The following is a 122,809-nucleotide window of genomic DNA, read 5'->3' on the forward strand; positions in this document are numbered from 1 at the left end:
TTCTGTAGGAATTTATTATGAACGTTGAAAATGAGTGATGAAGACGCCCTTTCGCATACATTTCACCATTGATGCAAACCAGACTTCAAATCGAAGGTCTTTCGTACAGCCCATTAAGAAAGGCGGCCGTTTTTTCATGAAGAAACAAAAGGGGCCTGGACCACAAAATTAAAATACAGTTTCCACCGGCAAAAAGGAAGTTAAATACTACCTAAAATACCTTTTCTACATTTTTTTAAAAAAAAAAAAAATTGTTTGTGAATAGAGTACTTCTATACTCAATTGGCTCTATTCCAGGAAAAACTAAAAAGGTAACAAAAAATCAATTTTAAAAAAAGGAAAAATAAACAACGTATTTGTGTGTAACACTAACATATATGCACCGTTTTTTCTTAACTCAACATTGTAGGATCTAATACGTGCATATGAAAGGAATGGAAGGAAGGGTGCAGGGTGAGAAATTATATACTCATTCTCCTTGAAGAGTACTAATATTTAACTCAAACTAGATTAGTTTGCCAATTATCCAAACGAGGAAAACGAAAATCATGAAAGAATAAGATCGAGAGAAAATGTTTAAATTAGTTAATTTTCTCCTTTAAAATATCCATGACCAATTACAAATTTACAATGGAATAGCTTCCTTTCAGAAAAAGGAATGGGTATTTTTTTTTTTTTCGTTCAATAACTCTTCACATCACAAAATGGAAGGCCTTGGGCCTGGATAGATTCTGGCCCACGTGTATAGTCCATTTCTTAACACGTACAAGACAGCATGGACAGTCTGTGAACTTTGTACCATCCCATCCAGCCCCATAACAAGGTGGCAACTGGATTGGGTTTATTCTCTCGCTCTCTCTCTTTCAAGGCTCAATCCCCGGACAACGTGATCAGGGTAGAATTACCCTCTATGCACATTCTCCGTGAAAGAAAGTGCTAAATCCACTGAAATACCTCTAGCACTGAAATTGTTTGACCCAAAATTGAAATACCTTTATTTTAGGATGCGTTTGATAAAACTGAAATTTGAAAATTCAAATTTATTAAATTATTAAACTGTTAATTACTAAATTTGATATATGTGAATATAGATCACATTAAATAATAAGTAAATAATTTACCACTTATATTTAGTAGCAAGTTTGATGATTATCAAACACATCTAAATATATTAAAGTCTGAACTCATTAAATTTAAGTGTTAAGTTAAATTATCAAACAGGGCTTAGTTTGTATTGTTTGACCTGTAAACATAAACGTTTACAAGGAGGTTGAACTTCCAAAATTACTAATCCGATAAATACAAATTGCCATCATCGAGTATATATTCCAAAAAAAAAAAGTTCATATATTAAAAAAAAAAATGTTCATCTTTCACGTTGATTCCAAAAGAGATACAATAGAGGTAGAGGCCAATAGATTGGCAAGAGAATGTCAGAATCAATTTCCTTGCTCCCACAAAAGCCAAAATTATACACACATGAAATGCTTGATATCTCGAGTTTCACATGCCAATTCTGTCCTTAACATCTCAAGATCAGGATAACAAGTCTAGTTGTTCGAATTGTTCGAACGCAGTCTTATCATCGGGTTGCGAACCTCCGAAAACAGTGTTAAGCTTTCTTGCAGATTCAGGAAAGTTCCAGAAAGAATCTGAATTCTGGAAGAATACGTAAAACAAAAGCATTGAAGCTAAAAATAGTCCCAACAGCAGCAGGTAAATCTGCCATTCTGCAATAGAAAGTAAAGGATTAATGCAAATTCTAATACTCTGAGAGAGAGAGAGAGAGAGAGAGAGAGACCTTTCCAATCAACAGGAACAGTCAGTTTGGTCACCATAGCTCCCCATTCAGAAGAGGCAGTTAGGACAATCCTGCAGAAGTGCACCAAATATCAAGTTCAATACACATTTCTTTCTGAAAGTAAACCCTAGAGCAAGCAGATTCACACTCAATCCAACTGACATTGCTGGAAGAAAGGATCCAGGAGGAATTCTGAAAGACGCGCAATTGACTGAAACGAACTTGTAAATCACAACAACAATTGGTAGCATGCAATAAATGACTAAACTTCATCTAGATGTCATCTAAAAGCCAACAAAAAGAAGAAAAAAAAAATGACGACACCCCTTTCAAAGACCATATGATTCTTATTCTCCGCTGCAAAATTTTAAACAAAAAAAAAAAGTTTAATTGCACATCACCTTGCACTGGGGCAAAACTCCAATGAAATGATATTAGAACCCGAATGCAGCCTCTTACTCCAATGGCGGATCTCCATCTTCTTTACTTCAACCACACACACATCCCCATCTTTGCTTCCTCTATGGTCATTAAATTGTCATATCAGTCCAATAAACAAATTCGTAATGACCTGATACTAAAACCTCCTAAAAGTAAAGAGTACAAACAATACAAAGCTGTGGACAGTCTAAAAAAGTGTTGGCCACAGGCAATATTGGAATTAGTATAAGCATGCACCAAGCCAAAAGGTCAAATATCTGGGTACCAAAATTCATGGGAAGTTTTCCCACCCATAGTTTGTCGAATGCTTCCCCCCATTTCTTTGTGTTATAAGCCACTGAGTTCTAAAAACTGTACATTCATCATACAAAATCATCTCCAAAAGAGTCCCAAAAACAGGTATTCGTAAAAGGCCCACTTACTGAGCAAGATACTTTCCATCCAAGCTTATGGATAATATAGAAGCTGGTTTAGGTAGGAGTCTCTTGTGTCCAATTTTTTCCCATGTACTTATGTCCCAGACAACAGTAAGTGGTTTATTGCCTGTTTAATCAACCAATAAGTCAAGTTTGGAAGAGATAAATAGGAATTAGTACAAAGTAAGTGCATAACTGATCTCATATACCATAGCTTAATATACCTCTTTGTACTGTGCAAAACAAAAATGGTTTCGTCCCATCTCTTGAAAATCGACAAAGTTCAATCTTCTCATCCTGCCAATAAAGTAGCTTATGACATCACCACAGAAAGAATGACGAGTTATGGCATCAAAATACCAACTAAATCAGATAAGACATACTGAGTTTCGTGTCAAGGTTGTTACTGGAACACCATCAGTCTTCCATATTCTTGCTGAACCGTCAGTGGATGTTGAAGCTAGAAACTCTGAGTCTAGACTAGAGTAGACAAAAAAGAAAAGGCAACACTTCTTAAATGCATGCTCATCCAAAAACTAAGAATTTTTCTATCAAAGAAGCCATGCATTTTCCTTTATACTTGACAAAAATCTCATGAAAACAGCAAAGTTACGATTATGATCTGTGCCCAATCTCTCTCTTCTTCTTCATACGCATTTCTCCACATACGCACAGAAAGGGAGCAAAGAGAGATCAATTAAAGTCACAAGACACTTGCAAGAAAATCCATTATGCACAAGTTGGAATAGGGAACAAGATGGAAATATTTTAACATATATCCTCCTAAACTGAGAAGAATGTTTGCTCTTGCACTATAACTTTCACACTAGACATAAAAGCAGCTTGATAAGGTCCAAAAGTTAACAACATACCTGCTTTTGGTGAGTTCACAAGCACATCAGAATATTAGAAAAAGAAAACAGCACGTGACAAATAACTATTCAGCCACTTAAATAGAAAGAAACTGAGGAGAAGCAAGGTCTACCTAAAATCCATGTCTTGAAAAGACTTGTGGGCTCTTGGTTCGTCTAAAATGATGCGCAAATTTGGCCATTCAAAGATTCTGAGATGTCCATCCTTCAGGTTTCAAAAAGGGTCCCAAACGAAATACAAGAAGACAAAGTAGTCAGAATAAACAAGGTTATTTTTTCAAAATAATCCGATGCTCCATACAAAGAGCAAAATAGCTATTAGACAAATGTTACTCACAACTCCTCCAGTAGCAAATCGAGATCCATCCCCACTGAAGGCTAAGCATCTCTGTGGACTGACATTCTGAAGAGGAAGTAATTCTTTGGCCAAAAGTCTTACATTATCTCCTCGAGCATGCAACTCAAGTAATCTGCATACAACACAGAACAGTCTCAGCCATAAAGCATCTCATCATCATCATCATCATGCAAAGTTCTTCTTCTTCTTCATTAATTAATGGTTACTGAACTACATACTTCTATCAATGCCATACTATATTGGTAAGTCAGATTCCAGGCTAATCATATCTTTTGCACCTAAAAAGGCAAGAACTTGAAGTGATCAATGTCTAGCACAGAACATTAAAATCCTCAAAGAGTTACTGGACCCTCCACTAATTCTCACCTACACACTGATGGGTTTACTGTATTCACTGGACATCTTAATCAGCAAATGTACATTAGTTGTTATCGCCGCTACCTTTTTCACATACCTTATTAAAATGAAAGTCCCATATTCATTTTCAAGGATTCTATTTATCACACAAGCTTATAAACAATTCCAGGCGTTTTCGACCCATGATCAATCAGCTTGAGTTAGATCGCTCCACATTCTCTCACATGGTATCAGAGTTTGGCTAAGATAAATAATACATAAACATAGCAGGTGAAGTATAAGGCCCAAATGCATTTTTACGCCGCAAAAATCCATGAACCTAGTGCTAAGTAGTACTTATGTATTAAGTGAATTCATATAACCCACATATGTGATTGACAAATTAAAGCCAATAAGCTGGAAGAAAAAAAAAAAGAAAAGACTTACTACTAATCAAGACTTCCAATTGTGCAATTGCTATGGAACGAAGGGCAAATGTTTAATATTTGACATATTTTCACCAAAACGGAGTCTTTAACTGATATTCTACCTTTCTAAGCTATATTAACAGTGTATGGACAAAAATAAATCAATAAATGAAATAGCAAATTGAAAAGGAATACTAGGAAGTAAAGAACGGACTTGCAGCCAGCAGTGGAGGTGGAACAGACGATGTCGTCTCCACTTGGATGTACCGCAATACTCACCGGCTCAACTCCTTCTTCAAACTCATAAATCACCTGACAAATTAAACCGGAAAAACAAAAACCCAGAAAAAAAATGTGAACTTTCAAGAAAACATGAAAAGAAAAAAAAAAGACTACCAAAGAGAAAAACAAACCTTCGGAGAGGAAGAAAGAGAAGCCGCCATGGGATCAAATGAGAAAATCTCCAGTGAAGAAGAAGAGGGGGGCGTCCTTGACTTTCCAATCACCACCAGATGCGCATTTTCCGGCCGTCTGATCCACGCCGCACACGTCACCTTCCCCTCTCCCGCCACCCCATCAACACCACCTTCCATTGTTATTCAGTTATTATTACTATAACGACGATAAGAAAGGAAGGTGGCTGCTCTTCCAGAATTTCGGAAGAAGAACAAGCCGAGGAGGACTTTGTTAATCACAGCGGGATGTTTGAGTTTTCGGTTTCTTTTCAATAGAAAGATGATTTGATTGGCCATTGGTGGGCTCTAAAACAGGCGCACCACCGCGGAAAATACAATGTCAACGGCCTTCCTCGTTGACGCGGATATTCCCTCAGATATTTTCCAACTTTGTTTTGGCCATAATATAGTAAATTAGTAGTAGTATGACATTGAACGTCACATGGTGCAATTTGCGTTTATTAAAGAATATCCATATATGCAGAGCATATGTTTTCCTGTAATATGATTTTTTTTTGTGGTCAAAGCAGCAACATTAATTATTATGTATCATGAATAATTTGTTAATCATAGTGACTATTAATTAAGGAGAGTTCTAGAGTAATCACTCTAGTTGAAATAATAGGGAAATTTTAAAGTTTTCCATGTTTAGGTTCGTAATTAATTGAATATGAATTTCTCATTAATTCATTCATTGGTGATGATTATTAGAGTCTCATAACTGACCAAGAAAGAGTGCATGACCACAATTAGGACGAGGCAGAAATTTCAACTTCTCGTGTGCAGCTTTATGCCTTGGCAATTTCTACAGTTATTTGTTTTATTTATAGGGTCTGTCTAGAGCTTTCGTTAAGATATATTTTTAGTTGTCATATTTTTTAAAATGTAAGATTAATTAAAAAAAATAAATAAATATGAAGAATGATAGGTAAGATTAAATAGGAAAAGTATATAATTATAAGAGAGGATAATAATTATTAATACGTGTATATACATAATAAGTTAAGTGAATGTTAGATATGTTAACGAGTGCCCTATAACACCCGTTAGAAAAAAACCCTTATTTCTATAATACAAAAGTTACTTCAATGGCTTACTAATTCGAAATTATGTTTTGTTTAGTCTTTAATTTTTCTTTTTTGTTTTTTGGGCTTTTGAGGTATCCTGATGACAATATATTTGTTATTTTATAAATGAAAGAATACAAACTTGAGTAGGATAGGAAAATATGCGCTACACATTGAGCAAGTTCTTGTTTTCTCAAAAAAAAAAAAAAAATTCTTGTTTTCTCAACCTTTGTTTTTGGAGGTCACAGATTACTCCTTGTTGTAAAATTAAATAAGAAACGAATTGATGTTAAAGGTAATTTAAATACAAAATAATATGTTTAAAACAAATACAAAATAATGAATAAATTACGTTTGGATAATTTCAAACTTTTAACTTCTAATATTTGACATGAATGGACTTCAAATGAGTGGATTTTTTATCCAAAAAAAAAAAGTTATAGAATTCACATATTATTTAAATGCTGCCTTGTTTAGCTAAAGGTTGACAGGGGAATTTACAATTAATATGAACAAGAGGGGAAAAACTGGATAGCTTAAAAGATTAGGGACTAAACTTTTTATTCTTCATTCTCCCTTTCCTATTCCGTTCGCATGTTTAAAGCCCTAGCGTCACAGGAGGCGCCGCTTCAGTTTCTCCAGCTCCTTTCCGGCGAATTCCCTCACACACACTAGTTCGCCACTTCAAACCCAACTCAGAATCTCTCTCAACCGCCCGCTGTTGTTGTCACTTCATTTTCCGGAAAATGGTTAGTGCCAGTCCATTCTTCACCCCGTAAAGATGGATTCTTTAGGAGAGAGATAGGAAGTTGTAACGGGCAATGTGAAATTACATGTTATTGGAAAGAAATTAACTCCTTTGAACCATTAGAAGTATGGTGGATTTGAACTCACTTCCTTTTAAGTTGTCCAAACTGTATAGCTACCATGTATTGGAGTAAGGCTGTTCAACTTTAATTTAGTTGGCCAGATTTGGGCCCTTGTACGCACATGCTCTCCTTTTCTTTTTAGCGTTGCTTCAGAGTTTTGGGTTCTTCTAGTAAGGAGTTTTTGTGAATATAAGTGATTGAACCATGTTTTAATATGATTGCAAAATCTTCATTCCGCTTGATGGTGAAATCTTAGCTTCTGTAAGTGTATTTTGTTTAAGCTAGTGATCGGTATTCATGCAGGATGAGGATGATGAGATGGATATGAAAGTGAAAAAGTACCTTAGAGGTGAAAGCGCCAATTTGGAGGTATTGCATTTGCTTTAGGACCTACTATAAATCATGATTTTCCATTTTCAATGTTGCTTATCTGACAATGTGGATTATTCAGATTTTGCAAGATAGAAAATTGAAGGGTCAGCTTGCTGTGAGGGAAGAATTATATGGAAAGTCTGCAAAAGCTGCTGCCAAAATTGAGAAGGTAATTCTAATTCTATTTCGTGGTTGCTCATACTTTCTGCATGTGTCATTTTTAAAAAAAATGCTGATTCATGATTACTCTATCAGTGGCTCTTGCCGAGTGAAGGGGGCTATTTGGAGGCTGAAGGTATAGAGAAGACATGGAGGATCAAACAGGAATCAATTGCCCAAGAAGTAGACATACTGAGCACCAGAAATCAATATGACATTGTTTTACCAGGTTGATACGTCTAACCGTGGCTAATTTAATTACCTTGCTGGAACTAAACTTGGAATAATTTTGTGATTAATCTGCAATCAGGGCCCTTACACTTGTTATGTCTCTACATACTGGGTATGTCTGGAGATTTAGAACATGAAACATGGGAATCTCATGATTAGCGTCTGACATGTAAATTGAATGACAAGGGAAATAGGAAATTTTGAATACAAGAAATTATGATTAGCGTCTCACACTGTATCCTCTTCTTAAAGTTATGAAATTATTTATTAGCCGACATTCTTGGAGAACTTATGAAACTTCATAGCCTATACCATGTTTCAGGATATTTTAGAAAAATCATCCTTACATCTCTGTAGATGCAACTTCCACTATTGCTGCCATGATGTCTGGTGGTTCAACAATTTATTTGCTAGAAGAAGCATAACTTTTAATAAATTTACCTATTGATTAACTTTCATCTTATCTTATACCACGTGATAATGTTATAGTTGACAGGCAATTTTCTCTCTGATCTTTCTTGTTTGTCCTGAAGTTTAAGTGCAGTTGGCTGGAACGCCTGATGACATTTTATATCATGCATTTCCATGTACTCTATTCATGTTTTGCTTTCAGACTTTAAGAAAACGATTAGTTTGGTTGAGTTGTCTGTTAATAATATTCGAAGGATTTATATCATGCATGCCAATGTACTTTGTTCATGTTTTACTTTCAGACTTTAGGAAAATAATTAGTTTGTTTGACTTGTGTGTTAACAATGTTTGAAGGATAAGGTTAAATCACTTGAACTTGATGCCTTGAGATTGACTTAAAAAAAATCCAATGAACTTTTATTCTTGACTCCTTTTATCTGCGTTTGGATGTTACATGCTGCAGCTTAGCTTAGACTGCTTTCTTTTTCAGATTTTGGTCCTTACTCGCTGGATTTTACCTCAAGTGGACGCTATATGGCAATAGCTGGACGTAAGGGCCACCTCGGCATCCTAGATATGAAAAATATGGCCCTAATCAAAGAATTTCAGGTATTTTATGGCTTTTTGGATTGTGATAATTGCTTCAGATTGTAACTTGATTTGGTTGTTTTCAAAAAGGAGAAAAATTTTGGTCCCTGTATGAGAAACTTTATTTTGGTTTTTGGTTATTCCACCAAATTTCTGGTCGATTGTCTGTTAGTTGTTCTGGTCCTTATTTAAATAATATTTCTTTGGGTGCTGAGAGAAAAAAATTCTTGCTTATATTTGTTCTTTCAGGTTAGGGAAACTGTTCGAGATATTGCATTCCTGCATAATGAATTATTCTTCGCCGCTGCCCAGAAGAAGTAAGGTCTCTCATCCTTTCAAATGTGAAAAGATAATTGTGATGCTTGTTGTTTGTGCTCTTAATTTTGAGTTTTTTCCCATGGAACGTGGAACACTTTTTTTCAGAATTTTCGCTCACGATGCGTCTTGTTTATTATTCTCCTGAAACACAGAAAGAAGTGTATTTCATGAGAAATTTGTTGTTTAGTTGCATTAGTTTGGTCAGTTAGCTATTCAGATTTTGGCTCGATATGGATCTTGAAACAAATTAACTTAGCATACTTATGAAAGCAGCCAGTTTCCAAGATGATTGCTTTACCTTTGTACGATGCTTAGTTTCTATTGTTCCTGAATGTAACTTCCTAAGAAGTTAATGGAAAAATTCCTGAAAAAACACCATGATGTGTTTGGGGACCACATTTGTTTCTATACTGAAATTTGTGTGAGATGGTAATATGTACTTAACTATATGTTTTTTGGTGTTTTATATGGACTAGTGTCAGCTAAGGTCTGATTTTCTTGATTGGGTCACTCAATTACGCTTTCTACTCGGGTTGCATTTGAAACTTGTTATTTGGATACAGCATTTCTCACCATGTTGCCAATTTTCTTTTGCACCTACTAGTTAAGCAGTCCTGAGGGTAAATGATACTTGCTTTCCTACATTGACTGCAATGAACCACGCTTAAGTCCTCATGGTGGTTGAGTTTTTCATTCATCTTGTTTGCCTGTTATTAAAGAGACGTCATTTTCTATTCCAAGCTTGGTGTCTGGGGAATAATAGAATAACATCTTTTATGTTAGTCAAACCGGATCTCTCAAACTTATTTATTTTTATTGCAATATGTGGTGGATTTGAGAAGGCTTTAAAGTAAAGCATTTTTTAGTCCGAATTTGAAAAATATATGTATATGTCAACTTGACAGGTATCCTTATATATATAACCGTGATGGCACAGAACTTCATTGTCTGAAGGTTAGTTACTCTCCTTGGTTCTATTTATATCACTTCTATATATCAAGGTTTATTTCTTGTCATGTCTATAATGTGAATTTTTCCTTTCATTTTTTTCTAAAGTCTGGAAACATGAATTTCAGCTAGGATTTTCAGGTTCTGCAAGGTCAAGTAGCAACCCCATTCCAAAGTAGTCCAACGGATGAGATGTGACCTATTGTAAATTGAAATAATATGAGCTATTATTTTGAGTAATTCAAGTTATACAGTTGCTTTTAGTTGAGTGGGAAATTATGATCAGTGTCAAAAGATTTAAACTTTAGCACAGGACCTGATCAATTAGGTTAAGGGATGTATATTACATAGCCAATTGAATTCTTGAAATCTTTTCAAGAACATATAGAGATTATGTATCTTGTAAAAATAGGTGCTACTGATGAATTGAAAATTTATTGCCTCCTGGTACAAATAGATAATTGTAAACTTCAGATTTTTTTTTAAAATTTTAACTCGGTAAGTTATTGTACAGAATCTTCTGTGATAAAAGGGAAGGGGAAATTTTGTAGTTCTGGATTTTGGTAATTGTCAAATACTTTCAACTTTGGTTTCCTGTTTGGTGTCATGGCCTGGAGTATTTGACAGTTTGAGTTTTATTTCATTAAGCTCTAGGAACATGCCAATGTCAAATACAGTTATTTTGTAACTGGCCCATGGGTACTATGGTGTCGATTGTTGATCCCTATAGTCAAAGAAGCTGAAAATGATATGCTTACTTCAGCCTTTTTGTTGCTATATGATGCTTGTTAAACTCTCTGCATGACTCGATTGTTTTAGTAGTCTCTCCATCCTGTTGGAATCTAGATCTTTAAATCCATCATGACTGTATGTTTTTATAGTCTCCCAATGTTTATATCCTTAGAGGTTATTTAGTTGCTGTAGACTCTGCATCCTATAAAGGGATCTTTGGGGAATCTTTGATTGACATATGTGATGAAGCAGACTTTGTCTTGTCTAGTTGCCTTTAAGTTTTTTTCTCTTTTCCAGTTCAGTGCATGATTATGGACCCAAGTCTTAATTTATTCCTCTTTTGTTAGGAACATGGTGCGGTGTTGAAGCTTCAATTTCTGAAAAATCATTTCCTCTTGGCTACCATAAACAAATTGGGGCAGCTTCATTATCAGGATGTCACCACAGGGCAAATGGTAGGCAACTACAGAACTGGTCATGGTCGTTCAGATGTTATGCAGGTCAATCCCTTCAATGGGGTGGTTGCAGTTGGTCATTCCCGTGGAACGGTAAGCATGTGGAAGCCCACCAGTGCTGCTCCTGTGGTCAAGATGCTGTGTCACCAAGGACCTGTTACAGCTTTGGCATTTCATAGTAATGGCCATCTGCTGGCAACAGCTGGTATGGAGAGAAAAATCAAGCTCTGGGACTTGAGGAAGTTTGAGGTCCTCCAGACTTTGTCCGGTCATGCCAAGACCTTAGATTTCAGTCAGAAAGGGTTGCTTGCTGGAGCAACTGGATCATTTGTTCAAATTTGGGGGGATCTAGCTGGATCTCAGAGTTATGACCGCTATATGGGTCATTCAATGGCAAAAGGGTACCAAATAGGAAAGGTTGCGTTCCGACCGTATGAAGATGTTTTGGGCATTGGGCACTCCAAGGGCTGGTCTTCGGTCTTAATTCCTGGATCAGGAGAGCCCAACTTCGATACTTGGGTGGCGAATCCATTTGAAACTCCTAAACAGCGGAGAGAGAAGGAAATACATTCTCTTCTTGATAAACTCCCTCCAGAGACAATCATGTTGGATCCCACGAAGATTGGTGCAGTGAGGCCTACAAGGAAGAAAGAAAAGCCAACCAATCCGGAGAGAGAGGCAGAGTTGGAAGCCGCGGTTGCTGCTGCTAAAGATATTCCTATGAAGAAGAAAACAAAAGGTAGGAATAAGCCAAGTAAAAGAGCAAAGAAGAAGCAGGAAGCTGTAGAAAAAGCTAAGAGGCCCTTTCTGGAACAGGCAGCGAAAGAAGAGGAGTTGTCTAAAGAGAAGAGGAAGCGAATCAGCGAGGAAAATGAATTACCAAAATCTTTACAGCGGTTTACCAGGAAGAAAGCAAAAGCATAATCGTGGGCAAATTTTGTTGCTATGATCCATCACCACCATATCTAGAGACAAGGTCAAATTTGTTGTATTATATTGGGCCTGTTGAGTTGGGTCTCATCAATTTTGAGGTGTATACGAGTTTTCAGTAATTTTGCAGGCTTTGTTTTCTTCTCAAGTGAAAGCGAAAGGAATAATGATCTCTTGCTGAAGTTAAACCGAAATGAATTATAATTATATAGGCAGTTGTCTACAAACAAGATGGCCCTGAAAATGGTCGAGGTTTTGTTCGCAAGAGAGATGCTTAATAATTATATATTAGGTCGTCGACTTAAATGTCCTGTAGTACTAGTGGTTTGCAAGAACAGGGGCTCTCAGGCGCTGATTGAGCAGGGGTTCAGATGTTGATTTTTTGGAAATATTCAAATTGAATTTGACATAATTGTTGTGTAGATTAAATAGAATGTTCATCTTGCCTGCCAAGTGCTAACAATAATATTAGATGGGACACTATGGCAAGAGCATTATTTATTAGATGCATCCATTTTCTACCCTATGCAGCCCGAGCTTGCTGGCCAGCCGGCCTCCTCTTTTTTCCGTTCGTGGTAAGGCCCCCACTCTACACCATGACGACTAGAGCATATTAGATGCATCCATTTAAATAGCCTGATTTATTAAGCACCCTATGCATCCCGCGTCTGCCTCCTCTGTCTTCCGTTCCGTAAGGCTAAGGCCCTAGAGTACGCCTACCTCACATTAGAAAGTCTTTTAGGTTAGAACCTCTAAGCTTCCAAATTAATTCATGTCCAGATTTACAAATTTTTAAGTTCGTGTTTGAATTGAAGGATTTGGATGGATTTGATTTCAATTCCTCCACTTAAATCCCCTCGAGTGTTTGAATAACTTTGGAAGAATTTTCTTCAAAAATTTTATAAGTAGTTTTTTTTTTTTTTTTTTTGGTTCATCCTTCTTTATACATTTCTTATTTTCAACTGTCGTCACATGATTCGAACCCTGAAACTAATAGGGAAAAAGACTCTAAGAGTCCTCAAATGAGTGAATTTCAAATTTACTCAAAAGCCTAACATGTCATTTCAAATCTCTTTTACTTATTTCTGTCTACATTAACGAATCCATCCTTTCATGCATATAGATCGAAGAGTTAAATGCTGATTGTTGCTTGTCGCTATCAATTACTAACAACTACTCCCTCCGTCCCACTTTGATAGTCCTGGTTGTTTTTTCACACAGTTTAAGAAAAAGCAGTTAACTTTGTTAGAACAATCAATTTAGGTAGTAAACCTAAATTGATTACTAACAACTATTAGTTATCGCCGTTGGTCAAAGTTAAAGAAAAAAAAATGACCTTGATTCAAAAAAACCTGTACGTATATTGACAGTTAATTTGCCCAAAAAAACACTAGTGACCAAAGGTGGAGCGGTCGATCTGAAATAGTAGGAGGGATGTAAACACACGAACGGAGGAGAAAGGGAAAATGGAAATCTAACTATTAACCCCTAAAGTTTACAGGGGGTATTCAATCTTTACCCCTCATGCTTACCTTAAATATAAATTCCTTTCGTAATGTAACAACTCTTAGCCAAACAATAATGACTTTGGATTAAATATGAATTTTAAAACCACTCATTTCAAATCCATTCATGTTAAATACTTGGACAGCGAGCCTCGATTTTTTGCACCATTCAGGAAACAAGACTTATAAACTGGGTGCTTTGGCATTTAAAAGTTTATGATTATTTTATCTAAAATCTCAATTTTAGTTTCTTGGTGTATTATGATAATTATATTTATGATTACTCATCTACAAATTTGATATCGATTTGAAAGTCACCATGTTACGTATAAGATTACTTATATAATTTCTAAATTTAAATTGAAATCTATCAGGTCAATTATGTAACGATTCTTGTTTTTTGTAACACTATATTAAATCCATCAAATTACTAATTTATTTATCAGATAAAATAAGAGTAAAATTTTTAATGAATAAGTGGGTTACCATCTCTCTATGGCTTTGTTCCATAAAGTACTCCAGAGATTCTTTGACCAAAGTAATTGTGATTACTTTAGAGTGGGTTGAATGGGTAATACCAATTATGGGTTGAATGGGTAATGCCATAAATTACTATCTATTTATGGTTTTCCTCCATAAAGTACCCATTTTCTCATAAACTAATTTATTAATTGGATAAAATCAAAATAACATTATTACTAGTGTACAAGCATGCTTTGACACCCTCTTTAAAGAATCGTAAACTAGAAGGTAATCGCAATTACTTTGCAGAAGCATTCTTTTTGACAAACTACAAGTAATCAAACCCAAGTGTTATGAAGTTACCAAAGATTGCTGATAAAACAAATTGAAATTTACCGAAGAACAAAAACGAGGCCCTTTAGAGGACAGGGGAAGCTCGTCTAGAAAAATTGGGAACTATCAGAAATTTTGTCGCCTGGGAGCTGCTTCCCAGTTGATACGAATTTTTGGGTGCAAACAAGTGCCCATAAATTGTTGAGGGGTTTGCATTTTATTTCTTCTAGAAATATAATGGACCCATAAACAACCGCTTCTACCCGATATCCAGTAGCTCATTTAATAGCTACATCGTGCCCGGCCCCACAATGATGTCTTGGCCAAATTTCTTTTTGCTCTTCCCACCATGCACAGTTGAGTCAGCTTTCCACCGTAGATGAAACCCTTAAATATGCCCTTGAAGTGCAAAACTTAAAAACTTACAAGATTAGGACAGTTTCATAATTCAATTCATTATTTAAATTTAAAAGAATCAGATCTTAATATATTTAATTCATTCGATAACTAAAAATTGAATATCTGAAATAATTAAATGACACTAAATTTTCTAGATAAAATTTGCTTTCAAAATTAAGTAATAAACTATTCATTTATAATTGAATGTGATATACACTCAAATATATTATATAATTTATAATATACTCAATTTTCATACTTCAATTTTATCAAACACACCCTAGGTTTATCTAATTATTCAAACTTCAATTTTCATACTTCAGTTTTATCATTTAATAAATTCAAACTTCAATTTTCATATTTCAATTTTATCAAACACACCGTAGATTTATCTAATTATTCTTTTCTGGTCCAGTTCATTCATTTTTTCACTAGGGAGCGGGCAAAGAAGAGAAAGGGTAAAAAAAAAATAAAAAAAAAATTGTTGACCAGCTAATTCGTTGAACCCACCCCAATTATTTTCGAAAAATAATATAATTCGCATTTTTTGACCTTGGCAGAGGAGGGTCGACCAGTCACCACTACGGGACCGAGCTAAGGTTAGAGGTTTGAGAACTCGTGAATACTCGATCTGTCCTGCATATTCCTTAATTTTATACCTACACATGACAAAATATATAATTATCTAGAGACAACTAATTGTGAAAGTCTTTAATTATTTTACAAGATTTATTTGTAGAAGTCATGACTTTTTTTTTTCTTGGATTAAGCTTAGTTGATTTAAAATTTGTTAAAAAGGGTAATACACATCACATTTAGGTTTTGGTTGAAATTCTTATCTTATTGAATTCATTACGCCTGATGTTTAAACTTCATATTTGGCTCATAAATATTTGACTAAGAATATTGAAATTGAGGAACAATTTTAACTCTTTATCGAGTTGTAATGGAGATTGTATAATGAACTGTGATTTAATTTTATTAGTTTTAGATGCTTCTTGTTTTCTTAAAAAAATTAGATACTTGTTTGCAGGCACGATTTTAAAAAAAAAAAACACTAAAATCTGTGTTGATTGTTAAATGAATATATGAAATACAAGATGAAATTGATAATTATGTTTTTTTTTTTAAATTAAATGATGGCCCCGGCCACCTATAAGAAGCCAACCTGCCTCCAGATATTGTTGGGAAAGCTAACTGGCAATTCTTAGTACTTACCACATCAGTGAAAAAAATAATACTAGTAATAGTAGTAAAAAAGAAATTTAGTGCAAAGAAAGAGAAGTCGGAAATGGCGATCGGAACCAAAGTGAGCGTGGGTGTCATGGTCGCCGCCTCCTCCCTCGCCAATTGCAGAACCACTTTATCCTTGGTTCAGTTCCACCTTCCACTACTCCGACCCCGCCTGCCGTCGGCTGGGCCCTTACACAACCTCCCTCTAGCTCACGTTTCCAATCTTATCAAGTCTGGTTATTGCATTCAAACTTCTCAGGAGAAAAATAACTATACTCGTTCGTGTAAGCAACGCGCTTTTTTCGGAGACGGCGGCTTGGAGCTGCACGATGCCGGAGCCACGGCTTTGGTTGTCGCCGGAGCTTACACTCTCGTCTCGACTTTTGATAAACTCACCTCCGCAAATCTCATCCAACAGGTTTCTTTTCTTTTTTGTGGTCAAGGAAAATAATTGCCAGTATATATATATATATATATATTTTTTATGTCTTCGTAGTTATTCTGTACACAGTTTGTTTGTTGTTTGTACGCTGGAAAAAAAAATCAAATTTTGGATAATGACGATAACAAACTTGTCATTACAAAGTTTTAGTACGAGCAAATTACCCGAAAAGCCATTAAGCTTTTTAAATAATTGAGTTTTGATCACCCAGTCTTTACGAATATGTATTTATCCATTAACCTATTAGAAGTGTGAATATTGAATCACTCCGTATATTTATATATTTTTACCGTTAAGTCTTAGATCTGGTAGACGGTGAATATGTAAAAAGCCACGGATTGGAAAGTGCTAGATCTAAGACTTAACAGTGGTTTCCACCCCTTATCAAAAAAAAAAAAAAAAACAGTGGTTTCCACAGACAAAATGGCGAAATTTTATACTTTTAATGGTTCAGTGAGTAAACACGATCTCTGAAAAATTGAGTGGTCAAAGCTCTATTATTGGAAAAGTTTAATAACCGCCGGGATAATTTGCTCTTTTAGTATTGATATCATCGTATCAGGCTGTGTGTCCCGTGAACCCAAAAAAGCGCGACAGGAAGTGCACTTGAGGCAGCGACTGGTTGACCCAGAAGAATACATAAAAAGCAGTGAATGATATTTGGGTAAAGGTCACGAACGATTGAATGAGGATGGCTCGAGGAGTCATCCGATGCACTTTAGTTTAGGAGGCTAAAATGAGTGCTAGATAGCTTTTGCAATTTCACCTGGCTAAGAAAATGGTGGAACCTACTCCTCCAAGTTTTGAATAATAATAAGTAGACACTATAGATGATGATCACAGTTTTGTTTATGTCTTTCAAACGTTGCCTATTTTCATCAGAAATTATGTAGACTATTGTTGGTTTTAATTGAATTGCAGGAGTATAGAAGTTGACTGCTCAGAGGTCGACTACCATTGATGACAGATTTTCTTCTTCCTGTAATTTCTTCTTATTCCCGTGAGAAAACACGTGAAAGAAACAATTTAGATCCGAGATAACCACAACGAGGGCCATAATTATCGCTCTATTCAGAAATTAAAGACAAAAAATTACAAGGAAACAACGGTTCACGAACTCAAAATCTTCGGGAACATAATGCTGTGTCAGAGTCACAAACTCAAAACACATTGCTCATTGTATATCTACAAGGACAAATCAGTTTACAAATGTGAGGCAAAAACCATCTTATGAGGCCTCGTCTTCAAAATTTTCCCCTGAAGGCTAGTAGAGCAGCAAATGTAGAACTGAAATTGATTAGAAACGGGCACATAGGGAAAACTGAAAGAACAGGGAGAAGATCGTGGTTTCTTGAAGAAGGAAGGGAAAGAGAGATGGTTTGAGGTTTGTTGAAGGAAGAGGTGTGGGGATGACTTTTGTGGTGAAGGGAAATTTCATGTTTTAGGAAACTCAATAGCTACTGAGGGAGTGTATATGAGCATTAGTTTATTTGAATAAAAGGCATTCCTGCATTATTGGCCACAATCATCGGAGTCAAGAACGTGTCTTATTTCTTCCATTAGACATGGGGCAGTTTGGATAATGGTTTATTTAATTTCCAACTGTTTATTGTAATACTCGAAATTACTTGCAGACTTCATATAATGAAATGAAAGAATATGAACTGCAATTGGCTGCATTTGTTTGCCGGTTTTATATCGTTTCCATCTTTCTGACAGAATTTGAGCCGAAAACTGGTCCACATACTGTCTGGATTGCTCTTCATGGCTTCCTGGCCAATGTTCAGGTTCTGACATTCCTCACAATACTAATTACATTATATAATGTTCTCCACAGTCAACTCCTGTTATTGTTGAATACTTCTGCTGATTATTTACATCTTAGATTAGCACATCCACAGGAGCTCGTTACTTTGCTTCGCTGGTGCCCCTCATAAACTGCTTAAGGCTTATTGTCTATGGCCTTTCATTGGCTAAAGATGAGGGACTCGTAAACTCTGTCACTCGAGAGGGGAAGCCTGAGTAATTTTGCAGCCTTGTTTCTGTATTCCTTCTGAGACACATTACGAGTAAATAATCAGACCTTATTTACATATTTCTAGTTTCCATGCAGGGAATTGCTTCGAGGTCCCCTTTATTATGTTATGATACTAATTTTAAGTGCAATATTTTTCTGGCGTGACTCTCCCGTTGGAGTGGTTTCAGTGTCAATGATGTGTGGTGGGGATGGTATGAGCCAAACCTATATCTAATCTAGATCCTCAGTACTTCTGGTGTCTTCCATCTGACAATGTGATTTGTAGGCATTGCCGATATCATGGGAAGGAGATTTGGATCCTTAAAACTACCTTACAATCAACAGAAGAGTTGGGCTGGTAGCCTCTCCATGTTTGTATTTGGTTTCTTGATTTCTATTGGGTGAGTTGCAGCATATCTTTTGGTAATGTGGATTTGCATTGCAAGCTATCTTGCATTTATGGTTTTGACTGATGACTTTCTATTCCCTTGTCTTTGTAGGATGCTGTACTACTTTTCAGCCCTTGGATGCTTTCAGTTGGATTGGAGCTGCACGGTACAAAGAGTTGCCTTGGTATCCTTGGTAGCAACACTGGTGGAGTCCCTCCCAACTACAGGAATAGTAGATGATAATATCTCTGTTCCTATAGCAAGCATGGTAACTGCGTTTTTGAGTTTTGGTTACTAGCTGGTCAGAGAGAATACTGTGTTACATGCGTGTCATAATTTTTCTGTTGGCACTTCAAATACTTCCCTTTTCAATATTTCCTGTTTCGTTTTTTTACTTTCTGGTGCATATTTTTCTTATGTTTTAACCTCGAAATTTCCTTAGCTCATTGTATTTGGGAACAATAAAGAAGAAAAGGAGTAATGGTTGGTACCTCCTTATTTGAAGATTGCTATGCTGAAAGCTAAGCAAGGTGCATCTAATATAGCAACAATCATAACATTGGATTAACCGAATCAAACAAAGCACTTGCTTCACTCTTCTATTTGATACTGGATGCTAAGATAGTATCGCAGTATGCACAAACTAGTAAGCCGTTTGGATTGCAAGTTTATGGGGGGTTTTTGTTAAAAAAAAAATACTGTAATAATGTGATGTAAGTGAGGCAAAAAGGCGATTGAAAGTTTTTCGCAATCCAAACGAGGCATTATATGAGGATCTTGAGGGTACATTGCGCCTAGGGTAATTACGTGCTTCTAGCGTTCTTGCCAAGAAAAACTCTCGACTCCAGATTTGTGCCTACTGGTAGGACTGGAGGCCAAAAACACGAAGAAAACAACAAATGGATGAAACAAGTTTAGACCGATCAAATTTCATTGAGTAACTGGTCACCTGGGCAAGAAATAAAACCAATTGGAGTCTTTTAAAAATCTGATGGATGGACTCCAAGCACACCTATTTCAATTTTGTTCATGTGTTTTCATGTATGGATGGACTCCAATTATCGTTCATCTGTTTTCATGCAATAAAATTGGCAATTTAATTGCAAACTTGTGACTTTTTTAGAAATTTTTTTTTTCGCTAACATTAATACTACAAGTAGCCCTTTATTTTTTGGAGAACAAATCCTTGAGTCAAGACTTAAGAGGACTGGTAGAAATGAGAAGGCAGGCGGGGCCTAGCAATCGCCACCAGGGGAATGGCCTTGGGCATGGTCATGCCATAAACCTCACTGGTATCAATGTCTTGAGGTCTCAATCCATCAGCTGGCCTCCAATCGAAGCAATGAAACAGCCGAGCCAATGCCATTAGCACCAGCGTCACCCCCAGCGGCGCCCCGGGGCACTTCCTTTTCCCAGCACTAAAAGGCAATATCTTGAAGTCGGATCCGTGGCTTATTTCCACTCGGCTCCCATCTCCTGTTAAATGCCTCTCCGGCCTGAATTCTTCCACATCGTCCCATATCTTGGTGTTCCGTCCTAGGCCGTGCGTGTTGATGAAAACCCGTGTCTTGGCAGGGATGTGGTATCCGTTGATCGTGGTGGCTCGAACTGACTCATGCGGAATGAGAAATGGACCGGCCGGGTGCATTCGAAAAGTTTCACGTACAACGCATCGTAGGTAATTTAGGTGGGCTAAATCAGATTCTGTGACCATCCGATCACGTCCGACTACGGTATCAAGCTCTTCTTGGATCTTCTCGAGGACGGTTGGATGTTTGATGACTTCTGCCATTGCCCATTCATTGGTGACAGCAGAAGTATCGGTAGCAGCAGCTATCATATCCTAAGCATTCAAAACCGTTTTGACTTAGAAATCATGTATATATATATATATATAAAGATTGTCATGGCGGTCATATAACTTGGAATGGAAAGAATTTGTAGCAGGGAAACATTTGATTAATTTTCAGTGGATTGCTGATAATATTCAATTACCAAACAAGATTTGTAGAAAGAATGCCTTTACTATTTGTGCAACGTAAAAAGAGGGTGGCGATAGTAGATTTCTATACGATCATGAAGTATTTGTGATGGATGATCAAAGGATATTAGTACTCAACCTGAATCAGTGCTTTGATGTCCTTATCATCTAGGTGTGCTTCTCCATCTTCACCTGCCAAAGACAATAGCACGTCAACAAAGTCAATCTCTGCCTCATCTTTTACTCCTTCAGTTTGCAATTTCTTTCTATGTTCTTGAATGATCTTTGAGTGAAAATCATCCACCCTCTTTTCTACTTCCCTCATTTTTCTCTCACAACCATAAGGGTCTATCCACCTCCAAAACGGCAGATAATCTCCCAAATAAATCAAGCCCAAGAGCCAAAACAATTCGTGCGTTATGTGCATGAACTCCATTGCCTCTTGTGGTCCAGCTGATTCTTCCCCAAAATATTGCTTTTCGAGCAGCATTCTAGTCACGTTATTCATGGAAAAAGCACCCAGAACTTCCCTCAGATTTATTGGTTCTTCCTTGCGGGCCTTGCTCCAAACATCTTCAACTAGATGCTGAGCTTCATCGGCCCGATGCCTTGAAAATGACTCGAGTCTTTTTGTTGTCAGTAGATGTTCCATGCAAATCCTCCTCATTCTCTTCCATTTCGGGCCTAGCGGAGCCAATGCCACGTCTCCACAGCCATAGGCCAGGTGAACAGCTGCAAGAGTCCTCGGCCGAGAGGCGAATACATCGTCCTGATGGACAAGGATTTCGCGTATAATATCGGGATCGTTGGTGGTGATGGCATCAATGCTCCCTAGTCGAAGGTACACTAGAGGTCCGTATTTCTGACACAAAGAAGCCAAGTCCCTATGTGGTAATTGACTCAACTGAAGAAGGTTGCCGATAATCGGCCAACCGGGCGGGCCTGGTGGAAGCCTTCTAGAATTATTTGATATTCTAAACCAAGACTGAAATACATATGCAAGAAAATGTAGGCACAGAATGATGTAAATTAAGGTGATTAGACCCATCTGTGTTCTCAGGAAAACTACCTCAAGAGGGAATTTCCCAGAAGTTGAATAAGTACGGGTAGTATATGATGTAAGGTTTTATGTGACTAGATGGAGTTAAAAGCGTTGTTAGTTTTTACATGTTCTTTCTGCCTGATGAGGCATATTGACATTAGGAAGATGACACAGGCGGATTAGTTAGACCATCATATTGGCATGGCCTGATCATTTCTTGGTATTAATTTAATGAAGAGAGGCAAATTAACGAGTTAAAAATCAAGTTTTCGTAATGTTTACTCCTAATTTGGAAGCAATAACATTTGCATGGTTCCTTAACCGCTTAGATATAGGTAGTTTTCTTGCAGGAATAAGAAGTTTGGACTGTCATACAATTTTCTTTTCCCATGTTCACAGCGTATAGATTATAGACATAAACTCTTCTGACAGAATTACATATAGCGCATATTTTGCTTAAAAGCAGCTGGGCTTTCGCTTCCTCTTCTATCTCTGCAGTCGATCAACTTTTGAGGGTTCCTCAGCCAGATGCTGGGAAGAGAAGAAATCCTAAAGGGCAGCAACTGGATGGGACAGGCCAAAAAGGAAGAAAAAACATTTCAAAGAACGATATGTAAAGTTGGGCTGGTGGGATGGGAGGTCAAGAATTCAATCACAATAATCTCTTTGATCATGATAAATGGACCATCTACATGTTCTATTTCGTCAGTCCAACTTAAGTAATTTTCTTTGTTACTTGAAGCCTTTTCCAAGCATTGAAAAGTTTTGTGCTTAGTGAAAATTCAATTAAACATTTGTAAATCCAAAAATAAAATTGACATTTTGGATTTTGGATTTTGGATTTTGGACTGATCCTTGTAACATTTCGCTTGTTAACTGGTTAAGACCTCATTTGAAATTGCGATGGTTTATAAAGAAATACTTCTGACATAAGTATTTTTAAAAGTATTAAACACTGAACTACTGAAGTTACAAAAAATTAGTTATGAAACACTTTAAAAATACTCTTAATACTTAAAAGTGCTTTTTTTTTTTTTTTTTTTTTTTTTTTTTTGTAAATGCACCGCAAACTCAAACAACAGGGCCTAAGACTTGAGACACCCAAGACCGACCAAACCAAAATTCAATTAATTACTACTAGAGAGTTATACAGTTCTGAAACTTTGTTGGATCCCAAAGCAATAAGATGAAAAAAGTGGGGCCGTAAACGAATTTATGCGACGTTGACGATCGTGTCTCCTGATCAGCATGTGCGATTGGCATTTTCGAGAATCTCCAGAAAAGGGGTGACCCCTTTTTGGCCTTTTCTACGCCACGTATACGGTATAAATACCCCAAAATATCACTTACTTTGTCAAAAAATAAAAAATAAAAAAATCCATTGCTGATTGCTCATCAAAACTAGCTCCTTCATCAGAAACTAGAATCTCCATCTCACTTCACTGTACTGGAAAGTGAACTCTACTAGAGATGAATTGTCTCCAGAATATTCTAAGGTTCCACTTCATTTCCACGCTTTCTTTCAGTTCATAATTATTTCGTAATTCCGGTCTGGTCAATTCTCACTCGTTTGAGATTTTTTTTATATTTCGTTAATTTTTGGGCAGATTTTCTGCTTTGCCTTTGCAAAGCTTTAATAGAGGTCATACCGGAAAATCTTCGTGCTCAGTTAGCATCACTGTAAGATTAGTCTGCCACTAACGAAGCAAGTAGGAATATATAGAAATTTAGATTGATATATGTACAGTTACATTCTCAGTTTGAATTTATTGCTTTCTTGTGTGCAGATGGTGCCGACAGCTCCGCAGTTTCGGCATAATATTGTGGGAAAGGTAATTTTTGAATGAGCAGATTAAAGAATTGTGCGGTTTGTTTGTTGGTGATTAAGCTCAAGTAATTGTAAACTTTTAAATGTAGATCATGTAATTTAGATTCATTGGTGTATAAATTAGAGTATGGATTTCGACGTGTATTATTGTATCCTCTTCAGTCATAGGAAGGACTGTATGTTAAATTGTAGATTCTTCTTTGCAAACGTAAAAGAAACTTTTCTTGAGCTGAAAATGTTCCTATGAATCTTGCCTTTATAGTTAACATCTGGTTTTTCACTTCTTTTTTCTGCAACTTGTGTGGATGAACGGAAGTGGCACTGGGTATTTGTTGTTTCAGCAATTACATCTAAGTTGTGTTCAGCGTACTTTTGCACCTTTTTTAAGTTCGCGAAATTTGACATGTTCATCTGCTACTTATAATTCTTAGTTGTGGTTTCAGTTTTAAGTTTTCTTTGGTGCCTCTCCATTCTATAATGTGACCTACCTTGAATTTTTATTTTTCTTAATCTTTCCAGTAAAAAAAAAAAAAAGAAATTTTTTGTGTCATATACTCATTACTTGGAGTAACTTTGACACGGTTTTGTGGCCTCATTAAATACTGTGCTTGATAAGCTCTATACCCTGCCCTTATTGTACTGAAATTGGGGATAATGTGCTTTAAGTTTCATTATGTACCAAGTTAAACTACCAGAAGATTGTCCCCTCTCAATGAGATTTCATTTAAAGGATATGTACTAATTGAGCAAAATACCACCTTCCATGTTAAGTCCTACTAGGTGGTCAATAATGAAGAATACCTTAATGAGCAATTTATTAGCTGTGCATGTGTGAAATTACAGCTTCCTGGATACTTTAATGAACTACTTTTCTTCTTTTTCACTATTTCTTGGCTTTATGATGGGTACTTTAATGACAATAGTCTGTTACTTATTTTAAGGCTATATCTGGTTCTACATCTAGTGCTGAGATGGATGGTGCTAAAGTGGACGAGGAAAAATCTGATGTATATACCCACAACATGACCAAGGCCATGGGCGCCGGTAATCTCAGTTTTCATGTGATTTATGTGATCTGACTTTAGTAAACTGAATGGAAAACATTATATAGGAGGGTGCTTTGGAGGTGATCTGTGTTTAAAGATGATAATAGAAAAGATTTATTTGCAATTTCCTTCTTACTGTGAGAATTGTCAAAGGTTTACTGAAACTACACAAACTGGCACTTCATTGTTGTTCTGTTAGCAGTTGCATTCTTTAACAATGAAAAGACAACTATACTTTCTTTCCCAGTCTATCTGTTGTAAACTTAAGCAATGTGAGTGGCCACAGATTTTGATCTTTCCGATTCACTTTGTCAGGCTTATTTTGCCTTTCTTCCATATTATTGTTTTCTCTGGGATCAACAGTTTTGTCTTACTTTGTTAAAATGTTTATGTCAATACAGTCTTGACTTACAGACATGAACTAGGAATGAACTACAATTTCATTCGTCCAGATTTGATTGTGGGGTCATGCCTGCAGGTGATAAGGACTTCTTTGCAGCTTTTAGTTATCTCCTGTATTATTGTTTAACTCTTGTTTCTGCTCAATAAAATTCAGTCTCCTGAAGATGTTGACAAGCTTCGCAGCATAGGGGTCAAAACGATTTTTTGTTTGCAACAAGACCCTGATCTTGAGTATCCTCAAAAGTGGTTCATATATCTAATTTGTCCTGTATCAATGAAGAGCTTAGTTATTTTCATAACACATGGGTTTATATGCTACATAAAATGTTAAATCAAATTCCAAACATCTTCTCAGTGAGATGTTCTGTTTGACGCCTTAATCAGTACACTTAAGATATTTTGGGGTCGATATTAAAGCCATTCGCGAGTATGCTAGCTCATGTGTTGACATTGAACACTTGCGAGCTCAAATAAGGTTGGTAAAGAAAAAAGGTTACAGATTGTTCTGAAAATGGTACTTTCTTGCTTGGAGGTTATTCACTTTTCTCTAGGACTTTCTAAATACTTGTTCTAGAATTTTTTTTGCTCCATGATAAGGAACTTTCAGATATTTGTTGCATTATTTTCTTAGCAAGTAAAAGAAAGATATTGTTTAATATGCAAGCAAAGTAGCTTACTAAAGCTTAGGAAGCTCACGGTATTATTTCGCCCTTCTCTGGCTGGTTATAAGAAATCTTTCATAAGGAAAAAACTTGCTTTTTTGCATTTTGGTGAACTGGCTTACTTCTATCAATTATATCTATCTATCATGTTCCATTTTCTGTCATATCAAATAGCAACTTATTGGCCAGTATGGAGAGTATATATGTGTAGAGCAGAGAGAGTCTGGCCACACATAAAAGTTTCTCTGGAGTGTGGTCTTCTGATACACTCTTTTACTCTGTCAAGTAGAAGCAACAAAAGAAAAACCATTTCCATCCTGTAAATATGTTCAGGAGTTTTCACTATGTGTGGTCTAGGTTCATGGGAGGTTTTGCAAGGCTGGGCTGGGAAATTTGTCAAGTTCCTTTAAGAATTTGAACAAAACTAGATAAAGGGTGTGAAGTATATAGAAAGCACTATCTCATCCAAGATGTCTCAAAGTGAGGAGTAGTGTTAGAAGTGTATTCTAGGTATCTAGGTGTTCATACATCTTAAGAGAATATATAGTGTATAATATGCCACTTTCATGGTTTGTTACTGCAAATAGAACATTCCTACACTAGATATCATGATATAATGAATAGCAGGGATTTTGATGGGTTTGATTTACGGATGCGGCTTCCAGCAGTGGTGAGCAAATTACACAAGGCCATTAATTCTAATGGCGGTGTAACTTATATACATTGCACAGCTGGGATGGGAAGAGCTCCTGCAGTCGCTGTAAGTCTGCTTATTTAGAAAATTACGCTAGTTTGTTGTGTCAAAATGGTGTAAAATTTTGGGTGCTAAAATCCATGTTTTTGTGTCTAAATTTCATAGTGACTTTTTCAGCCTGTCATTTCTACCATATGCTAGATGATAGCGTCGAAGACTACAGCTATAGAAAATATTGCATATAGTTCTAGCTTCAGGTAAGAAGTTATTTGTCACAGGCTGGGTGGCTGCTGGCATTGTTCTAACAAATATTTTTGCTCATATTTTGAACTTTTTGGTGTTATTATCAATATCAAACTAGTTAGATAGCCTGTAATGTTTATTGTTTCTCTTCCCTAACTCTATATACATGCTTGTAAATATGTATGTATGTATGTATGTGATGTGATCTGGAATTAACTACCCAATTCCATATGCGTTTCTCTTGACAATATACATTAACTATTTGTGGCCTTGTTTTCCTGTTACCCAGTGTTTCTATACAAAGTGAATGATTTGGATGTTTTGTTTTATACTCACAAAATCACCCATATAAATTGCCCCACTTTGTTGATGTGGAGTGAAAAGAAGAAGGAAAGACAAATCCAAAACAAGCACTTGAATCAAAACCCCATACAGAAAATTAAAATGTTTAAGCCCTTGTTATTGGTGACACAAAACAACAAATCTTATTAGTCCTCTAAACTTTACCCACATATCTGGTAACAAACTTTAGGTCTTCCAAATTCTGAGAATGAAGCATGGCTGCAATTTCCTTGGTTTGGAAGCAACTTTTAGATGGTTTTGTAATCTTCTTTTCTATGTGTTGATTTCCAGAGTCTAGGCTGTGCCTTCACTTGCATTATATTGAGTTCATTTTTCTGGGGATGCAATACTAGGTTGCTATCTCACACTATTCTTTTGTTTCCACCTTAATTCTGTGGATCCGGCTGAACTTCCATTGTAAGTGTTGCGTTTTCTGATGACATGACCACTGTTTTTCCTTTGGATGGCAGCTAGCTTACATGTTCTGGGTTCAAGGCTATAAACTTGGCGAAGCCTATCAATTGCTCATGGTATATCTTATTGTTCTATGATTAAGGAAATTCTAATGAATAATGGACCAATTCTTGTATGATATCATGATGACTTCAAAATATGGTGATATCTTGCAACAGATTTGTCCAAATGTTCATGCCATGATGGTATTTGAACTTCCTAATGGATAGGATAATTGTGCTAATTAAGAATCATTTCTCATGTATAATGTTGAATAATTTGACTTGTATTTGTGATTATGAAATAGGGTAATTGGGATGTAAAATGGACTATAGTTTGGGCTCATCTTAGTGCTGAAATAGCCCTGTTTCTCTGTATTGGCAGAATAAACGCTCTTGCTTCCCAAAGTTGGATGCTATCAAAAGTGCAACTGCTGACCTCGTGAGTTGGATTTTTCCTTCTACACTTGTCATTCCCATGTATGGGTGCAATGTGGAATGATCATTTCTACAGTTCTATAATTTGTCACAAAATGGTTATCACATTTGTCCATTTTTTGAAAACTTCAATTTGCCAGAGTAATAGCAATGCTAGTGTTCTTCCATCTTTAGAAAGGACTGAGTGTCTAGTTAAAACATCCTGGAAGAAAGAATAAGTCTAGCAGCTAACCAATGTCCATTGAGGAGGTTTACTACTTTAATTAGTCACTTCAGTATGCCATATATTATTGGAGTTCATTGAATATCATGTCTTTTCACAACAAGAAAAGCATTAGGCAAGTTGCTGTAACATGTTGGTGTTCTAACTTCGTGATATACTGCTGCTTATTGGGAGAAATCGGGGCAAGTCAGGAGTTGTGACAGAAGACTGTTGAAGTCAAAACAGAGAAATTTTATCACTTTGCCAGAACAATATCTGAAACATGGGATGAATATACTTTTAAGAGTTGCTTATTGAATCTTACATCTATCCTAGTAGATAGATCGCAAAATTTCTAGTCACTTCTTATTTTCTTGACGCATTATATTCCTGTTTAAAGCTTACAGGCTTCAAAAAGAAGCTTGTCACGCTGAGGTGGTATAGTAGCAATTGTTCCACAGTGGAAATCTCTGGACTTGATATTGGATGGGGTCAGGTAATGATTAAATCTTCATATTGTTATCATTGTCTCCTGGAAATGTTGTTGCACCAGAAGTCTCTCCTTTTACATGGACTTAAGTGAAGGATGTTTAAGATGAATATACGTCTAGACTTGGATTCTGAGCATTGTCAGACTTCTGAAATACAAGATATTGAATTTTTGTTTTGCCTGAAACTTGTGGTAACTGTGCTGTTTCAGTATTAATATTTTGTGAATATCTCTCTCTCTCAAAAAAGGCAAAAAAAGAAAAAAAAAAACTTTTTAGCTAGTTATATCATGTTGCAAGCTGTTCCATTTCTTTGTATTGATCTTTTAACCGGAAATGCAACTTTGAGCTTGGATGATCTTGTCCCTTGACCTGAACCAGAGACTCAGAGTGCTAAAATCCTGAGTACTTAGAACTTTTATCATGTGCTTCTTGGCATTCGGGAATCCTAGTTCACATACACAACTTAATGTATGAAGCTTCAATTCACTGCAGAGAATGCCATTGAATTTTGACGAGGAACAAGGTTCATGGATACTGCAGAGGGAATTACCAGTAAGTGGATAGTATTTATCTATCTCGAGTTCTATATTGATTTGCCATACTTGGGAATGTGATTTTTAGCTGTGAAAGGAATGTAAAAGCACATCTAAACTGTAAAGGGATCAAGTCTCTGATTCTGTCCTCTTGCAGGAAGGACATTATGAGTACAAATACATTGTTGATGGTGAATGGATGTGCAATAAGTACGAACTTGTTACTTCTCCCAACAAAGATGGCCACGTGAACAATTATATCAGAGTATGGCCTACAACTATTTCTGAACAATTTGTTCATAAATAGGCACGCATTGAGTATTTGTGATTTTATGCACTCAACAGTCAGCAATCGGCATAGACAATAAAGATTTTGTAACGATTTGACTTGTGTGGGGAGTCCAGATTCTTTGAGTAATCGTAGTATAAATGTTATGAGAACTTAGTTGGGGCTTCCTGCGCTCCCTATGCCATTGGAAGAAATGGAGTTTGTGACCTCATAAAGGTAGATAGGAAAGTAATTGAGAACCTTAAGAATTGAATAGAGTTTGATATAAGCATTAAGAATCAGATCAAACTCATAATTTACCGACTCACTCTGAGCCTCGGCGGAGATTCACTGAAGGTGCTCTCTCCCTTTTTATCCAACAGGCTCGTTTCAACGTGAATATTAGGGGTACTGACCGCATTTTGACTGCCCAGCTTTTGTGCAATGATTATTTTTGTAACTTTTTTAGTGCTTAGTGGATGATGATATGCTTATGATGAAGACTCCAGCAGAATGAGTGTTTCAATTTTTGAAGGGACTGAAAATTCTTCGATCCTGGAATTCTTTCATGGTCTAGTTAATCTTCTGTAGCCTCTCATTTACGACTCTTCTTCTGCTCTTCATTTGTGCAGGTTGCAGACAGTAACCCCAATGGCATTAGTTCGAGGATAAGAAAAAGGCTAAGCGGTGAAGACCCCAACCTCACGAAGAACGAAAGAACCATAATTAGACAATTTCTTGAGGCCTGCCCTGATGAGGAGTGACTTGTACCTGCCAACACAGTTCCTACTTATGTAAGTGTACCATATTCATTATTGCATAAAACATGGCAATTATGTAACGAGCCTCAGTCTTCTTTAGGGACAAATAGGGGGTCGAGTGGGGGATAGGATGTCGGTGAAGAAGGGTAGGGGAATTTACTTAAACAGGCACTTTGCTTTGTTGTCAGTGACGTTGATGGAGCTGAAAGTGGAAATATCCACTCACCGACAAGACTGGGCCAATCGAATGTAATCCATTTCTTAAAGTTCCTTGGTCTTTGTGCCAATCGAATGTAATCTATGTCCTAAAGCTCCACCGTCTCCGCGTAGTTTCAAGTTCCAACTTCCACTCAGCTTCCCATTTTGCTCCTAAAGTCAAACGGATTAGAGGATTGACTACTCTGTATTTTCACAATGAATTGTATCGTAATCGTAACGGTCAGATATCTTCCTAGTACATATCTTGGCTAAAGGTCCTGGTTATGGAACTGTTCTCGAGTCTTGTATTTGTTGCTTTAGCTGTTTTATAGCTTGTCCACAATAGCAAAAGGGTGATTCATGAAATGCTCTTCGGAATAATAGAATGGTGATTTTTAAGATTTTCAAACGCAATGTAAATACGTGTTTCTTGAAATAATTGCTGTTGAAATATGCAAAGTTCTATAGAATGATGAAAGAATAATTTGCTTTTGCTCATCTCAATAATGTTGTTGTCATCAGCTTATTCACCAAAAGGGAATCCATGTATACTGCTGTCTGCTGTCACCAGTTCTGGACAGGCTAGGCAATTTTTGGAGTTTTATCATTCATATTATGACCAAATTAGCTGTTGGATTTCTATATGGGACTTTGTGAGAAGTATTGTTCAATTTTTTAAGAAACCAAATCAATATGAATTATTGACAAGAAATGAAGTTTTTGTTTCATCGCAACCTACATGGTGATCATTATTATAATGGCGATTCCATTAATAGAACATTATTATTAGTGCTTCTTTAAAATCTATAATAATTTCTTGTTCTTTTGTATGAAGTACTGAATATTGAAGAAGATAACTTAATGATTTTGCATGGTCGATAACATGTAAAACACTTGGCTGTACCTATACAGGTAGATTAAGGGAAGGAAATCGACAATTACTTCCTAGTAATTGCAGGTTGAAGCATTGTATTAAGAGGATGGAGTTTTGGATATCATACGTGCACATGTAGAATCAATAGCGTTTTAATTCTTCATCACCATTAATATCCACAGTATGTGAGCCCCATGCGTCTTGGTTTCTTTTCCTTGCAGCATAAATTGTCATGTCTTTTTTTTGTTTTTTTTGGTGTGTCAATAATTTCATATGCATTTATGGCACAATTATTATGCTGAGGGGAATAAAAGGATCGTTTGCATTTAATTTGATGTTGAGGGATTGTTATCCACTGTACTGTCTTCATAATTTTGCAAACAAAAGGAGTAATGATCATAGTTTTAAGCTATTTTGCTACCAGGTTGTTGCCGGTCACTCTCCATACCTTAAGAAATGTAATTGATTTTTCATTTTTTTGACCAAATATAGCCTGACCGGCCCTCGTGTTCCTTCGATGGGACAGACATCCCTTTCCTATTTTTATCAATTTGACAAAAGAAATAGTACCAAAACGCAATTTGTAGCTTGAATAATTTCAATGACTCAAATGGCCCCCTACGCTGAAAGAAACAAGGCCAACGAGCACTCCTATTCTTTTATGCTAATCAAATCAACTGATTAAGCGCACTCATTCAATCACGATTAAGGCGATTTTGCCCTTAAAAAACTAAAATTACGTGAATCCAAGAAAAGAAAATATCATTTTGTTATATTGTTTACGAGAATTATACGATTTAGAGTTTGAAAATATCATGGAATTGATCATTGGAAACAAAAAATTAAGCTAAGTTAATCTGAAAAATTGATCATTGGTGGACATAGCTAGACATGAAAAGAAAACCCCGAACCAAAAGAAAAAAAAAAGGAAGGAAAACTACTAGTTATATTGTAGGGATAATTTTAGAAACGTTCGCTAAGATTTTTGACGGTTTCACTGATATTCTCTAAGGTTTTAAAAATACCATTAACCTCCTTTAAACTAATTATCTTATATCAAATTAGCCCAATTAAAAAAAAAAAAACAACAACAATAAAAAAATATTTTCAAGAGTAAGAAGAATATTGCATATCAAAAATACCTCAAGGGTAATAATGTCTAACTATCAATGAGGTAAGTGTTGAGTCTCAAATAATTGATAGGGAAGGCAAGTGATATTTCTAAAATCTTGAGAGAGGACAATGAAATTGTAAAAAAACCTCAGGGGAAGTTTCTGAAATTATCTATATCCTACAAGTCATTTTTCTTATTTTTTTTCTTTCTTGCTAGTTGCTGCATAGCTTTAAATAGTCATTTCTTCTCGACGTTGACGTATATTGCGTTTACAACTGGAATTAATTTGGGCCCAAAAAATGTAGCAGAAAATGTATTTTATCCGCTTCCCTTTCCATTCCGTCGACTTCATTGAATTTTCTCACCAAATTAAATAAACAAAAACCAGAATCTAAATGCCAAAAAAAAAAAAAAAAATCAGAAACAGACTTCCAAACTGGTTCTACTCTGTCTAAATCGCAACAGAAGAAAGAACGCGCAGTCACACACCACCCCGCAGCAACACGCAATACAAATTGAATTCGACTGACAAATGCAGTGTGAGTAACCAGACAAACATAAAGGAAGCTCCGAATTTCTCCTTCCTTAATCGCACTGAGTCAACTCGAATAGCTTCACTCGACTCACCACCCAACATATGGAACACCTCTCCGAAGACGACAATGCCGTCACCGGCGTGGGAAATGGAAGCGGCGGCTTCCGTTCGATCCGAGACCGTTTCCGCTTCAAACGAAACCCTAACTCTGCTGCCTCTTACCTTCCGTCCACGTCAACAGCGACGACTTCGCCTCTGGATCGGCAATACAAGCAAGGCCGATCTCATTCTCACCATCACCACCACCACCACCACCATTACAATAGATCAGCGGCTAAAAAGATGTTATTGTTTCCGTTTAGGGAGAGATCGTGGTTTTATTTGTGCATTTTTTTAGTGATATTTGTGTTTGCTTTGGCGTCGATGGTGCTTCAGAGCTCAATCATGCCCGTGTTTAGGCAAGGTGGAGGAGGGAGTGAGAGAGGCAAACGGCTGTGGCCTGTTAGAGATGACTTGAAGTTGGGCAGCTCTTTGCATTTTGAGCCGCAAAGGAGATTTCAGCTTCACGACGGGCTTGATCGGCTGCGGAGTCAGCCGAGAATTGGGGTTCGACCTCCACGAATTGGTCTTGTGAGTGAGTTTTTTTGTATACATGTTTTTAGTTGTAGTTATATTTTGGATAATTCTTCTGGAGCTATTGTATTTTAATAGATGCTCATTCTGGGAATGACTAGCTTTCTTAAGATTGATTCCGAAGTTTTTTACTTTTTGCGTTGGTTCGAAACTCTTTTTAAGTGAAGCTATGAACTTTAAGCTGGCTTTGATATGCTTATTGCCATTAATATCAGAAACTTTCAAAAAACCATTTTCTGCAGAGTTCTAGTTTTCTTGGTGATATCAATGTCTGTTGCTTGAGATGGACGTCACTGAATGGGCAACGTGAAATGGGAATTGTGCATGTCCCGCTGTACATCTTTGAATTGCAAACCAAAGCTTCAGTTGAAAGTCATTTTCTTAGCCAAGTCTTTGATAAAAATTTGTCTTAACAAGTAGTTGAGTCATACAACTTCAAGTACTGATACTTTTGGTGGATATGATTGCAGCTTGAGTATATGTGTGTTTCTTTTATAGGAATGCTGACTGGAAATTCAAGAAACTTTTGGCCACCTGGCTGAACTGTGTTCACATATTTCAGAAAGAAGTCTTGTGCCAAAAGAAACAGGAAAACTGAAAAATATTTTGTTATGACTTATAACACATCACTGAGAGTAGATGGTAAGGATGCAAACATGACTAAAACTGTTGATCTTGTAAGTTCATGACAGACTTGAGGTGGAACATAGGATGAATTTGGGCATCATCTAATTCATCTGTTTATACTATTTGTTAAGTATTAAGGTCCATGTATGCATGCTTTTCATTTATCATGATTTCTTGAATTTCACAGACTTGAGCTTTGCATTTTATATTTTTCAGATCTTAGGAAACATGAACAAGGATCCTTCATCATTGATGCTATCTACGGTGATGAAGAATTTGAAGGGACTTGGCTATTTGTTCAAGGTAATTTTATAGGAATTATATCTTATATCCTTGGTTAGAAGATGGATGAAAGTTGGTTAGGTTCGGGTGGACATGTAAATGCATTATGAATTTTGGCTTTTTCCTTCCTGAGTAGTTTTAAGTTTATCACCTTTGACTTTTAGATGCCATCAAGGAAATAGAGCAAGAGCCCTGTTGTTTCCTCATTAAGTAGAAAATTAAGAGTTTTTACGAAGCTTTTAAAAGCTTTTACATGGGTTCTACTGGCCAAGTTCTCCCTGCATTCACATATAATCACTTGTGGGTCATAGCAACAGTTTAATTTTCCAAGTGAGTTCCATCTTAGCAATTGTGTAAAACTAGCTTCTTAACCAGTTTGTTTATTGTTTAGGTTTCCTGAAATATGTATTGTCTTAGTTTTTTTAAAAATAATTGCTTTATAATTTCTCTCCCTTATCAAGTTCCTGAAAATAAGAATCAAATTTTCTTTGCCTTACTAACAAATGAATGCAATCAACTAAAGGAAATTTCAGAGGGCTTCGGTGTCTCTGGCGCAAATCTCAAGAGAATTATGTGATCAAAGCAATGAATTTTACTATTTGCATCCTTTGATAGAACACTTGTTAAAAGTCCTTTGAGGGATATTAGTTAGTCAAAGACTATACAACTGGTCAGTTTGAGGGTTTAGGTGTGGTTTATATGGTTTGGTATTTACGACCTGTCCTTCGTCTGTTTTCTGTTATCCCCTCAATCCAGTTAGTGATCAGACTGACTTTTTCTCCACCTATAATCTGCTCAATCCTGGAGGATCTTTGTCAATTTGAAGTTTTGTCTGATTAATCAATATGTTTTAGTGCAAATTGTCGTGTGATTGTGATATAATCTTTTTGGGCCCAATGCATGCTTCTTTGCAGATATATGCACTACAAGATGGTGATGCTCGAGAAATTTGGGAGGAAATAGGAGGTGAAATCTTGAATTTAAGTCCTGAAAGACATGGTCATATTGATTGGTCAATGTATGTTTTATTCTTTCATCTAGTTTACTCATGAATCCAATAGTAATTCTCTTAAGATAGTAAGAACTTCTCCATGAAATAGTTAGTCAATTAGTCCTTAAATTGGTACTAATAAATAAAATTCCTCATTGCTGCAGTTTTGAAGGTATAATAGCAGATTCTCTTGAAGTGAAGGATGCCATTTCAAGGTATAGACATTCTTGACATATGAAATTAATGAACTAATTTTACTTCTCATCACTTTCTCAAAATTTACCATATGTTCTCATTAGAAAAATTGATGCATAATTGGTTCTTAGTGCTAACCTTGTGCCTGAGTTATCAAATGAAAAGAGGAATCTGTCCCTAAACTTTAGCTTCCAAAATTGAATTAATTATAAAGAGATGGTTTCCCTCTAATTTGAAACAAGTTCCTGTTATTTGTCTAATTATTTATTTAGTTTGCTCGATTGGGGAGGGGAGATAGACCTTAACTATAGTAAGTGCTACCTTGCTGACTAGACATTTTAGCTAGGTTCTAACTTTGCTTTATAACAAACAAGGTGCTAAATGATACAAATATAAGGAAAAGGTTTGCATAATTAATTTTTCAGATACATAAATAGCCTTAAGAAGATGGTAGGGCTACTGCTGTTTGATTCATTTTTCTAATTTTAGTATTCTCTTAATCACCGGATTCTTTTGTGCCACTGGAGCCTTCTTCTATTCACTGCACAGTTGATTGGAGAAAAATCGTAGTTCTGTAATATTTTGCTTCGTGTTAACATCCCGTCGATCTCTTTGGTACTTGTAAACCATTTTTATTATTTTGCATTATCATTTATCTTTCCACTTTGGATACTAACCAAAGAAGTGATTTGTGGAGTGGACTGAAATTGTGAAGCTTATTGACCATTTCTGCATTTGTCTATTCCTCGTGGAGATGTAGTTGGGCAAAATGTCTCACTTTGTAATTGTAAGTTTACGAACCCTGAGTATAATCCACTAGTCCTGAAGTAAAACTCAGATTTAGTCCCTTAGGTCTTAATGATTTTTTTGACATTGTCTACAGTCGACAAGTTTTTCAGAAAACATCATTAACTTTGTCTAGCTGATCGTAAAATGGTATTCCACTAGGTATCAAAATGAAAGCGCTATAAAAAGGATAATGACGAATTTCAGTTTGTTGAGTGAAAGTAGGAAATTCTGGTATGTTAGTGAGATCAGTATTCTTTGCTCCTGTGGTGCTTGAATGTGCATTCAGATGAAAAATGCAAGCATGGCTTTGGGAGGGATGTTTACTGGTTTATTCAACAATATGCCTTTTGTTTGAGATGCTGTTTGTGAGTTTTATATTTTTGCAGCCTTATGCAGGAGCCTTTCTGCTCTATTCCACTCGTTTGGATAATTCAAGAGGATACCCTTGCAAATCGCCTTCAGATGTATGAAAGGAATCAATGGAACCATATCATATCTCACTGGAAGAGTGCTTTTTGCAGGGCTAATGTTGTTGTCTTTCCTGATTATTCTTTGCCGGTAACTTCATCCTTCTGTTGTTATTACATGCATTACAAAGTCAATCCATAGGAATTATTTTAGGTTTTCTTATGCTTACTTATCAAATTCTATATGATGTGCTTCTCCTGCTCAATTAAGATTATCTTCCTGTATCAGATGTTATATAGTGTGCTTGACACTGGAAACTTCTTTGTGATTCCTGGATCACCAGTAGATGTTTGGGCTGCAGAAAGCTACACTAAGACACACTCCAAATTGGTATTACGGAAGGAAAATGGTTTCTGTGAAGATGATGTGGTGGTTTTGGTTATTGGAAGCTCATTTTTCTTTGCTGAGCTGTCATGGGATTATGCTGTGGCAATGCATGATTTGGAGCCACTCTTACTCAATTATGCTGGGAGAGAAGAAGGCAAGGAGACCTTCAAGTTTGTCTTCTTATGTGGAAACTCCAGCAGTCAGTATGATGATGCTTTGCAGGTATAATCAATTATCCAAGGTATATAGTTCTTTAGGTATATCTGTCTGCATGCAAATCCAGGCTTTGGGAAAACGTAATGCATGTTGTTACATGAAGGATTATCCTTGATATCTTCTATTGATATATTATTCATGGCTATGGATAATAGCGTCTTTATGAATTTTTCTTGATCTGAAAAGTGTTCCACTACAGGATTAATTTTTCCCTATTTGTGTGGAAATCCCTTTTCCTTGTTTTATTGATTTGATTCTATTCAAGTGAAAAGTTCTTACAAGGTTTGTCTTGCTTTCCTAGCCAGACAATCCTAAGATTTATCAGGACTTCTTATTTAGCATTACTACCCCCTCCCCGGGTCAAAACAAGGGAAAAAAGAAGTGGTAGTTAAAGAGCTGTGAGATCTGAGTTACACCTATTTGTTTGTATTTTTTAGGACATTGCCACTCGTTTGGGACTTTATCAAGGATCTCTAAGACATTTTGGCGTTCATGGTGATCCTAATGGGTTGATATTGATGGCTGACATTGTACTGTATGCTTCTCCACAAGATGAGCAGGGTTTTCCACCATTACTGACACGAGCAATGTCCTTTGGAATGCCTATTGTTGCATTAGAAAATCCTGTCATAAAGAGACATGTGGGTTTTACACATTTATCTTGTATAGACAATTGAGTTCCGTTGTGGATATTATGATTGTTGCTCTTTACTTCTCTTATTAAGCTTCTAAATCTCCAGGTTGCTGATCAGGTCCAAGGGATGATCGTTGCCAAACATAACCCTGATGCGCTAATCAAAGCTTTCTCACTTCTGATATCGGAAGCAAAATTACTGAAGCTTGCCCATTCTATTGCTTCCTCTGGCAGGCTTCTAGCAAAGAATATGCTAGCATCAGAATGTGTAATGAGTTATGCAAAGTTGCTTGAGAATATCCTCAATTTTCCATCAGATGTCTTGCTTCCTGGTAACACTTCTCAGCTTAAGCAGACTTCATGGGAGTGGAACTTCTTCCAGGAAGAAATTGATAAAAAAGCTGGTGACCTTGCAAATCCACATAGCAGAGGTTATGGATTAAGTTTGGGTGTTGTATACAATATTGAAGAAGACATGGCCAATCTATTGCCCTTAAAGAATGTCTCTGGCAATGATTTAGAAGCTCTGGACGGGGATTTTCCTACACATTTAGATTGGGATATTTTGAGGGAAATGGAAAGTTCTGAGGAACTGGAGTCTTTGGAAATGGAGGAGGTATGACCGTGCTTCTGTTATGCATTGCAAATTTCTTTTTGCCCTGTTTTGTTTTTTCCCAGGTTGTTGGAATTACTGTTGGGTAGAACATTATTGTAATACTCGCAGATTGAAGAAAGAATGGAGAAAGCGATTGGTGATTGGGATGAATTATATCGTAATGCTCGAAAATCTGAAAAGCTTAAGTTTGAAATGAATGAAAGAGATGAAGGAGAGCTGGAAAGGACTGGGCAACCTTTGTGCATCTATGAGATTTACCATGGAGCTGGAGCTTGGCAATTTCTACATCATGGTTCTTTGTACCGTGGGTTGAGTCTCGTAAGTTTTTTTGATCCAGGAACACTGGCTTATATTAAGTCATCTGTTGCAACATGAACTAAGAAGAAACTATCTTTCTGGAGCAAGTTCAGTAATCTATTCTATTACCTCGTCTGTGTTGCTGACACTTGTGTGTTTCTTCTAGTAGAAATTGCTGGTTTTCTTACTTTGAATAATTGTTATCCTCTTTTTCTAGGCTGTGTTTTGCATGTAAGTTTTGTAGTTTGTCAGTGCTAATACTGGTAAATCTCCCCAGTCTACTCGGGCCAGAAGATTGAGGTCAGATGATGTTGATGCAGTTGCTCGGCTTCCTGTCCTGAATGACACATATTACCGAGACGTACTTTGTGAGATTGGAGGCATGTTTTCAGTTGCGAATGGTGTTGATAATATCCATAAGCGACCTTGGATCGGTTTTCAGTCTTGGCGTGCTGCTGGGAGGAAGGTGTGCCCTAATTTTCTCATGTATTTCAGAGGAATTGTCTTTCTGGCTAACCTTGCTTCTTTTTTATTCTAGATAATGAAATATCATATATTAAAATTGAGGTTCTAATGCCTGTAATGGGATTGCAAGATAGTGTTGTCAAAATAGTTTTCCTTTACCATTAATTGTTATTTTTGTAATCAAGCAAAAGAATATTTTTCATCTGAACGTCTTCTGGCCTACAATATATGACAGGCAAGTCTCTCTACAAAAGCTGAGCAGGTTCTGGAAGAAGTAGTACAAAAAAATACTAAAGGAGATGTGATATACTTTTGGGCGATGTTGGACATGGATGGTGGATTTATGGGGAGGAATGACGTGCTTACTTTTTGGTCCATGTGTGACATCTTAAATGGAGGAAACTGCAGGTTAGAGTGTTTTGGGAGACACATGACCTACGCTGTTTTTATAGCTTTTCTTAGTTTTACATATCATTTAAAGACTACAGGCATCTAAATTTTTCTCCCCTTTTAAAGATGCTAAATTACATAGAATATGAGAGAATCTTCTCTCTTCAAATTTGCTTCTAAAGTCGTAATAACCATTTAGCATTTTTTTTTGACTTATTAAGCTAGTGTTTGAAGATTGTGTTGCTAAATTTTTTTCATTCAAATAATTCAAATTTGCAGAAGTGCCTTTGAAGATGCATTCCGTATAATGTATGCCCTACCGTCACATGTAGAAGCCCTTCCACCCATGCCTGAAGATGGAGGGCGCTGGTCAGCCCTACATAGCTGGGTCATGCCAACCTCTTCTTTTCTGGAGTTCATTATGTTTTCCAGGTAATTTCCCTGGAGTAACACATTGCTTAACCTTTTGGCAATTTAATATCATGATTAAGATGCCACGGCTGAGGTCGTTGTTTGCTTTACCTGCATTTTGTCATCTGACTGAAAATTCCTTTGCATATTAGGATTTTTGTGGATTCTCTCGATTATTTGCGTGTAAATTCAAGCAACATGACTTCTTGTTTGTTGGGGTCTTCAGTGTTGGAGGTAAGCATAGACCAAAAGTTATCTGTAATCAAGAAAATGACAAAATGAAAGATTCTGATGTTGAAATTGTGACACTTCTACCAGAAGCAGCATTGTTACTGTCGGGTGATGGAACTTCTGGTCAACGTATGGGCATATCATAGTGCACGTAGGATGGTTTACATTGATCCCCACTCAGGTTTGCTGGAGGAACAACATCCGATAGAACAACGGAAAGGATTTATGTGGGCGAAGTACTTCAACACCTCATTATTGAAAAGTATGGATGAAGACCTTGCTGAAGCAGCAGATGACAATGACCATCCATATGAAATGTGGTTATGGCCATTAACAGGGGAAGTTTACTGGCAAGGTGTATATGAGCGTGAGAGGGAAGAAAGATATAGGTTGAAGATGGACAAGAAGAGAAAAACAAGAGAGAAACTACTCGACAGGATGAAACATGGATATGTGCAGAAGGCACTTGGAAGATTGAAGCTGTAGATCTCAGCAGGAAGAGTTGAAAGTTTTGTTGGAATTTCCTATTCCTATTGTCGTCGAGGAGGTGAGGTGATAATTTTTCTAAGCTTGAGCATTCGAAGAGCCTCATGCTGATAATGGAGTAAAGTGATTGTTCCTTAACAGCATCAAAGGTAGTTGGAACTGACTTATTCTTCTGACGTTACTCAATACATTGAACGGGGGTCGCAGGTGCCAAGATACACTTGAAAAAAAGCAAGCAAAGCTAGAATGACATACCAACAATTTTGTAGCCAACATAGCATACAGGTATAAATTGCACGGCCTTCAACACTACTCCAGATCTAACTGATTTTGACTGGAATTCTTTAGACATACAATTGTATTCTTTTCACATGTACATATCCTTTGAAATAACGATCCAATTCTTCTGAAAAGCCCCTTTTTGGCTCTCTGACTTGTAACTACTAAAACCATGACACCCTCGAGTAGAGGTTTACAATTTTGACTAACTTATGGGCTGCTATTGCTTGAGGGGCAGATTTCGTACTCGTACTATTTATAGGAAAATGGGTTTACCGCATTATTCTTCCAAATTTGTAACTGCTTGCAACCCACTATTGGTGCGATGTTCTTTCATACAATTTGACAGGATTATAGTAACTGGCACCTTATGTGCACAGTTAACTTGTGACAATATCAAGGGATACTCTGTTCCTAGTTTCGTGTTCCTATTTCCTGGTACTTTGATGATTTTCAAGGCGAAACCAAAAGGCAAACCCAATAACATTTTAACGAACACATTCTAAAATCCTTAAATGCAAATAGGATTGGAACACCAAGCTCTGGTTTTCTTTTTCTTTCATCTTCTTACGAAGTCACAAGAATTTCGCAAATAAACCTAATCCCCGAATAATCCTCAAAAGCCCTGGTTTTCTTACTGGTGTCAAATTTGTACATATTGGTCACATTTATTAGCCCAATTTCCCCTGTTTCAAATGGGTTTGGGCCACCTAAATTGTCAAGCTGATCCGTGTAACTCATTTGCATGCACTTGGACAAATAGCTCTATTTCCACTCGTCCCTTTTTGCCAAATTTGCTTGAAATTTTCAGCGTTTTTTTCTCACAGAAAGTGTGACGTTTGCAATTTCAATTGCGCACTTCTAATTTCAATGCCTGATTTGGGGAAATTTTGGAGCAATGTCAGTAGAGTGCCCGGTTTCACTGACTGCTTCATCGGAAACTTCTCTTAAAAACTAATCAATATTTTAAAAAGATGTAGCAAATTTTATTCTCCTAAAATAGGCTTATGAGAAACGGAGTTGAAAGTGCACGACGATGAATGGTCCATAAATTTTCAATTGAACCATTAATATAGAATATGTTTGGATAGAATATTATTTGGGATAATTTTTTGAATAAATATTATAACACTTTTTTAATATGATGTATATAAAATAAAAATTTTTTGAAAATATGTTTGTAGTATAACAAATAATAAGTTGTCCAAACAAACTTACAGATAAAAAAAAAATTGTAGTAGCAGCAAGATCCTGATTGATGTTTGAACACATTGCACTGTATGAACTGATTAAATCAGTTCACTAACCAAAACCTGCAAGCAAAAGATTTAGAAAACATCCAAAATCAAACACATAGAGACAAAAAAAAAAAAATTGGGACGAAGAAGGATTCGACCAGGATAATATAGTCATTTCAACATTCAACGGACATTTTTTTTTCCTTTCCTTTCGTTTTATTTTTTGTCTCTTGAAATATTAATTTAATGTATAGTAATAATTTAAAAATAATCCCCCCATGCCAGCCAGTACTAAAATCCTGCCCTCCCTCATCGTACGCCTAATTAGACTCAATTGGGAATGTTGGGCTGAGCAGCAAAAACCGTGTAGGGTTTTCGGCTCCCACTCCAAACCCCTACTGTTCCCTGTTCACACCTTGAAGACTCATCTTACGCATCTGCTTCTTCTTTCAGGTGACACCCATTTCTTGCATTTCTAGTTATCAAATCACTGACTTCTTTATGGACTTTAGCTTATCTTACTTTTTTTTTATCGGTTTTTTGTTGACAAAATGAACTGGTCGTTCATTCTCTGCTGTTTCCCATTTTGGTTTTCTTTTGAGGAGCAACACTGTATGCTGAAGTTCTTGTAATTTTCTTCTGAATCATTTGTTGTTTTCGTTTCAAATTGGGATGGGCTTGCAAAGTTGATGTCCCACTGCATTTCTTGGTTGCTGGAATGTGGAGGAATTAGTAACCCAAGTTATTTTGTTCTCTTTTTTCTATTTAGACATGAATGCTGGAATGCTAGTGGAAAATTTTCAATTCAGCTAATTTTTTTGGTTGGGCATTATGTGGGCCAGCCAATTTTCTTTTTTTTTTTTGGGGTTACAAAAAATTTGTCTAGTCTATATGCTTAATTGTTTTTTCCTTTTGTGTTGGGGTTTGAGCAGAATGCTGGCAGAAATATGATTAGTTTTGTGTCAAATCAGTTGACATTCTTCGAAAGAACCAAAGAGACACTCCCTTAGAATACTAATGAATCTTATTCTCTCTTAATGTATATGCATATAAGGAGGCCGGTCTTTTGTCTATCTTACAGAGAAATAGAGTCTGGAAAGTGATGAGATAAACTCTGCAGTTCATAGGTCTTTGAATGTGTGACATGACATATACATGCGGCTAAGAAACCTATCTTTTATGTTGCTTGTTTACCCCACGAAAGGCATCAACTGAAAATTATTCTAATCACCTGAAATTCATATCTGTGGTTGATGTGTAAACATACGTTGTACAGTCACTGACTTGCAACGATCCTAAACTATCGAAGAAGTAAGCAGTAGCACCCTGTTTTTGTATTGCCTTTTTTTATGTTCTTGGAGCTCATAACCAAAATTTCACATAACCAAAATTTTCAGATGATGCATGCAATCAAAGGTGGATGGGTTGGGCAAACATTTGCCCTTGCTGCATATAGTGACTCTGGAGGGAGGAAGGCAAGGATTAGGCGTTCAAAGGAGGAGAGGAAGGCAATGGTTGAGTCTTTTATAAAGAAGTAACCTTTTCAAACTTGCTCTTTTTATAAAGAGAATTTGTATATTATTTACATTACAATGGTGATCTATTTTGTGCATGTGTCTGTGTATTTCTTTTTTAATCATCACTATTAAATTTTCACTTTTTGCATAAGGATGATTGTGTTAGCATGTAAACTTTTGTCATCTGGTCCTTGAGAGTAATATAGATTGTGCTTTACCCAAAATGAGAAATCTCTTTGTTTGTTGTTTAGGACTAGAATTCATCTATTTTAGTTTCCTTGACCATCCACATAAATAGGAAGAAGAACTTATTTCATTTAGTTTCTTAAATTGTTCCTTTTTTACTAAATATACTCGCTGACGTCTTCACATTTCTTGGGTCGATTTCTTACAGATATCAGAACTCAAATAATGGAAATTTTCCATCTTTGAATCTTACACACAAGGAAGTTGGTGGTTCTTTTTACACAGTTCGGGAAATTGTTCGAGAAATTATTCAAGAAAACAAAGTATTAGGTCCAGCTAAGTTTTCAGAAGAGCAGAGCTATGATAATGTTTTGGAGCATTATCCATTAGGATCCATTTCCATTGAAGCTCAGAGAAGTTCATTACCATCAGATGAACTGAAAAGTGTACTCCATATTTCATCCAAACAAAGACAGGGAACCGGTGAAGAACTTGTTGCAAATTCTAATGGACTATTCTTTGGGTATGAGCATCAAAATCTAGATAGTGATCAAGTAGTTAATGGTGTAATTGAGACAATTAAAGATGACATGGGATCAGATGGACCAAAAAGCGTAGCTCATACTTCATCCAAACAAAGTCTGGATAGTGGTGAAGAACTTGTTGCAAACTCTAGTGGACAATCCTTTGTGTCTGAGCATCAGAAACTACACAATGATCAAGTAGTTAATGGTGCAGTTGAGACAATTAAAGATGATTTGGGATCTGATGAATGCAGTTTAATTGAAGCTGCAATCCATACTCATGAAGGCACAAGTGATGAAATCCTTGAAAATTTGAGTGGGCAGTTGACAGGACCTGATTGTCAGGAGTTTGACAGCAAACCAATTGGCAATGTTAGTGAGCCAACTGACGAGGATGAAGAATCTAATGAACCAGTTATACGTAGTCCTTTGTCTATACCTAATCCCAGAGTTATTCAAGAACATCACCAGGAAAGTAGGGGAGAACAAGTTGTACATTCTACTAGAGATTTTCCTGGAGATGTCCATCTGAAAGCAGACACGGAAGATGTCAATGGGATTAGTCAGGCAATTGGAGAAACTGAATATGAACAACCAGTATTGGCAGTGGCTGTAGGAGAAGATAGCCTGGATGTCAACAAAGGTGGTACTAAAACAGTTGAGTCATCAAATGCTGGTATGACTCGTGGGCAAGCTGACATAGTAGTTGAAAAATTTCCACTTCATCCCATTGCTAGGAAATTTGATGACTTGGAAGGAAGATTAGAAGAACAAAGTCAAGGAACTAGAACTCTGGAGGTAAACAAAATTGAACAGGACAGAGTACAAGTTACAGAGCACTCTTGTAGTGTTGTGCAGGTGGAAGCTGGTGCAGACCTTGCTGTTTCAAAAAGCAAGAGTGAGCTGGTGGGTAAAACTGCCAGCCTAAATGATGGGAATCCACCATTGGAAATGTCGAATTGCTCTGCAACCAAAAAAGTTCCTGTATTTGACATGAGCAATGCTGCAGAAATCGGAGCAAAGGTCTCTTCCCCCACTGAAGCAAAGGTATTTTACTTATGATGTATTTAATATATCTTTTGCACATGGCTTGGGATGTATGTCTTTGCATCCCTAACTTTGTGCTTATTAAAGGGCTTAAATCTTGTAGCTGTGAATAAGATGTAGAGGGACTTTGGGCTATGTGACATCTATGTGCCAATGAAAGTGGTTATTTCCAGTTCCTAGTCCTGATTGGTCGAATTCATTGGGAGGCCTTGTAATGGAAGTATATATAGAGTCATGTTTGAAAATCAGATGAGTGGAGATGCAAGTGAAACTTACACTTTGGTACTGTAACACTACGAGGTTAAAAGCGTAATGACACTCAGATCCCGGATGAACTTTTCTGATTGCATTACGGTGAACCTGGGTACTTATGATGAGTCTTGCAGCCTGGAGCTATCTTGATCTTGCAATTTGGTAGAACCTCCATTTGTGGTTGTCTTGTTAATTATTCTTCAGCTGTCGCAACATGGATATTAATGAACTTGTCAGTACTAGTTTATTAAGTCTAATGAAGGTAATTTAAAATTTGGTTGTAACTAAAAATTTATTATGTTCTGAAGATGAAAGGTCACAATTTGGTGGGGTTTCATTAAAGGTGCAGCAGGTATGGTGGCCTATACATAGAAAAATTGGAAGGTGGCTACTTGTGTTTGGCTATCACATACTGTAGCTGTTGCACATTTTATTCTTTTCCTATTGGGTGGTGCTAATTTCTCTGACGTTATTTTACAGCCTGCGAATGTTCCAACGGGTACCAATGAGAAACATGGTGACATAAATACTGGTGTTTCTCATGAACAGTCCATTCCAGATGAAACCATTGGAATAGAAGACAAACTAAAGATCGAAGGTGATAGCAGCTCCAAGGAGGGAAGCAATCCTACATTAAACAGAATTAACCTGTAAGTATCTTTTGTAGCATCTCCTAGGCCCTTTTGCATACAGTTCAAGATGTCACTCTTTATCATTTCAGAGTGAATCAGTTTCAACATTCCCCAGTCCCCGGACTGCCCCACCTACGTACTGTTCATTTAGCCTCACCCAATTGAGTTTCCCCTTTGCAGTGAAACATGGGAAAGGACATCAGAGCTGCCCGCTGAATCTGAAGTAAATCCAGTTTTTGCATTCTTCAAGGCGCTTGTTACTGCTTTTGTGAGATTTTTGAATGGATGAGAGTTTACGGGGTGTTATAATGTAGCTTTTGAGAGTATCTGCAGGGTGTTAAGCTTAGTGTTTGCAGCTTATGGGAAACTTTAATTCCATGATATTATGATATCTGGTAACGTACTTAATGTATATGGTGGTTGCTGCGGTCAATTACATGATGCTTGTATCCCTGAAACCTAGGTAGAAGAGGAGACCTTGCTAGATGGATGTCATTAAGGAGCTGGTCCATCATTTCAGCCTCTTGATGACCTCCCCTCATCTGCACCATTAAAGTTGGATGGAACAAGTGTAAGCATGGTGTGGATAAATCTACATTTGCTTCATAATAAAAAGTAAAATAGCTTGAAGTAGTTGTATGATCTCCTTGTATCCTAAGAAATATCGACAGCATAAATAAATTGTCCATTAAGTTGTGATAAATCCCAATTTTCCATGGGAGACACTGTTAGCAGAAAAGGACATAGTACTGTTTAATAAAGAGCAACCCTACTCATTCCACAACAGAAAATGGTCACGGCAACAGATGAGTGGTTGCTGTTTATTATATTTAGAAGAAAAATCCCTTTCCATCCCCTGCTCCACTGGAAAAGTGACGCAGCAGTATTCCAGGAACAGAATTCAGTCCACCACATTTCATACGATCGCGGATGGCTGATAAGGTCTTGTTCTTAGTTCTTTCTTGTAGACGCTTTCCAACTGTTAACGCAAGACTAAAGCTTGACCATTCTGGGATCTTTTGCTTTATAAATACGTTGCTTGCATCACATGGATATGTTAGTCCACCTAAAAGTAAGGCATTCCCAGTCTAGAAGGGATTCATTATTACATCTTCCTTTTTGCAAGGGTGAGATTCTCGAACTGAGGTCTACTTTTCGTTTTCGTTCGCCATCAAAGCATCATTAGGTTTGGTCCATAGACTACTCATTGAGGTTGTCAATTAAGAGTCCAAACCGGGCAATCGATTCCAGCTCTGCTAACGTGATTTTCAGCGTTTTGTTTGGCATGGTGTCATGATTTTGCTGCCATCAAATCAAAGTTGTAACAAAACGAACAATATATTGGTTGCAATCAGGATTTCAAGGTGACAAAGCACCAAAAAAGTACATAAATGGCTTTAGACTTTAGTTTAGTACAATGCTCACATTGCTGGAATACAGCCAATTGGGAGCAAGCAAGAGATGCCCACATATTGATTAAGCTTCCCTGGCTTTTGCAACAGAATCTCAAGTACTAAATATGTTTTGTTCCATGCGTTAAAAAAATCAAAGGTTCACAAATATACATCTCTGCACACATGAATAATGGCAGGATTTCTCTGTTCAAATATCATTTCTATAAGAACATAAGAAACAATTAATAATACTCTATATATTTTGCTATAAGAAGCAAAATATTGTGGGGCGGTTGGAAACCTGGTCAAAGGATAATTGGACTCGCCCAACTGCCTTTAGCGAGTCAGTAACATATATAGTTTACTGTAATGTAAGATTGTGCCGACCTGTTTTGATGTTTGTTTGAGGGTCGGTTTGTGATTGGTTCTAAAGATTGTGTGACAAAAGGCAAAGGATATTAAAAAGAAAGAGAGAAAGGTCTGAAGCAATCTCGAAGCAAGGAATAAAGCGGAAAATATAAACTAAGAAAAAAAAAATCCAATAATCTGTAATTCATCAAGACTCAAGAGCAAGACTAAATTAAAACCCCCAAAACCTCCACAAACTAAAAAAAAATATAAGAACAACGGCAAAACTATCTTACTATATTAATTTTCTTCAAACTATTGAAATACTAGAATTCAATGCATTGTACACAAATAAATTTAACAAAGCTATATAGTAGTAACAATTTTTCTACTATTCCTAGTTGGAGTATATGGTAGGATTGGCAGACTCCTTGCGGCTTCTATGACTAAAAACAAATTCTTGAAATGATATAAAAAAAAAAAACAAAATTCGAGGAAGATTCAAAAAGTTGCACAGGATCATTATTGCATGGGATGGCAACATGCAATGATAGTGGGGTGGCATGGAATTCCCCCAAGCAATTATTAGTTATTAAGAACACTTCACACATAAGGCCAATATCCCTTAAGCAGGGGTAGGGGGGACAAGGAGGGTGTCCAAAAACACGTAATGATGATCCGTCTTCATTCCTATCTAATCAGCATGCAATTGGATATGAATCTCAGGTCAAATGGCCTAATAATACAAATCAGATGACGGTGTCAAGGATTCGGAGAAATGAAATTGTTGCCCGTATAGAGCGGTCAGAGAAATTACGCCATCATTTTCTAGGATTTTTTTTTTTTGGGTATCTTTGTACTATGTATCAATAAACAAGGACGTCCTAATTATACGTAATGAAGTTGGGGTAATGCATGGTGAAAACCAAGCAAAATAGAAAGGCTGAGGGGACAGTTCACATGGAAAGATTCATTCGTGAGGTGGAGACCATGGAGAGGGTATTTGGTAAACCCGACCAAAACATATATTATTCAAAGCTCAATTTCTTTGTTCTTTTATTTGTATAATAATAATAATAATAATGAGGGAGAGAGAGATATGGCAGATAGGGCGTATTGAAGGCTCTACGATGGAATCCTATGCTAGTTTATAAATTAGAGTGAAAGAGACAGAAATGAGTACAAAAATTGCCAACGAAGGTCTTAGGCTAAATGCATTGTACTACAATTATAGTTGACTGCGAGCCAAGCTGGTCGCGAGTAGTTTGGTCAATTGCTCGGCTCGAATTCAGGTTGATTAAGTTTGAGTCCGAACTTGAACTATTCGATTGGAAAGCAAGTCAAATTTCGAGCCCATATATATGCTACTTGAGCTCGACAAGTTACTTGTCGAGTGCTTTTTAATTTAAACAATATATATATTTTTAAATACAAAATTATCACCAAGGGTTTATGCTTTCAGACAATTTACAAGCTGATTTGCATACTTAATAAAACTCTTGAATGGCAAAAAAGTAATAGAATTTGAAGTAAACACAATATAATTTCATTCGCCAAGATTTGAACTTAAAGGCTAAAAAATGAGGTCTGATTGAGTTTCTATACTTGAAAGCATCATCGAGTACTCGAACTTGATATGGCTTGATCTTGAATCAACCCATATCGAGTCGAGTTTGAGTTTTATGCTCTCTATTCTCAAACTCGAGTCAAGTAGGGTACTAATAGTGTTTGAGTTAAGCTGAGTATAGAACTACTCGAGCTTGACTCAACTTATATACACCTATTACTACAAATTTTCGCTTGAAATTTTGTCAAGTAGAGATCAAAATGAAATATTAAAAATACTAAGCACTTATGGCAATTTGCATCATGTGAGACGATTCCAAATATGCCATCATACTAAAAACGGAATTGATTTAAGAAATATGGATCTTTATGGACGGAAAAAAAGAGTAAGTGTATTTAGTGTTATCCGTAGATAAGGCGTTACTCATAGGTCAAAAAAGACACCGACTCAAGTTTATCAGCTTTTTTTTTAGTTTTATTTTTTTTTCTTTTTGGGGGAAAATGTTTCTAGTTAGCCACAAGTGCCACATTCTTGCCCCGAAGAGGAGAAGGAATAGAAAGAAATGGAAGTAAAATATCCAGGGCTCATTATATGGTTGCATTTTAGCTTTTCATACATCCAACAAACATATATTAGCATCTTACAGACACAACTATTCAATTTTGGGATCATCAGCCAACTTTTACATTTACAAGACACCGACGAAGATTCGTGTAAACATGGAGAGGAAGACAAAATTTGGTCGAATTCTTAGGAACAAACAATGAGATATCCTGCCAGATAATTTTTAATGAGATGCTTCTTAAGTTCACTGGGAATAAGAAAATCTAATGGAATTATTTACTGCAGGCAGGCTTTCTTAGAGCGCATGTGGTAGTGGTGGTGTCCATGCAGGTTGCTCTCACCTTTTTGAGCAATTCTTTGTCGGACAAACTCCATATCGCACCTTCGAATTCGTATGATTTTTTCACTTTACATTCTAAACTTCAAATTTAAATACTTTGCTCATTAAATTCTTAATTTTAAACACTTTACATTCTAAACTATTAATTTTGTTCTATTTAAATCTAGTCAACGACAACTTCAGCAAAATTAACGACATGTACGACTTAACAAATTAATGATAATATGCTGAAAGTTGTTAAAGGTAGCAAGGTATCATAGCAAAAATAAAACAGTATATTGGCATTAATTTGTACCATCTTTTATCTCATTGATTTTGCTAGTAATATTCGTAATTGAAACTATATAAATCAATAATAATGTGCTAAAATGGTCAAAAAAGCTAAGAGATCGCACTGAATGATACATTGTTATTGATTTTCACTACACCCCTTTACCTCATACATTTTGCAAGCAACACAATCATTGACTGTATCTAAACACGACAAACTTGAGAGTTTAGGGTGCAAAGTGTTCAAAATTAAAATTTTGGAGTGCAAAGTGAAAAGGTGGTATAAGTTTGGGAGTGTAAAGTGAAGTTAGTCCTTCTTTCTTAACTTAACGTAAGTTATAAGCTTGGATTCACATGCCAATTCCAAAAAAGTTGAAACCATGAATTTCAGATCCAAGATTGATCAGCGTCCTTTCCTTCCTTGCATTGTCAAGTATCTAAGTCCTGCGATGCACAATGTACAATGTGGGCTATTTAATTAATGAGTTGCAGCTTGTCATTTTCTAGTACTCATCATGCAAATTGGTAAATGTATCTCACCCTCTTCACCGTTTACAACCCAAGTTTACCTTAAAAAAAGAAGAAAAAAAAATTGGTACTGCAATGGAGAACATATATATTATCTAGGCAGCATGGAAACAAACTTGTCGCAGTAGTACTTTTAAGCAATTAAATTCCTTCTACTTTCATGAGCCTCTAGTACAGTTACAGGACATGTCATTATAAAAACTGATCAAAATAGTAGTGACGATCCAGATGACAAAAATCTCACAAGTAAATGCCTCTAACATGCATTCACAATCTTGACTGCAGAACCGCAGGAACATCTCCTCTTCATCCTTTTTGTACTTCTTAAAAACTAAAATGAAACGAAGAAAAGAAAAGAATAGAGAGATTTGGAGGAGGTAAAAAACAATTGCCAATGAAGAAAAGATGAAAAAGGTTTGTGAGTAAAGATGGAGAAGACAGGTAGTTACATCTGGAGCCAAGTGACGACAGCCTGAGATGGACATGTTAGAAAAGTTGTTCTACTACTGTAGTCTGTGCTGCCACCAACCTATCTATCTTAATCTAGTTTTTGTGAGAATAAAAAGAATGCCCCTACGACCTTTTCTCTACTCAATTACCTTCCAATGCACGCCTCTCTTCCAAACTCTTCTTTTTCAACCCGTATATATTCCCTGCCCATTCCTACACTTCTATCTCTTACAATTTCCTGTTTACAGGTTTCCACCTCCTTATCAGCTTTCCCTCCAGTTCCTCGACCAACCCTCCACCCACCAGAAAAAACCAAAAGAACGGACAAAAAACCCATGTCTACGGATCTAGAATTACGCCAAGAATTGGTGGAAATCCGATTACCAGCTCTAAACATCAAGGTTTCACAGTCTTCAGATAGTACGGATGATGGCGGTGCTGTAATTCAGTCACAAGAAAGCACCACCGGCACGGGCAGCTGCATCAATGAAGAAGAAGAGTGCCATACGCCAAAATCGCCTCAGCATATGATCCCAGAAATTCTTAGCTGCCCACCTGCCCCAAAGAAGCCTACGAGGCCTGCTTCCTCCTCATGCAAGAGAAAATTATCTGAATTTTTCGAGTTTGTGGGACGGGAAGAGATTGAGTCTTTTTTCAGGCAGCTTGACGGGCCGAATTCTACAACTGGTGTCATCAAAAAGAGGTGTCTTGTATAAAATTTATTCCACATTCAGAAATTTTCTAAGGCCGCCCCATTTTCTTACATTGCCTTGTTAATTGGAATCAATTGACAAAGCCACAGCAAAGCGAATTACGATCAATTGTGTATGTACTACACCTTTTTATATGTTAAAGAAAATTTATTATTTGATTCAAAATTCTTGTTATTACTACAACTATTATTGTCTTCTTTTCATTTCTTTTTGTGTAAGTTGGATGTGAACTGAAGGCTGACATGATTGAGAATTTACTCAAATTAATTTGAGTAATTAACTTGCACTACCTTCTTCCTCTCTCTTTCTTCTTTTTTTGTTTATTGAAATTAATTTGGTTGGGAAGGTTGGTTCACTTGGTTTTAAACATGGATGACGATAGTTAATTAAGGCTGCTAAAGCATAGATTAGTGATGAGTTTTGTGAGGGAGATGAGTGGTTGGTTGGTTGGTTTTGTCCGAAGGAAGGAAGATGTGAATAATAGATGGAATCAATCCACCAAATAATCAATGAATGAAATACAGCTACGACTAATTCAGTTGGTGCAAGTTTTTTCTTGAGAAAGATTTGAATTAGGTTTGATGATGCAGCGTGATCATGTTTGACGTTATCGTTGAGTGACAGACACGGTTTTGGGATTGACATCCTTTGATTATCATTTTTTTGGGCATTCCTCATCTCTGTATTGCCAATCCAGAAAGAGATAGAGAATTTGACAGGTATTTGTCCTTTTTTTTGCTTTTGTCCTTATTAATGCAAACAAAATTCGGCACTGTAATATGTTATATATAGCGTATTCCATGCTTCTGCCTGCTTTGGATTGCCATTTTTAGAGCAAAATTTTTACATTTTTTGTGAATATTTTTTCTCCCTCACACACATCACATCCTTAAAAAAAAAATTTAAGAAATTTTTCCGAAAAACTTTCGAGGACTAAAACTTGTCGTCCCGCACCCCCCTCCCTCTTTTGTCGTTATTCGTTGAGCAATTTGTTTTTTTTTTCAAGTGTAAACGAGTGGACTCGGGGCTTAAAGACGAAATCTCTCACTTCCACTCCCTTTTCCCTTACCATCCAATCCATCCATTTTCTCGTTGAGTAATTTGCTAAAACAACATACAAATACAAATACGTGATCGCTTGCTTTTGTGTCCAAGAAAAACATATACCACTAGTTTTTTTTGGAGGTTTTATAGAAAATATATTGTAATGATTTGATATATAAATAAGATAGAAAGGTGATTGAAAAATGTGTTTATGAAAAATATAAAAAAAAAAAATTTTTTTGAGAGAAACGGCAATGCAAGCTCAACAATGAAACTGGTACAACAAGAATAAAAAAAATGCGAGGATAATAGTGCTAGGATGGGTTGAATAAGTGGGATAACTGGCTTTAATTACGCCACATAGGAAGTGTACGAGTTCACATGCCGGCCTACAACTTTTGTTGCTATTTCAATTATTTTCAATGTAGGGCTGGCAGTCTTCGTTAACAAACTTGGAATTCATTTATAAAAGGACGAAAAAAAAAGGGGGAAAAAGATAGTCTTACATGACCTCGCATTCACTTGACTTCTAAATTTTTGAATTTCAGAAGTGTTTCCACGGAATCAAACCGATTTTCTTATTAGTTAGCAGTTGAATTTGTTAAGCAGATTGATAACCATACACCTGGCCATTTGAATTTGATTCAGACTCCATCTATACAATAAGAGAGAAAAAAAATGCCGAACCAGACGTGACTATTCTTCTAAGTTGTTGTGGTTGCATCAGCATTCAATATTCAGATTATAACGATGGTCCTTACTAACAGGTGCTCATTAGTTACTCATTAACATATTTAAAATTTACTTAACTTATAATTTATATACGCATACTAATAATTATTAATTTTTCTTATATTTATATACTTTTTCTATTTAATCTTATCTACTCTCTTTTATATTTACTTACTTTTTCTAGTCAATCTTAAACTTCTAAAAATATATTTTAACGAGTACTCAATAGGTACCCATTAGATAGACACTTTAGTTATCTTACCTTTTAATTTGACACCTTTTATAAGAGAAATGACCTAGAGTTAAAAAGGACCCGATTAACAATTCGATTGTATTTTTTTTATTATTATCTTTCATCCCTTTCCCATCCTTAAATTGTGAGGACTCAAATCCTAAACATGACAGGAGGAGAGTTCTTCCCTGATCACCGACCAACCCCAGTGATTTAATAATTTGAATGTACTATAAGATTACTGTGTGTTAGAAGGTGAAAACGAAGGAGTAACTGACAAAAATTGCAAGATTATAGCGCAATATACTTCAAAAAATATGTTCATGCAGCGAGCCAATATCCCCTGACAGACAGGACAGTTAATATGATCTCGATCTGGCTAATAACAATAATAATAATTCTGGGCCATATCAATATGTCTCTACTCTCTCCTCTGCTGTTCGATATGCCCCCGTGAGATACTAACGCCAGATCCAGAATATTAAATCACATAAAACAAAACGGAGCAAAGTAAAAACTAGAATTCACTTTCTGTACTCCGTTGAAGGAATATCTTAACCCTCAGTTACCTGTTGCACTTTAAATTTTTCCCCTCTTTCTACATACTCTGTATTTGTATTTAACCAAATTCAAACTGACAAAAGGCTGTATGTGGACAATGTCGTATTAATCACGCCACTTTTGATGGATACGTATATATATGTATATATAATTAAAGCTTTGAGTGAGCTTCAATCTTACGTGTCCTTTCCTGCGGATATTAGCAAGAAGAAAAAGTTGGATTACGTACAATTAAAGACATGATTTAGACAGATTACGTATTTGAGTCAAGACCAGATCAGAAGCACAAAAGTAAAGAAGAAGCCGGCAGGCGCTTTTATGGTAGAGCTTAAACCATAAGTTACTTTTCCGTCTCTTAATTTTGACGGAATAATTAAAGAGGCAGCAGCAGCAGCAGCCCACCACCAGCGGCAACTCGCAGACAGAGAGGTATAAAGATGGCGAAATTAATATCCATTAATTGATGAATTAATTATATAGTTCATGGATACAACATTCACGTGGTCAGGAATATTAGAGTTCATTAAAGGGGACACATGCATATGTGTACAAAAAGTGATAACGGCGGCAGAAATTCTTGAAAATCATTATTTATTCCCCTGTATGTGTGCTGTATATTCAGCTTGATTATAAACTTTTTTTAGTGTTACAGTTTGGATCCTCAGAATACCATGCATCACAATTATACGTCTATATATATAGATATGAATATCTTATTTAGCTGAGCAACACAATGTAATTGACATCAAAAGCAGCTATATTTCGAAGAGTAGCGTGTCGGTTGCAGATGAAACGTCTTACCGACTAGATTATGTTTCGTTGTTAGATGGTATTCATTCAGTATAATTTTTTCTTATATGAGACGTAAAGAGGACGCATTGCTAGTTGGAGCCTTTTAGCTCCGGCATCAACAAGATCCTCAAAACCTACCAAACGGTAGGTGTATGTTTGGTAGGTTTAAACAAAAAGTTATAACGATGGTTTTGATCTGATTCCATCTGATTGATCAATCATGTGAAACTAATTTTTCATTTTTATTGCTAGTCGGTGGCCATGTGACCGAGACATGTTTATCGTGCATTTTTCTAATCAAACATTTCAAGAAATTCATGATCTTGTCGAAGAATATTCGCAAATTACTGAAATAGGAGTTTTAGCTAGGATCAAAGAACATCTGTAAAGTTGCTAAAGCAAGTGTAAAGAAACCACATTGATCTAAACTAAAGCAAATGCAAATCAGGTTATATATATGGACAACAAACATAAAAAGAAAACCCCAGGATGTGTATAAAATTTACTGAGTACATATTTACTGCTAATTACCCAACTAGAAAATTATTCAAAAACCTCTTCCAAAGCAACAAAAAGAAATGCAAAACTACGGGACATATTTCAATTATAGAAGTCCAAAAGTTGCCCCTCTATCTTTGCAAGTGTAAAATCCGAACGCAAGCGACACAAATTACGCATTGGATAAAACACAGATTAACCGTCTATCACAGGAAGTATTTCCTCCTTGTGGGCCGAAAGGGAAAAAAACAACTGCAGACATAGAACTGGAAAAAGTGAAAGCTAAGATCTGATAAAAGTGAAGAAAAAGTGGAGTTAAAACCCTGGATTTTGTAGTTAAATACTATCATAACTGATCCCTTTTGCCTACTGAGGTAAGACAAGTGTGTTCCCCATAAAAGTGTCTCCTTGCACTACAAGAATGTTCAATACAAGTACCAATCACCGGTGGAAATGAGAATCTCTCATTTTTGCCAAAATACGAGGTGTGGAAGTTTCTTGCTGTTTAATACTTGGAATTTGGGACTACAGCATTCTACGGGATTTGTGATGCTGGACTTGGGAACCACAAAATTAAGAGTTCTTAATACAGATTATGAATTAAAATTTGCCATTTGAAGGTCGTGCAATTACTTAATGCAGTCATGGGTCTACACTTTTTCTCCACAACTACATTACAAGTTTGTCTATTTGACATCAATAATACGTAGCATGGCTGATTTAATACATGTTGCCGGAGGAAGCTAAGACGAAGCTGCAGTGCGGTAGCCAAACAAGAAGATTATCTTGTTAGGAAATACCACAGGTAAACGGAAATGGTGATTTCCCACAAATTGCCAGCGATCAGAACTTGTTTACCACTTAACTTTGATTAAAATGGTGAATATTCAGGATTAGCCATGAGGTGAGCCTCCTCTCTTCTAAATTTTATCCCCTCTCCCCTCCCCCCCCCCCCCCCCCCCCCCAAACACCCTAAAAAAAAGTGAAGAAATGAGAACAGGCTATATAAAGGTAAGAGCAACTTGTTTACCATTTAAAATTACTGTATGTCGTAGGAAAAAAAAATCATCTATTTGTCATACTTGGAGCCCGTACCAATATTTTAGTAAAGGTGCTAGGACAATAAGTAAATCATGGATTATTTAATGAGCAAAATTATTTGGATGGCCATCAAACTCTTGGAATCGTCAAATTTTGACCATTGAACTATTAAATATTTGGTTTTGACTACTAAACTATCTAAAATTTAAATTTCGAGCCATTCCGTTAGATTTAATCGTTAAACATAACAGATTTGAGTGCTTGTACGATTCATGAGACAAAAGAAATGGGCATATTTAATGATTAAATTTGACGGAATAGCCCAGAAAACAGTTCAGTGGCCAAAACTCTACAATTCCAAAAGTTCAGTGACCATCGAATAATTTGATCATTATTTAATTTCTCTGTAGTGGATTCACTTACATTTCAGTAGCATATATTCAGTCAATCCAATATGGCATCCTTTGTGAAGTGTTCATTGTTGGCAATTTGGCATGAAAATTGATTAACGATAACCTACAAGTTTCTCATCAACCTTCGGTTATAATGACATGTGAATTAGGTATCCTCTTGTATATGAACCAATTGCTTTTTTGTTTTTGGGTCAACAATATATGAACCGATTACAAACAACATACATTTAACATAATGCATTGAAAGTTTGAAACTACATTACCGGAGGGTTACTGGAAGTTTGACAACAATCTGTTCTTGTGAGTTTTAACATCTATGAATTTTTTATTTCCAGTTTCGACATAGTTTTTTTTTTTTCTTTTTTAAATTCAAGAAAGACTCTTAAGTTTTACAAACGGAGGAAACAAGGACTTGAAAAATCAGCCAAAGACTTCACCGTTGCCTTAGCAAATGTGCTAGTTTCCCTTCATCCTAAGTTGGGAATCGGTATCAATTTCGACCGCCTACGCGATTGTGTTAGTACAAGAATTATTATTGGACTGCTTTCTGGGTCACATTTGTCTGTTGGTCTTGGGCCTAGCATCATTTGCAATGATGTCTATTCAGCTTGGTTTCTCCAAACCCAACTAGTTTATGTTTCACATTTTACTTACATTTACATTTGAGTCTGGGGCTTTACAAGCAGCCTGGTTTTCGTTAAAGAGCTGAGGAATACCAAAGATTCAGTTCGTTGAGATTTCCAGTGTTTCAATATGGGCCAATTTTGCCACAATTTCGGCTGTTAACAGCCCAAATTTTCTTTTCAAGTCAATAAAAAAATTGACTTCTGTGTATGTGAAAAAGTTCCGTTCAGTAACTCTTATTTAACAGGTATTGTGAATAATCTATAACTTGTCTGTTTTCGAAGCTTGTCTTAAGTTTCAGCCAAGAATCAATCACACTTTGTATGTATAATTTGAAAAAAAAAATTGAAAAGAGGAAGAGTATATCATGTTCATGTGTTGTTTTCACTGCAATAATTTAGATAGTTAGATATGTCATTCACACGTGCAAATCTCATTGAGTGTCAATTTCTTCTTCCATTTTATGTCAATTAATTTGTAGTAATATTGAGTTATAATTTTCACCATTTATGGGTTGATCAGAATTGCGATTTATTTGTATTATAAAAAAATATATGTCATTCGCCCTTATTTAATACATCCCTCGGCCCGGCCTATACGTCTTGGCTTTGCAACTTTTCAAATGAGGGGCCATTAGCATCCGGTAGACGCAGCTCGATCATTGGCGGGTGTCAACTGTCAATTACCACATAGCATTGATTTTGGGGCTAAACCACCACACAATCCAAAGACCAAAGTCTAAATTTGCATCTTGTCGCCCAAGCAAGAAGGCAATATAAAGCGAGGGAGGCAGGGCTAGCTACTTGACAATCACCTCAAGAAATTAAGGAGCAAAAAAATGTTGAGTGAGAAGCAAGAAGCTCTGGTGAAGGAGTCATGGGAGCTGCTGAAACAAGATATTCCCCTACACAGTTTTCGTTTGTTTACATCGTGAGTATTTTTTTATTTTTTTTTTGTCGACATGATAAATTGTATATTACAACTGCTGCTACTCTATACTAGAGAAAGGGGAACCTAAAGATATCAAGACGGGTGCCTGCGCACCCGTTAACAAAACATTTTCTGGAAAGCCTGAATATTAGAATGCAGGCCAAGGGATTTAATCTCTTGATCTACACCCAAATAGAGTTTTTAAAACTCTTTTGGTAACCAACTACTCTATATCGTGAGTATGCGCCACCGATATTTTGCTTTTCATCAACTTTTTTACTGTCTTCAATATATATATATATGGTGAGACTATCATCCTTTTTAGCATCATTGCATAACACTACCTAAATCTTTATTTTTATGGTGATGGTAGCTGAATGTTTCTTTGATTCATGAATATTGTTTCTCTTCCTCCCTTGATTATTAGTAGTATTTTTTTTTGGGGGGGCTATGTTGACGGTTTATATTTTATGGGTATATAATATATGGTTAAGGATCCTGGAGAAAGCACCAGGGGCAAAGGACTTGTTCTCATTTCTAAGGGACACGGATGAAATTCCACAGAACAATCCCAAGCTCAGGGCACATGCTGCCAAAGTTTTCAGGCTGGTATGTTGGCGTAATTCATTGCATGTTTTCATAATTGTAATTCTTGTACACTTTGAGAAATGGCTATATTTGTGTATATATTAAGCTTTTCTCGTCTCTCTCTCTCCATAGCTATATATAAACGACTCATGTTCATCAACTTGCGTATATAGTATATACTGCCATAAATAATCTAGAATGGAAGTATCTGCATGGTATTTAATATTAGTTGTTACAGTTCTACTTGTTAGTCACGCCATTTGGTCCAAACGCTAGGTCGTTTTTAACCTAAAAATTGAACATATTAGGTGGCTTCAATCTTCCTTGATTTATTCTTTTATACTTCATCATTTTCTAATGCCCAACACTATTAATTAACATTTGTCAGTGTGAAATTTTTATTTAATTTGTCCCTAGACAAATTTTTATCACCAACAACTGTCTCTATATATTCTCTCCCTAATTATTGACTATACTATTTCTCCAGTTTTTCTTTTGATGGTCATCAACAAAGAATTGCGTAACTGTTGATCCAAATCTGACAAGAAACCCCCGATTACACCCTCACTGTGTAATCTCATGCATCTATCTATCAACATCGAAATTCAAAAGAAAGGCATCAAGTAATGATTAAACGGACATGTTACACATTGATCTACAAAATTTTAAAGTATGCCAATCTTGAAGAGAGATTAGAAAACCAGAAAAGCAAAACGTACTAATCAAATCACTCATTGGTTTAGTTTAAGAGAGCATAACTAGAAGAAATGGGTGAAGATTTCCATTTTTGAAGCACTTGCAATGGCTGGAAGCTAGGTCTCAACTTCCTTCCTTTAGATTGTCATTAATGTTCATTACAAGGATGTATTTATCTCTAGCAAGTAGTTTAACGAAATCTGACGAGGTTAATTGTATACGACATTAGACTTGCGAATCAGTGGTGCAGCTGCGTGAGAAGGGCGGAGTGCTGATTGGCGATGCTACTCTCAAGTGGCTGGGATCGGTTCATCTCCAGAATGGAGTCCTTGCGCCCCATTTCGAGGTACTACCTACTAGGCCTAGTTCTGAAGCTGTCTGCAGTCCCATTCTTGTATCTCTTCATAAATTTTCAAGAAGTTTACACTAATTAATCTACATGCTTATCTATAATAAAATTTTATTCCTTAATTTATTAAATTTTGATTTCTGCATGAGACGTACGTAGATGGTAAAAGAAGCACTGCTGAAAACGATCGAAGAGGGCGTGGGAGAAAAATGGAGCGAGGAAATGGAGAATGCATGGGGCGAGGCCTATGATCACTTGGCAGCAGCGATTATAGGTGAGATGCAAGCAGAGGCTGCTGCTTCATCAAAGCCCGTTCCTTAACATCGACAACGTATAATCTACAAAGGATGTCTTTAGTGAAAGCCTCATCTGTGACTCCCGGGAGAGGCTTCTGGATAGTCCTTAATGCGTTGTAAGAATAAATGATAGTAATAAGAATAGAGCATTTACCAGTGATGAATAATAGCACACGGAATCCTCAGTGCCACTTTTTCAGTGGTAATTCAGTGTCACTCCTATATTTATATCAAGTATCCTATTTATTTAATTTGTCATGTGTTATTTATTTAAATTTCTTCTACCATCACGTGATATGTGGGATTGGCACTGGATTTGACACCGAGTAGTGGCACAGAGGATCTCAACTGGAATAATAGAAGCGAGAAGTGCTCCAAAATAATCATGGAGTGTATCGACTAAATTTTACTACATCATGAAGAAAAAATTGCAGACTGGACCACATCTCATTGTCATGACTGAGTGTTCCACAATCTACATGATACTAATATATTTGTAAAAACGATCCGAAGGAACCCGGTTGGATTTCTGCACCGGCTGAATTGAACTGCTTATTAAAAATGGTTTGAGGTCTGATTAATTCTCTGCTACTTCAAATCTTCGTTGTCTCATTCTCTTCAACTAGGCAACAAGAAAAAAAAAAATCGACATTTAATTTGTTTTTCTCTCCTTCTACCTGTACAAATACAATTGTGGATTGGATATGCATCACACGTCCAGCTAGCTGACCGGTCAGCTTTGCCCCATAAGAAAATTAACTGAGGATTATTTAATTTTTCTGTATAATGGCTTTACATTTTTATTTTTTTAGTATGAAGTCAATCAGAAGAGGATGAGTTCAATCCAATAGGCCATGTCCTTTATGAAATGGTACGTGTCTTGGCCGGAAAATTGAGTCAAGATAATAATAATAATGTATTTTATTATGCTACTATTATTATATCGTCCAACATTTCGTTGTGTGACAAGTGCACTGGGATCCCATTAAAATTAAGCTTTTGCATCTGAAGAAGAGACGTACGTGTCGTCGTGTGATGCATTGAGACTATCAATCACCACAAGGTTATTAGGTGTTTGACAGCAACCCATTCTTGGGAAATTTACTTTAATCGACAAGATCAATTTCAACGGTCAAAAATTGTTGTGTGGACTCCTTGTGGGTGAAAAAGCAATCAAGCTACTCAATAATGGAATCGAATTCGACTCAATAAGAGTTTATTCGAATTTGATCTTTCAACTAATTATGTCATAATTGAACAATATTTTGTGTTTTGTATACTTTTAAACTTGGTTTGAATTTGAATTGATTGATATAAAATTAGAATTTACAAGTAAAAAATTCGAGCTACTTGAACTTGACATCATTTAATTTCAACTCTGTAAATAAACAAATCAAATTTGAATACCAAAAAAAAAAACTAAGTTTGAACACAATTTTAAACTTATTAAAATAATCAAATAAATTTTAAACATTAAAATATTCTATTTAATTGTGCTCATTATCACTCCTATGTCTCCTTGCTTTGATCCGCTTTGTCTGTTGGGCTTGGCCCTAAACTTCATATAAATGTACGTCGAAACCCAAACGATTTATGCTTTGTGTTTTAGTTGTTACTTTCAAGTCTGGGCTTCTACAAGCAGGCTGATTACATAATGGAGATAGCCTTAAGGAAAAGTTGAAATTTCTAATATTGTCTGAACATGGGCCAATGGTCTCCCAGAGTTTCGGCTATTTATTTATTAACTTTTTTTTTTTGTCTTTGTTATAAAGAATTGACTTCTTCTGTAATTAAAAAAGCAACTGATCTCTTGAGTAACCCTATCCAAAAAGGGAAACAGTATACTACGTGATAATAGGGAGTGTGTTTGCATTGAAGATTATTTGGAATAATTTTTTTGAAAAAATGTTATAGTTGTATTTTATATGATGTGATATATGTGAGATAAAAATGTAATTGATTTGATAAAAAATAATTAAAAACATATTTATAATGCAATCAAATAATTATAAGAACCTATCCAAGCACACCAAAGTAATGATTTCCAAGCTTGCTTTAACTTTTAGCTAACAAATCTAAGTACACTGTGTACGCATATGTAACCAAAAAAAAAGGGGAAAATATAGTAAAGTAAATCTTATACACATTGACATTGTATATACTATCACGATTGGATACATGACACATATGCAAAATTTAATTTTCAAATTCAAATTCAAATTATGTGCCATATATTCAAAAATGAAAATATATACACTGTCAAAAAACGACGGCTGGATCTTTTGCAGGTGTGTACCACATATGATCTGGCCAACAAATGATGCCAACATCAAGCTTCCGGAAACCATCCAAAAGTCTCTTGCCCATTGCACCTCGTATATCCGTGTGAATATGATACCTTATCTCTCAAAACCCAATATAAAGCGAGGGAGGGGCTATTATACAGTCTGCTCAAAAAAGTTCAGGGAGAGGAGCAAAAATGGCGTTGACTGAGAAGCAAGAAGCTCTGGTGAAGGAGTCCTGGGAGCTGATGAAACAAGATATTCCTCGACATGGTTTTCGTTTATTTGCATTGTAAGTATGCACCGAGAGTTTTCGTCCAATTTCTGGAGTGCATTCTTTTAATTTTAATTTTTTTTGGTAGCAAGAAAGTAGTGGGATTTACGAAGTGGGGAAGGAGATGAAAGGCATTTGAACTTAAAATCTCTAATTCTTGACCTCTCAACTTGTATAACTAATAGACCAAAATCTCCTCCACGGAATTTCTAGTTTGCATTATTGTAACTTTGTTTCAGTGTATATGTACCTAATGCAGAAGATGTTGCTTGTACCCAGTAAGAAAATGGTTTTAACAAGTTGATGTTCTTCCATATATAATACTACCTAAACCACTATTTTAGGATCATCATAGCTGGATTATTAATTTCTCAGATACATCAATATAGTTTCTCTTCCTCCCTTGCCTAATTTGCTTAATTTCTTTTCTTTTCTTTTTTTGGGTTACGGGCTATATGATCAAGGATCCTCGAGATAGCACCAGGGGCGAAGGACTTGTTCTCATTTCTAAGGGACACAGATGAAATTCCAGAGAACAATCCCAAGCTCAAGGCACACGCTGCCAGAGTTTTCAAGCTGGTATGTTGGCTTAATTCAATTTATGCTTTCATTTTCGTAATTAATTTTTGCCCACCAGCCGAAATGGCTGAATAGGTTCAAAATTCAAATGACAAACTATTTATCAAAAGAGACTTTCATTACCTCGTTATGTATGGATATACTACATATAATTCCCCTGTTCCTTCTGATGGTTAATAACCAAAAATGATTGAAAGGTTGATTGAAGCTGACAAGAATCCACCAACCACACTCTCATAATTTAATTTCAGGCATCTATCTATTGATTTCGAAATTCGAAAGAGAAGCATCGAGCAATGATTAACACGGACACGTACAAGTTTAACGGGTTATCATTCTTGGAGAGATTAGAAAAACAGGAGAAATAGGTAGTAAACTATACCGTTTATAGTTTAGTCTACAAGTGCAGAACAAAAGTTAAAGATAAACATTTCAATTGAAGACCGCTTGCAATGGTTGGAGGGTGGATCTCAAGTTCCCTGCAAATTGATCATGCATATATAGCTGTAAATGTCCATTACAGTAATGATTATCTATCTCTATCAATTAGTCAACTAGAAATATGACAAGGTTGTATTATATACAACATTAGACTTGCGAATCAGCAGTGCAGCTGCGCGAGAAGGGTGAAGTGGTGGTTGCCGATACTACTCTCAAGTGGTTGGGATCTGTTCACCTCCGGAAAGGAGTTCTTCAACCCCATTTTGAGGTAATGGTTCTAAAGCTGGCTGTACTATTTTAATCTCCAGAACTTCAAGAAGTGTCCAGCATTAACATTAGTATGTGCGTGATTATGACATTCCAACCTTAGTCATAAATAAGTAAAAGTCTTCAATTTATTCAAATTTCATCACGAAGCAATTGATGAAGAGATTTAAAGTGTGAAGTTTACGTGAGACATAGGTCGTGAAAGAAGCATTGCTGAAAACGATCGAAGAGGGCGTGGGAGAAAAATGGAGCGAGGAAATGAAGAATGCATGGGGAGAAGCCTATGATCACTTGGCAGCAGCAATTATGGGTGAGATGCAGGTTGAGGCTGCTGCTTCATCAAAGCCCATTGCATAACTGCCAAAGCAAAATCTACTGCAAGAATCCGTGTGAAGCTTCATCTGTGTATGGTAACTCCTATGTGTAGGCGCGGCTTCTGTGACAGTGCTCATTGCTCAATAAACGCATGCATGCGTTATTGTAAAAATTGGCATGTCGATTTAATATATATATATACATATATCAAAATGGAAAGACTACTGGTAGAGGTTTGGCCATTATATACATTAGGGAACAAGGTACAGTCTACATTTGTTCGATTCTTAAAATTTGTACGAAGGTGAAACAAATAAAACTAACATAATTTTTATGCCACTGCAAAAGAAAGAACTAAAAAGCACTACAACAAGGAAAATTTCCAAAATCAACTCCATTTATTTGAACTTGTTTTTTGTAAACATGTTTTTACATAATTTAGAAAACATGTTTTACTGTCACTCTTTAACGCACAGAATCATGACCATTAGCTGATTAATTAATTAATTGGTGACATCGACAGGATGTTGCATTGCAAGCTCTTCCAGCTAAGTCATTTCTTCTTCTTCTTTTTTTTAATTATACGAGCCGTGTCACTTCAAAATTTAAAAATTCATACAATCAAAATTCACCAACACAATATCATTTCCGTAATGGACATGTTTTATTAATTGGCTGCCAAGTGCCAAGTTGTGGCCAAGCCAAGAAATGAATTGACACCTATAATGGTAAACTCAATCAGTCTTGAACATTAGTCTAAAAGAACTTTAGTTGGTCATTTTGTTAAAGAAAAAAGAAGATAAATTTCCGGTTTTCAGATGATAAGAAATAAAAAAAAATATGAAACGCAAAAGTTTCGGGGTTTCGATTAGCCACTACAATCAAAGATGCATACACGGTCAAACTTTTCAAAAAGTTTTGTCACCCACTTCTATTAACTAAATAGGGTCCGTTGAGTAAGCATAATTTACAAAAAAAATATTATTCAACTCACATCATAAACATAATTTTCAAACACCTTTTTAGCAGATATATATTAAATTACAAAAATATTACAGTGTTATTCGAAACAATTTTTTCAAATAATCTCCTATCCAATCTACCATCATTTTCATCGGCATCTCGTCACTTTATTATTATTATCCAATCATGTATCGTTATAAGTTACTTAAAAGTGATTAAAACTAGTCCTTTAGTGCGTGCAATAGAATTGATTGGAGAAAAAGAAGCATAATATGCAAGTCAGGAGTTATCCAGCTAGTACCTTATATTAACGAATCTCTCAAACTAATGTGTGACGAATAACTTCTATTCATGAATTTAACAATCTTTCCTTTTATGAGTAACTCCTCAATCTAAATTCACAGACTCTTCCTTGAACCACCTTAATTAAAGATTCAAGAGTGTCTCTTTTACAACTCATGGATTCCCTTTCTTCAATATCTCTAAAAGAATTATGGACCTCTGTTAAACTCTTGGCTTCTTGACATAGCCCTCATGACCCCTGCCAGACTTTTGGTACTTTTTAGTCCAACACTAAAAAACATGGAACAATTTATTGGTCCATCATTGCCAAAAAAAAGCTACTTGCCAAAGAGTAGTTTAAGCTCATAACCAAAAGTTCTAATTATCACTTGTGAGGAAAAAACCTAAAAGAGCAAATAAAAGAGGTTCAATATATAAATCAGGCAATCACACTTGACTCAAAAGATTAAACTAGTTATTACGTTCTAATTCCTTAGCAAGGTTTTGAAACCTAAATCGTTTATTGAACTTGAAAAGCTATTAGGTTAAGGGTTACTAGTTCAACAGTTGAGTTAACCGTTATCCAACTATTATCAATCTGTGATATCATAAATAAATAAATAATTAATAATTAATATAGTAGTGTTAAGTTATTAGGACAAGGGTTACTGGTTCCAATGGTTGAGCTAATCGTTATCAAGCAAGAATCAATTCGTGATATCATAAATAAATAAATAATGCAATTACTCCCTCTGTCCCAATAAATTTAACGCACTTTGGAGACTGTGTTTTTTTTTATTTTTTATCAACAGTTACCTAATCTTGTTTGGTTTCCTTTCATATCCCTATTCGTAGCTAGTTTATGGTGAAAGAATGAATGCAACTATGAACCCTTAATTGCTTTGGTAAAATTAATAACCATTTGAAGTGTATGGAGTTTCACTCTCCAAATTTATCATAGTTTCGTGCAAAGGATGCTATGCTATTGGAGCAATTTTGATAAAGATGAGATGTATCTTTTGAAACTCACAATAATTGTTAAAACCGCTTCAGAGTGAACAAATTTATTGATCCATTTTTAGTAAGAAACATAATTTTGGTACGGATAAAAAGGAAAATATCATATTTTCAATCACGCGTCGGGCCCGGGCCGCAGAGGATTAGTCGGATCTCGTAAGGATTGACCCGGACACCCCTGTGTCGACAAAAAAAAAAAAAAAAAATCACGCGAAGGACTAATATACTATCTATATCTTATCTGCAACATCTATTTCCTCAGAAGGGCTGGCGGGGCCAATTGAATGCCATTTAATGGAAACAGAAAGTCTACTGGCGTTAAGAGGCTAACGTTCCGTCAACTTTGATGTTCGGACCCTTAGCGCATGTGCAGGTAATTATGTTATGGACCAGAAACCAGAGAAGCCAGAACTAATGCGGAAATCAGAAGGAACAAGCTTGAATGAATAAAATCAGTTAATGAAGAATCAATGAATTAGTGAACGAATGAACTTCAACTTTCATTAATTGAATCTGGAAAACCAATTACAAGAACAGAAATAATGGATTTAGCCAAGAAGGGGAAAGATTGAAGGAATTGAAAAAGAAAAGAGAGGGAAATTGGCAGAGCCAATTTCTGTTTACAAACAATGGAAATAATATGACAAAAATCTGTCTAACTCTCGGATTCTTCAGCCTTTTATGGCACTTCCAGACTAACTAACTTCTAAACTAGCTAATCAGGTGAGGCCACGTGGAAGTTCTGGAATCATCAGCTCCACTTGTGCCAAACAGAAGCATAAGTCTGTTATAACAGATAGAAGGCGTGATTTGTAAGTCACGCCTTACTTCCTCAAGTTGCGTGGCTGCGCCTTTCACACAAACTGGAACACGCCTCTCTCCTTCTTCCAGCTGGAACACGCCTTTCCTGTATTCTAGATCACGACTTCTGTATTTTTCCTCATACTCCATGACAGAGCCTCCCCCTTTAAGAATCTTGTCCTCAAGATTGGAAATGAGGGAATTGCCTCCTAATTTCGTCTGCAAATTCCCATGTTGCCTCTGCTGGATCTGTTCCCCACCAATGTACCAGCCATTGAACAGCAGCTGCATTCTTCCTCTTGACTGTTCTTCGTTCTAGCACTGCAACTGGTTCGATCCTTAAGTACCCCCTTCCATCTGTTTCGGGCAGTTGTAAGACAGGTGTGGTCTGTTCCCCAACCTTTTTCTTCAGCAGAGAGACATGGAAAACAGGATGAATCTTGGAATCTGCTGGTAATCTGAGCTTGTATGCAACCTCCCCCATTCTTCCTATTATTTCATATGGTCCATAGTAACGTGCTGATAACTTAGTGTTCCCTCGCATGGCTACTGAACTCTGCCTGTAAGGCTGTAACCTCAGGTACACCCAATCACCTACATCAAACCTTCTTTCACTCCTGCTTTCATCTGCGTACTTTTTCATCCTCTCCTGAGCTAGCTTGAGGTTCTGCTGCAGTATGATGTCAACCTTGTGTCTCTCCCTTAAGTAGTCCCCAACAACAGCTACCTTGGCCTGAGTATATGGCCCTATAGCTAATTGGGGGGGTGCCTGCCCATAAAGAGCCTCAAAAGGGGTCATTTGGATGGCTGTGTGGTAGCTAGTGTTGTACCACCATTCAGCCATAGTCAGCCAATGATTCCACTTTTTTGGTTCCAAATGTGAAAAACACCTGAGGTACATTTCTAATACCTGATTGACCCTTTCAGTCTGGCCATCAGACTGAGGATGGTAGGCGGTACTGAGGTCCAGTGTAGCTCTCAGGAATGTAAACAGTTCTCCCCAGAACTGACTGGTGAAGACCCTGTCTCTGTCTGATAGCATACTCTGAGGTACTCCATGCAACTTGACCACTCCATCTAGAAAAATCCTGGCGATCCTTGGGGCATCATAAGGATGTGAGGTGCTCAGAAAGTGAGCATACTTAGTGTACCTGTCTACTACTACCATGATAGTATCCTTTCCTTCAGAGTTAGGTAATCCTTCAATGAAATCCATAGTGATGTGGCTCCAGGGGTACTGTGGAATTGGCAGGGGTTGTAGGAGCCCTGGATAGGATACATGCTCATCCTTACACTTCCTACAGATATCACATTTTAGGATTGCTGTTTTGATGTCTCTGTGCATACCTGGCCAATAGAACAACTGCTTGGCTCTCATGAAACTGGCCTGAATCCCAGAATGCCCCCCCAATTGGGAGTCATGTAAGGTGTTGATCAGCTTTTTCCTTATCTCCCCTCCTGATCCCACTACTACCCTTCCTTTAAACTTCAGTATACCATTCTGATAGCTGTGATTGGCAATCAGGTCTGGTTTAAGTAGAACTTCCCTGATGATATTCTGTGCCCAGTCATCTCCTTGGTAGCTACTAATCACCTCCTTGATCCATTCTGGTACTATAGTGGTTATTGCAGTGCACTCCAAGCCTGAGTTTCCCCTCCTGGAAAGGCCATCAGCTACCACGTTCTCCTTTCCCTTCCTGTAGTGGATCTCATAACTCATCCCCATGAGCTTAGTTAACCACTTCTGCTGCAGGGGTGTGGTGATCCGTTGTTCCAGCAAGTACTTTAAACTCTGATGATCAGTGTTGATGATGAAGTGTTGGCCCTCCAAGTAATGTCTCCATTTTGAGACTGCTGTAACTAAAGCTAGTAGCTCCTTTTCATAAATAGATAGCCCCATATTCCTAGGCCCCAAACCTTGACTGATATAGGCTAAAGGTCTTCTGTTCTGCATTAATACTGCCCCTATCCCACTGTAACAGGCGTCAGTTTCTACTACAAATGGTTGGTTGAAGTCAGGTAGAGCCAGGACAGGTGTGTCACACATGGCCCTTTTGAGCTTCTGAAATGCCTCATCTGCTTCTGGTCCCCAATGGAAGCTGTCCTTCTTCAGTAGTGCAGTCAATGGTTTAGCTATACCACCATATCCCCTAACAAATCTCCTATAGTACCCTGTCAGGCCTAGGAACCCTCTCAGCTGTTTCACATTTCCTGGTGTAGGCCAATTCACCATACCTTCAATCTTCTCAGGGTCAGCTTTTACTCCTTCAGCAGATATGATGTGTCCCAGGTACTCCACCTGTTTTTGGCCAAAGGCACATTTGCTCCTTTTGGCATACAGTTGGTGTTTCCTGAGGATGTCTAGGACTTCTGTAACATGCTTCAAATGTTCCTGCAAACTTGAGCTATATATCAAGATATCATCAAAGAATACAAGCACAAATTTCCTTAGCTGCTTTTGAAAGACATGGTTCATCAGACTCTGGAAAGTAGCAGGGGCATTGGTGAGCCCAAATGGCATCACCTTGAACTCGTAGAGCCCCTGATGAGTTCTAAATGCAGTCTTGGGAATGTCTGCTGCCTTCACCCTGATCTGGAAGTAGCCTGCCCTCAAATCTATCTTGGTGAAATATTTGGAACCTGTCAACTCATCCAAAAGTTCATCAATAAGGGGTATAGGGTATTTATTTTTGACTGTCAGCTCATTTAATTGCCTATAATCAACACAGAATCTCCAGGTGCCATCCTTCTTTTTTACCAGAAGTACAGGGGATGCAAAGGGGCTATTACTGTGCTGAATGATACCATTTCCCAACATTTCTTGCACCAGCTTCTCAATCTCAGTCTTTTGAATATAGGGACACCTGTATGGTCTGATCTGGAAAGGTTTAGACCCCTCTTTAAGGGTAATGGAATGATCATGACCCCTCTCAGGGGGCAGCCCTTGAGGTTCTTTGAATACCTCCTCAAAATCCTGCAGTACCTTTTCCACCTCTGGGGGTGTAGTAGCATTGGCCTGTACCTCCTCCTGGACTGCACTGAGTTGAGCCATAATTCCATAGGCCTGTTTCCTGGCCCACTTATGTAGTCTACTCCCTTTGATCAACCTTAGCTGCACCTGATCCCTCTCCCCTTTCAGTTCCACCTGCTGTTTCCCTTTCCTGAACTTCACACTAAGCCCCTTGAAGTCAAACTCCATAGGACTGAATCTGGCCAGCCAGTCTACACCCAGCACCATATCACATCCTCCTAGCTTCAGTGTATTGAACTGGTGCTGGAATTCATAGCCTTGCATTTTCCACACTACAGGTTTAGCTAGGCTGTTGGACTGTACCTTTTCCCCATTAGCTACCTTAACAACTAGGGGTGGACCACTACTAACCAGTTTCAGATTGCTAGCTAGTTGTGCATCCAGGAAACAGTGAGTGCTACCACTGTCAATAAGTGCAGTGATAGTTCTCCCTTTTACTAACCCCTTCAATTTAATAGTTTGGTGTTCACTACCTCCTGCTAGAGCATTGATGGAGATTTCCATATGTTCATCCCCAATTTTGCTTTCAATGCAATCACAGAAAACTTCAGGTTCAGTCTCTCTTCCTTCCTCACTAGCTACCTGTTTCTCATTGTCATCATGTACTAGCAGAAGATGGATGTGGGATTGTTTACAAGTATGGCCAAGTGTGTAAGGTTCAGCACATTTATAACATAGTCCTTTCTCCCTCCTGAGATTGAACTCACTAGGGGTGATCTTTTTGAACTGGTTAGTGTTGCTGTTTGGGGTTCTGTAGGTGTCTGTGGGGTTTTTATCTGAGGATCTGGATGGGGTGGGGTTCCATTTGTTATGGCTCTGTGGGTGGAAAGGGGTTCTGTGTGTCTGGGGGCTGTTAGGTAGGGGTTTGTGAAACTTTTGCATAGCTTTCAGGTTCTTTTCTTGTAGCTTGGCTGCTTCTATTGCATCTGACAGGGTTGCAGGTTTGGCCATTTTAACCATATTGACTATTTCTTCCTTTAGACCACTTAGGAAACATGCTTTATAGTAGGAATCTGCCAAATGAGGGAGGGAAGGCATTACCAGTGCTTTGAGTAGCTCGAACTTTTCCAGGTAGTCTGCTATGGATCCTTCCTGCCTAAGCTTGTTGAATTCTTCAATAGCTTCTTCTGGTGTACCCTCCCCAAACCTTTTACACAAAGCAGTAGCCAGTTCTGTCCATGGAATGGTTCCCCTGCCACTGAATACTCCATGGAACCAGGTATCAGCTCTGTCCCTCAGGTATAGCTCAGCAATCTCAGATTTCATGTTCTCCTCCACTCCATTGATCTTGAAGAACTTATTAGCCTTACGGATCCATTCCCTGGGATTATCTCCTGTGAAGTTAGGTAACTCCACTTTAGGCATTCTGGAGTAGGTTCTGGTCTCCCTCCAATCTGATCTGTCATAGCCTTCCTCCTGTGTTCCTTCCTTCTTAGGTCCTTCAATGGAGCTACTACTTTCTGCCTCCTTGTTCTTGTCATTGAATTTTGCCATCATCTGAGCCATCATAGCCATCATACTTTCATATTTTTGGTCTAGATTTTTGAGAGTCTTCTCTGTGCTTTCTTGCCTATGTCCCAACACCTTGACCACACTGCCTAGCTCAGAGATATCTTTTTTTAACACCTCCTCCTGAGATTTTGTCATCCCAATGGCTCGTAGCTAAGCTCTGATACCACTGTTATGGACCAGAAACCAGAGAAGCCAGAACTAATGCGGAAATCAGAAGGAACAAGCTTGAATGAATAAAATCAGTTAATGAAGAATCAATGAATTAGTGAACGAATGAACTTCAACTTTCATTAATTGAATCTGGAAAACCAATTACAAGAACAGAAATAATGGATTTAGCCAAGAAGGGGAAAGATTGAAGGAATTGAAAAAGAAAAGAGAGGGAAATTGGCAGAGCCAATTTCTGTTTACAAACAATGGAAATAATATGACAAAAATCTGTCTAACTCTCGGATTCTTCAGCCTTTTATGGCACTTCCAGACTAACTAACTTCTAAACTAGCTAATCAGGTGAGGCCACGTGGAAGTTCTGGAATCATCAGCTCCACTTGTGCCAAACAGAAGCATAATTCTGTTATAACAGATAGAAGGCGTGATTTGTAAGTCACGCCTTACTTCCTCAAGTTGCGTGGCTGCGCCTTTCACACAAACTGGAACACGCCTCTCTCCTTCTTCCAGCTGGAACACGCCTTTCCTGTATTCTAGATCACGACTTCTGTATTTTTCCTCATACTCCATGACAAATTAACTCCAACCTTCAAAATAGACCAGTTCACCATTTTTTTTCTCTCTTCCTCAGGTAAGTCGAGACCAGTTCACTGATTAAACTGATGAAGGTGGCTTTTTGACACTGGCGAGTTAGAGATCTGTAGCAGCCCGAAAAGTGTTAAACGAAGGTTCAGAAACAGGAACACCCAACTGGGAGGAAATTATCGTGCTTTGCACGGTGGATAGCTGCAAGATAAATTGCTAAAAATATTTCATCCAATTGTTTTTTTTTTTTTTTTAAATGATGCCCTACGTTGTTGTCAACTGTCAATTATCACATATGGTTTTATGGCTAACCCTGTTTAACTTTCTGAAGATTACATTTAAACCCCCCGTATTGCCCAAAAGGCCAATATAAAGCTGGGAAGGGTGGGGCTAGCTATTTAGCAATCAGCTCAGAAAATTAAGGAGCAAGAATGGTGTTGAGCTAGAAGCAAGAAGCTCTGGTGAAGGAGTCGTGGGAGCTGCTGAAACAAGATATTCCTCTACATGGTTTTCGTATATCTACATCGTAAGTTTGCACCACCAGTTTCCGACCAATTCGTTTGCTTTGCAGAATTTAAACTTTCTACACACACACACACACAGAGACAGAGATATGGAGTAGTACAGAAGAGGTTGCTTGTATCTACGTCTAGCTCTGTGTAGTTAAGAAAATGGTTGAACGAGTTTGAATCGAATTGAGCACCTGAAACATTTGCAAACTGAAAATAGCTTATTTAAATCATTAGCACTATCTAAAATCACTATTTTAGGCTCGTGATAGCTGAATATTGTGTCTCTTTCTTCCTTGAATAATTTCTTTTCTCTTGCCAATTTCACGGTTAATATCTTGTTGCTACATGGTTAAGGATCCTGGAGAAAGCACCAGAGGCAAAGAACATGTTCTCATATCTAAGGGACACCGATGATCCACAGAACAATCCCAAGATCTGGGCACATGCTGCCAAGGTTTTCAAGATGGTGTGTTGGCTCAATTCATTTTCTGTTGTCATTTTCGTAAATTTTGCCCGACTTTGCGAAATGGCTAAATAGATATTACCATAAACAATAATAATAAATTTATGTTGTCATTTCTTGTCTTCCACCATCCCTATAAACAACGAGTGTTCAATTGTTCATCAAACAACGAGTGTTCAATTGTTCATCAACCTGGCGTATGCTACTACCACAACAGGAAAGGTCGTTTTTAAACTGAAAAAAATAAACATTGGGTCGTGTCTATCTTCCATGATTTGTTGGTATTCTATTTTTATACTTCATCAATTTTAAAAGCACCATAACTTTAATACTTTTGGCTCTGAATCTTCTTCTTTGTTACTAGTATTTTTTTTTCTCTGAAGAGCTATACCCTTTAACAATTTTTTTCATTATCTCGTTGATGATGGTCTCCACTTTTTCCTCTACAGGTATGATGGACTATATGGGTGCGCAATGCACTTATATGATCCGATGGTGATTCAGTTCGATCAATTTTCTGTGGTTCTGTTGGATTATCCTCTAGAATAGGAGTAGATAGATGATGACAATTGATAAAAAAAAAAAAAAAGAGTATGATGGACTATATTGTTTATTCTCCTATTGTGAACTGTTGATCCAAATCTGACAAAGACCACCAATTACACTCATGCATAATTATATTTCAGGCATCTCTATCTATCGATATTAAAATTCAAAAGAGAAGCATTAAGCAATGATTAACATGGACATGTACAAATTTAACGGGTTGTCATTCTTGGGGAGATTAGAAAACCAGTAAAGCAATACGAGTAATTATTGTTTATGGTTTAGTTTACATGTGGATACCAAAATTAATTGGTGAAGATATTCCACGTACTTGAAAGCACTTGCAGTGCTTGGAAGCTAGATCTCAAGATCCTGCAAATTGTTGGGATCTGACAAGGTTGTATTGTACACGAGATCAGATTTGCGAATCAGTAGTGCAGCTGCGTGAGAAGGGCAAAGTGGTGTTTGCCGATACTACTGTCAAGTGGTTGGGATCTGTTCATCTCCAAAAGGGAGTTCTTAGATTCCATTTTGAGGTACCACTAGTTCTAAAGCTCTGTCCTAATAGTGGTGTCTCTTGAATTTTGATGGAGTGTAACTGATAGATATATTATATGCTAATGTGGAAATACAAAATCCATTCTTGATCATAATTTAACAAGCAAACATGTAGGAATCACTTCATTCAAAGTTTTTATTACGAAGCAATTAATAAAGAAAGTAATAAATTTGTCAATTTTACTTGAGACATAGGTTGTGAAAGAAGCATTCCTGGAAACAATCCAAGAGGGCGTGGGAGAAAACTGGAGCGAGGAAATGAGGAATGCCTTGGCAGCAGCAATTCAAGGTGAGATGCAGGCAGAGGTTCGTTAACGTCCAGATGTAAAATCTATGCAATGACCAGAAATGACCAGAAATGCTATGTAAAATCTCGCAAGGGTTTGAGTTGAAAATAAAGTCAGTGAACTTGACCCTAACAAAGTAAGATTTCCTCATCTAGCATAATACCTAAGGCAAAAGAGTTAATCTTAGAGATTATATGATTCTTATCACTTCTAACTAAACAAAAGGAGCACATTTGAAACACCACTCTTAATTGAAGAATATCTTCCATCAAAATCTGTTGTTGGCAAGAGTGTGGTATCTGTTTAGTTAAAATTATTGCATGAAGTAAATTTGTATTTGTTGATTTGAGTTGCAAATTTTGATTGTTTTATAAGCAAATTATGCATTTTTTCTGGGTTTATTGTTTATTGTTTAAATAAAATTTTTGGATATTTTAAAAAAATATTATGGTTGTTATCTAATTGTAATTTTTTTACCATCTTTTTCTTATAAGAGTTATTATTTTAGTTTTTCTTTCATGCTTTTTGTTAATTTCGTCCTGAGCCTTTGTGTTTTTTCTGGAGCAAATAGTTGTATGTCAGTATGGCCATTATCTTTTTGCTATTTTTGCTTGCGAAATGTTGGCAAAAGACAAATTTGAATTGCTCTTGGAAACTTCGTTTTTGAGTGAACAAATAGCTCAAGGACAGAATTTAAACCTTCCAACGCAAACCAAAGGAAGTTTACAATGAAAAAAGTAATAGACATGTCCAAAAAGGCACCAAATAGCTGATCAACAAAACAATATAACAGGCAAAACTTAAGACAGTGACTTAAAGCTTAGAGATAAGTAAAAATAAGATAAAAACAAAAGAAGAAGCAACAGGCAAGAAACCAAACAGCAACAAAGATTGAATGTAATGTACACGCTATGTATAATATATAGTGATGTACATACTAAAGATGCATAAAGAAAACAAAAGAAAGGCGGGAAGAAAAAGTGGAAAACCTGAAGAAGCAGATTGAAGTTAAAAAACCAATGCAGATGAAGAGAAAAGAGCAAATGTCTTCTGGCGCTCTTTTTTCCCCCGCCGCAGTAAAACCGAAACCAAATATTAGGGTTGAGTGATAAGCAAATCCCTAATTGGTCCGTGGAACTTGAACCTGGAGATTGGGCTTTTCCTTTGCCAATGGGTTGGGAGTTGCCGAATGGCAGTATTGGGTAGATTTAAGCTCAAGCCGAGGTCCACGCGGGTACCATTTCAATGTGCGACTTCTTTGACGTTGTTCTAATCCCTCCTCTTCTTTGTTACTAACACTTGAATGAAGGCCCTACCAGGACTCAAATAAGGAACTTGCAAAAAAAAGGACTCAAATAAGGAGGACTCATGGACAGCTCGGTTGGTCTCAACAAGCCTCCTTAAGAGCTGGTGTTCAGTGTCCGCAAAGGTTCGAATCCAGTGATTATCGTGTTCAGGAGGATGGGGCCTCTCCTCCAGGGTCGGAATGGGATTAGTCGGTCCCCGTAAGAATTGACCCGAACACCTACTCCGTAATAAAAAAAAAAATGAGGATGTAGTGAAAAGGGTGCCGTATCGGTTCTAATCTAGCACTACCGACATACATTACGAAATATAGCCAACGACTGATTGCGCGCAGAACTTGAATGCAAATTTATGCACAGAATCATGACTAAACTAGGGCTTGTTCTCGGTTGTTTTAAATTTTACAAAATCTGATTATAGAGAATAATCAGAATTAGCAAAAAATACTCTTTAAATGATTATAGTTTTTAGCTTTTATTGATTTAAAAAATCGATAATCAAAATGCAAAAAAATTGAGAACATCATAAAAATTGATTATCTAAAATCAGTATCTGTCATCAACCGAGGACAAGCCCTTATTCAATTACTTGGTGACGTAGATAGTACTCATATTAATTGGCAGTTTGCAAGGTCTTCCAGCTAAGTTATTGCGATCCTATAGTCATATAATCTTTTTTTAAAAAAAAAAAAAAATTTTTTTGCTGCAATGAAAATTCACCAGCATATGTGATGATATATATCTTTGTGAAAGCCCCAATGGGCCACCAAGCCAAGGAACGAAAGATCTTAATTGAAGTGGGGAATGGGAGTGGACGCGGAATGGTAAAAAAAAAAAAATTGCTGCAATGAAAATTCACCAGCGTATGTGATGATATATATCTTTGTGAAAGAACCCCAATGGCCACCAAACCAAGGAAGTTAGGGCTGCAAACGAACCGAGCGGTTTGGCTCGCGAGCGCCTCGAGTCAAGTTCAAGCTGACTCGAGCTCAAAATGTTAAATATTAAGCTCGTTAGGCTCGCGAGCTCGAGTATATATATATATATATTATTTTAATAGTAAAATTACATATATCCTTAATATTTTATTATTTATTAAGAAAAAAATATTATTTTATTTATTTTTTATTTTTCCGAGCTCGACCTCGAGTTCGGCTCGAATCGAGTCAAACTCGAGCTCGAGTTTTAAATTGTTAGCTCGTCGAGTTCGAGTTCGACTTCGAGTTCAATAAAAATAAGTCAAGACTCGACTCGATTAGGTCAAAATTCGACTCAACTCGACTCGTTTACAGCCCTACAAGGAACGAAAGATTTTAATTGAAGTGGGGAATGGGAGTGGACGCGGAATGGTAAACAGACTTAATCTTGGACGCTCATCTAAAAGAACTTCAGGGGGTCATTTTGTAAACCACAAGAGCAAATAAACACTCCAATTTTCAACTGATAATAAGATACAAAGCAAATTTGAAGCAGGGATTGGATTAGCCACTACAACCGAAGGCGCCTACACGGTGAAATCGATTTGTACCTTAGATCTGCACGGTGAAATTATAATTCGTTTTCTGAAACTCTGCATAGTATATATTGGCTTTTTCTTTTTTAGCTTTCATACTCGAGAGAATGATATTGACAAAATACGGACGAAACTAATTTATGTACCTTGGATTGGCGCAGCAACTACCGTGAAATGGCGAGCCAGCGGCCAAGGAGTAGGCCCAAGCAAGGTGGTCGCGCGACTGGACTACCATACATTTACATTATTATAAATAAATAAAGAAGTCCGTATTGTCTCTAGTTTGATTCAACTTTAAGACTTTGAATCTTCAAACTGTCCAAGGCTGAATTACTGAATTACGGAAATTCAGGCTTCAGAGTTTCAGTGTGGACGTATTCAGTAAATAAATTTCTGTATATATATATATATGGCCACCACCAAAGTATTTAATGATAGGTGACATGAGAGGTCAAGGATTCAAACATTATTTCTTATCATTTGCCAATAAAATGTGACATAAAATGTGACAGGTCACTTTAAGTGGCTTTTAGACGAGTGCGTAGTGCATTCGTTTGGGTCGATAGATGGTTCAATCTCCTTCGATTTTCTTTTGATCCTATGCAGGTCCCCCTTTTCATAGTATAGAATAAGTGTAGATCTATCGCCGTGTCCGACAAAAAAAAAAAAAAAATCAGAGATTGGCATTCATGCATGCATGTCCAAGTCCATGAGGTCATTCATGATTCAACAACCCATATGCAATTGACCATTACCAAAGGGCGGGGATGAGCAAGGGAACCCATTTGGTCAAGGTAGGTAGCCACCATAAGCCCACACAAATCTAATCAATCCAACAAGAATTAGTCATTACTCGTTACTAATTATGGTCTAGAAGCTATCCTGATGATCTTCACAGTTTGGCCAGTGGCCTGTGGCATTTGCTGCATAAGATGTTACGTGCACGTCGATTGCTAGGCTGGGAGTGTCGATTTCTTGCCAAAAGTTGCTGATCAGGACCATTAATAATGCACAATTCTATTTGCTCAAGCAACCTTCGGTGCATGTTACAGCGATTAGTTAAATAAAAAATTGATGGACATATCAGCATAAAAATAAAAAAACAACGTCATTTGATACATATCTCTTATTGAATTGCCATTCCTAAATGGTAATCCATCAATTTTAATGTGTGTGTGTTGCGTTCTACTTTTCTACATTTGTCATTAGTCAGTCAAACTTAATAAAAATAAAAGGAATTAGGATTAACAATTAACTTGTCATTTCATATATTTGAACCCCACCAGAGCATTTCTAATAGCAGCATGACGTATTAATTCAAATAACTAGGTCTAGTAAAGTAGCTATTAGTAATTATTTCAGGTAACTTAAGCACGAGTTTAATTAAATATCATTGAGTGTATTTGGATATATAGTAAATTATTTACACAAATTTATTTTTTAATTATTTTTTTATCTCACATATCATATCAAAAAAGTATTATAGTATCTGTTTTAAAAAAATTATCCCAAATAATTTCTTGTCCAAGCACACTCGTGACAATTGGATAAGGATTAGGAAGCTTAGTGAGACAAAATTGCTCACAGTTTTAAGTGGATGTAATTGTAGACCATGCAATGAATGAAAGGCAAAGGACAAAGGATTTTTCGGCTGGGACTTGGTTGCCATTCCCTCCCGAAACCAAACCTAATTATATGTATATAATAATATGCTGCTAGTGCTAGATACGTTCTGAAAAGATGTTCTACAATTGTGGCTGCTCGTTTCTAGTCATAGATTTTTACTCAAAATTTTATGTCCTTGTTGTAATAGGCTCTTTGACTTGAGAGGATCGGGGCCATCAGGCAGGGTGGGACCCATATGCTGTCTCTCTAGATGCTTAGATTTGGCTGACGTGAACATTTCGAAATTAATCACGTCCATGTATCCTATAACCAATATTTTTAAACTCAAACTCCAGAGCGAACAAAAAAGCTTTTAATTTACGGTTTGATTGGTTCAATTTCAGTTCAAAGATTTAAGAATTTTTATTTTAGTATGAAAAATTTGATAAAATTGAAATATTTATTTTAGAACATAAAAATTTAATAAAACCCATTTTTATTGGCCCAACTAATTCTTAACCAATTCAATTGATTCTTTGGATTAATCATTGAATCGGGTCGAAAGCATGATCGGTTCGTGATTCAATCGATCGAACTGACTGATTCATCTGATTTTCAGAACATCACCTATAACTTGCTCACTAGATTAGTCAGTCATGACACAATTACTAGAAGACTTTATTTATGAATTTCAAAATAATACTATTGTCCCTTTTGTGATTGTCTCACAAGCATAATAGCAAAGAACAAAGGAATAATACGCTAGGTAGCTCACTACAAAAAATTCCAAGTCGTTACAATTATTAGGTTTAAATGCACCGAAAGTGCTTGTATTACTCTGCTAGTCTATTATAACTAAGTGTACATCTCGATCTTTTCTAGATCTTGTTTAAAATTAAAATTAGTTTCTTAACTTGATTTACAAGTCTAATTTTAGTTATATATATATATTTTCTAATTTTAAATAATCCACGTGTCACAAGTAGATTAAATAGTAATTTATTTTGTTGGTGGTATGAATAACACGATCGTCAAAAAGAAGGAAAAAACAAAAGGCTCATAATTTATTACTAAATGAGTGGCAGATAGTGAGCTAGATATGTCGGTAGTTAAACAGGAAGCGCCAATCTAAATGTTTTTTTTTTTTTTTCCCAAAGAAGTTTGACAACCAAAAAGAGAATGGGAATCTCAGTCAAAAAAAGTCGAAAATTTCTATGGCAGTCATTGAGTAACTTTATAGAAAGTTCTATAAATTGTCCAATAGTTAATCACATCTTGCCATCTAAATAATCAATAGTTCTTGCCGTCCGTCAAATTTTAATTAAATTCTATCACTTATGCCCACATGAGATGATTTTTAAGCAAAACTAACAGCTTAGTTCACACAAGCTCTACCCCTGTTGTGCATTTTAATCAAATAGTTAATAGACCCAAAATTTTGTCATTTCTTATCTATTAACATTAACCCACGCTGAAAGCCATTATTAACGTATACCCAAATCCAGTACGAGATTAAATCAATATTAAAACAAATAATAGATTAACTCAAGCGACAATTTACTAACTTTCGTAAAATCACAAGCCAAATGTATGCATAGCTTTTGATTAATTGTTGCATTCATCTTCCATTGTAGATTACATGCATGGAGTAGAGAGCACTTTCCTTTTTTTCTTTTTTGGAATTGAAACAGATGGAGAATTGTTTTTTTTTTTTTTGCCCTTTTTCCTTTTTCTTTTCTTTGTGCTTTGTAAAAAAAAATTGTAAAATACGAAAATTTGAATGATTCTTAATTGGAATCAAGTATTTCTTCTTGAAATTAAGGACACAAAAAGTCCCTATCCGAGTTGGTTTTTGACCTCTAGTAAACTATACCACTTCTTTCAATGAGTTCAAACTAGGAAAAAGAAAATATCGTGACTGCTGGTGATATTATTGTATCGGACGGCAATGCGGTAGAGAGAGAAAGAGGAGGTGGTGAGGTTAAGTTTGTGCTTGATCAAATCCACAGTGAAACATTAGAGCAAGAATATTGGTACAAAACAAAGTTAGTAATCAGATGTATATAACAATAATGAAAAGTGGCAGACCCTTTAATAATATATTTGAAGCTTTTTACTATTCAATGACCAACTAAATGTTTAGACTTGTCAACTAATTGATCATTGATCACGGTAAAGTTTGACAAGATGCATTAGTCTTAAGTTTACATGTGCATAATGTGAAAACTGAAAATTCTATAAACATAAACTTAATTAATACTACTTCCTTTTCAAGTCTTAGTGGGAAATATATTTTATACATATATATACACACACACACACTCACACACACGGTTTAAAGTTTCAGTTTTATGAAGTGTATTTAACGTACGGCCTTCAAATGAATTAAAAAGGGTTTTATAAGCTAAATATGTTTGATGCTTGATAACATCTTTAATTACAAGATTACACGTTCGTTAAGAACGTCTCTCGGGTTTTTGCTTTGTTTAATAATTAGCCAAGACTAACATTGCCATATGAGATGAACTAGATTTATATCAGCAGATCAGTAGACCTACTTAAGAACGAATAAAATTCCGCTTGCTGGTGAAGAATCTTCGGTCAAGATAGGTAAACAGGGGGGAGCTGAAAATTGAAAATGTCCAGTTTGGGTCCACGTAGCATGAAGATACTTTTCTTTTCCAGGTGCCTTGTCCTCTCCGCGGTACGACTAAACCAGGTCAACGCAGGTTGTCGCTGCATGGGAAGAAAGGAAGAAATATAGTAGAATGGAACAAGTCCATAAGACATGCAGATTCAGACAACGCAAAACCCTGTTTTAGTAAAACTTCATACTGCTTCTCCCATTGTTTTCCTTGCCTCTATATATGATACCCAAATCCCTATTCATTTCTCATCCCACTACAATTACCATTCTCTAGACCTAAGGTTTTCTTGGTCCACTTTCTCCTACGTCAATTTTCTTGCAGTGCAGGGCCTGTAACTTCACCTTAATGCTATTGGAACCCTTTTTCAGACTAACAAAGTCTTTGAGAGCTTAAAGTCCTTCCAAATACATTCGCTTATTGGTGGACGAATCTTTTATCAAACAATGGCTCCTGGTTTAAGTCTTGCAGGTGAACTTCACAGGGACGATGAGCAATTAGAAAGCAGATATCAGAAAGGAGTTCAATATCTCTACGAAAATAGTAATGGCATCATGAACAGAGTTCCAACAAAGTACATATTGCCTATCTCAGAAAGGCCGAATTCGAGGACCGAAGATCATTGCAATGCAAGAAGCACAAATCTCAACTTGCCTGTTATCGATTGTGCTGAGCTACAAGGGCCCGATAGATCCCAAGTTATTCAATCCTTAGCAAAAGCTTGCGAGGAATACGGATTTTTTCAGGTAGCTTTTGGGGTTTGACGTTGGTTTCAGAAAACTATGGCGTAAACTTAACAGTACTAATGTTTTTGGTTAACGATGCAGTTGGTAAACCATGGGATATCAAGAGAAATCATACAGAATATGATCGATGCAGCAAGAAGATTTTTCGAGCTTTCTTTTGATGAGAGAGCAAAGTACATGTCTTCAGATATGTTTGCACCAGTTCGATATGGCACAAGTTTCAATCAAAACAAAGATAAAGTTTTCTGCTGGAGAGATTTCTTAAAACTAAGCTGCACTCCCATCTCAAATTCTCTCGAATATTGGCCATCTTCTCCTATAGATTTCAGGTATGCGTTCTTTGATAAGTTATTTTTGTGAAATTTCGTACTGCTAATGAACTAAGCTAGTCCAATATTCAATAAATACATTGTGTATTTCATCAGTAAATAAGACTTATGCAGGGACCTTTTTCATCAACTGAAACTCCTAATTCCCTGTCTTTGATGCTGATCAGATTCTACTGTTATATATACTACAAGTACTAAAAATTCTTATCGTTTTCTGATTGAAGGAAGGTAGCTCTTAACTACGCCAATCAAACTAAATCCTTGTACCTGATGTTAATGGGTGCAATTCTTGAGAGCCTAGGGTTGTTGGAGGAACCCATGGAAGAAGCGAATGGCAATCCAATTCTGAAAGAATTCGAAGATGGAAGCCAACTCATGGTGTTAAATTGCTACCCTCCGTGTCCGGAACCTGACCTAACCCTTGGAATGCCGGCTCATTCTGATTATGGCTTGCTCACACTTCTTCTCCAAGACGAGGTTAAGGGACTTCAAATAGAGCATCAAGGAAACTGGCTCACGGTTGAACCCGTTCCAAACTCCTTTGTTGTTAATGTTGGTGATCATTTGGAGGTCCGTTCATCTTAATTTTAACGTGATCAATTTTTTTTTCCAAGTTACGTTACCATACAGCTTGTGGATTCATTTGTATGTCTGCATTCCGCAAGAAAAAAAAATATCCCTTTGAATTAAGGGCAACAAAAGGAGGTCGCAATGGGTTGGAGGAACCCCTTGGAGATTTGATCAATTGACCTTTTTCTACTAAACTACATATAATTATACTTGTAGTTCTTCACATGGGGAAAAAAGTGTAGCGTATTAGCTAGCAAAGATTTCTCTAAATTCTAAGAATGGAGATAATATTATTTAATGATAGTCCAGCATTTTAAAGAAGATGAGAAAGAAAAAGAAAAGGCACACTCCTCGTATTACTGGAATACATGAAGAAGTTGACATGGCCTCTACACCTAATTAAGCCTTTTATTTACACAGGAAAACCTAAACCAAAACGCCATTCAGCAAAAATAGACCCGAAATGTTTTTAGTTCATAAGCAATATCTTCTTTGGGTTTGCTTTTAACATTTTAGCAATGATTTCATGTATTTTAGTCTCAATTTCTTGCGAATGAAGATTAAATCTTGGTCTGTTTTTGGTTTGATTGGCAGATATTTAGCAACGGGAAATACAAAAGCGTGCTGCATAGGGTTCTTGTGAATTCCTCGAACCATCGAATATCTATTGCCTCATTGCACAGTCTGCCTTTCGATTGTGTGGTTCGACCATCGCCTAAGCTCATAGATGAAACCAACCCCAGGCGTTATAAGGATACAGATTTCGCTACATTTCTTGAATACATCTCATCCCGTGAACCCAAGACCAAGAATTTCCTGGAATCCAGGAAATTGATGTGATACTCAGAACAATTTCCAATTCTCTCCATCACTCCAAGAAAGAAAAACAGACTAAAGTTTTGAATGTAGCGCTTGTTACGTATTATACATGTGCTCAAGATGAGAAATTTCTTTTAATTCCTTTTTTGAATTGTTTAAACAGCAACGTGCATTGGTTCTGAACTTTTCTTTGTGATGAAGGCAGGGGAAGAAAATGAAGGAAACATTTTCACGACTGATAAAGTCACGGCACTAGCTATAAACGCTCTTCATTTTTAGTCTCGTGCACTTCCAATCGTCACATAACCGATGACTTTTCCTTTTTTTTTTTTGTAGAACAAATGATTTTTTTATTTGGCTTTTTGGTGGAGGAAATTACTCGAGAAACCCAAGTCCTCCAAATTGACTTGACTTCTCTTCAGTGGATTCTCTCTCCATTTTTCACAAATCATATCTAAATATATAACATGTGTCTTCATTTATTAATAAATGTTAGGATTAGTCAAATTTAAAATGATAATGTTCATTTCTAATAAATGAAAATACATGTCACGTATTCAGATTTATATTGTGAAAAATGGAGAGAGAATCCACTAGAGAGAAGCCAAATCCCCTCCAAGTCCCATATCGATCAGAAAAGGAGGAAGAGGATGTGTATATAAGTTTGAACTCATGAACTATCAAATAACCTAGATTAAGCATTTGTGAATTTTTTTTTTTTTTAAATGAAAGGATATTTTATTAAAACTGAGATAAAACCTGAGTACACAAAAAGGAGGAGGGCCGCCACCTTACCTCCTGAACGAAAAGCGGTTATAATCGGTATAACTTGGACTAGCGTATTTTAATTGTGACTAAATGCTATATAGGACTAAGTATCACATTATAATGTGAGGCAGCTCCAAACTTGTTCAGGACTAAGTGCCTCATCAGATTTAGTATGAGTAGTGGATAATTTGGACTACGAGAGGTTTTAAGAGTGCAAAGGTCAAGGTCTTAAATAGGTGAACGAGAATAATTTGAATTAATCATTTCAAACTCGTAAATTCAAGGTGTGATAGGTTATTTGTGAAGCACAGAGCTAATCGACTTACTTATTGATAATAAATCGTTAAAAAGTGGAATGCTTGTCTCTAACTATTTGCTTTCACCGACTGATAGAGTTTCCGTATTCTTTCTTTTTTTTTTTTTGCAAAAATAAAATTTCTAGATATATAATTATGTTGGCATGGACTACATATACAGCCTATTGCTGAGATTTGCTAAATCCTATAATCATGGTGAACATCTTGCAATTTCTTGTGCATCATCAAGGAATTATTAAGCATATTGAGATGCAATATGATCAAACTCAAACCTTTTTTTTTTTCTTTTTTGAGGGATCGAACTTAAACTAAGCCTATTGACATGTATCAGTTTTAGTTCCAGTTTAGATCAAACTTAATAAACTAATCGGTCTGAACAATACTTTATCATTTGATTTTACCTATACAAAGTCTCATTTGCGTGGTGATAGATATATACGCGCGAGTGCATAAGGCGAGTTAACTCGTCAAGCGCAGTCAGTTTGGACCAGCAAGTTTGCATCTAGCACTCGACAAAAGACCATGCTACCCAATCTCGTACTTGAACAATGCATAGAGCGGCAAGTTAATAGGCCAGAAAACCCTCTAGTTTATCGAATTGATACTTGGATAATAACAAGTGAAATAAATGCACGAGCATTTAGGTCAACCAATAGACAGGTTTAGCATGATCCATAGTTTTTTTTTTTTTTTGGGGTTGATATTTTCCTAGATAGTATTTTCAGGATAGTGTAGGCAAGAAAATTCATGCACTTTCTCGATGATTGTCTCCCTCAAACACACGCGTTAAATAAGGGTTAGCTTTCGAGGGGGAAAATTAGGCTGCATCTTAAATTCGAAAAGAATCCCTTTATAGCGGATCGATTCATTCGCTTGTTCAGGGCCACAACATTTGACTACAGAGGTTTTATCATTTATGTCGCAAGTTTTTATTAGTTCCAGAGTGCGCTTGCAGTCATTCGACGGGTCTTCAGGCTCTGATGTGGTTTCTGCTGAAGAATCAAAGGTATCTTTTAATGGGATGCTTCCAAGGAATCAATGTTCAGTGTTTTGAATTTCTCACTGGATATATTTCTAGAACATGATTTTGAAGAAGCTAAGATGGAATAATGGTAAAAATATCTTGTTGACAAGATAAAAAAATAAATAAATATTCAAGAGTGTCTAGAAAAGATAGTAGTACTCCCAGCCTAGAAGAATATGGTTAACGGATACATATTTCACGAATTAGCCACAAGAATTCTCATATTATAGACGGTGAAATCAATTAACTCCTGCATGTTGAATAAAATCAATAGAAATTTCAGATCCTTCTAGTTAGCACCAAACTCGCCTTTAAGACTACATATTTCAAGTCGTTATTGATGATTTTTCTTTTAATAAGTTCTATCATGCATTTTCTACAGATCAAACTTTAGCTTGCTGTGTTATTTATGTCGAGACAAACTATGACGGGCCGGATTGAACATTTCTTTTCAATGCTAGACTTTCGTTGCTATGAATGAATTTGTTAAAGATTGGTAAGAGGATCAGCTGTTTCTTCATCCTCTTCTGCCTCTCAACTGCTTCTTTAATTTGCTTCTTGGGATCGCAAGTTGGTAATTCAGGCTGATCCAGATATCAAATTCAGAAGAGAGAGGGATTCCGGATGCGATTAACTTTTGCGACGGGATATTGTTTCTGCATGGTTCGAGCGTACCAGCAGAACCTGATGTTGTTAAGCATGTTTCAAGGATGAAAAGTAGCATCTATACTACCACGATTGAAGATCCAATTGTTGGATAGAAATGTCTTTGCGGTCACCATATTGACCTTTGTGACTACGGACTACCAAATATGAACAAGAAATGTAATCCAACAGTACGTGATAAGCTAGCTAGGGTTTCGTTTCTCAAAGAAAATTACTAATCAGACAAACTATAACACCAAAATGGCATGGTTCCTTGTCAGAGCACCATACCGTCATCTTTCTGACATTTTCTTACGAAAGTAAGAATTTTTGGCAAATAAACCTAACTCCCCACAATAACTTCAAAAGCCGGTAACTTTTGGAGTCCTGTGAGGGACTTATAAACCTAAACCCCAACCCCCCCATTACCGATGTGGGATAGAAAACCCCACAGGGGTGCCCCGCTGCTAAGAGATAAAGACCCCCCAAGCCCCCTGAGAATGAGTTTTCTTTCTGACATTTTCTTATGAACCATACCATACCGTCATCTAGGCAAGGAAACTTTTGATTTTTGTCAGAAACTGGACCCACTTTAAAGACGTGAAAGGGAACAACCAAAATTAAATGGAGAGCTTTAAGGGTTTGGTTGGCCTCTTCAAGTAGCACTTTTCTACATGATAACTCTAAAAAATGGGGTCTAAATTAATATAATATATCCCTCGTGACTTTCTGGATGCATTCAACTAAAAGCAAAAGAAAATCTATTTCAGAGATGTAATCTAGTTACTTTTAGCTCGATTAAAGTCTTAAAATATTGGATATATACTCAACAAAACGTATTATCTGATCTTTCGGAGACTTGGTAAATTGATTAATTGATCTCCATATCTATACATTTTCCTCTTCATGTTTTGCTAGGAAAAGTTTTTATCATCCATGCAATTATCCAACTTCTTTTATATGGTCAAATCATTAACATTTGTTGAAAAAGAAATGTTAAAAAACACTGATAGTGTCACGACTCGGGTCCAAAGGCTTGCCCAAGTAATTTTTGAATCAAAAGTCATTGACCCAAAATGGTTAACCCAAATTACCTAATAGCTCAAGGATCCAAGTTTTTATATCTTTCCTTTCCTTTTTCCCACCACCGATGTGGGATGCCTCATTCTCCCTGTCTTTAGGACTTTGCGTCCTCGCAAAGGACGTCAGAATTCAAATTATCCACTTGGTTCAAATTATACGAGCTAAACTATTCACTAGGTTCAAATTATACGGACTCTAGAGGTGACTCCCGTCCGACGTGATACTTAGTCTCGCAGATCCTAGAGGTAACCCCCGTCGAACGTGGCACTTAGCTCTTTGCACAGAATCATAATCCGCTAGTCCAAGCTCATCCCGTCGAATGGAGCACTTAACCCCTTGCACTCCCTTGCACAGTCAAAACCATAACCCGCTGGCTCAATCTCACCCCACGCAGGTGGGCACTCCCTTGCATAGTCAGAACTAGGGGTGTGCATCGAATTCGAAATCGATAATTCGGAAGTTTGAATTGAAAATTTTTCGAAATTTTGATATTTGATAATCCGACCGAATTCGATTTCGAATTCACCAATTCCAAATTTGAATTCGTACCGAATTCAATTCGGAATTCGGTAAATTTCGATTTCACCGAATTCGAAAAAATTTATATATTATTATATAATATAAAACTTATAATATTATATTATATAATATAAATTTTATATTACATCTATAAAAAATATATATATTAAAAATGAAATTGAAATCGAAATCGGAATTCGAATTCCGATTTGAATAACTCCATTACCGAATTCAAACCAAATTTGAAATATATGAATTCGGAAAACCCGAATTCGATTCCGATTTCCGATTTACCGATTTGGAAAATTCCAAATTCAATTGGAATTCGGTCGATCAAATTGAAAATTTTCAATTTTGCACACCCCTAGTCAAAACCATAACCTGCTGGGCTTACCTCACGCAGGTGATCCCCGTCGAACGTGGCACTTAGCTCCTTACACTTCCTTGCGTAATCAAATCGTAATCCGCTGACCTAAACTCACCCTGTCGAACGGGGCTATCGTTGGCCCAGGCTCACCCCATCGAACGGGCATTTAGCTCATTGCACTTCCTTGCATAGTCAAAATCATAATCCGCTCCTCCATACTCACCCCACGCAGGTGGTCCAAGTATCGTTAGGGTCCAACTGTTATGACTCGGATCCAAGAGTTGGTCCAAGTAATTTTTGGACCAAAATTCAAAAATAATTAACCCAAATTACCCAATAACAGAATTAGGGACACAAGTTCTTATACTTTTCCTTTCCTTTTTTCCACCACCGATGTGGGATACTTGAGGTAGCAAGAGCTTTTGATTAAGACTCAACTTGCCAAAATTATAAAAACAGGTAACAACCTCACCTATTATCAAATAACCCTAAAGACATCTGCCAGCAAAGTAGATATATGCATAGAGGAACCCCAATCCATATTGATGAAGATCACTGCCGTTTAAAGTGTTTACAAAGCCAGGTTACCTCATCTGTTTAGCCATAGCAGACTCGCCTAGAGTGAAGAATGAGATTGTATCCGATACCAAAAACAGGAGGTAAAGTCACATTCGAAACACCTTTGTCTACAACAAAAGCTGCGCCAGGCATCATCAACCACTCCCCAGTCCCCATTAATGTAATCTATCCTGCTTGGTAGCCACAGATCAAATTGACCACCTTAACATGTCCAAGAAGCTCAGAAAGGCACACACCCACACACAGTTGCGCTTCAATTCATATAACTTAGCAAAATAGGACAAAGAAAGAAAAAAAAAACATTACGAAATGTATAATATCGAGTATTCATAGTATTTGAAAATTATCTCCTCCCCGTGCCCTCTTTTTGAGTACCGAAATATAATGTAATCCAACAGTGATAAGCTAGCATTCAATTTCACATAAAATTTAATTAAGACAAAATATAACACTAACATGGCATGGTCTCATGTTGCAATATCATGTCGCAGCTTCAACCCAACGTGCAAACTTTGATCTTTGCCAAAAACTGAACCAGCTCAAAGATGTCAAAACCGAATAATCATAATGGACAAATTTGGGGGCTTGATATCTGGGTGCATGCAGTATAGATACAGATGATAACTCTTAAAAGATTGGTTCAATATATAGCAAAATATCACCCATGATCGATATTTGCGTACGTTCAGCTAAAAGCGAAAGAAAGTCAATTTTAGAGATGTAAACTAGTTGATTGAACTCGATTAAATTCTTAGAATGATGGATATATACTGAATGAAATAGATTATCTCATTCTATCCTTCGTCTTTTTGCTCTAGGAAAAGTTTTTTTTCCCTCCCATTTCCACATGCTATGCAAGAACAATGAACATCTTCTCCGCTATCTAATGCAATTATGCAACTTGCTGGCTCCGTAACACCCCCCCCCCCCAATCTTTCCAAAATTTTTTCCCGCCATTATCAATAACAACACAGTTGGATACATAAATTTGGCAACATGGGTGGGGAACTCAAAAGGATATGGTGTCAATGTAGGAGAGGAAGACACGAAATAGGATATGGTTGGAGGCACCCAATCGACTATCCAACTAGTACAAGAAGTTGTCCAAAAGGGAGGAGGAAGAAATCTATAAATAGGGTCGTCCTCCAAGCAATTCAGCACAAAGCAAATCAAAGAGAGCAGCAGCACTGTTCATAACTGCTGAACCCGCCAGCCAAAGTTCTCTAAACTCCAATAGCAGTTAGCACCAATGGCTTACAGTTATCGTAACTTCCTCCTTCTCTTTGCATTCCTCCTCGTTTCAACCACAACTCCATATCTCATGGTCTCCTCTATAACGGACAGAATGTAGCTGCAATTGTGGTGAAGGGCGTCTTGGGCTGCAACTCAACCGGAAACCCTACACCAGGCTGCCTACCCCTCGCATCCGTACCTGTTACTTTTTCCTGGGTCTTCGTTGCCGGTTTTCCATACTACAACTTTTCTGATGGATCCTTTAGTTTCCTTATAGCTGATTTAACAGCAGTAGCAGCCTTGCCCCATGCAACTGTACTGGCAGAACTCACTGCGGCTGTTAACCTGAATGCCGTGACCAATTGTGCTGCTTTACCTTCCACAGGTTATCTCAGGTCTCCAGTTAATAAAAATTCTGCATCTACAATCCAAGGATCGGCCACAGGAATTACGCTTCCTGTCGTTGTTTCAGGGTTTACTTATTCAGCTGCCTGATTCCTAATGCAGCTGCTTCAGTGTTTCGTCTCTCTTGTTTATCCAAGTTGATGATTTGTTTCGTTGTTTTTATTTCATTTTTTCTTTTGCTATCATCGCCAATGTTGTGTTCTGTTACCAATATCTCGTTGTTTGCATCTTGACTGAAGCGTGTAATCGCGTTTTTAGTGAAATCAATAAATTGCAATTTCATTATGTAACTGGCTAGTTAGGTGATTTTGTCAACAACAGAATGAGTGTTTCTTCCATACGGAGGTCCTATTCTGGTCAAGATTTCAATCATAAAAACTGTTGGCGTACTGAATAAACACTGTGGATGCAAATGCAATTCTACTATTCCTTATCAAGATACTTAAATATTCCCCCAAGTATCACATCACATCCTACCGAAATGGGAACAAAATATATAAATAAATAAAACCTTATGGGATAGCTTCAAATCCTAAACAGTCGGTATATGCTCAATACACTAGTAATATTCCAAAGGATTTATGCACTTGAACCAGATGAATGTCCTCCTAGTAGACTTGTATAGGCAGATAAGGTACTACTTTTCTGGGGTTATCTTGAGAATGATAGTATAAAAGAACCAGAAAGGAATGAATTCATGCTAAGTGATATTAACAACGCTATAAAACAGCCAAACGACTATTCTTGTTATGTGAATCTCTAGTGACTGGTAGTTCAAGATTTTGCATGCATGCATGTATGCCCACACTGATAAGTGATAACCATCCAAGCACGTTTTCAATGTATGAATGAGTTGTTCCGTTTAGTCTCCATTTCCTGTATATACGACTTACCACGCTAGAATCAGAAAAAGTGAAAGAAACACCTTAGTCGCTAAAGGAAAAGTCTGAAGTAACGAGCGTTATGATAACGAAACTGTTTTTACTTGATATAACAGGTAAAAACACTTTTAGCGACCATTTGATTACCTGTTATACTGGTCATCTAAATAAAATAGTACCTAAAAATATGGTTAGTAAGTTTTACATTAAAAATAGTAAGTTAACTCAAGAAATTAGTAACTTTTATGTCTCAAAAAGTAAATTTGAAGAAATATGGAACTTACTTTTTTTTTGAAGTAGATAACTACTCTATATCTAAAACTTACTTTTTGGAGAGTAAGTTTAGTTCAAATAATAGTAAGTTTTTATAGACTAATAGTAAATATTGTTGATAGAATAGTAAATTTGGGTTAATCATCAAAACTTACTAGTTTATGGCATAAATTTACTATTTTACTTAAAGAAACTTATATGGAACAAGTATTAGGAAGTTTATTTGAAATAATGCTAAGATTTTTTATTAATAATTGAAACTTAGTATTATAGTTAGTAATTACTCGTAATGTAAATGTATGATACACAATTGTACGTATCATTTATAAATGTTATATGTTTTAAGCATTTTAAATAAACTATGAAAACTTTTTTTTTTGCATATGACCTTATAAAATATGTAAGAATAATTTGTCATATTATAAATTTTGAATTATTTTTGAATTTGTAAAAGGTTAAAAAGTTTGGATGACAGTAAAAAAAAATCTTTTGAGTTATATATAGAATTGCACTTATCTATACATCACAATTTCCATATATGGACACCGATGAATATAATAAAATGGTACGCAATTTTCATATATTAATGCCTATGAATTTAATAAAATGGTAAAATCTTAATAAATTTATTTTCTGGGTCACAAGTATAAAAATTAAAGTTGTATTAACATAGAATAAGCTTTGAAAATTATAGTAAAATTACCCATATGTTAAGTTTTGTGACTTTCAAACATACTTTGTATCATTTACATTATGGATTTGTATCCATATGTTTTCTATCAAACTCTTTTTTATTGGCAAATGGTAACTAAATTATTATAAAAGGGAATTTTATAATAATCATAATTTTTAATAGATGAATTTTATGTAAACTGTTAAAATTATGAATTCACAAACGACTAAATCTGACTACTTTATGACACATATTAGTCTAAATGACTAAAAAATTACTGTAATCATGTACACGTTGATTGTTGAATTGAAATTTCTTTTATTACTAGTACAAGTTCTTCTAATCAAAGCAAAATAAAATCAAATATCTTTTCCTTTTGTATGCAATAGTTATGCTTAATAGAAAATTATTAAACCATTTTTACAGTACATAATTTCTCCTAAAATTTGTAACATTTACCATGACCTCTAACCTTGACATTGTTATTTAATTTACCTTCTAAATTTAATTTAATTTTCTTATATTAATTGTTATACTAAATTTATAATTTTTGTTATTATATTATTTCTCATTTTGTTTAGGCTTTTACTCTTATTATTTCTTGTGTCTCAGATGTAAATTTATTAAAACTTTATCATCTTATTATATTCATAGGTGTTAATTTATAAAAATTTTGATATATAAACAAGTAACATTCTATATATAACTAGGAAGATTTGTTGTTATTATTATCCAAACTTTCAAACTTTTCAAAAATTGAAAATAATTAAAAACTTATAATACGACAAAATTTTATTACATATTTTACGAGATTATGTGAAAAGTCAAACTTTTTTCCATAGTATTTTAAAATATGTAAATAAATTTTTTTAAATGTTAACTATAATATTGTATTATACAGGTATATTATGAGTACTTACTAACTAAGGTACTAAAAATTAATCATTAATAAAACATCTTATCGTTATTTCAAATAAATTCCCTAACACTAGTTTGAAATATGTTTTAAAGTAAAATAGTACATGTGTCTCATAAATCAGTAAATTTTGATTATTAATCAATTTTACCATGTTATCAGTAAGAATTACTATTTATGTATTAAAACTTACTATTACATGAATTAAACTTACACTATAAAAAGTAAGTTTGGGATATAAAGTAGTAATTTATTTATTTAAAAAGTAAGTTTAATATTTATTCCAATTTACATTTTGAAGTATAAAAGTTACTAATTTATTACCGTTAACTTACTATTTTAGATGGAAAACTTACTTTCTTATTTTTAAGTGTTATCCTATTTAGGTGGATAGGCCTATCAAATAATCAAATGGCCGCTAAAAGTAAATAAAAAATAAATCGAAAATGGTCATATAAGTGTTATCTTATTTATGTTTCAAAAAGTAAATCGAAATAAAAATGAAAGTTACTTTTTTTAAAAATTAAATTACTACTCTACATTCGAAACTTAGTTTTGTGGGGAGTAAGTTTAGTTCAAGTAATAGTAAGTTTTTATAGATTAATAGTAAATCTTGTTGAAAGAATAATAATTTGGTTAATCATCAAAACTTACTAGTTTGTGGCATAAATTTACTATATTACTTAAAGAAACTTATATGAAACAAGTATTAAGAAGTTTATTTAAACTAGTGCTAAGATTTTTTTATTAATGGTTGAAACTTAATATTATAGTTAGTAGTTGTTGGTAACATAAATGTATAATAATGATTGTATGTTTCATTCATAAATGTTTTGCGTTTTAAGCATTTTAATAAATGTATGCATCATTTATAAATGTTATGTGTTTTAATAAATTTATTTTCTAGGTCACAAGTATAAAAGGTAAAGTGATCGTATCTAATGTAGCGTAATCTTTTAAAATTATAGTAAATTTACCCATATATTAAGTTTCGTGAGTTTCAAATATATTTCGTAACATTCACAATATGGATTTACATGCACATTTTTTATGAAACTTGCTTTTAATTGGCAAATAGTATGTAAATTATTATAAAATGTCATTTTATGATAATCATAATTTTTATAGGTGAATGGAATAGGTGCAAGATCTTGATACTGTACTACAACACAAATTTGGGGATAAGTACAAGTTTCAGGCATCGTCATTTGAATTTGACGAATCTCCTAACATTCCTAAACAACCGAATGGGTAACTTTCATTAATGACGTTTTAAAGCCTAAAAAACCGTGTGCTGAGTATTGTATAACATGAGTATTTGAGTTGCTTTTCGAGTTCTGCTCATCAAGTAAGCCAGTCCAATTTGAAGTAAACAGCAAAATCTACATGCACAAGACATTTGATATGAAATTGGTATTTCAAAATAGGAGAAAACGGCTCATTTTGAGCATCAGAATGAATCTAACTTTTAATAATTGATACTTACGCATCAAAATTAAGCTGGCAGGACACTAGATATAGCTATCTAAGCATGACAAGATTACATGGCCAAGAACTGAATTTAGAGCACAAAGACTTTGGCTTCAGAAATCTGAAGCAATCAAAAGGCTAGTAACTTGATTTGAGAATTTGATCACCAGCATCAAGGGCTCTGATATCACTATCAAAAGCTTCAGTTTGGATTGACATTTCTGGTTTACAAACCCAAGAGCACTTGGATGCTAACAATATCTGAAATTTGATCACCAAACTTTTTTCCAAGCAAGCTGAAATTATTCACATTAAAACAAGTAAACACCAGAAATTGCAAACTAAGGAGATTATGTTCAGATTTACAATCAAAACGCATTAAACTACCTTCGAAGAAACTTAAATCATCCTAAAAGCTTTGAGCAAAGACGTGCAAAAACATTTGTACTCTCTCAAGAATAAAATTCCTTAATGGTCTTGGCTGAAATCTGGTTCATTCACTACAAAACCATCACAAGATTTGTATTAAAAAAAGGCCACAACAACACATAATCATAGCAAATAAATAACATAAAACTTAGGCGTGAAGAAGGAAAAATGTACCTGAATTAGAACCATCATCAAACCATCATATAAACCATTCATCATATAAACCCGTTTCTTTTCTAGGTATTTTATGATTAGAACTCCATTCTCTCTATATTACAAACCATCATCAAACTAATTGAAAACCTCAATTCTCATATAAACCATTCATCTGAATTTTGTTCCAATCAACCCATTCAATAGATTTATGTTCCAGTCTAATCGTTATGATATAGCAATGGCATTAACAAGCTATTTTGACTCTCCCGATAAGGGTTTACGTATTAGTAATTTTTTAGGAGGAAGATGAGTTATTCACATGTCCAAAATATCGAAACAACCAGCATAATCTAATCCTTAGTTCAATGAAAGTCACAAATTTGCGGGTAGGTAGATTAGATTATGTTGAATGCCTTTGGCTCTTTACAATGAAATTCAAAATTTTTTCTCATGACAGAGCAAAGACGGTGATATAATTGATTGTGTCTATATGTATCAACAACCAGCATTTGACAATCCTTTGCTCAAAGACCACTGGATTCCGCAGGTTTGCCCCATGCAACACCATTCAAAAGAAAAATAAACAAAAAAATGCAAAAATATGAAGTATGTATAACACCATAATTGATTGATGGTCGGAAACTGTTCTATGAATTTTCTCTCCTTTCCTGACTGAAGAAGATGGAAGATGTGATTCTACAAAATCTACATGTATCATAGGATGGTAATAAGAATTGCTTCTGCAACACAGATTTACAAGAGTAATAATGGCCAAATTTCCGTGGCATTGCAGACGTTACAATGGAGTAAAAAATTCAAGAGGCTGATAATAAATTTCCATAGAAACAACAGATTCGCAACAATGATTCTAGATCAGTTCAGTTCAATAACATATGCTCCATCAAGCGTATCAACTTAGAATTCCAAAACGGGAGAAACCTCTCTTGCCTGAAGAATTCAAGTTATAAAGCTCATGTTGAGTTACTAATATATTAGTAATTCTCACCCGCACAGAGTAGCAATCACAACATACAAATTTCTCTTTGACATTTCACCAAACATCTTATATGCATTCACAAATTAATCACATTTAACTTAAACGCCTGGTCTCAAGTCCTTTCCTAGATGTTTCACATGGCTGTTAAACATATTTTACCTGTAGACAATCAAAACTACAACCATTTCCTAGATGTTTCAACGGACATTTTCGGCCCCAAAATTGCAATAAAATCTTCAAATTCTCAGCCTTGATTTCCCAAGAAAATCTTGACAAACAAAACAAATGAAATATAAATAAATTACAGCAATATAATCAAACGATTTCAAGAGAACATGATGATCTAACCTCGTCACTGCTATTTTTCATATGCTCTTTGGCTGGCTACCACCGTCGCTAACCCTTTTGTTGTGTTTGCATATGGCAGCACTCAAACCCAACCGAACGATGAGAAAGGATAGAAGCAAAGTGTGAACTAAAGATGAAAATTTTGAAGTGAGAAGATTTATTCAATTGTAACAAAGAGAAAGTGTGGATCAAAGTGGAAACCTTTGCTGGAAATTCAATCGTATCATTGGAACTGGGAACTGAATAAGAAGAAGGTAGATAACTTTAAAGAGAAAGGTGATACCCAAAACCGTTTTCAGGAACCCAAAACCGTTTTTTTACTTAAATATGTACATTTTTTACTTTCAGTATTGGTAAGTTTAATTTAAACATAAGTAAATTTTGTCAAATAATAAGTAAATTAAATTACTCAAAGTGTAAATTTCTATTTCTGACTAAATCTTATCTTTCAGGCATATACTTACTAGTTTTAATTAAAAACTTACTAAAGTTAATATTAATTATTTTAATATAATATTTAAAAAGTCACTAAAAGATTTGATCTGTCACTAAAGGTAATAGAAACCTATAATAGCAGGTTTCCCTAATATCGTTACCATAACTATAGGTACTGTAGCACTGTCCGTCGCTAAAATGGCCAACTTCCAGATCATTTCCATTTTGAAAAACTAACACGAATTAAGTGTTGGGTGGGCCAGCCCATTTGTGGGCCAACCCACATGTACAAAGCTTGAGGGTTTCTCAAGCTTAAAAAGAGAAAACGGCAGCCGCAAGATGTAATGCTTTCTTCAGTGCTTGTGCGACAAAAAGAAAAAGAGCCAGCCGGCATTCTTTTTGAGTGAGACGAAGAGAGAGAAAGGCTAGAGAGAGAGACTTCAAGGTCTTGATTGGAGGGCGATTCAAAACCCGATTGAGACAAAACTTTATACACGTGATCCTCTCGACAAGCTCTACTCATCTATCGGTTCAGATTTCAGATTTCCTCTTCGTTTGGTAATATCTTTTCAAACCCACTTCTTTGACAGTTGTAATTTTTGGGGGGTGATTTTATAGCAGATTGGCTTGGTTGGTATTGGTGATATTATTGTCATCCGAATATTTCGGGTAGACCTGTGTATTCCCATTATTGTGATAGTGGAAATATTTTTGACTGGACTAGGTCCCGTGATTTTTTTCAATTTGGATTTTTCACGTAAAAATTTTGGTGTCATGTGCCTTTTATTTTTTCTTGCATTTTATTATCACTGCTGGTATTATTACTTGGTGATTTGGTTTATTCCTATTTTAATTGGTACCTGGGGAAAGAGAAATTTATTCTGGGCTAACTCTGATATTTTGTGTCTATACTGATACCCCTTTCCCAACAAGTGGTATCAGAACAGTCAGGTTAGGCTGCTCAATTGTACCTGTTAAAATGGATAATTCGGATAGTGGTTGCATGATAAAATTAAATGCTACTAATTATTCGATTTGGAAGCCTAGAATGGAAGACTATCTGTATTGTAGAGATTTGTTTGAACCTGTTCTAGGGGATAAATGTAGACCAAGTGATATGAGTGATGAAAAATGGGCTAATATGCACAGGAAAACTGTTGGAAATATTAGAAAATGGATTGGTCAAAGTATTTTTTAACATTTTGCTAATGACACCAGAGCTGACATATTATGGAAAAGACTTGAGAGTATGTATGAAAGAAAGACAGGTTTGAATAAATCTAGTTGTCTGAAGCAGATTACTCGAATGAGATATAAGGATGGGGAAGATATGACTGAACACTTGAGTAATTTTCAGGGATTGATAAACCAGGCAACTACATTAAATTTGAATCTGGATGATGAAGTGCAGGATTTATTATTATTCAGTTGACTACCGGATAGTTGGGAAACCATGGTGGTCTCCATCAGTAATTCAGCTCCGAATGGTGTGTTGACCATGGCTATTGCAAAAGAGGCCGTGATGAATGAAGAGTTCAGGACGAAGGAACAAGGAATTGTCTATGAATCCCAGGCCCTGGTGACAGAAAAGAATGAAAGAAGAGGAAAAAGTAAAAGTAGAGGATTCCATAACAGGAATAACAAATCCAGAGGCAGATCTGAGTCACGAAAAAATGTTGCATGCTATTATTGTAAAAAGAATGGGCATTATATGAAGGAGTGCAGAATCCTAGAACGGGATCAGGCCGAGAAAAAGGGTAAGGCGAAGGAAAAAGATGATGAGGACACTACAGCAGTTGTGGCAGCTCATGATGACATGTTTGTGTTCTGTGATGATGGTCAGGTGAATATTATTCACTATGACAGTGACTGGGTAGTTGATTCAGGTGCATCCTACCATGTTACTCCTCACAGGCATTTCTTCTCAACCTACACTGAAGGAGATTTCGGATGTGTTAGGATGGGAAATGAGGTCTCATGCAAAATTGTTGACATGGGAGACATCTACTTAGACACAGATATCGGGTGTCAGCTAATATTGAGAAATGTTCGACATGTTCCTGATATTCGACTTAACCTTATTTCTACAGGAAAACTTGACGATGAGGGCTACTATAACTCGCAAGGTAGAGGCAAATGAAAACTCAGCAAAGAAAATCTCGTTGTTGCCAGAGAAAAGAAGCACAGTACCCTCTACGTGATGCAAGCCAAGTTGAGGAAGGGAGAAGTCAATGCAGTTCATGATTCATCAATTGACTTGTGGCATAGGCGACTTGGGCACATGGGTGAAAAAGGGATTCAAACACTTGTTCGCAAACAGTTCTTACCTGAAATTAGAGGTAATGCACTTAAACCTTATGTTGACTGCATTTATGGGAAACAACACAGAGTTGCATTTAAAAATTTTCTTCCATCTAGAAAATTGAATCCTTTAGAATTGGTGCACACTGATGTCTGCTATATGAAAGATAAGTCTCTTGGTGGTGCTATTTATTTTGTAACCTTTATTGATGACTTTGCTAGAAAGGTTTAGTGTTTTGCTTTGAAATCCAAAGATCAGGTTTTGGATGTGTTTAAAGACTTTCATAGCAAAGTTGAAAGAGAAACTGGTAAGCAGTTAAAGTGTGTACGTGCTGATAATGGTGGTGAGTATAGAGGACCATTTGAAATCTATTGCAAGTCTCGTGGGATCAGATTGGAGAAGACTGTGCCAAAAACTCCTCAAGAGAATGGAGTAGCAGAAAGGATAAACAGATCCATCACTGAACGGGTCAGATGTATGCTCTCTAATGCTAAATTGCCAAAATCCTTTTGGAGTGAGGCAATGAGGACTGCGGTCGATTTAATTAATCTTTCTCCATCAGTTCCTCTAGATGGTGACATTCCAGAGAGAGTATGGACGGGAAAAGATATATCTTTTAAGCACTTGAGAGTTTTTGGTTGCCGATATTTGTTCATATTCCCAAAGATGAAAGGTCAAAACTTGATGTAAAATCAAAGCAGTGCATTTTCTTGGGTTATGGACATGAAGATTTTGGTTATAGGTTGTATGATCCTATTGAGAAGAAGGTGATCAGGAGCAGAGATGTTGTCTTCTTTGAAGATCAAACCATTGAAGACATTGATAAAGGTGACAACTCAAAATCCTCAGATGACATTCCTGCTAGCTCAAATTCAGTTCCAGATCCAATTCCAGTACCTGTTGATTTTAATCAAGGGGGAGCTGAGACAGAGCAAAGAGAGGATATTAATGACGGTGATAATCCTACTACTGATGAACCTGAGCATGAGACACCACCCACTCCACCACCGCCACCACAAGATGAGGTTAGGAGATCTACCAGAGAGAGGAGACCTTCTAACAGATATAATCCTCATGAATATGTGTTGTTGACAGATGGAGGAGAGCCAGAGTCCTACGGTGAGGCTCTAGAGCATGAGAGTAAAGAAGATTGATTGCGAGCCATGCAAGAGGAGATGGTGTCCCTGCATGAGAACCACACTTATGAGCTAGTGAAACTGCCTAAGGGCAAGAGAGCTCTGAAGAACAAATGGGTCTACAGGTTGAAGACTCAGGAGCACAGCTCACAACCAAAGTACAAAGCAAGATTGGTTGTGAAGAAGAAATTTTCTCTCATGTGGTAAAAATGTCATCAATTTGAGTTGTTCTTGGTATTGCAGCCAGTTTGAATTTGGAGATTGAACAACTTGATGTGAAGACAACCTTCCTGCATGGTGACTTGGAAGAGGAGATCTACATGGAGCAACCGGAGGGGTTCAAAGAAAGTGGTAAGGAAAACCTTGTATGTCGTCTCAAGAAGAGCTTGTATGGGTTGAAACAGGCACCGAGACAGTGGTATAAGAAGTTTGATTCTTTCATGACAAACCATGGGTACCACAGGACTACATCTGATCACTGTGTTTATATGAAAAACTTTTCAGATGGTGATTTTGTTATTCTCTTGTTATATGTTGATGACATGTTGATTGTTGATCGTGATACTGTGAAGATTGACAGGTTGAAAAAGGAGTCAAGTAAATCCTTTGCAATGAAAGATTTGGGTCCGGCTAGACAGATACTGGGGATGAAAATCTCACGAGACAGACAAAATGGGAAGCTTTGGTTGTCTCAAGAAAAATACATTGAGAAAGTGCTCAACAGGTTTAACATGAGCAATGTTAAGGAAGTCTCAACTCCACTTGCAGGTCGCTTTAAATTGAATATCAAACAGTGTCCTACAAATGAGAAAGACAAAGAAGACATGAAGAAGGTTCCTTATGCTTCGGCTGTTGGTAACTTGATGTATGCTACGGTTTGCACCAGGCCAGATATTGCTCATGCAGTTGGAGTAGTCAGTCGGTATCTCTCTAATCCTGGTAAGGAGCATTGGAATGCTGTCAAATGGATTCTTAGGTATCTCAAGGGAACTCCTAGATTGTGTCTATGTTTCGGCAATGGTAAAACTATGCTAGATGGATACACTGATGCAGACATGGCAGGTGATCTTGATAATAGGAAGTCCACATCTGGGTACTTGATGATTTTTACAGGGGGAGCAGTGTCATGGCAAAGTAAGCTACAGAAGTGTATCGCTCTTTCTAGTACGGATGCAGAGTATATTGCAACCACTGAAGCATGCAAGGAGACTCTTTGGTTGCAAAAATTCCTTCAGGAGTTGGGTATGAAACAAGACAAGTATAGTCTTTACTGTGACAGTCAGAGCGCTATTCATTTGTGTAAGAACTCCACATTTCACTCTCGATCCAAACACATTGATGTGAGATATCATTGGATTCGGGAAGTACTGGATTCCAAGTTGTTGACACTTGAGAAAGTGCATACAGATGATAATGGTGCTGACATGTTTACCAAGGCATTGCCTAAGGAGAAACTTTTATTTTGTAGACAAGAAGCAGGTTTGGTGGAGCCCCCCAAATGAGTTGGAGGGGGAGATTGTTGGGTGGGCCAGCCCATTTGTGGGCCAAACCACATGTACAAAGCTTGAGGGTTTCTCAAGCTTAAAAAGAGAAAACGGCAGCCGCAAGATGTAATGCTTTCTTCAGTGCTTGTGCGACAAAAAGAAAAAGAGCCAGCCGGCATTCTTTTTGAGTGAGACGAAGAGAGAGAAAGGCTAGAGGGAGAGACTTCAAGGTCTTGATTGGAGGGCGATTCAAAACCCGATTGAGACGAAACTTTATACACGTGATCCTCTCGACAAGCTCTACTCATCTATCGATTCAGATTTCAGATTTCCTCTTCGTTTAATAACACCTTTCCAAACCCACTTCTTTGACAGTTGTAGTTTTTGGGGGGTGATTTTGTAGCAGATTGGCTTGGTTGGTATTGGTGATATTATTGTCATCCGAATATTTCGGGTAGACCTGTGTATTCCCATTATTGTGATAGTGGAGATTTTTTTGACTGGACTAGGTCCTGTGGTTTTTCCCAATTTGAATTTTCCACGTAAAAATCTTGGTGTCCTGTGCCTTTTATTTTTCCTTGCATTTTATTATCACTGCTGGTATTATTACTTGGTGATTTGGTTTATTCCTATTTTAACTGGTACCTGGGGAAAGAGAAATTTATGCTGGACTAACTCTGATATTTTGTGCCTATACTGGTACCCCTTTCCCAACATTAAGCTTCCCTCTTTCTTGTTTCATTTAGAAAAGTAGGTTTAAATTGAAGTCCATACAAGTATAGGCATATATCTTCGGACATGTCGGCTACTTTAAGGTGAGGTAGATGACAATATAATGTCACTGGTTAAGCAGTGAAACGAAAACAAAATATTTGGTACTAATTGCCGCATTAACGTTTTCAGGTTGGGTACGTGTAATATTAACTAACATGCATCAAGTACGTTCTCTACATCTTCACCTGATATGCACTCTAAACTACTCCATCTAAATATGAAGACAGATTTCCCGCAGAAGGAGTTGCATCAAAATATCTACAAAATTCCCCAAAAACTATCCAGAAAATTTTCATTAAATTTCGCATAAAAAGTAACCATTGTAGGTGAAGAACCAACTGTTCAGCTTTTACCTAGAAAAATACATCAATCCCCTAGGAAGAACTAAACACTCCTACTTAATTTCTACATAGATATGCAAGATTTACCCCTTGGCTTTGATAACTGATAAGCATTATGGAGAACCAAAACTCCCTGAAACGTTTAGGTAACTTGCGTGGTTCTGAATTAGTTCAATAAGTATGTAAATCGTATGGAGAACTTTTGCAGATACTGGAGCTACGTACGGCCACTACAAGGTATGCAAAGAAAAGGAATGAAGCAGAGAATAAAGCTATCAAAGTTTCTTTGAAGGCTAGTGCTGCTTTTTCTGCTTTATTGGATTGCTTGGGATGCCACTCCACATTTCATAAAATTCAAAGACAAGTTACATTTGAAACTTACGCGGTAATTTACCTGTCCAGCATTAGATATCCGATTACGATAATAGTGTAAATAAAAGCATGTTACAAGTTAAACAATGATTTGAATTTTGCGGTACAACCCAATGTTAAAAAATACAGAAGTTAGTGTCAATTGTTGTATTAAGTGACAAGATTACTCTCCAAAGCTAGTTTAATATACATACATATATACATACATATATGCAAGTTTTTATAAATTGAACAATGTTTCTTCAATCATTGTGCCCTCAGTGTACCAAATATAGGGATGGGCACAATATAAATATCAGATATTATTATCCACCCTTGAATTAAGAAAATTTTAGTGAAGAAATTTTAAACTTTTGTAGACAACTAAATGTCAGCCTCACGTCTTATCCTATACCCTTAGAACCCTTTTTAATAAACTGTTCAACTTTAATCCAGAGCAATTCATCAATCACGTAAAAAGAACTAAAGACACCAATTTAAATATTTACACAAATATGCGAGATTTACCACTTCACCGTGATACTTGATACGCATTATAAAGAATCAAATCTCTCTGAAACTTTTTATGAAACAGATGGTTTTCAACCCTTTCGACTGCCTTGATCCATTTAAATAATTCAAGGAGCAAGTTACAGATGAAGTGAAATGCAATGCAAAAGGGAAACAAATCAATTATGTTCACCAAATAAATTTTATCTGCCCAATAAAAGGCAAAAAAATAATTTGAGAAATCACACTGAACAAATTACGTTGTTATAGAGACAATAAATTCCGACCACATTTCCTATTTTTGAAGCAAAAGAACATTGCTTAGGAAAAGGGTTGCCTTCATTTTGGCTACTGATGTGCAAAAGATGACAGTCAGAACAGAGTGAAATAGTCTCAAGGCTTAACTGGAAAACTCTGCATCAAAGGAATATACGCGATGTTCACACATCCGAAGCCACCTCAATTCTGGAATTCCAACGCTTAGGTAGCTACGGCTAAGATGCGGAAAGCAAAGGAATGGAATGAGGAAGATCAGGGGAAAGCTATCAAAGTTTATTTGAAAGTCTAGTGCTGCTTTTTTTTGCTTTGCTGGAATGCTTCCCAAGAAGTTAAATCTGAAACTTGCCTGGTAAGTTGATCATAGTGCCAATAGATTTGTACATGATCAGCAAACAGATTATAAATAGGTTACAAGCTGAACAATGGATGTCTACACCTTTTTTGCCTTGTAAACTGTAAAATTTATACTCGCTTGGCAAGTTCCAAATGTGAACATGCCCTGTCCTTGACTAAAATATTCCATTAAATCTTTTCAGACACTTCTGTTTTTAATATAATCTTGCAGCAAATGTCCTGACTAGCTGACAATAACATGAAACGTGATCCAACAGTGATAAGCTGTTGAGTCATTTTTCACAGAATAAGACAAAATATAAAATCATTACGCCATGGTCCCTTGTCAGTTGTCACAGCATCATGTTAGTATCTTTATCCCATCATCGAGGTATAGAAAACTCCGATCTTAGCTGGAAATTGGACCAGTTTAAAAATGTCAAACCGAATAACCATAAATACACAATTCGGGGGTTTGTTAGCCTCTTCAAGTCAGGAAAAGCTACATGGTCGCACAGAATGTCGGGATATATGCATTGGGGAGATACAGATGCTGACTTCAGAAATGTGGATCCTTTTGGAGTGCGCCCTTCAACTAAAAGCGAAAAAAAGTAGATTTTAGAGTTGTAAACTGGGTAATTTAGCTTGATTATATTCTGAAAATATATTCTGAGAGACAATCAATGCAACATATTGTCTCATCATTCAGACACTCACTAAAATGATTGATCTCCGTATGCATAATTACATACTACCCTCACATTTTTTAGCTGCAGGAAAGGTATTTATTCCCTCCCATAGTAACATGCTATGCATGAACATGAATATCCTCTCCTTAATGTCATGTAGTTCTGCAACTTGCTCACTTTATCCCCTCTTTTTCTTCGATTATCAATAGCAACAGTTGGATACATAAATTGGCAACATGGAGGGCGGTCTCAAGTGCTCATTTAAATATGGTGGCAATGTACATAGGATATGAAGACACAAAAGTCTTGCATGGATACAGGCTCCCAAAAATCCTTCAAGTAGTACTACTGTACTATATATAGGTTCAGGGTCATCTTCCAAGCACGTTATTGAAAAGCAAATCAAAGAAAGCAGCACAAGCAAATCTGTAAATAGGGTCTCCCTCCATCCATGCTTGTTTAACTTCAAAGGACATTTAATAATTTCCAGTGTATTAGCTTAGAATTGTCCTAAAAGAAGGAAGGTTTATGCGTGGAGAAGTACATGCTCAAGGTATTACATGGAATCTGAAGTCGTCAAACCCTATCTCTCCGTCTTATAATTATTGAACTGAACCCATTTGAACAAATTCAGATCTAGCTCTTGGTTCAGTTTTCTTCCAAAAGAAGAATCGGAAATTTGTTCAAATGTAGTTCAACCCCAAAATAAATACAACAAAGCTAATTTTACTTGCATATGATCCACATCTCATGTCATTTTGGGAAGTTCACCATGCTTCATTTTCCAAAGAAACACACTATCTTCAAGGCAATTGCATTTACAAATCCATTTCCAATTCCAAAATTTACGAACATGGTTTTCATTTGAATAAATTCTACTACACCATAAAATGCGGTTACAATAGTAAAACTGTTAAATGGAGTAAAAGATGAGATGAGTAAGATCCTCGACAGTTAGGTTTAAAAAGAAAAATTCTCGTCAATGTCATGTAATATATTTTCAACGCGAGATTGCTAGTCTGTTATATTGTCATATACCCTTCGTTACTCATTTTAACTTTTAGGGGAGGGGGGGGGGGGGGGGGGGAAGAGGGATATGCTTCACCTAGTACATGCTATATATGACATATACCCATTATCTTCCATGTAAATAAATGCATTAATTTGTGCAACATGCTGCCTCCCTCCCCCCAGAGGTCATTACGAATTGAATTGAATAGAATAACTTGAGCTTGCCACCCAAAAAATTAAAATAAATAAGATATGGTGGAAATGTAGGAAACGAAGACGAGAAGGTGGATGCACCCACGTTGATAAGGGCTCTTAATACTGGCACTCTTTTAAAGGAATATTAGAGAACACAAACACAATGATTGATGAGGTGATTTTTGGACCAACGAACCGAGTCGGTAACACAAGTACACCTGTCAAGATAGAGACACAGTCGGAGTCTTGTCTCCCGATCTAGTTTTGATGCTAAAGTCAATTATATAAGAAATCGAGAGCAAAACCAAAACTAATGAGATTGGAGTTATGAGCAAGGGCTAAACTAAACTGGGTTGGAGTCTCTCCTCTCCTACAAAAAAGGAAGAGAATATCTATAGTAGAGAGATCTACAGGAGGAATGATGGAACCGACTCCCTATCACCTGTAGAGAGTCAGTCTAAGGTGGCGGTGTCAGAGGTAGGTCTGAACAAGTCGACGGTAACAGTCATGTCATCTTGACATTTATCAGTTGTACTTGTAAGTGTCAGATATCGAGTAACTAAACTTAGGGGTACAATCGAAACGGAATTACCTCAAGGAGACGGAGATGAGCTACGAAGTAAAGCTAAAAAGGGGAGGTAATCGCCTCGGTCTTTGAGCATTATGAAGAAGTGAACCACCTCAAATGGCGAGGTGAGCGCCTACAGGACGGGTAGAACCTTAACGAACAAACAGAATGACCAGAATTAGTCATCCGTACCATAGTAGATGCATTTGGTCGTCAGTTTAGTCAACCTTACTAAAAAAAGGAAGTGGATAAGGTTCCGAAACCAAGGATGGAAATGGATGCTTACTAGTCATTTTATTTACCCATATAAAACCGCAACTTAATATAAAAGCCAAAGAATGGAAGTGGATGGTTACCAGTCATTGTCCATATAAAAGCGCAACTTAATAATGCACAAAAAATTATTCACTTTAGCGATTCAATTTCCACATAACATAAAATAAGACGAAATATTACTCCAAAATGGCCCGGTCTCTTGTCATAACATCTTGCCCAGTTTCAACCCTCCATACAGGAATAGATACTAATTTGATCTTTACTAGCAACCGGACCAGCTTGAAGAAATGGAACCAAACAACCAAAATGGACACAATTTTTGTTAGCGTCGGAAAAGGGGCAGTACAACAGAAAATTTGATCTACGTAATAGAGTCGTTAAGATGTGCAATTTAATACTACTGCAAATCGTTTTTGGAGGTAAGACAGACTCTCACATTCGCAAAAATGCTGATAGCTGTAATTGTATCAACTTAGCCGAACTCAGCTTCTATATATTGTTACCGCAGTCATATGAAAATCTTCAAACCACAAACAAGGGCTAAATAAAGAATGAGCCTGAAATTAACTACCAGGTAACAAGCAAAAACTATGGCTATTGGCTAAATAAAGAACGAGCCTAAAATTATACTCACATGAATACCCACAATATTGATTTGCTAATCAATAATTGAGATCGCTTGAGGGTACCAACCGGCTTCAAGTCCATGTCAAGTTCTCGTCAGTTATCTGATAGTGGAATTCAGCAGCAAGTTTGATGTTCAATCTAACAGGGTCAGGTTCCAAAAGGGGACGATCAAACAAGGCCTTGTTTTATTCCAGACAACCCAGCAAGTGGGGCCAATTTTGAAAAAAGATAGTGGTAAGATCAAGTACTCTATTTACTCTTTTTTTTTTTCCTTTCTTTTGGGAGAAGTTGATCAGCTTCCAATTAACAGAAGCCGATCAGTCCCTCTGTTTTATCTTGTTTGCTGTATCACCACACTAATAAGCTTTCGCTGATTTGGAAGTTTAAGGGAGAAGAGAAGCGGCGAGCAGAGATTTTACGAATTTTTTTGGGATTTTACAGAGGAAATGAAATAATCTACACACAGATAAACAACTAAGTTTTACTTTTAGTAGCTTATTAAGGACAAGAGCGGCATTTTAAAAACTTTACAAAACCTTCCTCTCTTGACATGTAGAGGAGTTACTTTCCATTCCTCTCTTCTAGTCTTCTTCGCATATCCACAATTGCCAAACCAAAGCTGAACTCCTTGTAAGATTTTGCTTGGATGAGCACTGATAACGCCAAGATTTATCTTAAAATAAAATGGGCTTGGCTTCTAAAACCCAAAGTTGTTCCGCGGGATGATGTCTCCTGCAGCTGTGATGGATAACTTCCTTCGACCCTAATGAATTCAAGCATTTGTTTTCCTTTACGAGAACCGCAAGTCTTACAACTAGAGGGAGGCCTCTTACTTTATAAAGAGCAATTTCATTACTTCAGACATCAATAAAGAAACCATATCAAATCTGATATCAGCTTTGAAAAAATGGAAGATCAAGCAAGCTGCTAATTGACTGATGAACTCCTTTAAGTTAATTTTGCTCGCAAAGCTGAGAAAATTCTGCCCATTTTACAGAAAGTCAAAAACAGTTGCACACCAGCCATCAGCTTCTATCTGATGACAACCAAAAGTTGTAGTAGATATGCGGTCACAGGCAAACAGGACAGAGAAAAACATATAAAAGAATATATCTTATTTACGAATGAATGAAGTAGAAGAAGATGCCATTTGTCATTCCAACTATACAATGCTGAGCATTCCACATATAATCAGAAGGACGGTGCAAACTACAACACAGATAACAACCTGTAGAGCTCCGCAAAGGCAGCAGGCCGATAAATGGCTCCCTCAAACTGTTATAACTCGGAACAATTAATTCCTATTATATTTTTTACAGTATAGAGTAAGCTCGGATCACCTCAACAATAGGTGCCCGGCATAATGGACACTTTCCTCCTCCTCGAACCAACTCATTTGCACATTTTGAACATGTACACATGTGCCCGCATCTACAGAACAAGAGTTGTATCAAATTAAGAAGAAAGTACCTTGTGAAGATTACTTGAAAAAAAAAAAAAGTGCCTGTCATTTTAAATACAAATCTCTTCATATTGGTAAGCATACCTGTACAATAGGGAATCAATCTGGTTATCACAACAGACACAGCAGGTCCCCTTCCTGACATGACCCCATTTGGACCCATCCTCTGAGGTCGCTGTAAGCCCTGAAATATTATTCAAATCACTGAAACAATTGGTACAAGTAGACTTACAACTGAAGCTTCATATATCTCATAAGAAAATTGAGGAAATATTACTGAATCTACACTCAGAAATTGGCCCAGTATGAGCATTGAACGCGGAATAGATTATGTAAGTACATAGCTCGTCAAAGGGAATGCCAACTCATTGGCGATTCCCGTAAAGTTGAAAAAATGAAAGAAGTTTTGCATGAAAATCCAGCACAGACCTTGTCCGCCAGCCGATCTATTGAGAGCAGCCGAAACTTCCTGTCTGACTGAGCGCTGCAACTCCAATTGCATATCCATGCAAGCTTCCAACATTCTCTGCATGTGATTCATACCTTGCTGAAGTCTTGCCATGTCAGCCCTCAAATCATTAATCACCTCCCACTCCTGTTGCAGTAGATATTCAGGGATTTAGCCCAAACATAAATAACAGACAGATGGATGACTTAATTGGTAGTCAACACACCAATTTTTATGAATAACTATGATAGAGATAAAAAGAAATATGTCTAATTTTGCTAACTATAGAGATCAAAATGGTCATAAAGCTTTCACAGTTCTAGTCATTAACCAAGACATCTTGAGTTGAATGATCATTTAAACAAAACTGAAACCTTGGAAGAACTTGTTCAAAGTAAACAAGCCTACTTCATATGTCCTGTATATAGTGAGTTTTAGGTGAATGACCTGGGTTAGACATCAAACTAATGACGGACACAACAAACTATCCTAGAGTCATTACTTTCTAAGAACTTCAAAAGAAGGCCATGGAACATTTTCCAGTAATGATATTCAAAAGAAGAAGGGCATCCACCTATGCCCCATGTCATGTCCAAATTATCCAGAATGCATGTGTTTCAGATAAACCTTGGAAAAAGACCTGCGGATTACTCACAAGTTCAGTGCGATGCACACTTTGACGAGGCCAACTGGAATGATGCAAATCCTGATGCCAAAGTGGTTGTGGAGGAGGTACTGGGGGAGATGGTAGTACTATTGAAGGTCTACCAATGACATCATTTTGATCATCATTTCTTTCATCATCCTGCTGTTCCAGATTCTGCTCTGGAGATGCAGGAATTGGCAAGTTCCTATGCAGATCCCAGTCAATTGGAGAGCGTCCTTGCCTTTCCACATATGACTGAATTAGTTGATCCAGACTTTCCCGAAAGCCACTGCGAAGAAGATTAGAGACACTCCTCCTACAGTGAACAACCAAGTTGAGGAAGTGGATTACCCAAGCAAACATGAGGAAGTCAAATACAAATCAAGAGGAAGAATCAGAAAATAGAATTTACCTGCTCAAAAGCTCTCTGAGTTCCATGCTATACACATTATCATCATCAGGAGGATGAAACCTACTAAGTCTCCTATATGGAACAGCACGCCGCATTCTTGGAGGATCAGAAGGTCCTTCGGACCAATTTTCTACAGCTTCTCGAGAGCCATCTTCACGCCAAACCTCATTTGCTTCTTGAAAACGACGATTATCTCCACCTTCATTTCCTGCTGTTCTGAGGGACCAATTAGTTCTTGAATTTCCAGGCCAATTTGCATCCATATTTTCTGAAATGCTCTCTCTCCATTCATTAGATTCATTAAAGGTCATCTCAGGCTGGATATGTCTCTCATCTTCAGTAACCTGTTCCTGCATATCCCTTCCTTGATTAGGAACTGCTTGCTGATCCATCCCAGTGACAGCTGCACTACCATCTAAATTTCCAGTACGTCCTGGCAAGTGATGAAGGTTGCTTTCCATACTCCCAGAATGAGACTCCTCGAGACTCTCATGTTCACCCTCCTGAGAATGATTTGAATGAGTCGAATAATTTCTAGAATCACTGTTGTTATTAGTAGATGAGGTTTCATGAGGGCTGCTTACATGACCCCGAACTATAGTTTCTAATCTGGAGCGAAACCCTTCCCTGGTTGCAACAGAAATAAGTCAGGGAATGAAGATGAATTACGCAACAATATAGATTGGCGAAAGCATGGAAACCAAAATACATAAGCACCTACACATTATAAAGCAAATGAGTGGACTAAAATACACCAAAAACCACTAGCATATAGAAAATGTATAACAATGCATTATAAAGCATTCAGAGACAAACTGTACCTTGAAATGAAGGCCAAAGTACACCGAAGAATGAACAAGCATATATTCATCGTATAAATCATGAACCAATCTCTTGACTCAAGAAGAAGAGGTTTCTTAGTAACCAAGTAGCATTATATGCCAAGACCACTGATCACCTACTAACAAATAAAAACGAACAAAGGACAATGCTACACAAAAATGGCAGATAAAAGCACCTATAATAACAGATTCAAAAGCATGAATAACAATTTTATAACTCCAAAAGATAATACAGTACATGGTCTTCAACATTGTCACAATTCAACTTCAATTCAATTTTCCAATTAAAATGATAAGTTATATAAAACATTCCCCAACAGAGTTTAAACACGATGGAATATCAAGTCTTCAAAACAAATTGACCCGGCGGGGGAAGGATGAGGAGAAATATGGCAACGAGCAGGACAACATAAAATGTCCTATACAAATGTTTGTTCTGCAATTCAGACAAATTCATGTAAGTGGCCCCATAAATAGCGATACCTGATAGCAGCAAGAAGTTTATTAAGATGTCTGAAAAGTTTTGGTTTAATAGGAATACAAAACCATTGACTGAGTAACCATGTATACACCAGACATCAAAAAGAAACAATTATTTATATTCACCAGTAAAACCCAAAAAACAATACTTATCAAAGAAGCTACTTCAAACAAAGGTTTTAGCTAAATATCATGAATGACCAGAATACTGGGTAAATAATCAAACATTGAATTTAGTTGTCAAATAAGCATTAAACTAAGCTCAACAATTTTCACAAAATAACCACAATCAAGTAACAAAGTAATACATGCAGAGGATAAAAAGGTTAACAACAAAGTTTTACACCAAAAAAAAAAGAAATAGATTTATGAAAAGCAGAAAAGAGAAAAATTGGAATCTGGGTCGTGCAGACTACCCACCTCAAACCAGAAACTGTGTGTCTTTGCCTCAACTGAACTAATTCACTAGCTGCCACTGAAGGTGGTCTCTCTTCCTCAACAGGCCTTTCATTCCGTAGGAATCTGCCCCTGAGTAGTGACTGAAGTAAAATACATAAATTTCAGGTCTTCAAGAGCAATATACAAAAGCCAAAGACAATGTCTCAAAAAACAAAAACAAAAAAAAAAAGATTTTCAGATTGTAATTGAAAATGATGATCTGCGTCGAAACTCAAGTCCTTCATAAGCACTTTCCAGTTAACAGACAAACATGTCCATTGCATGAAAATCTTCACCAGTGACGTTTTCGTTCTAAAACTTTTATGGGGAAATAACAAAAACAGTATCAAAATCCATTCAGGAAAACTTCTGCATTCAAAATTCAAGATAGGTGCTTAAAAAACATTATAAACACTCTCTTCGAGACTTCCAGTAAAACCTTAAAAACTGAAAATTAGAATACCTATCCAAAAAAAATTTTAACTGTTTTCTCCTAACATATACCTTAACCATTCCTTCCAGCAAGATATTATTACCAAGAAGTACCTAATCTAGATGTTCATATCAGTTTCTCCTACCAGGAAAACTTATAGTTGTTAGTAACCCATAAAGCATAACAGCACAAATGTCCTGGGGCATGGTGATGCCAACATTCACACAAGAAGAATTTAGGGCACTTCTGCAATAAATTTTGTAATTTAAAATAAGCGTGCACTAATTCACTATCTATAAAGTTATCTAATAATGTAGTGATTAATCTAGCAATGACCTAATCAGACACAAAAAGAGGAGGGGGGAGAGGAAGAGAAGTGAAACAAAGTGAAAAATCTTAAGTGCAACGTAAGGTATAAATAGCTCTAGCGCAGAGCTGAGGCTATTGAACAGCACTACTTAATAACTATGTCAAGGCCAAAACGCACAACACAGTACATAATCGAAGAACCTGCAGGAAGAAAAGTTTATGGTGCAACATACCCAAATTACTCAAAAAATGCATCACTTGTATCTTTTCCTTCTTTCTAGACATATCTTGTAGCCACAAGTACTTCAAATCAACAAAGACAGTGAAGTGACTATAAAACTTGAACTTTGCTCGCTAGATTTAGGGAAAATGACTAAAAATGAAAAAAAAAAAAAACCACAACCTGCTTCAATCAGAATCAACCTGACAGAGCTAAAGTGCAATACAAAGACACAGCAGGCATCAATGATAAGAAACTAACCTGAATTCGGTTGCGATGGGCAAAGTCAGATACAGCTCGATGTTCCAACAAACCTTGAAGTTCCCTCTGTCTTTCCCTCTCAATCCTGACAAGCAAATCAAGTAGAGCTTGTCTTCCACGCAACCTCAACATGTCTCTGCGGATGTGCTCTGGTTGACCTTCTTCCTGGTCACCCATTGAGCCTTCACGAGTTTGATCAACTTGAGCACCAATCGCAGTGGTCTCTTCCTCCCTATGGGCACCACGAGCTCCTCTCTGCTGGCTTGTCATCTGGACCCACTCCCTGACAACTCTCACCCTCTCACGCTCAGTTTCCCCAAGCCATTCCCCTCTAGAACCACCATTCCTCTGAGAAACACCAGATGAGTGGTCCCGGATTCCAGTCTCCATCCATCCACGGACAATATGCCTAACTCTTTCCCTCTCTGTATCACCTAGGTCAGGAGATTGCTCACGACTAGAATTATCTTCATCCCTGTTGCCATTCTGCTGGCTAATAGCATCATGGGACCAAGTTCCATATTCATTCTCACTCTCGCTGGCATCCTCCAGGCTACCCTGATTCTCACTCTCCCGACTTTCAGACATGTTTGTGCTAGAAACATTTGTATTAGGCCCAACACTCCTCTGCTGCCTCAATCTTTCCCTGACCCGCTCCCGAGCACGGTCCAATACGTGTTCATCCTCCAATTCCCGCCACATTTGCAAAATAGACGAGGCCTGAGTGCTCGGCCTCTCAACATTTCCCTGTCGCCTTGAAGTTGGAGACTGTGATTCTCTTAGGAATGAAGAATCAAGCATGGACACTGTATGCAAACCTGCAAGAGCAATCAACTCTGATTCACGGTTCCTCCTCTCAATAGTGGTAATCATCTCCTGCGCCTGCCTTGCAGCCCACCGGCTCAAAATGCGCGAGTGACGCCTCCTGGCAGCAGATGACTCAGCCAAATCATCCCCCTCAAGCTCCGACCTTCTCCTTCTCCTCACGAGTTGTTCACCCTCATCATCCTCATCCTCGGTATTTCGGGGAGAACTGCAGGACGCAAATGACATACAATCGTCCAAATGCCCCCGCATTAACTCCTCCAACCCCCTTTCAAATTCAGCTCGTGCATCATCAGCTGTCGTGGTGCTTTCAGGCTTCTGTTGAAGTTGTTGCCGAACATCCGTCATCTTCACCAGCTATAGCCTAAATAACCTACACAACAGTCCAATACCACCACCTCCACCACCAAAAGAAAACAAGAAAAAAGATCCCCTGATTATAGTTTTCCTCAATTACAAAAAATTCCCATCATTTCCCAAACCCAAAAGAGCAAGTTCGCACATCCTGTTTCTTTCACACATTAATCCACTCAATACATTGAAGAAACAAGGGAAAGACTAAACGTAAACCAAACCCTAAACCTAATCCTAAATTGAGATCAAACCCCATGGAATTGACAAAAGAAGTGCACTTTTTCATCAAATTCAAATCACTTGTTCGGTACATCTCACCTGATCAAATTAAACACGTCAAACTCCAAAAATTCCTCCCATCACGACATCAATTAAAACCAAAACAAAATTATAAAAGAACACGAAAAACCCAAACCAACGAAATTAAGATCTGGAAAAAGCAATGACGATAAGTTCCGCAAAATCTTGGAAAAAGAGAAAATGAAATTGTGGAAGGCAAAGAAATAACGTACCTCAGAAGCTGTGCCTATACGTCGATTGCAGTGTCGAAACTACCAATGACAAAACCCTAACTTGCTTCAGTGATTAATTTATTCTGACTAATATATAAATTAGAATTAGAACGAAATGCAGAAAGAGAACGCAATAGTTTTGGGGAGGGAGGGGAGACGGATACGAGGAAAATCGGAATATAAATAGAGAGAGACGCTTATACACTACACGTACAAGAAGAGAGAGAGAGAGGAGAAGACGAGAAAAGGAGATATGAGAGAGAGAAAAACTAATTTTTTATGAATTTTTTTTAATTGTGAAAATCAATTAATTTCTGAGATATTTTTTTTTTAAAGTGTTCCTGCCTTTATTTTAAAGGAGAGGAAAGACCGGGAGTTTTTTGGGTGGAAGAAAAGAGGCAGAGACAGATGCGCCGATTAACTGACGAAGTTGACACGTCATCACTTGCCGATTTCCGATTCATTTTAACCAAAAATTTTTCTTTTTTCGCTGACACATTATTCTCACACTGAGTTATATTAGTGGGGACCCAATAGGGCCAATGAATTTTCTATACTACGCCATGAGCATGCTCCGGTTTGCTTCTAGTTTTGCAAGATTTGATTATGAAAAAATGATTATGAAAAATAATCTAAAAATAGTATTTGACAAATTCTAAAACTTAGTTTTTATATTAAAAATTTAAACTTAGATAGAAAAGCAAATGATAATATCAAATTGATTATCTAAATTAAAATTTATAATCAGATAAAATAATCAATAATCAACTGATGATGACTTTTATAACATCAAAATTTTCAAGCCCAAAATTAACCCACTAAGGCTTGCTTAACTCTTGTGTTCAAAACTAACATTCTTTTATATACATATATATATATATATATATATATATATATATTATCTCCTAGTTGAAGAAAGAAAAATACTTAAGTTTTTTTTCTCTTCTGTTTTTTTGGTAAATAGGAGGTCTTAAATCCAATACCTCTTGTTTATAACCCCTTTCACTTTAACACCCAACTCAACCTTCTCCCACATTTTTTCTTGTTTTGTCAATATGTAATTGGAAAAAAAAAACAACATTTTTTGGGTTTATTTTGTTTCGATTTGATAATTTTATGTTTAATACTACAAGATGATTAGGAATAAAATTCTCATGCACCATTTAATGATTTGAGTCGGTTCCAACAATTTCTTACCAACTTTTGGAACGTGTCCGAATCTCAAAGCGCAATTGACCAGCCATCGTTTTTTTCTTTTTCTTTTCTTTTTTTTTTATCTTAAAGCACCAATCATCGTTTATTACTATTTGGAAGCCACTGCGACTACCCATAACAGAAAGGAGTTTTGGATAATTACACAAAAGAAGCCATATCCTATAATAGTAATATCTTTTTATCCGTTTGCAAATTAGCCATTACATCTTTGCATTATCTATTGCAATCCCATCGAAACGAAAATATGCTTAAGTTTTGAACTTTACTTCCAGGCTTTGTCTTACTAACTTAACTCTCATCTTATTGAGAATGATTTTCAAGATATTTATTCCACGAGTAAGAAAATGTGCCAGATGTGGAGTTAAAAACATGTTCACAATAATATTTTTGCGACCCCTTGGTTGGATCCAATTTTTGAGCTACCAGTCACCAATGCCCAATTTTTTTTCTTTTTTTTTTTTTTGAAGGCCAGTGCCAAGATTTAACTATGTTTTTCTGCCCCGTCTCGAAAATCTCTGCTATGGTATTTTACTAACGTCTATGAAACTCAAGGTCAAAAGTCCTAGGAAAAACAGATCATCGTCTCCACGAGTGTTTTTTTTTTTTTTTTTTTGCATTGGAAGCATATTCTCAATGGATCGATGCAAGTTCTTGAGGAAGAAAATGGCATTCACACTTCACAGCCATTGACTATGAAGTTGCTCCTACTGCATAAAAAGGTCAGATGAATAACTTTTGCAGTAAATGCCAAACCAATGTCAATAACGCAGCATCCAGAGTTTAGGTCAAGCTTCCTTAAACGGTCCCTGACTTTCATCAAGTTTTGTTATCTGCAGGGGGTGGAAATATTCATGACCAGCAAACCCTAAGGGTGCACAAGATTCAAACTACTCGTCTCAAACTCGCGAATATCTCGTCAATAGCTTGATTTGGACTCGATGTTGAGCGAGCTCAAGTCGAGTTCGAGCAATTCGTTTGAACTCGTGAGTCAATTTCAAACTCAAAATTCTAGTACTCGAAGCTCAACGAGCTCATTCAAGTAGTTGCATTTTTTAATTAAATTATTAGTATTACAAAATTACTCGTTTAGGTAAGTTATTTGTGAAATTTATTATAGATATTAGAACCATTAGCCAAGCTTGAGGTTGAGTACTTGAGCTTGATTAGGTTTGACAACTATATCGAGTTTTTTCAAGTCGAGCTCGATGTCAAGTAGAAGCCTTTCGAGTTGAATTTAGACTTCGACTCTTAGATCCGTTCAAACTTGAGCACCCCTTCATTCATCAAATTTGAGCTCGAGCATTGTGATATTTGAATTAGACTCGACTTTAATGCATCTCTACCAAACACAAGATATCTTTGTATTTTTTTTCGTATAATCCTTTTTTTTTTGTTGAAAGAGATGATGGAAACTGACGTCGTATCAAATCATAAAAATGGCAATAAAGTCTTATTTAGCCAAATATGGAAAAAAAGAGAACGAGAGAATCAGAGTATCTATTGGAGGACTTCAAAAAGGCAAAAAATTTTAGGAAGGAGCACGTAGTGAGTACTGAAGGACCAATTAAGCCTTCTGGACCATGCACAACAAAAATCATGCCCTTTGTCTTTCTATTACGCAAATTAGGCGGGTGCAGCTGTAAGATACATTATGAGATTATATGTTGTTTTCATAGTTGCTGATGTTGAAATCTAATCTCTCAACAAATGGCCATTGCTTGCCTAATATGCCTTGCTTCACCTCGTTGAGAAAATCCCTCTGACTCAATCATATCAACCATCAATCTTATTCTATTTTGCAGAATATATATTTAAACGAAAAAAGTCAAAGAATTGTTTCGTGTATGCTTTCATTGAATTTTGTTGAAGAACGACTTTAATCTCTTTTGTTTTGAATAAATTTGCCCCATGATCTAATTATGTCCGTAGCTGAACGACTATTGAGCAAAAAATAATATCAAGAACTCGCGCAGTTAGTGAAAGCGTCCATGTATAAACAGCCACAATTGCAGTGTAAATGCATGACTTGTGAAAAAAGATAAAATAAAGTCACATTGAGTAATTTTTTCTCACGGAAAATTTTCTATAACGCATAGAGCCAGTTGAATGAGGTAAAAAGTGGAACAAATTTATAAGAGACCACCAAATTCATTTTTTGACCGCAAATATAGTTAAAGGAATTTACAATGATATGGGGCAGATCATGGTTGGCTGACGGGAACTAATTGTTGAGGCTCCAAAAGGGGCCGGAAGATGGTGCAATAGTTGGGCATTTTGTGAGGGTCAGCATACAGTAGTGTCTCCAATCACCGAAAGGTGAAAATAGATGTGAAAAATTTTTCTACCGCATTCATTAATTAGTGTCTCTTTTTGATGTGTACCTTGACCACAAAGTCCGATAGAGAGACCAATACAGTGTCATTTCTTGTTTCCTTTCCTTGACCTACTGTGTTTTTTCGCATGATTAATCTTAAAATTTGTTAAGATCAAAAAATTACTCGAATGAATTACTATTGTGTGCAACTGTGCATGTGGACATATTGAGATTTTTACTCAGATTTATATGCCCGTTGAAAGGAAAGGGTTAGATTGAACATTAACTTACGTATTTATGGAAAGGGAAGAGTTAAATTGAATAGTAACGTAGAATAGATTGCAAGTAAGAAATTCTGAATTCAACACATCCCACCACCTAATATCGGTTGAAAATGTGATGGATGGATCACATGCATGATACACTTTGTGAGAGCCGAGGAAAAGCGAAACGGGGAATAATGTTCCACACCCCAAATTCGCATCCCTAAACTTTTCCACTTTTGCTTCATTCTAGGCTTCGTTTTTCACTGCATGGCCTGGAGCCCTCCTGGGAGAGGGGAAAGCAGCTGCAAATTCGTGTTTCAGTGGTAAAAAAACCCACAAGCATTCGGGGCACATTGTGGCCTCAAATTTGCTAGTTTGGTACAGCTAGCACTTAACAACCATCAGGCTTGAAACAAAGTCAGTACAAATGACTTTTGTAAGTGAGCATGTTTTCATAACATGTTGTTTTTGTTGTTTGAAATACTCTACTAGGTTTGTCAATTGCTAAAAAATTGCGTTTGGACTTAATCTTTTTAAACCAAAAAAAAAAAAAAAAACCAACCAAAGCAAGCTGAGAAGGCATATGAAACGCTTTTGAGTTTCCGCAATTGATCTACAAAGATTCTCTTAAACTTGCTTTTTGTCAACTCAACAAAGTTTCAAAAGCAATAATTAGAGTTAACTGCATATGTTTAATAGCATTTGCACTTGCAATTATTGGCCACCTTCCATCTAATCTCTCCCTATCGCCCTGTGCGGGCTCTGCGTGTGTGTGGTGTGTGTGAAGG

General features: G+C 36.5%; 12 protein-coding genes and 3 long non-coding RNA genes across 23 annotated transcripts; 10 read left to right on the top strand and 5 right to left on the bottom strand.

Annotated features, from left to right (window-relative positions):
• Nucleotides 1-1,350: 1,350 nt before the first annotated feature.
• Nucleotides 1,351-5,382, bottom strand: LOC113730737 (SEC12-like protein 1). The gene is made up of 10 exons (XM_027255615.2): nt 5,066-5,382; nt 4,867-4,964; nt 3,868-4,000; nt 3,644-3,735; nt 3,042-3,138; nt 2,883-2,955; nt 2,665-2,785; nt 2,203-2,322; nt 1,802-1,872; nt 1,351-1,730 (listed from the first exon to the last, which is right to left on the bottom strand). Exons 1-10 carry the CDS (start codon nt 5,243-5,245, stop codon nt 1,537-1,539), a joined length of 1,179 nt encoding a protein of 392 aa, XP_027111416.1. The 5' UTR covers nt 5,246-5,382; the 3' UTR covers nt 1,351-1,536.
• Nucleotides 5,383-6,780: 1,398 nt separating this feature from the next.
• Nucleotides 6,781-12,381, top strand: LOC113730738 (probable U3 small nucleolar RNA-associated protein 7). The gene is made up of 8 exons (XM_027255616.2): nt 6,781-6,923; nt 7,347-7,412; nt 7,495-7,584; nt 7,671-7,803; nt 8,707-8,825; nt 9,054-9,121; nt 10,028-10,076; nt 11,150-12,381. The coding sequence occupies exons 1-8, from the start codon at nt 6,921-6,923 to the stop codon at nt 12,179-12,181; spliced, it is 1,560 nt and encodes a 519-aa protein (XP_027111417.1). The 5' UTR covers nt 6,781-6,920; the 3' UTR covers nt 12,182-12,381.
• A 3,586-nt stretch (nt 12,382-15,967) lies between these two features.
• Nucleotides 15,968-19,361, top strand: LOC113730740 (probable phytol kinase 1, chloroplastic). Its single transcript, XM_027255617.2, has 6 exons — nt 15,968-16,537; nt 18,281-18,348; nt 18,452-18,583; nt 18,675-18,790; nt 18,865-18,979; nt 19,079-19,361. Exons 1-6 carry the CDS (start codon nt 16,178-16,180, stop codon nt 19,263-19,265), a joined length of 978 nt encoding a protein of 325 aa, XP_027111418.1. The 5' UTR covers nt 15,968-16,177; the 3' UTR covers nt 19,266-19,361.
• A 701-nt stretch (nt 19,362-20,062) lies between these two features.
• LOC113728508 (cytochrome P450 703A2-like) lies at nt 20,063-22,026 on the bottom strand. Its single transcript, XM_027252908.2, has 2 exons — nt 21,088-22,026; nt 20,063-20,810 (listed from the first exon to the last, which is right to left on the bottom strand). Exons 1-2 carry the CDS (start codon nt 21,994-21,996, stop codon nt 20,166-20,168), a joined length of 1,554 nt encoding a protein of 517 aa, XP_027108709.2. The 5' UTR covers nt 21,997-22,026; the 3' UTR covers nt 20,063-20,165.
• Nucleotides 22,027-23,336: 1,310 nt separating this feature from the next.
• Nucleotides 23,337-30,840, top strand: LOC113730741 (phosphoglucan phosphatase DSP4, amyloplastic). Of its 3 annotated transcripts, XM_027255619.2 has the most exons (15): nt 23,337-23,486; nt 23,598-23,670; nt 23,778-23,822; nt 24,760-24,862; nt 25,266-25,342; nt 25,421-25,497; nt 25,661-25,741; nt 26,556-26,688; nt 27,678-27,737; nt 28,045-28,101; nt 28,700-28,795; nt 29,283-29,342; nt 29,481-29,588; nt 30,224-30,385; nt 30,541-30,840. In XM_027255619.2, the coding sequence occupies exons 1-14, from the start codon at nt 23,461-23,463 to the stop codon at nt 30,353-30,355; spliced, it is 1,128 nt and encodes a 375-aa protein (XP_027111420.2). In that variant the 5' UTR covers nt 23,337-23,460; the 3' UTR covers nt 30,356-30,385; nt 30,541-30,840. The 3 variants fall into 3 exon arrangements, with proteins under 3 accessions (XP_027111420.2, XP_027111419.2, XP_027111421.2); XM_027255618.2 differs by having other exon boundaries at nt 30,224-30,840; XM_027255620.2 differs by lacking the exon at nt 23,598-23,670 and having other exon boundaries at nt 23,339-23,486; nt 30,224-30,840.
• A 2,081-nt stretch (nt 30,841-32,921) lies between these two features.
• LOC113730742 (uncharacterized) lies at nt 32,922-41,703 on the top strand. 5 transcript variants are annotated; one of them, XM_027255623.2, is made up of 15 exons: nt 33,563-33,703; nt 34,205-34,348; nt 34,550-34,636; nt 35,530-35,633; nt 35,771-35,821; nt 36,977-37,148; nt 37,287-37,607; nt 38,039-38,242; nt 38,342-38,851; nt 38,960-39,169; nt 39,426-39,614; nt 39,849-40,021; nt 40,283-40,435; nt 40,567-40,648; nt 40,733-41,703. In XM_027255623.2, exons 2-15 carry the CDS (start codon nt 34,346-34,348, stop codon nt 41,129-41,131), a joined length of 2,658 nt encoding a protein of 885 aa, XP_027111424.1. In that variant the 5' UTR covers nt 33,563-33,703; nt 34,205-34,345; the 3' UTR covers nt 41,132-41,703. The 5 variants fall into 5 exon arrangements, with proteins under 5 accessions (XP_027111423.1, XP_071934826.1, XP_027111424.1 ...); XM_027255624.2 differs by having other exon boundaries at nt 33,570-33,707; XM_027255622.2 differs by lacking the exon at nt 34,205-34,348 and having other exon boundaries at nt 32,922-33,703.
• Nucleotides 41,704-42,960: 1,257 nt separating this feature from the next.
• LOC113730744 (uncharacterized) lies at nt 42,961-47,439 on the top strand. Its single transcript, XM_027255627.2, has 5 exons — nt 42,961-43,101; nt 44,046-44,182; nt 44,560-45,922; nt 46,655-46,824; nt 46,987-47,439. Exons 2-5 carry the CDS (start codon nt 44,046-44,048, stop codon nt 47,093-47,095), a joined length of 1,779 nt encoding a protein of 592 aa, XP_027111428.1. The 5' UTR covers nt 42,961-43,101; the 3' UTR covers nt 47,096-47,439.
• Nucleotides 47,440-52,222: 4,783 nt separating this feature from the next.
• Nucleotides 52,223-52,983, top strand: LOC113728509 (uncharacterized). The gene is made up of 2 exons (XM_027252910.1): nt 52,223-52,231; nt 52,516-52,983. Exons 1-2 carry the CDS (start codon nt 52,223-52,225, stop codon nt 52,981-52,983), a joined length of 477 nt encoding a protein of 158 aa, XP_027108711.1.
• A 6,705-nt stretch (nt 52,984-59,688) lies between these two features.
• On the top strand, nt 59,689-62,027 carry LOC113733472 (anaerobic nitrite reductase HB2-like). The gene is made up of 4 exons (XM_027259839.2): nt 59,689-59,847; nt 60,342-60,456; nt 61,361-61,477; nt 61,640-62,027. Exons 1-4 carry the CDS (start codon nt 59,756-59,758, stop codon nt 61,799-61,801), a joined length of 486 nt encoding a protein of 161 aa, XP_027115640.1. The 5' UTR covers nt 59,689-59,755; the 3' UTR covers nt 61,802-62,027.
• Nucleotides 62,028-64,192: 2,165 nt separating this feature from the next.
• Nucleotides 64,193-66,153, top strand: LOC113730745 (anaerobic nitrite reductase HB2). The gene is made up of 4 exons (XM_027255628.2): nt 64,193-64,350; nt 64,797-64,911; nt 65,504-65,620; nt 65,815-66,153. Exons 1-4 carry the CDS (start codon nt 64,256-64,258, stop codon nt 65,974-65,976), a joined length of 489 nt encoding a protein of 162 aa, XP_027111429.1. The 5' UTR covers nt 64,193-64,255; the 3' UTR covers nt 65,977-66,153.
• Nucleotides 66,154-74,580: 8,427 nt separating this feature from the next.
• Nucleotides 74,581-77,050, top strand: LOC113729604 (uncharacterized). Its single transcript, XR_011841110.1, has 4 exons — nt 74,581-74,819; nt 75,160-75,271; nt 75,718-76,350; nt 76,568-77,050. It is a non-coding gene; the product is annotated as an uncharacterized lncRNA (long non-coding RNA).
• Nucleotides 77,051-84,060: 7,010 nt separating this feature from the next.
• On the top strand, nt 84,061-86,427 carry LOC113733477 (probable 2-oxoglutarate-dependent dioxygenase SLC1). Its single transcript, XM_027259847.2, has 4 exons — nt 84,061-84,472; nt 84,554-84,801; nt 85,026-85,371; nt 85,966-86,427. The coding sequence occupies exons 1-4, from the start codon at nt 84,173-84,175 to the stop codon at nt 86,209-86,211; spliced, it is 1,140 nt and encodes a 379-aa protein (XP_027115648.1). The 5' UTR covers nt 84,061-84,172; the 3' UTR covers nt 86,212-86,427.
• A 10,584-nt stretch (nt 86,428-97,011) lies between these two features.
• LOC113729546 (uncharacterized) lies at nt 97,012-97,946 on the bottom strand. 2 transcript variants are annotated; one of them, XR_011841111.1, is made up of 3 exons: nt 97,731-97,946; nt 97,360-97,639; nt 97,012-97,255 (listed from the first exon to the last, which is right to left on the bottom strand). It is a non-coding gene; the product is annotated as an uncharacterized lncRNA (long non-coding RNA). The 2 variants fall into 2 exon arrangements; XR_003458140.2 differs by lacking the exon at nt 97,012-97,255 and having other exon boundaries at nt 97,315-97,639.
• A 9,664-nt stretch (nt 97,947-107,610) lies between these two features.
• LOC140037184 (uncharacterized) lies at nt 107,611-109,862 on the bottom strand. Its single transcript, XR_011841112.1, has 2 exons — nt 109,706-109,862; nt 107,611-107,813 (listed from the first exon to the last, which is right to left on the bottom strand). It is a non-coding gene; the product is annotated as an uncharacterized lncRNA (long non-coding RNA).
• A 1,810-nt stretch (nt 109,863-111,672) lies between these two features.
• On the bottom strand, nt 111,673-118,440 carry LOC113730746 (uncharacterized). Of its 2 annotated transcripts, XM_027255630.2 has the most exons (9): nt 118,227-118,440; nt 116,536-118,032; nt 115,295-115,413; nt 114,137-114,179; nt 113,553-114,055; nt 113,150-113,456; nt 112,476-112,641; nt 112,131-112,230; nt 111,673-112,015 (listed from the first exon to the last, which is right to left on the bottom strand). In XM_027255630.2, the coding sequence occupies exons 2-9, from the start codon at nt 117,706-117,708 to the stop codon at nt 111,898-111,900; spliced, it is 2,529 nt and encodes an 842-aa protein (XP_027111431.1). In that variant the 5' UTR covers nt 117,709-118,032; nt 118,227-118,440; the 3' UTR covers nt 111,673-111,897. The 2 variants fall into 2 exon arrangements, with proteins under 2 accessions (XP_027111431.1, XP_027111430.1); XM_027255629.2 differs by having other exon boundaries at nt 113,553-114,179.
• Between the last annotated feature and the right edge of the window lie 4,369 nt (nt 118,441-122,809).

Source organism: Coffea arabica, chromosome 2e (genome assembly GCF_036785885.1).
Source record: "Coffea arabica cultivar ET-39 chromosome 2e, Coffea Arabica ET-39 HiFi, whole genome shotgun sequence".
Lineage (NCBI taxonomy): Eukaryota > Viridiplantae > Streptophyta > Magnoliopsida > Gentianales > Rubiaceae > Coffea > Coffea arabica.

Coding starts and splice junctions, on each gene's coding strand:
- LOC113730745 (XM_027255628.2), top strand. CDS start 64,256: ATGGCGTTGACTGAGAAGCAAGAAGCTCTGGTGAAGGAGTCCTGGGAG. Junction 64,912..65,503: donor CTGCCAGAGTTTTCAAGCTG/GTATGTTGGCTT, acceptor ATACAACATTAG/ACTTGCGAATCAGCAGTGCA. Junction 65,621..65,814: donor TTCTTCAACCCCATTTTGAG/GTAATGGTTCTA, acceptor CGTGAGACATAG/GTCGTGAAAGAAGCATTGCT.
- LOC113728508 (XM_027252908.2), bottom strand. CDS start 21,996: ATGGGTCTAATCACCTTAATTTACATCATTCTGTGCCTACATTTTCTT. Junction 20,811..21,087: donor ACATCAAAGCACTGATTCAG/GTTGAGTACTAA, acceptor TTGAATGCTTAG/GATATGATAGCTGCTGCTAC.
- LOC113730744 (XM_027255627.2), top strand. CDS start 44,046: ATGATGCATGCAATCAAAGGTGGATGGGTTGGGCAAACATTTGCCCTT. Junction 44,183..44,559: donor GTTGAGTCTTTTATAAAGAA/GTAACCTTTTCA, acceptor GATTTCTTACAG/ATATCAGAACTCAAATAATG. Junction 45,923..46,654: donor CTTCCCCCACTGAAGCAAAG/GTATTTTACTTA, acceptor GTTATTTTACAG/CCTGCGAATGTTCCAACGGG.
- LOC113730738 (XM_027255616.2), top strand. Junction 7,413..7,494: donor GTGAAAGCGCCAATTTGGAG/GTATTGCATTTG, acceptor TGGATTATTCAG/ATTTTGCAAGATAGAAAATT. Junction 7,585..7,670: donor CTGCTGCCAAAATTGAGAAG/GTAATTCTAATT, acceptor TTACTCTATCAG/TGGCTCTTGCCGAGTGAAGG.
- LOC113730741 (XM_027255618.2), top strand. CDS start 23,461: ATGAATTGTCTCCAGAATATTCTAAG. Junction 26,689..27,677: donor GAAGAGCTCCTGCAGTCGCT/GTAAGTCTGCTT, acceptor TTTGGATGGCAG/CTAGCTTACATGTTCTGGGT. Junction 29,343..29,480: donor TACTGCAGAGGGAATTACCA/GTAAGTGGATAG, acceptor GTCCTCTTGCAG/GAAGGACATTATGAGTACAA.
- LOC113730740 (XM_027255617.2), top strand. CDS start 16,178: ATGGCGATCGGAACCAAAGTGAGCGTGGGTGTCATGGTCGCCGCCTCC. Junction 16,538..18,280: donor CCGCAAATCTCATCCAACAG/GTTTCTTTTCTT, acceptor TCTTTCTGACAG/AATTTGAGCCGAAAACTGGT. Junction 18,349..18,451: donor GCTTCCTGGCCAATGTTCAG/GTTCTGACATTC, acceptor ATCTTAGATTAG/CACATCCACAGGAGCTCGTT.
- LOC113733472 (XM_027259839.2), top strand. CDS start 59,756: ATGTTGAGTGAGAAGCAAGAAGCTCTGGTGAAGGAGTCATGGGAGCTG. Junction 59,848..60,341: donor AGTTTTCGTTTGTTTACATC/GTGAGTATTTTT, acceptor TATATGGTTAAG/GATCCTGGAGAAAGCACCAG. Junction 61,478..61,639: donor TCCTTGCGCCCCATTTCGAG/GTACTACCTACT, acceptor AGACGTACGTAG/ATGGTAAAAGAAGCACTGCT.
- LOC113730742 (XM_027255622.2), top strand. CDS start 33,176: ATGGAACACCTCTCCGAAGACGACAATGCCGTCACCGGCGTGGGAAAT. Junction 35,634..35,770: donor GGTCATATTGATTGGTCAAT/GTATGTTTTATT, acceptor TCATTGCTGCAG/TTTTGAAGGTATAATAGCAG. Junction 35,822..36,976: donor GTGAAGGATGCCATTTCAAG/GTATAGACATTC, acceptor ATATTTTTGCAG/CCTTATGCAGGAGCCTTTCT.
- LOC113733477 (XM_027259847.2), top strand. CDS start 84,173: ATGGCTCCTGGTTTAAGTCTTGCAGGTGAACTTCACAGGGACGATGAG. Junction 84,473..84,553: donor AGGAATACGGATTTTTTCAG/GTAGCTTTTGGG, acceptor TTAACGATGCAG/TTGGTAAACCATGGGATATC. Junction 84,802..85,025: donor TCTTCTCCTATAGATTTCAG/GTATGCGTTCTT, acceptor TTCTGATTGAAG/GAAGGTAGCTCTTAACTACG.
- LOC113730737 (XM_027255615.2), bottom strand. CDS start 5,245: ATGGAAGGTGGTGTTGATGGGGTGGCGGGAGAGGGGAAGGTGACGTGT. Junction 4,965..5,065: donor CTCTTTCTTCCTCTCCGAAG/GTTTGTTTTTCT, acceptor TTAATTTGTCAG/GTGATTTATGAGTTTGAAGA. Junction 1,731..1,801: donor TGTTCCTGTTGATTGGAAAG/GTCTCTCTCTCT, acceptor TTTCTATTGCAG/AATGGCAGATTTACCTGCTG.
- LOC113730746 (XM_027255629.2), bottom strand. CDS start 117,708: ATGACGGATGTTCGGCAACAACTTCAACAGAAGCCTGAAAGCACCACG. Junction 114,180..115,294: donor CACACAGTTTCTGGTTTGAG/GTGGGTAGTCTG, acceptor TGTTGCAACCAG/GGAAGGGTTTCGCTCCAGAT. Junction 112,642..113,149: donor GTGTGCATCGCACTGAACTT/GTGAGTAATCCG, acceptor CTACTGCAACAG/GAGTGGGAGGTGATTAATGA.